Source organism: Syngnathus scovelli, chromosome 12, assembly GCF_024217435.2.
Source record: "Syngnathus scovelli strain Florida chromosome 12, RoL_Ssco_1.2, whole genome shotgun sequence".
NCBI lineage: Eukaryota > Metazoa > Chordata > Actinopteri > Syngnathiformes > Syngnathidae > Syngnathus > Syngnathus scovelli.
The window spans coordinates 8700115-8841484 of NC_090858.1; the positions used below are offsets into that span (position 1 = coordinate 8700115).

The 141370-nt window shown below is 40.2% G+C and overlaps 10 protein-coding genes and 1 long non-coding RNA gene across 20 annotated transcripts in view; 7 read left to right on the top strand and 4 right to left on the bottom strand.

Annotated features, from left to right (window-relative positions):
• The first annotated feature begins 15711 nt into the window (after window positions 1-15711).
• On the top strand, window positions 15712-19342 carry erlec1 (endoplasmic reticulum lectin 1). Its single transcript, XM_049735704.2, has 14 exons — window positions 15712-16073; window positions 16158-16262; window positions 16372-16452; window positions 16564-16641; window positions 16735-16798; window positions 17101-17147; window positions 17224-17447; window positions 17537-17678; window positions 17805-17924; window positions 17995-18054; window positions 18138-18262; window positions 18347-18424; window positions 18510-18585; window positions 18789-19342. The coding sequence occupies exons 1-14, from the start codon at window positions 15933-15935 to the stop codon at window positions 18858-18860; spliced, it is 1413 nt and encodes a 470-aa protein (XP_049591661.1). The 5' UTR covers window positions 15712-15932; the 3' UTR covers window positions 18861-19342.
• A 420-nt stretch (window positions 19343-19762) lies between these two features.
• Window positions 19763-22921, bottom strand: gpr75 (G protein-coupled receptor 75). Its single transcript, XM_049735703.1, has 2 exons — window positions 22390-22921; window positions 19763-22225 (listed from the first exon to the last, which is right to left on the bottom strand). The coding sequence occupies exon 2, from the start codon at window positions 22146-22148 to the stop codon at window positions 20511-20513; it is 1638 nt and encodes a 545-aa protein (XP_049591660.1). The 5' UTR covers window positions 22149-22225; window positions 22390-22921; the 3' UTR covers window positions 19763-20510.
• Window positions 22922-23058: 137 nt separating this feature from the next.
• Window positions 23059-41795, bottom strand: psme4a (proteasome activator subunit 4a). Of its 3 annotated transcripts, none has more exons than XM_049735701.2 (48): window positions 41203-41795; window positions 40180-40320; window positions 39991-40107; window positions 38287-38343; window positions 37181-37225; window positions 36020-36169; window positions 35594-35657; window positions 35432-35506; window positions 35032-35133; window positions 34833-34925; window positions 33875-34140; window positions 33556-33742; window positions 33342-33431; window positions 33190-33254; window positions 32698-32848; window positions 32522-32620; window positions 32277-32346; window positions 32125-32192; window positions 31827-32042; window positions 31138-31295; window positions 30953-31048; window positions 30710-30765; window positions 30548-30604; window positions 30407-30462; window positions 30068-30166; window positions 29904-29966; window positions 29741-29836; window positions 29499-29630; window positions 29187-29396; window positions 28935-29071; window positions 28791-28844; window positions 28591-28720; window positions 28424-28505; window positions 28164-28320; window positions 28002-28071; window positions 27779-27904; window positions 27552-27704; window positions 27350-27454; window positions 27165-27256; window positions 26957-27088; window positions 26482-26690; window positions 26324-26409; window positions 26115-26243; window positions 25401-25556; window positions 24607-24769; window positions 24369-24502; window positions 24162-24302; window positions 23059-23996 (listed from the first exon to the last, which is right to left on the bottom strand). In XM_049735701.2, the coding sequence occupies exons 1-47, from the start codon at window positions 41397-41399 to the stop codon at window positions 24168-24170; spliced, it is 5526 nt and encodes a 1841-aa protein (XP_049591658.1). In that variant the 5' UTR covers window positions 41400-41795; the 3' UTR covers window positions 23059-23996; window positions 24162-24167. The 3 variants fall into 3 exon arrangements, with proteins under 3 accessions (XP_049591658.1, XP_049591657.1, XP_049591659.1); XM_049735700.2 differs by having other exon boundaries at window positions 35011-35133; XM_049735702.2 differs by lacking the exon at window positions 38287-38343 and having other exon boundaries at window positions 35011-35133; window positions 41203-41794.
• Window positions 41796-42497: 702 nt separating this feature from the next.
• Window positions 42498-65404, top strand: wdr27 (WD repeat domain 27). The gene is made up of 24 exons (XM_049736235.1): window positions 42498-42860; window positions 43500-43641; window positions 43853-43977; window positions 44091-44204; window positions 44277-44328; window positions 44404-44474; window positions 44572-44659; window positions 44749-44845; window positions 44944-45035; window positions 45258-45322; window positions 45901-46013; window positions 46798-46871; window positions 49122-49191; window positions 49393-49461; window positions 49539-49642; window positions 49751-49840; window positions 50340-50461; window positions 50677-50810; window positions 50940-51037; window positions 51368-51489; window positions 53516-53613; window positions 57117-57219; window positions 59350-59448; window positions 64662-65404. Exons 1-24 carry the CDS (start codon window positions 42723-42725, stop codon window positions 64773-64775), a joined length of 2394 nt encoding a protein of 797 aa, XP_049592192.1. The 5' UTR covers window positions 42498-42722; the 3' UTR covers window positions 64776-65404.
• An 8960-nt stretch (window positions 65405-74364) lies between these two features.
• On the top strand, window positions 74365-89061 carry thbs2a (thrombospondin 2a). The gene is made up of 23 exons (XM_049735766.1): window positions 74365-74526; window positions 74671-74730; window positions 74811-75364; window positions 76317-76401; window positions 78488-78687; window positions 79587-79727; window positions 80051-80144; window positions 80910-81080; window positions 81616-81792; window positions 81999-82172; window positions 82292-82419; window positions 82494-82646; window positions 83280-83498; window positions 83590-83697; window positions 83774-83933; window positions 84015-84133; window positions 84197-84431; window positions 85586-85813; window positions 85892-86163; window positions 86249-86346; window positions 86498-86637; window positions 87607-87637; window positions 87995-89061. The coding sequence occupies exons 2-23, from the start codon at window positions 74676-74678 to the stop codon at window positions 87996-87998; spliced, it is 3546 nt and encodes a 1181-aa protein (XP_049591723.1). The 5' UTR covers window positions 74365-74526; window positions 74671-74675; the 3' UTR covers window positions 87999-89061.
• Window positions 89062-89974: 913 nt separating this feature from the next.
• LOC125978420 (uncharacterized) lies at window positions 89975-91351 on the bottom strand. The gene is made up of 2 exons (XR_007485004.2): window positions 91007-91351; window positions 89975-90610 (listed from the first exon to the last, which is right to left on the bottom strand). It is a non-coding gene; the product is annotated as an uncharacterized lncRNA (long non-coding RNA).
• Window positions 91352-96452: 5101 nt separating this feature from the next.
• agpat4 (1-acylglycerol-3-phosphate O-acyltransferase 4 (lysophosphatidic acid acyltransferase, delta)) lies at window positions 96453-101509 on the top strand. 3 transcript variants are annotated; one of them, XM_049736392.2, is made up of 9 exons: window positions 96453-96780; window positions 97129-97310; window positions 97386-97555; window positions 98401-98562; window positions 98645-98798; window positions 98886-98988; window positions 99057-99132; window positions 99303-99501; window positions 100513-101509. In XM_049736392.2, exons 2-9 carry the CDS (start codon window positions 97133-97135, stop codon window positions 100602-100604), a joined length of 1134 nt encoding a protein of 377 aa, XP_049592349.1. In that variant the 5' UTR covers window positions 96453-96780; window positions 97129-97132; the 3' UTR covers window positions 100605-101509. The 3 variants fall into 3 exon arrangements, with proteins under 3 accessions (XP_049592349.1, XP_049592348.1, XP_049592350.1); XM_049736391.2 differs by having other exon boundaries at window positions 96454-96801; XM_049736393.2 differs by having other exon boundaries at window positions 96454-96801; window positions 97204-97310.
• A 628-nt stretch (window positions 101510-102137) lies between these two features.
• Window positions 102138-106152, top strand: LOC125978761 (transcription factor 7-like 1-A). 3 transcript variants are annotated; one of them, XM_049736397.2, is made up of 8 exons: window positions 102138-102226; window positions 103362-103698; window positions 104012-104077; window positions 104638-104702; window positions 105130-105177; window positions 105302-105458; window positions 105574-105681; window positions 105750-106152. In XM_049736397.2, the coding sequence occupies exons 1-8, from the start codon at window positions 102216-102218 to the stop codon at window positions 105789-105791; spliced, it is 834 nt and encodes a 277-aa protein (XP_049592354.1). In that variant the 5' UTR covers window positions 102138-102215; the 3' UTR covers window positions 105792-106152. The 3 variants fall into 3 exon arrangements, with proteins under 3 accessions (XP_049592354.1, XP_049592356.1, XP_049592357.1); XM_049736399.2 differs by having other exon boundaries at window positions 104641-104702; XM_049736400.2 differs by having other exon boundaries at window positions 102149-102274.
• Window positions 106153-106481: 329 nt separating this feature from the next.
• map3k4 (mitogen-activated protein kinase kinase kinase 4) lies at window positions 106482-123660 on the bottom strand. Of its 2 annotated transcripts, XM_049736365.2 has the most exons (27): window positions 123392-123660; window positions 117939-118129; window positions 116421-117847; window positions 115350-115610; window positions 114899-115051; window positions 114657-114814; window positions 114462-114578; window positions 113887-113986; window positions 113691-113774; window positions 113354-113620; window positions 113129-113278; window positions 112641-112802; window positions 112375-112508; window positions 111605-111683; window positions 111444-111522; window positions 110857-110950; window positions 110487-110609; window positions 109621-109721; window positions 109462-109542; window positions 108972-109163; window positions 108652-108722; window positions 108424-108540; window positions 108182-108341; window positions 107988-108110; window positions 107561-107667; window positions 107242-107421; window positions 106482-107126 (listed from the first exon to the last, which is right to left on the bottom strand). In XM_049736365.2, the coding sequence occupies exons 1-27, from the start codon at window positions 123421-123423 to the stop codon at window positions 107106-107108; spliced, it is 4764 nt and encodes a 1587-aa protein (XP_049592322.1). In that variant the 5' UTR covers window positions 123424-123660; the 3' UTR covers window positions 106482-107105. The 2 variants fall into 2 exon arrangements, with proteins under 2 accessions (XP_049592322.1, XP_049592323.1); XM_049736366.2 differs by lacking the exon at window positions 110487-110609 and having other exon boundaries at window positions 123392-123659.
• Window positions 123661-126116: 2456 nt separating this feature from the next.
• Window positions 126117-131637, top strand: kcnk1b (potassium channel, subfamily K, member 1b). Its single transcript, XM_049736396.2, has 3 exons — window positions 126117-126613; window positions 128394-128789; window positions 130045-131637. Exons 1-3 carry the CDS (start codon window positions 126262-126264, stop codon window positions 130293-130295), a joined length of 999 nt encoding a protein of 332 aa, XP_049592353.1. The 5' UTR covers window positions 126117-126261; the 3' UTR covers window positions 130296-131637.
• A 4906-nt stretch (window positions 131638-136543) lies between these two features.
• Window positions 136544-141370, top strand: part of slc35f3b (solute carrier family 35 member F3b) — a 32838-nt gene continuing 28011 nt past the window's right edge. For all 3 annotated transcript variants that reach the window (XR_007485134.1, XM_049736383.1, XM_049736384.1), the window contains exons 1-2: window positions 136544-136779; window positions 137737-137951. Coding sequence is in view for 2 of the 3 variants with exons in the window: in XM_049736383.1 (XP_049592340.1) it covers window positions 136589-136779; window positions 137737-137951 (406 nt within the window). In the remaining variant the exon portion in view is untranslated. The remainder of the gene's footprint in view (window positions 136780-137736; window positions 137952-141370) is intronic.

The following is a 141370-nucleotide window of genomic DNA, read 5'->3' on the forward strand; positions in this document are numbered from 1 at the left end:
TCAAGGTGATAAGTAATAGTTCATGCCCCAATGGCCTCCACTATCCACTATAATCGTGAGCTCAGATGAGCTGGGCCTAATCCATTGGATTTTAGGGCTGCGATTGAGAAGATTAGTGGCAAAACTGGTTCTTAATTTTTTCTGTCTTCCCCATGATTAATATTCTTGACTCATAAACCACTGGGATGTCAGAATCATAATGCACGTAAAATGCTTTATTCGAGAGACATTTTAAATTCAAATGACTTTCAATATTTTTGAATCGGCTTAATTACCTTCTGGCTATGACACAGCAAAAGAGATGCAAGAGATGAAAAATAGTGATTCCAATAAATTTATTGGAGAATTTTTAGAAAAAAAGAAAAGCCTTGCAAAATCATCATAATTTTGCAAGCATTTTAATCAACTATACACTGGCTATGCCTGCAGTGAAAATGTGTAGAATTTTTGATAAATTATAAAAAGTACTATTCACAACACTTTTTGGGTTTTCTGCTGCTTGTGTTAAGATGAAATTCACCAAATAAAATTATTTGCCTAATATATGAATGAAATTTTTGTTAAATTTTATTTTTAAGAATAATAGTTATTACAGTCTGGATACAACTTTGACTGGAGTAGCATTGTCTCTCAGCAGGTCGGAAATTGGGCAAGGTTTCCAACTCTTGTCTGGCATTTTTATTACCAGGAGTTCATGATTTATTTAAGGTATATTTTCCGCAGACGGTCCTCATTCTCTTGAAGGACACATATCGGGAGAAATAAATGTCAAAGCTTGGAGGAGAAAGCAACAGGTGACAAAAAAAAATGGGAAGCAGTTGATTGACGTTAATTTAGTGCAGCAGAAATTGAATACTAGGAAGCTGACTTTGAGCACATTTGAGTGACATTTTAATACCATACACTCACAGCACACACATTATTTAGACATAATTCAGCATCACTGTATAAAGACATCCTCCTAAATCCTTTAGTATAGCCCGAAAGAAATTTCCTCAAAGATGGAGATAATTCTTTGACTCACTCATGCTTTTAATAAAATTCTATCACAGACAAGAAGGAAACAGAGTTTGTCTGATCCTCTTTTCAAGCTTCCTTCCACTCTACAAATATTGAAAAAATTTACATGTGTATTAAACAAAGACTCTAATGGTCCATAAGTATGACGGTGAGTGGAAATGCTTCTCGAGTACTATTAGGGTGATGCCTATTTTTATCTGCCTTTTCAGGCTATACTTTTTCACAACATGATAACATTTATGCCAGCAAGTATTCTTACTCCCAACTATTTCTTCTTGCTTTTCAGTCACTGTTTCTGTGATTATTTGACAGCCTCACTTATCAGTCATTGCACATTATAGGCACAACACATGACACTGATTGATCGTGATATCACTCAGTGTGGGTGCATGATGTCGTCAGAATTGTAAGCAGATATGCAGCTCTACTTAAAATGCTATACAGTTGGTTGTTTCTACTGGGTAAGATTTAAAAAAAAAAAATACTACACAGGTTTGGGTAATAGATATCCAACTCTGAATCTTCTGCTATACATTCCAGTCTCCACGTGACCTCATAGATTGTAGATACCAATTCTTCTCATTGTAGATTAACTCAGATATTATGTGTTGACATTTTGCTCTTTTTGCCTGCTGACTCTGACAACGCTGACGGCTACTATCACAAGTTGCCCCATTTTTGCCACCAAGATGAGAAGATGTAATAATTCTGTGGATGTCCCTACCATGAGCTATTTAAAATTGCTTCACCTCATTGCCAGCCCGTGCTGCAGCAGGCCAGTCTCTGTCACAATTGATTAGGGCCTTGAAGTCAAAGAGCAGAAACATAATAATCATATCAGTAACATTTGATTGAAGTCTTCAAAGGCTGTTCTGCCTTGGCGTCCGCTCATCCGACTTGCTGGGTATGCGGACTGATCAAAGATCCCTGGAACATGGCGGTTCGGCTGCCCGCATAAGACATCAGGTCTAGCATCGCTAGTGACAGGTGTCACATCTTCGTTTGCGAGATGGTACACTCTGACTACCGATCAGAAAAAGGCATGATTATTTCATCAGTGTTGGATTAACATGTTGGACTTTTATGATTTATCATTTTCCAAGATATCATCATACTGCAAGGGTCACATTCCAAGTGTAAAATGAATTGGACTGCCATCACAGTGTTGGACAAAGTATCAACGTTACAAAACATATTGCATCGTAATCTCTTGAAGTACAAAATCAGGACATTGGTATTAGAGATTCCTGTACAAATTGTGTATGCTATTTTATACTTTTATATATATATTTATATTTTGTACGGCGACCTTGAGTGCTTTGAAAGGCGCCTTATAAATAAAATGTATTATTAGTATTATTATTATAAAGGAATCCTGTATTTGAGTGGTTATTGATAATAGTTAGACCTGCTCTGAGTATGCTGCATTAATGTTGTGCACTGTTAATTATTACCTAAGCACAATTTTTTTTTTTTCATTTTTGCTTTACGTCTATTGACGTCTTACCATCTTATTTGTCTATTCACAAAATATACCTTGCTGGGTTTCACTTTGTAATTTTAATGCAAATTTTTTGGGCTTGGGACATTTCTACAGTACACAGCAATGTCCTTTTTTTTGTCCATGGTATTCTGCAATTGGTTAGATTTCTATCTTTTGGGTTTATTCTTAAAAATAAACTCAATGTCCTGATACATGACAAAGAAAATTTCCCTGCATGAATAAATGAATGAGTAATGAACTGAAATAGTCGAGTTGAGGTGATTCAAACTCCGGTTTGAAATACAATTGAAGAGTGTATGTTTGCAGGGCATAAATAAGGTGAGTGTATCTTGTAAGATATTCAAATCTTGATGTTTCTCTTGGTCAAATCAAAATGGGGTGCTGAGGTGATGGAATTTCACAATTGTCTTACTTGATGGCACATCTATATTGAATTTAAAATGAGAAAGCATGGTTAAAAAAAAAAAATACACCGCCGATCACTGCACTGAGGGCAGGTTTATGTAGTTCTGTTCTGGCACGGTGAGCACATTCTTTCAGTGTGGGTTTAAGCCCAGGGTATGAATATATAAATATCATATTGTATTCTATTTCTGCTCGCCTTTCTGTCATAGGGCAGTGATTTGATATCTTGGGTCCTGTAGTGTGGAGGCTCTAAGTTTGAACACAATCCATTCAAAGACACTGAGTTATGACTTTTCTCAAACACAGGCAATTTTAGATAACATACCTTTCACAAGGGTGTGTGTTCTGTCCTTTCAGTGTTTTGTGTACCCGAGATGACCAAGAGAGCACACCACACACATAATGACATTTCCACTGAGAAACATTAGTCTTCTTTCCTAAAGCAGATTTTTGCTAAGACCACCCTTTGAGAGGCAACATGGTGCCAAAGGGCATCATCCTACACTGCAGGAAAAAAACTGTGGTAGTAGTAACAGAAATAAAAAAAGGTTTAAACAAACAAAAACAAGTTTACGGTTATCTTACCTGGTAACATAATTGTAGTTGATTCACATCCTTGCAAATTGTGTTGAATGAATATGGAGACGCACGTGCGTACATTCAGGAAAGCTGGTTGAAAAAGCTCTTCCTGGTTCGTCCATATGATCACAGCTGATATCGATCATCCAAATGGATGCAAGATTCAAATGGCTGTCTGGTGTACCCTGCAAACCCTCCAACGTGCTGGAAAGGAAATCTGTAATTAGTAAAACAACATTAGTGTCAGAGGCCCATGATCAGATGCGACTTATAATTTATTCTGACACGTCTTTATTACGCACGAGCGCACATGTAGCCTTGGTGCTCCCTCGCTGCAGCTCACACTGCCGTAGCACTCCATCTGCACAGGCTGGTCTTTGCCACTGGCTCCATCTCTGTGTGTGCAACCACGCTTTCAAACACATAAAGGTTAGCACTTCATAAGTGTCCAACCAAATGTTCCTTTGCATACCTATTTGGTTAACTTTTATGAATGCCTAGGCATCTAAATTCATGGACAGCGCAAGTGTTTTTTTTTTTTTTTTTTTCCCACCATTAGAAACAAATGGTTTTCCCCATTGTGGGTTTGAGGTTATCAGAGCTTGTCAAAGAAAACGGTCTCCGTCTGCCACTTTTTATGCTAAACTGCAGCTGAGCTGCCTACAAAATGTTTGATGAATTGCATTTTTGCTTTCACAATAGTTCCAAGGTATCTTGTGTCTTTGACATTCTTTTGGAAGTCAAAATACTCCTAGGATCAAAACACATGCCAATTTTTTTGAGCCATTCGCCTCTCTACCTTTGGGAACGGCAGGGCAAGAATGGCTTTTGTTACCTAGCGTTTGGCTTCTCGTTGAGCATCTCATTTGAATTTGGCTTTTATCTCATTTGACTAAGATAAATTCAGCACTGAGGGTTAGGGACATTCTATTTGATCATGTGCCATCCTAATTGCTGTGTCATTTACTTACTGGTACAAGTTGGCAGACTGCAGGAAACTGCTTTGACGGGCACCACAAAGTCCTATTAGGTGGGTGTCTGCTGCCACTGCTGTCTGCTACTGATCTGAGCAAACATTCCACGTCATTGTGGATGCATTAGACATACTCAGAGTCAGTCTGGGGTCACTACATAGGTCACTTGCATCCGTGACATCTCCAAAAAAAGCCAAATCTCTATTTTTAATATTGCTGGGTGTAGTTGGATACTGAAATATTGTCGCAACAATATGTGACAGCTTGACCTTTACATAACAGCATCAGCGTAATTTTCTCAGTACACTGTGTGGTAACAATACTTCTGTACTTATGTGGTCATTTTTGTATGTATTATTCTGTCAGAACCTCAATTAAGGGTGCTGAGTAAAAAAAAAAAAAAAAAAAAAGTCATATGCAGTACCTTATGTCACAGATTCCTTTTGTTAGGGGCAATCTGTTTCTTGGGTTAACTAATATAATTTGACGAGTAAACAAAGGACATGTCTGATTGTTTTGCAAATATATTCAGAGATACAGCATATAATTTTTTTGTTGTTGTGCTGGTTGCATATTTTCACATGATATAAAGCTGGACAACTGGCCTTAGTGAAGAATGCACCTCTGTATTGCTTTGCTCAATCTACAAACATGTTGAAATCATCATGCAGACCTTCATCATCACGTAATCCGGTAAAAATTACCCCAAAAAAATCTGATCCATTTGTGTTGCGTGTTGCATAAGGTGCGTGATGCCGCACTGTTTCTCATTAGTCTCCTGCATGTTAAAATGCCAACTGACAGCACTCCTGGGGGATAGCTTTGTGCTGCTCCCTTATTTATGTGCTGTGTACAGCACAGGAACGTCTCATCCTACATGCTGTCCACATTTCCCATCTTTATACATTAAACTCAACCTGAGCAGCCCCTCTGGCAATCCAGAGGCTTGGTACTATATATTTGTTTACCCACTCGGGGGTCATGGAAGGTTTCAGACATTACAGGTTTATGGAAATGTGATTCAGATTGAAAAATGAGCAAATGAATGGAAATGAAGGAGATGGATCTGATTTCTTTTTTTATCAGCACGAGACATGGATAGGGTTATTTGGTTTGGTTTGGTTTGGTTTGGTTTGGTTTGGTTTGGTTTGGTTTGGTTTGAATGGTTGGTTGGTAAATTAATAGGTAGGTAACCATAAAGTCCAAACAATAATCCATTCGGTTGGTTTTCAGATCTGCCCTGCTCAAACACACTTTCTCATCATGGCAAAAACACAAAAGGGTAATTATTGTATTTATCAAGGAAGAATAACCTCACATTCACATATTTCTACACATTTTTCTGGCGTTTTCTTAATGCGGTAACAAATAAGCATTTTAGATGGTGTGTCTTGTAAGTTTATGTGGCGTGCTACCCGGGCAGACACACACCATTTCTTTGACATTCCACAGTCACGCATGAACATCACACGCAGACCTCGACCGCCTCCCCTGCTGATGGCCTGCTGCTTTGTAAAGAGAGGGGCTGCCCTGCTTTGCAAGCCTCATTGATTCTAGAGGGTCTCCATCAATTAAATCTGTTAGGCTTTCAACTCGGCTGGATCCAACCTGCCAACTCAAAAAGGCACCAGTGAGGAGGATGCTCTTTTCACTCCCGTCAAGTATATTAAACGGGCTTCACAGCTGCATTTTTGTGATGTTAACAGAAGACCAAGTGGTGTGCTGGCCCCTGCCACTGGTTCCAGAAGTTGGCCAATTGGAAGAGAAAGATAGGAAAAATAAAGAGGCCTGAAGAGCATTGGCTTATTCATGTGTAAAGAAGCGCTTTACTTCACTTTACTCATAAAGTCATAACAGGCCAAAAATAGGTGAGACCGAACCTTGTTAAAGCTGTTTGTGACCATGCTTTTTAAGCAGAACTGTAACTACATCAAATAAGATCACTCAATCTGCTTAAGGTGATGAAACTCCAGAAATGTAAATTGTCATTCAATATTCTCCACACAGCAACAGCCCTGCAGCAAGAACTAGTAAACATCTTTTTACAGATTCAAAGCATCTGCAGCTGTTTGCTGCTCCACTCAATGTAACGTTCTTCATTTCACATCACAAATTGTTACTTAGAATTTTACTATCCAACTCATGTTGTTGGTTGCATGCCCTGTGAAGGATAAATGAATCTCAAATTACAGAATGTTTTCACCAGATTATGTTCAAGTTATTAATCTTTGCCTAACAAACACATAATGTGATGTCTGTTTTGTTTGTAAACCAATAAAGTACTTTAAAGTCTTGGCCTATATTTCTAATTATGGCAACTTATTTAGAAGCCTGACATTCTGTCAAGACTGAATATATTAATAGGACTGCTAAAGTGTATTTATTTTTCTTCACCCTGGCTGTGTTGTTGGATTCAGGACTATTGGGAAATAAATGGACTTGGAGCCTATGAGGTCCAACCTCAAAGCATTTTTTTGTATAAACAAACAACAGGGGTGGCGAATTTAATTCAGTAGTATTTGTTTTTCCTTGTGAAGTGGCATTTTCACTCCCAACTGTCTTGTCATCAAAATGTTTTGTTCTTTTTTTGCCCTAAATTAATTTGGATAGAGTTCAAAGCACATTACTGTGAGATAGGCATCATGAATATTTGAGTGATGTGTCAGAGTCTGAAATTTTCGATTACCTAGGTATCCTAAGAAGGGTGCACATAAAGATTTTGAACATGTTAATATGTTTTTTTTTAAATCAGGAAACTCCACGAGGATGAAAAAAAATGGGCAGCTTGTATTGAGTGGTTAAGAAGCACACTTGACAAGCTTATATCCACAGACGATCGTGAGTTTCCTCACAAAATTATTTTTTTTTTGTACTGCCAAAGTGGAGAGCAACTGTCAACAGAGAGGGAGCATTGAGGGCAAATGCAGCCATGTTGCTAGAATTTACACAACCCCGCAAATATGATTTATTATTTATTCTTCCTTTAATGTCAGAAAGGAGCACCATGAGAAGATGTGCGTTTCTCAGCAGTGATTTTTCACTGGTATATCTCAATTATTTCCAAAGTTCCTTCTTTTTATAATTTCTTCCGACATTCAGCTTTTTTTCGTCCATCTGTTGTTTGTTTCTCAACTGATAGAATCGTGGTTTGGATTTGGTATACCATTGTTGGTATACTTATTGCGTCATTTGCATTGAAGGAATATGTGTTTATGCATATCACATTTGCTTGTATGTTTTTTGTATTTTTAAAGCCAATAATTCAATATGAACTTTATTATCTGATATTTGAGACGGGCTAAGTGTGAATGTTTTTTTTTAAATTTGCATTGAGCACATTGTCAAACCACTACGCCATAAAAGACAAGTGCCTCCACATGTAGTATATACACAGAGAAGTACGTCCACATTGATAAACTGTATGCCCAAGCCTTGGTGCGCTATCTTTCTTTTCCCCCTACAGTTGCTTTCATGTTGCTGACATTCACTTGGGTTCTGCACAACTGTGATCAAATTAGCACTTCAGAAATGTTCCTCAGGGTGTTGGCAAGCTCAAAGAACCATCCCTGACTGTGTTTAATAATTCTCTTATCCAGTCTTGGCTTCGGTTTTTCAAGGTAACCGTTTCCCATTTTTGCGCTTTTCAAAGTAGGTAACTTCTTTCTGTGTGTATTCCACAGAATAAAGTCAATCGGCTCTTGGAAGTCTTCGTGTTTCTTTGGTGGGGCCTTTAGATTAAATTCATTTTACAAAAAAAAAAATACATTTTTAAAGGTATTCTCACTCAACATTCGGAATACTCGCACGAGGCTTGTGCATCAGCCCCAGTCGACACCAAGGGCTTTTTTTACTAATGGGCAACTGTGTTAATCTACATGGAAGCGGGTTGGACTTGGTGTTTTTAAGCTCGTAGACACAGGCAAGTGAGCGCAACTAATTTGGGCTGGTAATAGGGTTGGGGGTGTAAACAGTCGCTGTCAATTTAATTAGAGCCCCAAAAGTCAAGTGTCTTTGGCATATGTGTGCCCTCAAATAATGTAGTTTCACAATATGTATTGAGGCAAGACATTAAGAATGTTTTACATTTAGAAACACAAAACAAAAATATTACAATAAATTAACTGCTCGATGACGTGCGTTTTGTTCCAGTTGTTTCATTTTTTTTTAGGTTTTTAAACACAGAGCTAACGTTTGCTAAAATCCTTCACTTTTGTTGCATCTGTCCAAAGGACATCCAATTTGATAAATTACAATCTTTTGAGTGCACTGCCTCAGACAGTCCACGTGCATTCATTGCTCTCATTTAACAGAGTATTCAGTTAGAGTGTTCACTGCCACAAATGCAATTTGGGTTTCTTTCATTTATAAAAATGTGTTCAATTGCTGAGAAGAACAGGGCTGGGTGCCACTTGGCTTAAAGCGGCTGAAGTTGAGAATACTGTTGGCAGCCTTGAAGGAAGCAGCTGTGATCCACTCACTCCTCCGTCCAGGTGTTTCCTGTTTAAGACTCAGTCTTAATGGAGGAAATCTGAATGTGAAATGAATAAAAATACACTTCTACATAAAAGTAACTCTATTTTTGTTCAGTTATTTTTGCCTCAGTTTTGTGAATGAAATGTATCTACTTGCTGTTAGCCAGATAAATTCCTATGTACATACAAAAAAAATAAACACTTCACATCCACAAGGCAAAATAATTAGTCATTTAACAAATATTCATTAAAATCAAGTCGGGCTTAGGTAGTTCACATTGATTAACCTGCAAGCTGTGTGTAGAACATTATTAAAAGAATTAACCAGTCTTAATTTGATGAGCAAATGTAGAGAATGTGACAAGAAAGCTGAGTTTCAATACATTACTGTATACGTATTTGTGCACGCCTCACGATAAGTGAATCACGAGCTAAAAGTATCTACGCAGCAGGTCATCTGTCAGAGCGGCTGACAGTACCAGCTGCTCCGTTTTGGTTGCCAGGGGTACGGGCAGGTTAGAGGGTGTGCCTCCCGCAGTCATGGTTCTCTTTTCTAGAACAGGGACTGGATATAGAGTCAAGCCTCTTGTGGTGTTGTGCTAGCCCTGCAGGACAACGTAGGAATCGTAGAATGCATCCAAGAATATGGAAAAAAAACAACAACAGAAGGAGGGGAGGAGCAGTTTGCCATTGCAGCTATTTACAAACATGACTGAGGTCACGGGTTCAAAATGGGTCAAGGAGGAAGTATCAGAAACGTCGTTTAAAGATGGTCAAGTACTATCATAGCACAATATGTTACAGCACGTAAAACAGAAGGAAGAGGATAATGATTCCTGTTTTCTGAAGACAATCGTTTGTTTGAGAAAATAAGCAATATAGTAACACTAAGATATTTTATTATCCCTGGTGAGAGCTGCTTTTAGCTTTTTGGAACTTCCAAATGCCAAGCTTGCTTGCTGAGTTGTGTACATGGGCTTCATCCAAGCTCCTCTAGCTCAATTATAAATGAAGTTGATGAGACTAGTGAACCAAAGCAGTAAACTGCAGGCTGTAAAATGAAAATATTGAGCCTAAAGACGAGGAACTCCACAGTCAGATGATAATTAGTCACTGCGTGCAGCGTACGGCCCTTTTCTTGTCACTGCGTGCGGCCCTTTTCTCGTCACGCCTCGGCGTTTGAGCCCTTCTTGGCATAACAATGAGAGATTTGTTTCGCCTCCTCACGCTAAATGATCATCCACCATATGTGCAAGTGCAACCAAGCCCAAAATTTGCAACATGAAAACTCAAGAAAAAAAAAAAAAAAATTTTCTTTGAAAATGCATATCATAAACTCAATGCCAAAACCAGAAATTACAAACAACAACAATCCCAATGGGCATCACATTTCAAGAGGTATTGTATGATTAATTGATGGCATTGTTGTGTAAAGCCAAAATTACTTTAATTTTGAGGCCATAATAATAGAACTATCAAATGAACCACCTAATATGGGGAATTTTGGGAAAAAAATGACAAAACCTCCACTCGGTGACAGTTCTGTTCCTACTTCACCCGAGTTTGTTCATGAATGGGAACACACAGTCTCAAAAAAGCAATTAATGTAATAATATGTATCGCAAACCTATGCTAGTCATCTTAATTACAGTAAATATTTCTGAAAAAATCATAAATCCAATAGATATGTAGATTTGAGCACAGCATGAATTCAACTTATGTTTCTTGGTTACCAGTAGCAAACTGATGTAAGGACTATTGGAAAGTAATTGTTGTCTTTGTTTAAGGACCAAATGCAGAACCTTGAAGAGCGACAATTGGGTGTTCTAACAGTGAGGCTAATCTCCAAGATAATTACCTGCCCTGAGACACGTTATAGAAGAATTGACAATTAACTTTGTGCTTCCCTTCAATAAGCTCTCTGAACTACTATTACTTTTTTTCCCCTCAAGATAAGAAGAAGTGGAAGAATAACGAGCACCCGTTTCCAAGTAAAAACACAGGCAACTAACTAAAGTGAGACACTGAGGGAGGATGAAGTGCCCGATGAAATTAGCACAGTAGTTTGGCAGCATACGTCAGCATCCCGGCAGCGCTGAGGGCAAGAGGCCAAACAGTCTGCTGTGAGCGAAGCTCGGGTCAAAACTGCAGATGCATCATTAATTTGGGCAAGTTTAAATAGTGGCAAAAAGGAAGGATTTTTTTTTTTTGCCTTGTGTCACCCTTTGGCTCTAAACAGCTGATAGTTTGAGAATAGAATAGCAAAAGTAATTCAAAAGACAAAACACAGTAATGAAGGCGTGCAATTCCTACAGAACCAAGTGGCATATGCGGGCCATTCTGTGATAATGTCCAGGTGGCAATAGGAATCACCTTGACTCAGCGGGAAAGCCACATGGTACCTCAGGTCATACCTTGAAACAAGTTTAACCATCCATCACTGATGATACAGAGTTCCAAACCGTAAATATGTGAAGACGTGCTGAAATACTTTTACATCTAGTGTAACCTGTGGTAGAACACAATATACTCCAGGACACCATTTTGTGTCAGACCTTGAAACGAATTTCTATGCTTTTGATATTCACTGAAATGAGCTCTCTGTCGTTCCTCTGATGAGTGATTTTATGAACCATAGCTGTTTTGCAGAACTTGAATTTTTAATTGGACATGCTCACTGGCATTCTGCTTTTGACGTCATTTAAGTTGGAGTGGGAATTGAAAAGAGCAATATGTGGTATGCATGATATGTTTTGTTTTACCACCCTGTTATTTATTGACCTGACATGATGTATTTTTTGCCAAGTTATCCCAGATCATTTTAGTTACTATTTTACTCACGATTTTCCAATTGACAAGTACATTGCCTTGCACCTTGTCTAAAGGTGCTAACTGTGAACGCACTGACCCGTGTACACAAAGGTCATCTGCTGACAGTGCCCAAATCACCAAAAGGTCAGACTCCTTGTGCCATTTGGAAAAGAGGCAACGTGATGCCAAGCTGCCAATACACTTCCTGCCTGTCTTTTACATCACTGTGTTAAAACCACACTTTGTTTGCCAAAAGGTTCACAGTGGCCATGTTATACAATGCCAGAAGATGGGCAGCATGGTAGACGTGTTGGTTAGCATGTTTGCTTGAGTTTCTGAGTTGTCGGATCCAATCTCATCTCTGGCATGCGAGATTTGATTGCATGGGTTTTCTTCAACTTCTTCCAACATTCCAAAAGTAGTAGGTCAAGACATTGTTTTGATGACCTTGGACAATAAGTTACATGCTGCTTCACCAAGTCTAAAGACATAAACATTATTAAAATAGTAAGTATATTGTCACATGTAACACAACTGTACAAATAGTCAGTGGAACTTAAATCTAGCATGAGACAGGCTTAATTTTAATACAAAAGTCATGTTTCCATAGCAATGTTACTCTGACATCATACCAACATTCCTACCAGAAACTAAAATGTAAAAAATGTGTTCAATTAATTCCAGTTTCTGTATTGATTTACCTTAATGGTAGTCCTTAGCGGACTGACTTAGTTCTCGTTTTTATTTTTTATTCATTTATTGCAATATCCTGTCTCTCAGGTAGCTGTGCAAATAAATATGTATGAGGAAATATCACTTGAAATTGTTTCCAATTTGGAAAATACCCCAAAGTATTCCCAAGTTGTTTTCTCTATCTCAAGATTCCTGCCAGTGCAAATCGCATTTCCTCACATGATAATACACCACGTGATTTATTTATTTATTTTCTTCCTGGAACTTAATATATGAGGAGCAAAATGCATCGGACCAGCATCAAGGCTGTGCTGTTAAAAGGACAGTGTGAAAATCCCAGCAAAGGTTTCATGTGTGTGTGTGTGTGTGTTGACTCGTATCTGAGGAACCAATCCTGTCAGCTGTTGTGGGGCTGCTTTGAGCCATCTCCATATCATTAGCACGCTGCAGCAGTGGTTTGAGACCAGACGCCAGGTGCTCTACTGCAGATTGGAGAGCTATGCTGATCAAATTAGTTCTTCCTAACAGCACATCTGGGTGTTTACCTTAGCAGATCTGTACTGTGGAAGATTTAAATTTAACATCATCAACACCACAAATTCCTGTCTTGTGCAAAAGTCCCCACTAACTCACAAAAATGTCTATGAGAGTCTTTCTGACATTATAAAGCAGCAAATAATAAGGCAGGTACACGAGTTCCACAAGGACAGCCCCACAGCATCCAGAGCCTTTCACTTCCAATCTCTTTGTTCACATTATTACAGCAAGTACGAGCTCCTAATATGTGGAGCCCATCCAGATTTGGGCACGCATCAATATTCTCTCATTATCTTCTCTGTGGGGACTTAGAAAACTACTGGCATGCTTAACATTCATCTTTCTTAAGATCCACAAGCCTGTTCTGTTTCTTTGATACAGACTTGTCTCTATAGTAGCATTCCGTTTTGATATCATTACAGCATTGACCCAGTCTTCATTGTACATGCAGTACACGCGTTTAATTGGTGAAGCCACGCTTACAAATAAAGCTTCTTCTCTTTGAATAAAATTAGCCAGTGTCAATAAAGTTGGACTTTAACTCAATATGAGCCACAATAGTGTATGACGTTTGTAGTTCACAAGGTAAAGCTGAAAATGTATTGTATTTTGCCCTGCAGAGAGCCATAGCACTTCTATGATGAAAATGATTGTCGACAAACTCAGTTATTTACTGCAAACTACAATGTTTTACCTTTTTACATTGTTGCCATAAAATGAGAAATAGCAGATAGGCTGTAGCTCTGCAATAAATCATAAATTCGCTTCTTTTATATGGAGCTTTTCTAGCTTCTGCATTCTACATCGACAGATCCATCAAGAATGATCAATATGACATTTAAACAGTGTCATATTTGCCAAGGGAAACATTAGAATACAAACCCCGGCATGTAGAGAAGCTGCACATGAGTCAATACCAAATGTCATTAAGAAAGCATACAAAAAGTGACAATATTGATCTGCCATCTGACACAGTTGGTATGTATTTTTAGGTGACGGGTCAAGATCTCTTAATCTTGTTGCAGAACATCAAGTGTTAAGATGCATTTCTCTCCTTTCCTCTCAGATTTATGTTACTGTAATACACTTGGCGGAATGACAGTTGTATCAATTATACATAGAGTGGGGTATGCATGAAGGGCGTCATTGAGAATATTTAGTTCAGGCTGTTGTATGGAATCACACAGGATGACACTGATGGCACGTTTCCAATCCGATATTGTAAAGGGATTTGTGTACGTTCATGGAGAAAAATATTTTATCCCAAATTTGTTGCATAGAGCAAAAACGAGCACAATGTGCGACTGTGACATCCTCGCTGGTTCTCCTAAAAAGAAATTGCTCAAATTATAAACTTGAGAAATTCGGGGCAAAACCTCAACAAAACATTCTGTGTGGGTAGAAAAACAACGAGCGTGGTGTGCGACCGTACAACGTCCTTACTGATTCTCTTGAAGGTAAAAAAAAATAAATAATAAGCGCAAAACACGCACTTAGCGGTTATGGCAATATCAGCTCGGCATGTTGATGTACCATGACGCCAGTGAGATGTTGTATTATATAGTTTGTGATGTTTAAATAATACACAAAAATTGTTTATTACATATTGTTTATTTCTTTAATTTTCGTGAACTCAACGTCAATAGTGAGAACGGCCGTAGCGCACGCACGTAGAATGACGTCGCCGCGCAATCGCCTTCCGCCAATTACGTCATAACTCATGTTATTATAACATGCTTGCGCCTTGGGGAACGAGGCCTTCATGTTTCAGTTCATAAGAAGCTTTCAAAATTCTGTAGTTTACGGAGTCTATTGGTGCATCAATACTTAATTGTCAGATGTGACCCTGATATATCTTATTTCAATAATATAATAGTTTCCATGGGAACGAGCTGAATTCATCTAGTATCTTGCCGTCGATTCATCCATGAAAGTTGCATGCAGACTTTAATCAATACGTAATATCGACACTGTCGACAGAGGTGAGTCAGAGGTATGAGGGAAACGTGGGTGAGGAAGAAAGATCTTATGGGACGTTTGTCTTGCTTGACTCCTCTCTTATAGTCCAAAATTCCCCCTCCCAGTCCTCTTTCTTTGTATCGCAGTCAGTGTTATCACGATCCATTCCCATATCAACAGCTCCACCACCAGGTGAAACCAAATTATATTGTGGAGACTTCCAACTCTTCAAAAAAAAAAAAAAAAACCTGTACGTGTGCGCCCTAAATGATGTTCAATTAAGACAATAATTACTACTACTTTGCACTTTGATATTCCCATGCAATGTAAAGTGCCTTATCGAGTATTATTATTGCTAGTGAGTAAGACAACTAAAGTACTATCAACTAAATACAACTAAATACATATGTCAAGGCAGATGAGGTCATGTATATTTATTTATTTATTTATTTATTTATTTATTTATTTATTTATTTATTTATTTATTTATTTATTTATTTATTTCATTCTACAAATCTCACGAACAATAACAACTATTGTTGAAATAACACCTTTATAACGCGTCAAACAAACATCAGCATTATATTTTTGAAGGGAGTATTGTTTTATCAACGCGTCAGTTTGGCTAATGTCATTGTCCATACTCCAATTTCAGATATGTATCTATATATTTTTGATAAAGTGATCAGGCGACACACTGGGTGAATGTCTTGGCCGAATACTACCAGCGCATGTCGCTGTTGTTATTTGATCACGAAATAAACACCCGGAAAAGGACGTGGCAAGTAAAGCGCTCACTTCCTGTGTTTTGCTGGCGTGTTGACATTACAAATGATCTAATTTATTACCAAACGGATTTCAACCCGGATATTTTGGGGCCAGTTCTGAATTCATCTCGCAGGTTGGAGTCTAAGTGAGGAACACGCGGAAGTTGTACATAAGGAGCGCCTGATTGGCGCTCAGTGGCCGGAGACGGAGATGATGGCCAGGCTTGTGTTGGTGATGATCGGTGGGCTTCTGGAGCTGTGCCTCAGCGTTTTAGCACACGGTGACGATCAGCCCTTCTTCACCGATGAAATTCCTTTTAAAATCACATGGCCCGGGGCTGAAATCACACCGGTATGCATCCTTTGCTTTCGCTTCTTAAAGCGTTGTTAACTTAAAAAATGTGCTCAACCAGAGATCAATGTCTGTGTACATCAGCCCACGTCGGGGGCACTTTACAAGGAAGACAACTTTGTCATCATGACCACGATAGAGAAGGAGAAGTACAAATGCCTCCTACCTTCGGTGACCTCTGGAGAAGAGGTAATGGCACAGCCTCAGCCCAGTTTAGGTTGCCTGTGTAGAGTGTTGCCCGGTTAGGATCATTAATATTCTTGTGACCTCATTTGTGTTTTTTGTTTTTAAATTTCAGGACGATGAGAAGGAATACAGCGGGCCAAGTCCATCTGAACTTTTGGAGCCTCTGTTCAAACGAAGCAGCTGCTCATACAGAGTAAGCTTGCTGATCGTCTCACTTTTGCTTGCATCTGATTACACACGCATAGTGTGTACTACTGCTGGTTGGTGGAGTACAACTAAAATACTTTTCTTTATTGGCTGGCAGATCGAATCCTACTGGACGTATGAAGTATGTCACGGAAAACATGCCAGGCAGTATCATGAAGAGAAGGAGATGGGACAGGTTGGTGTTCTGAGAAGAACCTCGATGAAATTAAAAGCTACCACTGTTTTGATAGTACACTGATAAAAATCGTGATAATGTGTGTATCCACAGAAAGTAAATGTTCAGGAGTATTTCTTGGGAAATTTATCAGGGAAGAGAAAAGGAAAAGAAATGGGTATGTTGTATTTTCATCTTCCAACAATTTTTGAAAATGTGTATCTTGAAAAAAAATAACCTGCATCATTGGGTTCTCATTCAGCATTTACTGCAATTTGAAAATACAACCAGACAAAATTCTGTATCTTAATCAAATTTCACTTGTGCTATTTTTACTTTTTTCTGAAGAGTAACTCTATGCTGTCTAGTTTCAAAATGTTTAAACCTTGGTAATAGTCTGAACTATCTGTGTATTCTTATTAATCAATGCATCTTTTTTTTTTTATCTGATAATATATTGCAATGCATTTCTTATGTCAGCCAAAGTAGAAGAGACAGACATGGCTCAGTCAGCACCCGAAACAGAAGTAAGCTTCACAAATTGAACAGTGCGCTATATTTGCCGCTATAAATGTGACATATATCGTACATGTTCTCATGAAGGTGCAGTCTAAGAACATCGAAGGTCAGCTGACTCCATATTACTCACTGGAAATGGGAAACGGGACACCCTGTGCGCTGAAAGAGAACAAGCCGCGCTCCACGTCCGTTCTGTATGTGTGTCACCCGGAGGCCAAACATGAGATTCTGTCCATCGCTGAGGTCACCTCATGCCAGTATGAGGTGGTGGTGCTGACCCCTTTGCTCTGTGCGCACCCTAAATACAGGTAGAAACTCTTAAAAATGCTTTTCATGATCTTACACCACAGGTAAAGCAGATTAAACATACCAACTCCTCCTTTTATGTGACGTGCAGGTTTAAGTCGTCTCCAGTTAACGCCATCTTGTGCCAGGCGCTGGCTGGCTCGCCGCTGCGGCCTCAGCGTCTTGCCCAGCTGAACAAGGAGCAGGAGGCGCAGCTTAAGCCTCCTTTCAGCACCACTGCAGAGCACAGAGAGGTCAGTGATCCAACAGTCTTGTATACAGTGCCTGAAAGGGCAAACGTATCTTAATAGGAAGAAACTCTGGTGGAAAAAAAAAAAAAGACAGTGTAAAAGTCTTATATTTGTTCTACTTAATAACAGGAGGCAGCGGCGCCACCAACAAGAGAGAAAGCCTTCACACACAAACCCACTCACATATCGCGCCTGACAGACGAGCAGCTGGTCAGGGAGTTCCTTAGCGGCTCCTACTGTTTACACGGGGTGAGGCATCGTCAGTTGAGCCGGAGGCCATTCAGTCACCACGCTGATGTCAGGGTGATGTGTTTTTCAGGGGGTTGGATGGTGGAAATATGAATTCTGTTATGGAAAACACGTTCATCAGTACCACGAGGTGAGAATGCTTTTACTTGTGTGTCTGTTGAGGAAGCATGTAAATCATTCATGCATTGAGTTCCTGTTGCTCTGGTGTTTCAGGACAAAGAGCAAGCCAAGAACATTGTGGTGGTTGGTAGCTGGAATGCCAAGGAACACATTGAATGGTCCAAGAAGAACGTGGCTCGATCTTACCAGCTAAAAGACAGTGGAATGCCGAAAGTCAAGTATGCAGTCGACACTGCTCCTCAATCAAAATCAAACCCTATTGTCCATGTTGACTTTTTTTTTTTTTAAATGCCTCTCTGCAGGCTGGTCTCCCATTTCTACGGCCATGGCGATGTGTGCGATCTAACAGGAAAGCCCCGTCAAGTTATTGTCAAATTAAAGTATGTGAAGAGTGTTAAGCGTTATCTGAGTTGACTTAGAACCAGGTTTTTCTTTACTGACTCCCTCTTCTGGTTCTTACATCAGATGCAAAGAGTCCGAGTCTCCCCATGCAGTCACCGTCTATATGCTGGAACCTCAGACTTGCCAATACGTCCTCGGGGTAATTGTGCTCGTCAAACAGTTAATTGCTTTTGTGCAGACAGTCGAGAGATTTTTTTTTTTATATATTCTATGAACTTTCACTTAACAAACATTACTTAGCATGCTTCCATTAAGCTAGTGGACATTTGTCAGACAAAATGATATGGTTTGAACAGTTTGATGGTTTGTCTTTGCCACATTGAATTCATTTTCTTGTCTCAGGTTGAATCTTCAGTCATATGCAGTATTCTTGACTCGGCAGATGAACACGGGCTTCTGTCCATTTACAGCTAAACGGTCCAAAGAGGAGGAGAAGGCCGAGTAGTGAAGAAGAGCCAAGCATACAAAATAATGCAACGCTTAAGACCAACAAAGGTTCAAACTGTGGTGATTTTGAAGCTGGACTTGAGGTTGCTGAGGAGCTCCAGAGACAATCCAGATGTCATGATCTGAGCGGTGGCTGAGCGGTGGAACAAACCACAGCACTGCCTCACCCAACTTGGTTGTAGCTTAAATAAATTGCTCAAGGATGATGCGGATTTACTGTCCATATTACATATTTCTACCAGAATGATTTTATAATGTACAAGATCATGATTCACTGTGTGGGAAGGATTGCAAATGGTTGCCGGCTACTTTGCACTTGTCGTCTTAAAAAAGTTTGCAATAGTGAGGAGGTGTGCTTTATAAATGTTACAAAGGGTGAGTGTAACTTATGCATTGGTGGGTGTTTTCAAGTCGCTAATACAATCGATTAAAACTTGTTTTTAACTTTATGAAGTATTCTGAATTTTGTTCAAGGAGTATTTTGTTAAGATGCACAACTCTAGGACTCTTGGATTGAACAAAGTAACAAAATATTAATTCGTCTTACTATATCTCTGCGGTGATCCAGTAACACTTGAACCACAAGGGGGTGCTGTTGTTGCAGCTTTAATACTGCGAATGGAAAAACTCTTTGAAATGGTTTGTAATGCAAATTTGAACCGTGACAGCACGTTGTAATTTATAAAAATACTAAACAATGCTCAATCTTCTTTAACTCCCCTATTTTTTTCTATTACAAATTAAACGGTCGTTATTCAACAAAAAGTGTAGTTAAACTAGTTTAACTAATGTAATTGAATTTTTGTAGATAAGTGCTTATCTACAAAATTTCAATTACATTGTTTTAAATCAAAGAGTAGAGATGCACAGCATTTGCCAAACATTTATTGGGTTAAAAAGTGTGCATGTGTTCACATATTAAACCTCGAAAACTAAGTGGGCCAGTCACCTGTCCCAGGTTGTAGCAGCACGTGCAACGCAGCAGGTAGATTTATAGAAACAGTACTAAGAAGTCAAAAAGTCATAATCGGTGGAAAAAACTTTCGATTATAAGTCTGTCTTTTAACATCCATTTTCTATGCCACTCATCAAATACGTTTGTGAGGAATCTGGACTGACCACCGGTCAATCACAGGGTTGACACACAGACCTATGGGGTTCATAACATTAATGAAAACAGTCAAATCAAATATGAATGTTTCTGTTAGATATACAATTTAAAAAATAAAGTATATAGTTGGTCGGAACAGATGTAGGAGTGATCACATTTGCAATTCTCAACAGTGGCTGCCTTATCTCCTCCACCCAATCAGCCCAGCGTATGAAGTAAAAAAAAAAAAAAGAGCCCTGATAATGAAAGTAAAAGCGTTGCATTTTACCTCAGAGATGGCACTTCCACACCAAGCTGTCCACTTAAGGTTGTCAATTACTGGTGCATGCAGTGGGCACATTGCCATAAGCAAAATTCAGACATATTTTGGGAAATAAGTAGCTCACAAATCGTCTCTGTAGATTTGGGAGTTTTGACAATTTGGGACAGTTTGACCTTTGACCCCGACCTGCAACTGTAGCCTTGAGTGCTCTGACTGCAGAACATAACACTGATCCGAGATGGGTTCAGACAGAAGGGACGGGAATCTGTTGCACAGAGGTACTCTCAAAGTCCTGCAGGGTGTCCTGGTGAGTGTGGTAGTGCATGGCTACGTATGACTTGGCGAAGGCGAACGTCTGCGACCCGGCAGGCTGGAGGCTGGTGGGCGAGCTAGGTCCGGCAGAGGGACTGCTGTTGTATATACTGTAGTAGGGCTCGATGCGCGTGTTGATGGGCGTGGAGGTGCTGGCGGGGCGAGGCCTCCGTGCACCCCTGGGACTAGCGGCGCACTCTCTGGACTGACTCGGCCCGCACGCCTGGTCCACCAGCCTCCTCTGTGCTTTGGGCGAGAGCACGTACGCCGAGTTGGTCTCATGGTGCGAAGATTTATTCCGGTTGACTTCAAGGCTGCCCTTTCCCATGGCGTGCAAGCGAGTTTTGTGTTTGCAGCACAGCAGTCCAAGGGCGGCCCAGTGCATGCAGCAGAGCACACGGCGCCGTAGACCGGCACTGTTACGCGAATACACGAAGGGATTGATGCCCGACTTGAGGAAGATGAGGACAAAGCCGCACAGTTCAAACTGGTAATGTGCGAAGCTGCTTTCTGGCGTGAGAACGTCCTGCGCTAAGGAGATCGCCATTGGCAGACAGCACAGTAGTACTGAGAACACGATAACGACACAGGTGACAACCGCTTTGGAGTCCTTGGCTGTGGCCAGGTTGACTGTGGAGACCAGCTGGCAACACGTGGCTCCTTGGGCCGCCCCTGGGACCACTGGTTGCTTGGTCCTGGTAGCGTAAGAGTGCGTCTGAACGTTTTGTAACTTGTTATACATCTGATCACGGTACAAGGGGCCTTGGGCACCACACTGCACGGCCTCAAAGCCTGTGGCTGGCAGAGGTGGCAGGGGTGGGGTGCATGTGGCCGCAACGGTGATAATAGGACACTTCCTCACTTGAGCGTTTTTCCTCAAGGTCTGGGCAATCATCAGATAAGACACAGACACAACAGCCACGCAAAAGGCAAAGTCAGCAAGGTACGCATACAGAACCAACCCGGCCTGACCCCCTCCTAGACCAAAGTGGGGCAAGCAGGGACCGTCCCTGCGTGGATACACCCGCATGGTGAGCAGGGCCGCCATGGTGAAGCTGGATGTCCACAACAGGGCTGTGAGAGCCAGGGTGCAGGGGAATGAGGCGGTACGGTTGGGCTGCTGGCCCAGGACCATGCGCAGCCGGTGCAGGGCGATGACCGCCACCGTCTCCAGTGACATGATGATAAAGCCCGAGCTGGTCAGGTGGAAGACAAAGCAGAAGCTCTTGGACACGCCATCCACGCCACCAGCATCCAGGTAAAGCACTAACGCGAACATGGGAGCCGTCACACAGCAAATAAACAAATCACAGAAGGACAAGTTGAGGATCATGAAATCGAAGTTGGTACGGAACTTGCGGAAGGCCGGGTCGAAGAAAGACAGGAACACCACAAGGTTTCCATAGGAGCCCAGGCAGAAGATGAAGATGAGGAGGAGGGAGGAAAAGGTCAAGGTGGCCGTGTGGACGACTGCCCAAATAGGGGGGCTGTGTGACGCCTGTGTGCCATTGAAGTTCACTTGCTTGTGCAAATCCGCCAGTTCTGATGGCGCCTCCGTGCTGTTCATCATATTATTAGCCACCCACCGATGAAAAAGCAAACATTATCCTCTGAAAAGGAGGACGCGCGTGTCACCATTGTTGCCACCTGAAATAAAAAAACAATTGTTTGCGCCATGAAAATCATATTTCATGCTGATTAGTAATACGTACACTAAAATGACGATGTGCATGCACACACAGCAGTCGTTCTTTTTCTGTGCACATAGCGTGTCACTTTATCCAGACAGCGAAAATATGTATAAATCTTACCGTTATTCGTCAACCCTTCGCAGACCATCATTATTTAACAAAGCCCATGTTCGTTTGTTTTCAAGCAGCTCTTTGGTACGTGAACGGACCGCAGCTTCGAAAAATAAATTTCCATTTAAACGCCTTTTAGAGATGCGGACAATAAACGCATCATTTTGTCTTCCTCGTTGCAATTTGAGGTGTGCAAGCACAGGCCTCTGTGTTTATTGTGCATTTGTCGCGGGTGGATTCCTCCTCTTGGCGATGTATCCGTTCTTTTTACCCAGGAACTACCGGACGTGAGCTGGTTAAAAAAAAAAAAAAAAAAAAAAACGAGCATGAAGTCACAGCGACGCATGCGAACAGAGCAATTGAGGCGCTGCATTTAACTAGTCACTATAATTTATTTTTCAATGCACTAGTTACTAGTGCATTGAAAAATAAATTCGTGCTGAATTTTATTTGTATTAATTTATATATTAACATATAATGATAGTATTTTAGTTGTCTTTGGAGCGTAGGAACCCACTACTTCTAGCATATCTTGGAATATTAGCGATACTAAATAGTTGACCTATTTATCACCTGCTCTAGAAAAGCTCATAATAGCTACGAGTATCAAAATAAACCTACTTAGATTCGCACCTCTGGACATTTCAAAGTCTGAAGCAAATTCTGCAGGGGACACAGTTGTGCTAACCCGTTTTATAAACAATTAATTCATACATAATATCATACAATAGGGTCATTGCAATTTTGGCACTACACTATACAAAGGTGAGGTACTAAATGCTTCAATGTTTGGACTCTTCAAGTCGTCAAATGAAACCATGATGACCAAAATATTTCTGCAAGTTCTAGAACAGGGGAAATGATTCATTGAAATTATGGATTGGTGTAGTGGATGGCGTGATGCACTGGAGAACCTGGAATCGCTCAAGTCTTCACAAAACAAAGCACCGGATTGGGGAGTGCACTCTCTCCCTTTTCTTTGCAAGAGTACCAGTAGATGAAAATAGGCTCTAGTGCTTGCCCCCCAAATTATATAAATAAAAAATAATAAAGCCCACCTACTTAATCTGCAGAAACACTTGCTAGGGAAAATAATAAATGCAGCACTTCAAGAACTTATAAATAAATAAATATGTCTGTGCATATTTGCTGAAGCATGATGTACACACAAACACACAATGCCTAACTTTCTTAACAAACTTGTGTGACAGCCTAATCCAAAGAGTTCCGTAGACAACTTTCTGCAGGTCACAACAAACACTTCCAAACACACGCTTCAATTGAGGAAAATGATAAAACATGTCCTACGCCCGGACATTGTGTTGGCTCAGAGTTGATTCTTGGGATGTAATCCTGAGAAATGTGTCCGACACTCCACACCTTTTTAAGCGTGCACAAACGCAATCAACCAACTAAAACAAAAAAAAAAAAACAAAAAAAAAAAACTGTACAGAAATGTTACACACTGCAGGTCATTCATCCCTGCCATGATTGATCCTTAAATATTAAGTATAGAAGAAATGTAAATGAGCTACATAGATATTACACAACATTGCAAATAGTTATGTGTGCCACTTCTGGATGTCTTAGGACTGCAGCCACCTCCTCCATGCAGGCTGGGGAATCCAAGCAAAAGAGAAAAAAAAAAACACAAATGTGAATTATACAAAAGAAGAAACGGGTGAAATTATTGTCACTCATCTCCCGAAAATCCCTGTACAAATATTAATCTAAGTGTACATAGAATTTTGCTTTGATTGGGCTTCCCAAAAATGCCTTACCAGCTTTTAGGCATAGTAGCAAGGGGACACCAGTAGGTCAGTAAGCACCAACAACTGGTCATCTGTGAATTGCTGCTTATGCTCCTGCCAGTTGTCGTGATGCGTCCTCCGAAAGTTGGACAGAGTTTTCTTCACAGTCATCTGGAGGCAAACACATCCAGGTTGCAACATTACAGTTCATTTAATAAATTGACATACAGGACATACTTCAATGGGTTGGGTATCATTGAGGTGGGCACTGAGGTCCATTAATAGCTGGGGCATCCAGGTGGGTACATCATAAGGGCTGGAGAGGATGCAAGCGCTGAGCCCAAGAACACCAGCATGGCGCCGCACCAGGTCTGCGAAAACAAGCTCGGAACTCAAATTTATTTGTATTTCAAATCGACATGGTTTACGTTTTGGGTGAGGAGAGGGGCACTCCCAAGAAACATTCATGACTCACCTCCAGAGGGTATAGTGTCCACTATTGATTCGACACCCCTCTTTCTCTTTTTAGGCAGGCAGGTTTTGCACAGGGCCTCAAAGTGAGCTTGCATGGAGGTATCCATGTGCAAGAAATTGCACTGGAGGAAGCCACTGAGTGTGGTGGCAGCCATTTCTCTCACCTGGAGAGGAAGTAGATATATTTTGGTACACTTACACCATGTAATTAAATATAAAACAAGATGGATGCTTACTTAGAAAAATACAATGAATAACAGTTAGTGGCCAAAGACACGCTCAACCTTTTTACTTTGCGCTTAAGTGTAAACATATAGGGCTCATGATATTTGTAAATCTTAAATCAGTGATGAAGATCAATTAAAAAAACATGCAATTACTATTGATCACCAATTTGGACAGGCTAATCTACAAATCTACAAAGCCATCATATCGTATAATGCAGGAGACTAACAAAAATGACTTCCAGCTACCCCCCACTCTTTGTCTCCATTCCTCTCTTCCTCTTTCAATCTGAAAGTTATCTCCATAGCAACAGATTACTGCAGCCTGTGGTTTCCATAGCAACAGTTAGAGGAACAGAGGGAGGGATTGTGGGGGGATGCGAGTGGAGAGATAGGAGGTGATTGCTGAATCACTACTGTGGAGCTAAAAGATGACAAGAGGCCACCAACACAAACAAGCGTGTATTTAATGTAATGTCCTGACTGACAGTCTTATGATGGCGGACTAGCATGAACCATTTTTTGTTTTACTTGAAGTAGTGTGAATGAGTGGTTGTTGTTTTTTTTTTACCTCCAGCTGCTCATCCTCCAGCAGTCTTATAACCAGTGCCCGTACGTCATTCACTGCTTTCTGGTCACTCATGAAGGTGAAGAGGTTGTAAAAGGCCATGATCTGGAGGTACGTCAGCACTGTGTAGCGTGCGTGCCAGGAGCTGCTGCCTGCAATCTGTGAACACATGACGGCGTCATCACGTCAATAATAGGCTGAGCTTTCGTCGCACTAGTGGAACAAAGTGCACGATTTAGCAGTTGTTATTATACACATACATAGATATATAATGACGACAGCTGCATTCATAGATGTTATCCAATACCATGCTTTTAGATATGGTACTGGCTGTTATTCCTCAGTTATAGCTATTGTTGCGTCAATTGTCTACTTTTCATTTCATTCACTATCCAGGTAGTTTTCTTTAGCCATGTTTCCACTCAGGCACAGCTTTGTACTGGTGGTGGGAAAAACGAATCAAATGAATTTCCAAAATACTACCAGCACTATAGCGTGAATCCCCAGGAAAATAAATCAAGAACGACAGGAAAATATGAAATGAGCACATTTGGACATATCATTTTCATCCAGACACTGACATTGTAATAATTTGAACAAATAAATGTGTCCTAAAAAACGAAAATCTCTATAGTACAATGAATATACCACTAGTATTCCTGAAACAAATTTTGCTTAGTAGGAAAATAAAATAATAAATTAGGAATATCTAGTTACTTCTTGGAGAGCACTGAGCACCATGGGGATCTGCTCTGTGTAGAGGAGCCCCTGGGACATGAGAGACAAGCAGGTCTTTGCATCCCTCTTCAGCTCATCATAACTGTCATCATTCTCAACTGGAGCAATCTGAAACCGCACACAGAAATGTCAGAATTGGTCAGTTGGAGCTCATTTAGGTGGATATAGCATATAAGTGAAGAAGCGACCTTAAAGAGTAGAGGCAACAAGCGCAGATGGTCCGGGACAGCAGTAGAGTATGAGCGGCCGGCACTTGCAATTAGCCACTTTAACACTACAAACAAGTGAATGGGGAGGAGGTTAGTGATGTAAATTGTTTTACATGGGTCACTAATCTTTCACACACCTGTTTTGAGGAGTTTGATCGCTTGTGTTCTCTCATCCTGCTCCCCCACTTCATTCTCCTCAACCACATGGTTCTGGATCTCCTCATCACCCTCGGTGAGTGGCTTTAACTGTAATAAAATTCTATCGGTGAAGTCCGAGATGCGAGGTGAGGTGGTTGGCTGAGTGTAAGGCAGGTTGACATCTATCATGAAGATGTAGGTCAGCACGCTGAAGGGACGTGAAGAGAAAATGTACGGTTAATGCACCATTTCAAAGGTCAGATCCAAGTTATTATTATTTTTTTTTTGATCTTTCAAGAAGATTATATTTATCCTTACTTTCAAAATAACTATTTCAGGTTAAAAAAAATGACATGAAATATATGTTAAAAAACAGAGAAGAAAAGATGACAGCCACTGGTTATGCCAATAATTTGATACGTTGATAAAGTGAAAAATGAAAATATAAAAATAAATAAAAATATCCATGCTCACCTTCCAATCCGCTCCCGTACATTCTTGTAAACCTGAGTCAGTTTGGGCTCCAGGTACTGCAACAATCTGTGGAGGAGCTCTGGCACACGCCACTCCTGCTGAGCGAGGCCTCCCTGCAGTACGTAGAGTCGACTGGAGTGGAGGTAAGATATATTACTACAAAAAAAAAATCTGTATTCTGTTTTGAGCAGGCAATCTTTTTACTGACCAAGCATCAACAAATGAGCCGCCCTCCCCATTGACTGGAGACTCCATGAGCATCTCAAACAGCCAGTGAAGTTTGCGAGGGTCTCTACTCTCCTGTCGATGGGAAAGAACAGACATTAATTACAGATTTAAAAAAAAAAAATAAAAAATAAAAAGTTGTAATAAACACAGAGTAGGAATTCTTACGCAGGCTGTTGCGATGCAGGTGCCCCAGTCTGCATATGTTTCGACAGTGATGTTGGACAAGGCTGTACGAATGAGTGGACACAACACTTCCCAAAGGCTTTCAACCTACAAATTTAGCATTTCAATTAAAGTTCAATCCAAACAATGTTGTGCAGCAGAAGTTCAAGAGACAGAAAAGTATGGATCCTGAGTGAAACTGCACCTTGTAGTAACTCCAGTGTTTGCATCCTCTGATTAGGCCAGATATGATCTCTGCAACACAACGCTGCTTACTCTCATGGGTGTCTGCTACCAAGCGCTCCATGTGAGGCTGCAGCAGAGGCAGGAAGGTGTCACCGAAATTGCGGAACAAACCCTGGAAACAAAAAGGACAAAGTGGATTTCATCATCTCTTTCTTAAAACTGAAAGCGCCAAAGAATTCAGCTGACCTTGAACAAACAGAATCTGCGCGTACTAAATTTGTCTTTGCCTTTTCGATCCTCGAGAGAGAGAAACTCAATGAACTGATTGATAAATACTGGGTCTGAGAAATGGTCGTAGATGATCTGTTCCGGCTGGAAAAAAAAAAAATAGAAAACATTTGATAAAGAGGAATAAAATAGGGTTAATAAAATAAATATATACTAATTATATTTATTGATCTACACAAACCTCTGTCATTTCTTCTCTTGTTCGGTTCTGTTTGGGCTGCTCTTTCTCAGGAGCATACATCATCAGTTTCCTAGAAAATAATGTGACCAAAAATAAAACTAAATACAACAAAACCAGCCCCCACGAAGAATACAAAATGAAGGAAAAGTTTTAAAAATGAACCTTGGCCAACTGTAGTAACCCCAATGAGTCTTTTCTACAAAGACACAGAGATCCCAGTCCTGCTGAGTCCTTGGCAGGCTCTTGCTATTATACTGCAGCCACTTGTTGTCTGGGCGGTCACCGGCCACTATACCACCACTCATCTCATCTAGTGTGCCTTTTACAAACACCAAAAAATATTTTCCAATGTGTTTGATTTAAAAACAAAAAAAGTTAGGAAAATCAAACAATATGAATGGGCAAAACTTAGTGCTGCTTACAAAGCTCAGATGGACTGACTGGGACTTTTTTATGAGGCCGTTTTATTTGTTTCATGATGCCTGCCACGGCTGATATCGCCACCTATTGGAGGAAATAAAAAGATGCATCCATTAATGTCTGGCCATAATTTGTGCACGGTCGTGAGACGTGAACAAGGCCCACTTACCTTGCGGACGTAGAGGGAGTCGTGGTTGAGGGTTTTGACGAAGAACAAAACAGCTGCTGGCGGGAGTTGGCGGTCATCTCTCAAGAGCAATGACAAGAAGCCAATAGCGATATGTTCAAATTTCCAAGGCCTGTAACGTTCAAAAATTAAATAAAGATTGAACACTGAACTGGAATGTGGGGAATATCAAAGTAACCTACAAGTTTCTGTTGTCAAGGCAACTCAATAAATCACCAATGAGTTGCTGGTACTTCCTAAAACAAGTAGAAATAGATCAAATTAATACTACCACCCAAAAATATAATACAAAAGGAATAGCAGATATATCATTAGAAGCAACTTACTCGCCAGACTCCAAATTCTTGTCTTCCTGTTTCCTAACACCTCTTAATGTTGCTTCTTCTGAAGGAACAGGCTCTTTAGGAAGGGGATTTCCAGTGACCATAAGTTGTTTAGCCACACCACAGATCTCTTCAGGAATCTGAACGATGAAAGGGAACAATAGTCAAAGTAAATATCTTCAATTTTATTTGCCGGGTTCTGTTCTGTACACCAAAATCAAACATATATTCAGATTTTTATTGAGTAACTCTTACAGAGAAGTCGATGCCGATGGTCTCATACTGTCTGTGGATTTTGTCCGCAAGGTCGTCAAAAAGCCGCACTATGGAGGGCTTCTCCAAAGACATGGCCGAACTGAGGCCAGATCGAACAATAGCAGGCCATGTCAGGGCAATGCACTCCCAGTCATGCAAATTGGCCAAGCACACGCCACTGTGATTTCCGAGGAGACAATACAAGGCACCCTGGAAAGGCAGTGGCAATTATGTGGCAGCATTTAACACCTACTCTGAAACAACTCAAAAATAGACATGATAGGGAAACATAATAGTTTAGAAATGTCATACTTTGAATTGCTGCTGTGTGACGCTACTGTTGTTGGGGTTGAGAAACTCAAGGACATGGGGGATCACATCTCTACAGCAGAAATTGTATGTGCCAAGTGCAGTGAACAATGCACTTTGGGCTTTACTACGTACCTGCAAAGGAAACAAAATATTTCAGATCTAAAGTCTAATATAAAACATTAGACAAGACTATGGTGAATCAGACAAATGAAAATAAAACAATGACTTTGCAGTGTGCTCACTTGGCTGTAGGTGCTTGTGGACAGCCGCAAGAGGTCCCTCATCAGCTCTTGGTGAATGCTCCTGTACTGGCACCCTTCAACTGTCAGCTTGCGCATCTGATAATCCACAAAGTTAAAAAATGCACCACCACGATGACATGACTTGCAAATGTGACCAAGTTACCTCATGCTGGAGCATGACTCTGTCTATGAGCAGAGCTCTAATGTGCTGTTTTCTGCCATTAAGCTGCAAAAAAATACAAAGTTTCAATTGTTTTACAGTGAGTTCCTTATTTTCATGGATTTAAACCGTACAAATCAGATGTCAGCACAATTTAAGAGTCTCACCCTGTTTTCCATTGATTTTTTCACAAGGTTGAAGCTCTTCCAGCGAGAGTCAAACTCATGCTTGTGGGAACCTTTAAAGTGCAGCAAATCACTGATAATCTGAAAGAATCGAGACAACAACCATCTTGTGTTGGATAAGATGTTACCTAAATGTGACAAATTCATTCAAAATGCTTGCATATGATTACTAATACTCTCCTTTTTATCTACAAATCACATTATTTACGCTTATTTGATTTGGAATCAGGTGATGTGCAACAAGTTGAGCCCAACTATGACACTCAAATATTTGTCAAAATGTTTGCAATGCTTAAACAACATGATTGCTGGTCTATGTACCTTTATGATGGAGAAGAGTGACTTTGTGTCATCCTCAGAGTGTTCCAGTATATAATCTGGGGGTGAAAAAAAAAAAAAAGTTAAAATAACATTAACAATTAAGACTAAGAAATAGTGACATGGTGTTGGTTTAATACTTACGAAGCAACTGTCTCATCACATCACAAATTGATACTCTGTAGTTCTCTTTGGACTCATCTGCAAAACAAAATCAAATGAAATTATATTGTAGGAGATACTGACTTTTATCTGAAACAATTTCTCATTTAAGAATACTATCTGAAATAAAAGTTTTGCACATACCGTACTTCGTTCCAGTATACAGAGTGGTTTCATCTAGATTCACCATACTATGGACCCTGTTTCAAAAAGCACAAAGTTATGAAGCATTTAAGTATCAAAATGAGCTGAAAGCAAAACAATGACAAAACTACAATTACAAGATGAAACCCCCAAAGAAAATATAATGCAATCATCAAGATCATGACTTCATAATAAACACCAATGTCAAATGTTTTCCAACAACAACAAAAAAAAACTTCTCACAATTCAGGTATAGGTTCTCCCTTCAAAGGAGGCATAAGACCACCAGCCCCCAAGAGGCAGTGCTGAAGAATAGTGAGACTCTGTAGGACATCATCCCTGTATAGAGAAGAGAACAAAAAGAAAGAAGCAAATCTTAACTTCACTGTTGCACTTCCAAAATTGTTCTACAGTATACCTGGCATTACCTGCTCATTTCTTGCTGTCCCTCTGCAAAACTTTGAAGCCTCTTCAGTTCTGGCTTAAGGATCAGGTCCAGTAAATAAAAGGTAAAGGTGGTCTCTTCAGCACTGGGCACATGCCACCGGATATTCAAGTTCCACAAGTCACCTGGACGACCCCAATCCTGCATGGGCCAATTTAAAACAACAGAAGTTTCCAAAAGGTTTTCAACAAAAGATACATTTTCATCACCTTTGATTACAGTTTATGTGTCATAGTGAACAACAAGATCAAATGAAATAAACTGGGAGGAAACAATGTGTCAACATAGTCAATGTTTCAGGTATACCCATATTTAGCATTTTATAAGGCTATCTTTCTTTACACAAGAGTGGGGCAGTGCATTTCAAAGAAACTGGATTTACTTGAGACTGACTCAGCCATAAAACACTCATTCAGAGTCAAAACCGCAAGAGACTTTCATCTTTCTACTGAAGACCCGTCCAACAAGAATCAAAGCAGAGCCTTTTACATGGTGAGGGGAATACAACAAATCCAATTGGGCTCAAACTGCAGAAAACCATTTTTGCTTCTCTATATATACATAAGTATGTATAGCTCTGTCTATTGCCTATCTCCACGCACGTGTCTGTGTGTGTGCGCGTGTACATAAATGTATATAAAACTTTAACTGCTTTAAGCAACGAGTCACCACCTTGATGGGTAGGTAGTCTTTGATTGGTTGGCAGAAGCCACTTGGCACACTGCAGTACTCCGTCGGATAGATGAGGGCCGTGGAGCGGAGGATGTGATGCAGCAAGTTGCACGCTAGGATGTATCCCTGCTTACACTTGAGGTGAAGTGTCAACTGCAAAATCTGGACCAAGTCAGAGGAATAGGCCAGGAGCTTCTGACCATCTACTCGAGTAACCTGTCGGGGGCACAAGGAGAGAAGAGCCAATGATGGCGAAGGGAGGAAAAAAAAAAGAAAAAAAAAAAGGAGCTTAGTTCACCTCAGACAGAAGCTGAAGATTCCATAAAAACTCCTTGTCAAGTTCCTCTTCATGTAACACTTCCTCATCTGTTTTAATGAAATCAAAGTGTACATCAGTCAAGTATAAAACCTTGCGAGGAACTCCTTCTTTTGGGCCAGCGGTGCACTTACTGGCAGCAATTTGTTGTATTTGACTGCAGCAGTGAGGCACAAACATTTTAAGAGATTCTGCAGGGTGACACTGAAAGAAAAAAAAAATGGTGTGGATTCAGCAGCAAGCTACAACATAACTACGTAACTCATGCATTGGGTGATCAATCAATTAAGGGTAACGGATTATTTGGGGGATATCAGTCATAATAAAGATAACAGGATTATGAAAACAATACTGTTATTGTTAATTATTTGTGCGTTACCTTGGCAGCAGCCCGGCACATGTCCGCCACCATCCTTCCAGCTACACGAGTCTCAAAAATGTTGGTAGTTGCAAAGTTGAAAACCTTTTCCAGAGCCACCTGTACAATAACAGACATGATCGTAATTGAGTGTGACAGCTTTGTTTCCAGACATCTAAATTTTCTCCTGTTTGTACCATGAAGATGTCCAAAGAGCACTGAGTGAGGATAGTGCTGAAAGTAGAAGACAAGCCCAGCTCTACCAAACTCTCCAAGTGGGTCATTTTCTCAGTTTCTGTTTCCTCACGTGTTTGTTCTAGTGTGCTGCTGTCGATCAAAGCAAAGCACCTGCAGATATGATCAAATATGCAAATACATTTTTAGAATGGTGGAACAAAGCAGCTTGCTCGGAGAAGCAAAATAGTGTACATGTAAATATTGCACTTTACTCCATTTGCAGTCATGTAACTTCAAACTAAAAAGCAACAAAGATCTTCCTTCAATCCACTTTCTCATTTTTAAAATTATTTACTTACACAATGAAAATGTAATCAGGCAAAATGCACATTGGTTTACAAATAGATGTTAGATTAATATTTATATTTTAACTGTAGCAAGATTATAGTCATCAAACATGATTAGCCAATATCACAATTCAAACATTCATTCAACATCATTCTTTAGCGTACCTGTCCATAAATTGAAGCACAAAGTCTTCAAATTCGGCAGAGGCTGAGCACATTTCCCTTTCCACCTTAGTTAGGCAAAGTTCAAAACAAATCAATACGAGTACTTATGCTGTATTAGTCAAACTGGCAAAACTGAATGAACAGCAATTCACCTCTGTCAGGTCTGTTCTTTCATGTAGAGCAGACGAACAGTCCACCAAAGGCACAAGAGTCACAAATGTTGCAATAAACTGGAAGGTGATCTGTATGAAGAAGCAATATATGAACATTTATAACAATATCATGCATGAAGGAACAATATGTCAACATTTATTCATTTATAACAATATCAGAAAGGTTTGAAAAATGTGAAGCAAAGAATCCCACCATGCACTTGCTGAAGTCATTTGGATCAACTCCAGGCAAGGACCTCATGAGTAGGGGCAACATGTGAGTAGGTCCCTCAGGAAGGTACTTCCCACCAGAAACTAAACTCCGTGCTACACCGATCATGCAACTTAGGGTGGCTGTCAGCTGGTGGGGCTCTGTTAGAGTTTCCAGTGCGGGGTATGTTCTACAGAAAAGACAACAATTAGCCTTTTATGTTAATTCCAAAGAGTGTGCCTGTTTCTCGATCAATGTGGAAAACTGGCAGCAATCTGACAGACGCTAGAAAATGCACCCATTTAGTTGGAAAAAAAGTCACCTCTCAAGAACGGGAGGAATGACCAACTCGGGCCTCATCAGAGCGAGGTTCTGCAGAGCCCGAGCAGCATCAAGACTGCCTGTTTTGCTGAACATGGCCAGCAGAACTGGCTGCATCATACTCTCCACAAACTGTGTGATATCGTCCTCAGTGAGCTTGTGCGTGTTGGGGACGGGTGTTAGCCACGACGGCTTTCTGTAGCGCTCTGCATGCAGCCGGCTAACAACAATGGCAGGAAGACGCTGCAGCAACTTCATGAGCTTCATCTGAGTACGACAGAACACAGACACATGGTACAGGTTATCTGTAGGTTGAACCTAATTGTAAATGTGAGGCCACTTTGATCACTTCTCATTCAGTACATAAATATGCACGACTACTGCATGAATGGGTGATAAAAGTTCATATCACAAGACATTCTGTGATATTTCTAATATCACATAAAATATTGTAGTGACGACAAAAGAAAAAATTGCTCAAATTACATAAAAACATTGAGATGGAAAAAACAATCGGTATAATTGTACATGTGAAAAGCAAGGGCCAAGTTTGAACCTAAGAACCTTATTGCGACATCCTTCCACACTGGCCCACTGTGCCACACAACTCACCCCTTCTCTAAAAATAAAAGTAGCACGTCGCCGCTTGTGTCGTGTCATGTCGGCAAGAGGGGCTTCCTCAAACAGAATGGCATGTGCGCCTGCTCATGCGGACATTTAATACTATTGCAGCAATCTCACTCACATGTTTTCTTCAGTCTGACGCAGTTCATATTGCTGACACAAGTTGGAAAGAATGATAGCCGAAAATATCAACATGATGATACACACCTCGAGTGCACAGTGTCTCTGAAACAAAACTATAATTGACTGACTTTCCAGATGATATGTAATAATAGCGCGCATATATTTTTGAAAAAGTCTTTAAGAAGAAGTAAAAATGAAAACAAGGCACTCACCAACCAGCGGCCATGATTTGATGGGTGAAAGAAAGATGTGATGCTGTTGAAAAGGCCAGTGAGTTGGGCTTGAGCTTGTTTACTTGGTCCACCCTGAAATTGACAGTAAGTGATGACACAGTCTTTTCTTCTGGATATTTTGATTGAGGTTACCACTATGTCTGGAGTAAGGACTAACCAGAAGACATGCTATCCATACCGCCACATGGCCGATATCGTAGGCATTGGTCAAGTATCGTGGGAACATCATCTGGCTGGTCCCCACGGGAAGATTGAAGCTCCTCAGGACTCTTGTGAATATCTAAAAAGTGGAAAGAGTAAAGCTGACTTATTAACAACTATATACATATAAAACAATTTGCTTGTGATTTAGTAAAAGTAAACTTTGCTTATTTTTTGTGTTTTTCAGAGAAGAGTCAAACACTTGGAACATAACTCGTTACTTGAAATCTATGACAAACTGGATCAACAAAGAAACTTGATAGTTTGTTTCCCACAAGCAGCGGTGGGTGTGAAACACACACCTTGAGTCACAAACACGCTCGTCGTGATGCACGAGAGAACACATTCATAAACCCCTAAACATGCAAAACACGTACCTTCGGAATATAAGGATCCCAGTCAATGTATCCGATGTTGTCTTTAGCCAAGCGAGCAAAGAGATTCACCAGATTCTACAAAAAGAGTGCATTTACACATAAGCAAGACAAGAACAGGCATTGTTGTTATGGGCCATGAAAACAAATATCTACAGTGCTCACCAATTCCCAACTTGGAAGGTTCTGAACGGATACCCACAAGTTGATCAACTCTTCAAACCACAACCTGAAAGAAAATCAATTTGGTACATACAGAAAATGAATGTGGTGCAAAACATTTGAATACTTGGCAATTATAGTATTGGGAAGGTAAGATTGATATTAGTGAACATTTGCAGTTTACAAAATATACAGTTAGTATGTCTGATTGCAGCAAGTTTGCTTTTTTTTTCCTCTCAAATAAACACTACTCTGCATATCAAATGTTCCCACATGAATAAAACTGGTCTGTTGTGACGCAAATTGTTTTTTATGTGCAAAAAAAAAACAAAAAACAAAAAAAAAAACACTGCGCCTGGTGGAAACTCACTGACCTTACAAACTCAATGGAGAAAGCAAGTTATGTGTGTCAATTTAAGGCACACTTACTTAAAACCCTTATGATGCAGCTCCGGTGGTAGAGTTGTGGGTAGAAAGAGTTCAAAGTAGCAGACTGCTCTCTGCATGGTGACATCAAACGGACAAAATAGCGGTCTCCACTCATCCAGCATCTCCTGGGTTGCTGACTCTGGGAAATAACTGTATAAAAGAACAGAGAGTCACATATAGATGTCATTTTGTATAATAAAAAAAAAAAAAAAAAAGCATTTTAGCCTCATCTGGAAAAAAAACAAACATTCTCTTACATACCACTGTATTAGAGAAACATAATTGGAGATTAAATATTTTTTTTTTTTACAAACCAGCATGTTTGGAACACGTACTGTATTGGCAAACGATTGCAATAACTGACCCCAGAACCTGCAGCACTAAAATCTACGAGTGAGGAGATGATAAATCACACACATGGCAGATTCTGGCTGTTAGCATCAATCCAGTGGTTCTAATGGACCCATAATCCCACCGGGGGTTTTGCTATGGTTCATTAAACGCGTGTAAACTCGGCAGGTTATGTCAGGCCACTAGCCTCCTTTGGGGAACGGCAAACACAGCTACGTGCCGCCAAAGGCCACTTGGCCCTGCCTCCTACTGCTGTACCATCTGACCACAAATTACACTCACGTCCCAGTGACAGGCAACTCTCACACAAGATGGAATTAGATGAGATAATAGGATTATCTGACTAAGTGCGAAGTGAGGGACATCCTACTGCTTGCCTAAGACGGGTGCACATATAACTGTGGTGCACAAAGTCAAGGAGCAACTTATTTATGGACACCGGGATCATACTGCTTGTCTTTTGCAATATGCCAGGGCATTAAGGAAGCCTTTTCACCACTGTTGATCCAGCTAGCACAATTGTTCTATCAGCTTCAAGACCCTTTCTAGCAGTTTCCATTTAATTAAAATCCCTAAAGTGATTTAAGGATTTATGTTCATTACCTTTCTTTCACATTTTGAAACTGTAGTAGTGTAAGCATATGACATCTGTAAATTACAAAAAGGCCTCCTATCAAGATACAAATGCCACATTCATAAAAACAGTTATCTAAAATTGTTTGGATTTAGAAACCTTTGGATTTTACCATTGCTGCATCGTCTTTTTTTTGTTTATATATTGACTGCATCAGGATATCAAGGTATACTTACGGCCTGCAGTTTCTCACAAGTGTCTTCAGCACACCTTCTACGGAGCTGTAACAAATACAAACACAAAAAATGGTATCATGGTTATGTCTAAATTGCAGAATCATATATGTAAAAAGAATTACTTCACAGCAATGCCGTTTGAATCGGACCCCATGCATACAGAAGCCTTGCATAGGTTTGAATATTTATTAACACTATGAGAATGCTATTGTGTCTGTAATCATCTAAAAAAAATAATAATAATAATAACCACACACACACAAATCATATCACTTGTTTATAAGATGTGGTACTGTATTTGCATTAGTATTTGTATTAATAACTTTACACATTCCTGGCATGATAACGTTGGCATTCAATCTAAAAACAAGAATACTGAGTCATACAAGAGTGTTGTAAGCTCTAGACCAATATAACCAGAGCTTTGGAGTGGCCTCGCCCACAATCCTACAACTGTGCTCACATGCACGCTGAAGCCATGCCTCTTTGGAAATGGCCTGCCAAACCCAATCACCAACTGCACAACACATCTCAATTTCGATCGCTCAATGATTTTTTAGAGCTTTCACACTTGTACGGTAGTAGTCTTCCCTAAATGTATAGCACTTTAAGCTAACAAAATAAATAGACATGTGTCTTAAATCAGCCAATCATGAGCCAGTAATAAGGGGAATATGTATTGGCCCTAGAGGAAGGAGAACCCGATTCCCTAATAGGTTAGGAATGAACCTTCACGTTTCCCCGGACGCATTCCAGGTCGGGAAGAAACGCAACAGGAGTTCAAGTTGCTCTAATTCCAGTTGAACTACTGAGCAGTGTTGCCTTTTACTAGTATGACAATGCTGTCCATATGCCAGTAGGATAAGCCGTCATTACAGGTTTTGGAAGGAAGAGGAATTTTAAGAATGATCTCAATGAGAATGGTGGAAGGGGAAACCATGTTAGCTGCGGTGTGACAGTATTCGAATGCGTATGATTGAAATGTTAACATTGATTTATCTTCTGATACCAAGTTACACATGGTCTCTCCAGTTGACACATGCAATGTGGGGGTGGGGGGTTGAATTCAAAAGTAAAACACAAAAGAGGAACGATGTTGTCCTTACCACCTCTGAATCAATTTTATCATAATGAGTTTAGCGGATGAACGGGGCCTTGGAGAACTGAATGTGAAAAGGGGACAAAGAACACACTCAGCACCAGGCAAAGAGTCAAATCACGCAGAATATGAATACTGTATATGACTCGTATATTCGTGCATTTGTGTCAGTTTGAAAAAGGTGAGCTGGCTTGTCAGCCAAAGCAGCTAGTTCACATCGGCGGTGATAACAGATATGCTTGCAAAGCGTCAGAAACACACAACGTTCCCTCAGCACTATACAAGAGCACCTTGCGTTAAGAACACAATGGATGAGAGACATTGTAACGCCTACCAAACGTTGCGTGAGATGTGCATGTCATTGTAAAAGCAATTCAAGTATAATGTGATGATTTAAACGTCTGGTTTGATTTCAACAGATTGCACATGCTGTTGGTCGAATTACTGTGCATGGCCTTGAACAATTGTGATCTTTTAAGAAGATTCCAAAAAGTGGGCACTGAGGTGTGGGCACTCACTCATGCATCTGGATTATTAAATATTTAAGAGGGTTTTGCACTTAGGCTAACTTTAATGGTTTTCATCGTGGAACTTTTGGAAGAGCTCTGTATGAGTGAAATAAGTTTGACAATCCATCCTTTGAGGGAAGCTAACTATCCCATAAAAGCCATGTTTTGTTTGTTTCACTTGCCCCAAATGCATGTGTACTGGACGTATCTGCACATCCTGCGTAACACTGCATTAAAAACTTGGGATAGGTCACAGCACAACAACACAAACTGCTCTGGAAGAGGGCAGCCCCAATTGAAACAGTATGGTGAAATGACATGACAGTAAAAATGTACAGTTTAAATTACTTCTTATCACTGGCAATATGGCATGATGACTACTTGTGATTGGCTCCAAGTCAGCCCTTAAATTTAGTCGAAAGCTTAGATCGATCAGAAGCTATAAAATTGCATCGCTCAGTAGATGATGTTGAAACATTGTTTGTTTCTGGCAATCCCAAAAAGTTTACAAATTCTCCCCAGTGGCCCCCTCTCAATTCACTTCATCTATTTGCACATAACTATCCTGAGCACGCAACAATACTGATAATTTTCCAGACCCAATCAAGTTTGTGCTCGTTTTTGCGCATGCCAACTTTTACAAATCAAGCTGGATCAGAACACAAGTGAGTTTAGAAATAAGAATTGTGCATAGCAGTATGGTGTGACTTGGAAAAGGCTACATAGCAAGACCGTTTTTGGGGAATGTAGGCAGACGTACAGAGAGAAAGCACATACAGTACAATGGCGTCACTACCTCCAAACATGAACACCCCAAACAAAGGTCATTCAATTTGGAAGCGCCCAAAATATTTGCTCAAACGAACCAGCCTAAATATGACAAAAACATGAGAGGTCAAACCGGCATCTGTGAATCTAGTGACACAGGCTTAGCGAGCGGTAGACAACCATGTTTACTGTTTTTTGCATATGCATTTCAGTCCAAGCTGCAGTGTTCAGTAGAAAATAGCTTAGTTAAAAAAAATTGAGTGTTCAAGTTTTGAGGTTATACTATCATTCAGGCAATAGTTGGCAGGTGAGCTATAGCCATATGTGATATCTGCAAAAGCAAATGGAGATCCTGAAATGTGTCAAATAAAGGTGAAGTCAGTTGGAAGTGTGTTTTAGTTCATGTCACAGCATAAGCAGTAACAAAAGCCTACTTGGGAAACCAATTGAGTCCCAGATGCTCCGTCTTGGAGAAAAGAATCCTGTAATGCAGTTCATACAGAGGTCTCCAAGGCAATTCCAGGTCCTCCCTTGAGAGAAGCTCCTTTTTCCTTAGAAGGACAAGACACAGAGTCAGGCTCATGTGTAAACAGGTTTGCTTCTTCAGACCATGTAACTCTTACTTGAGCAGGTTGATGAGGAGACGCGCCAGGCCTTGCATCATGCTGATCTCTAGGCGAGGGATGGTAACTAGCTCATAGAGCAATTTAATAAATAGCACGTGGTCTTCTTTGCTGAACTTCCGCCCATATAGTCGTAAATACCTACATTGGATAAAAAACATGATATTGTTATGATTTTCAGTGTAACAAAAACAAGTCATGACACATTGCACAGATAGCCCATTCATCTACATTTTTGAATCGCTTGTTTCATAAATGTGACTTTGAGTCCCATAAAATGCCTGCGGAGCTGTGAAATTGACTGTTTTGAAATGGTTGTGTCACCACTTGTATGCCTTAATAGCAGCGAGCAGAATCTGGGTCAAACCCCATTGTGAACTTTCCATCTCTCTGAGCCGGTAGTGCCTCACTCTGGGCTAGAGCAATGTGCCAACATGAGGACAGAAACGGATTAATCAGCCCAGCAACAAAGTACAAATTGAAACAGCACTCTAAATAATCCAATGTCATGTTGAAAGATGCCGGTATCATGTGATTCATTACTAAGTAAACAAATAACACATGTTGAAAAAGTGGAGACCTGACATCAAAATTAATATTAGTCTTGTGTTAATAAACAATAATATAATATTAAATTTCGATTTCTTGGGTTGTAGGTTCTGTAATTTTCAAACTTTTGGCACAAAAATTACAATCAATGAAATTCTTTAATGCTCCAATAAATAATTTCATATGAAATCGGATAAATTATGCAGATAGGGCAAGCACAAACCAAAACGATCATATTGACATAACTACGCATCCGCTCATTTAAAAACTGTTTTCTTTCCCAATACTTGTTACACAATATCAGGCGAATCTGTATTCTAAGAACCTCAAGGTATTAGCATAACTTTCGTAACTGTACTTGTTGACGTTTTAGGGGGGGGGGGGGGGGGGGGGGAAGGTTAGCAAATGTTTCTAGCTCACTTCTTGGTCTCACTATTGGGGATAATTAGAGAAGATTATTTTTTTAATACTCACGTGGAAAGTTTCCTCGTCCAAAAGAGCACACCGGGCCATATTTCTCTGAACTGAACAGCCCGGGCCAAGTTCCCCTTAATTTTACTCAAAATATCATTAGATTCTTCATCGAGCCTATCCGCATAAGGCAGAAGTTTGTTATATACGATGTCCTTTTGAGGATGAAATCCCAATCCATCCAGCTGTGCCTCGTTCATATTATCAAATACAAAACGACAAGTTTAAATGGATATTACTTAGTTGTTGTGATAGCTATATGACATCAATAAATAAAACGATTTCTGCGCTAGCTTGTCCAGTTGTTGGACCACGATGTGACTAAATAAGAGAGTCACAAGTTGATGACAGGCTCAGTAGCCATTTATCCCAAGTTAAGATCGCCTCTCTTAAAAGAAACGTTAGCATGAACCGATCTTAATATGTTAAGGCCGGGGAATAAAGCGTTGGCACTCGAATAATTCTCTTCGGCGAACGGAATCGTTAAATATGACAAGCAGCTAGCAGCCTAGCTAAAGTTAGCGTTCTATTACAAAGCCTCAGTTCTGTCCCAAAGACCGTTCAACGTCGACTGATTCATCCAACTACGGTGCAGCACAAGGGCAGACGACACCCAGCCGACCGACGCATTTCTGTCGTCATATCCGGTTAATATCATAAAGACTACATTTCCCAAGATTTCAATAGACAGAATTGTATTTTTAGGCGTTTATCCCTGAGCTGACGTAAAATATTTTTTGAAAAGCAACACGTGTTCGATTGCGCTTTGTGGGATTAAATGGGCTTTCTTTCTTTTCTCTTTCCATTTTAACTGTGTCAATTCAAATGTACTGTAAAGAAACGTTTGTCTGGTTTTGTAATTTCAACGTCACCTCTGTAAAATATATGGGCAATATGCGTCGTTTTGGGCAATTGAAATCAATATTTTTTTAAATTCCTTTTTTACTACAGCAATACACCACCTAAAAAGCTCTATCACCATAAGTATCATATTAAAGACCAACATAAGGGCTGCCGTTGTTTACTGTGGCTCTAGTTATTTACTGTAAATATCGTACAAATTATATGAGTATCATTACAACCTCATTCTTTGATTTGTAATTCTTTTATTTCGCAATTTGTATGTACCTTGATCACAATTGAGTGGTTTGCAATCACAAATTTGTAATTGCCTGCCATCTAGTGGCTATAGGTGGTAATACAAATACTCTTTCATCATTACAGACGTCCCACTCTGAAACGAGATTCAGCGCTGCCTACGTCATAATGAAGGATAAGAAAATCGTGTTCAATAGACAATCTTTTGCTAAGCGTACCCACAGGTCTCCTAGCAACCGCAAACGTTTGCCCACACTATCGCTTGTAATGTTTAAATTACTCATTAAGTTTAATCAAATATGTTCTTTTAAGAAAACGTGGAGTAACGAATGCTAGATACTTAGTGGCAATTGTTTGAATTGCTATCATGTTTTGCTAATAGGTTAAGGATCAGGTGGGTTTGTGGTTTTCCGTGGAGAAGGAAAATGATAGTTGAAAGGTTCAAATTGACTTGTGACAGACTTGTATCGTACCAGCGGCTGGCTTGTAGTTGCGATTACACTGGTATCCCTCTAAATAGCAAGGACATTCTCATTTACAGTAATGTAGACGTGGAGCAAAAGGTTAGTCATCCAATGTTTACTTTAGTAAGGTTCTATGTCCAGAATGGAATAATTCATATCTTTGGTATTTGTTCAATGGATAGCATCTTGACAAGTGTGCAAGGATTAAGTCATATTTTTATTAATGTGAGTTTATTTGTATGTTCTTGTTTTTTGTGAAACCTTGGAAACATGATGCTGAAAGCGATGTTTTTATTTACATTGCGAAAAGGGTTTGTAATTATTTGCTTGCTAGTTGTCACACTCTTGTTCATTACTGCCATAACACAAGTGGAATAGTGTGAGCAATCTGTCAGTTTTGCATGTCAGAAGTGATCGTCTGTATTTTTGCCCAAAATAAATTGAAACTTAACATGCACGTTTTTGGACATGTCACATACACATTTGGTTGGGAACCAAAACTGCAACGCAAAACCACACAACTGTGTGGCAGATCATTGAGCTGCCTTTATCACAACTTATTTTTAGCTTTCTATTTACTATTGCTCGGCCATGTTCTGCAGGCTGGTCCTTTCCATAAGGAGAGGGGGAGGAAATGGCATTTTGAAGACAGGATGTTGCACAAAGGGGAAAAAATGGAAGAATGGTACAGTAAAGACACTGGCATGAAGATTGCTAATGTTTATTGCATCTATACAGGCCTTGCTGCTCACTGGCCATCATGGTGAAATCACCTCTATGACTTTTGGGAAAAAGAACTCACCTGTCCTTTTCTGTTCTGCATCTGCTGATTATATAATCGTCTGGAATGTAGAGGTGTGCCAGAGAAGAGTGAGCCAAGGTACGGAAAGAGAAAGTTGCTTCGCGCAAATCTGCACAAACCAGGCATAAAGTGACCAGTGAAATGAATTAACGTGCTTATATAACAATAATAATCTTACTAAATTCTGAACAATACTTACAGAAAGGTATTTCATTTAACAGCTCACATATTGTTTTTGTCATTGAGTTTGCATAATGGTCTTATTTAATTCACTGAATTTTTACCAAAGGTCAAATTGCAGCCGGAACAATTATTGGAAGCCGACCAGGTGAAGTGGTCCATATTTCCTTCTGTTCGTCTGATGAAAGAGTGGCTGCATGCTCTGGAGCCACTGCATATGTTTTCAGCTCACAGGTATTCTGAAAACTTCAAATGCATTTTTAAGGTTTGAACTCTGATCTGGAGATGCAAATGCTAATACACTGTAGATACAGATGGAAAGCCATTATGATTGTTTTTCTCATCAGAAACAGGAAACAATCTCAACGTTAACTGGCCATTTGGGGCCTGTAACGTCAGCAGAGTTTTGCTCGTGGGATGAAAACATTCTTGTCACCACATCAGAGGACCGAACATTTAAGGTACTGAGTTAGCATTCTGATTGATGTATTATTAAACATATTGGACCAGAACTGTATATAACTATCTTGCAGGTATGGGATCTACAAACCGAATCAGTTTTCTACCAGTCTTTTGTACTGTCAGGTATGACATCTAAGAATAAAACAGATCTGATTATTTTTAATTGTTTAATACATTTACCAAAACTCTATTTTTAAGCTTCTCCTCTACTCAGTGTGTTCTTCATGAAGGAAAATGGACACATAATCACCGGCTCCACAAATGGACAGGTTGCTACATTCAGTCTTAGCAGCAAATTGACCTTTACTATAAAAAAAAAAAAAAATTCCTTGCTGTGGTCAAGCAATTATTTTCTGTTTGCTGTAGGTTTGGTGCTTTTCTCTCACGGCTGAATTTTCTTGTCAGCTCGTGACCAAAATAGACCTTCACAAAAATGACCAACGACATCAAGCAGGTGACAACCGAGACATGGAGTACGGGTTATTGCATTTGTACTTTGATGAGCTAATTTACTTTAATATTGCTTCTCATGACTTCTTTTAGGTGTTGGGGAAAAGTCATCAGAAGTAGAAATTTTAGTACCTGTCCTCAAAATAGTTTCTTTTGGCTCATGTAATGGCAACACAGATGCAGAGAAAAGGTAAGTGGAAAAATTATCGAACCAACTATGCTAAGTTGTTCTCTCAAATAACTAGATGCACTTTTGTAAATTGTGTTATAGTTTGCTTACCTTTCTAGGGACGGGAGCTGGTTATGTGTTGGAAGCACTGATGGTCTGTATGTAGTCAACCTGGCTACAGCAGAGCTCGTAACTGTTTTACATTTCAGAGGTATGGTACTCATGTTGCTCCTGTTGTGCTGCCTAAAAAGCCCAATCGGCAAAAAAAAAAAAACGATAACTCAGTATTTTGTAGAAAACATGGCGTTAAAAATATTGTTGCTTTTGATGCATTGTGGTAACCATCAACAATTTTACATCAAACAATTGCAAAAAATATCCCCTTTAGTATGACTGTGATGCTATTGGCCAATTGCATTTCATCTGATTCTAGATTACCCCAATTTGAGCATCTCGATGGCTGGGTCTTGGGTCTTCTCTGACAAACATAACAACTCTGTGAGTATACCTCAAAGAAACTAGACATTTTTCCTCATCTTGATTAATAACTTTGAACTTTGATTTCCTCGGTGACAGGACAAAGTCAAATTAGATTAGATGTGGAGTACTAGAGCTACAATTTAGGCTTTCCTGTGTGGCGTTTGCACGTAAAGCTTGTGTTGGATTTCTCTCTGTACTTCAGGTGGTTCATATTTGTTATATCCACACTGTGCTATTGTCAAAACCTTTCCTAGGTCATTATTAGGGTAATTGTGTTGACTACACGCTGCGCACATCTACTATAAACATTAAGTATGTGCTTTTTTGCTTTACTACTTAAAGTCTATCATTGGTAAATGGAATAAGGGATGTTTTCATCCATTTTTTCCGAAACATTTTAATGTGTTAATGGCCATTGCACTTAAAAATGGCATTTTGGCAACTTTGCAAGTAGAGCATAATGTTTACAACCCACTGTTGGACTCTTTGCCATATAGTATGTAATGATGTCTAAAGTCCTCAAACAAATTTCACATTCTACATATACAGCAGATGAAAATCATTACCTTGACAATTGTTGAATTCTCGCCACACAGATGCTGTTTTTAGTGAGCTCTTTGTTTACTCCATGTGTGGCCCTGTTGGAGTTCTGTTTGGGTGACGTAAAAAGAATCCAGGCGGGAAGTCAAGGCTTTTCAATATTTCCAAGGTAATCTTGAAATTTAACACGCAAGTCATTTTACATTTCATATAATATATACGTTTAAAATATATACAGAGGGAGAGTGAAGGAGAGTGAGACAAACAACTCTTCACACTCCATCCATCCATCCATTTTCTGAACCGCTTAGTCCCCACGGGGGTCGCGGGCGTGCTGGAGCCTATCCCAGCCGTCATCGGGCAGTAGGCGGGGGACACCCTGAACTGGTTGCCAGCCAATCGCAGGGCACACAGAGACAGACAACCAATCGCACTCACACTCACACCTAGGGACAATTTGGAGTCTTCAATCAGCCTACCAAGCATGTTTTTGGAATGTGGGAGGAAACCGGAGTGCCCGGAGAAAACCCACGCGGGCCCGGGGAGAACATGCAAACTCCACACAGGGAGGGCCGGAGGTGGAATCGAACCCGCACCCTCCTAACTGTGAGGCGGACGTGCTACCCAGTGCGCCACCGAGCCGCCCCTCTTCACACTCATTCAGTCCAATTTAAAATCTAAATGTAGGTTCTGAATGTGAGTGTTAATGGTTGTTTATTGAGGCAAAGTATAGTGTTAAAGAGTTGAAAATGGAATGATCTGTGTTTAACCCCTGAAATTTTGACGCAGTGGAAAATTATAATGGACAAGCTGCAGCCTTGATTGCGGCTGCGGGATTTGATTTTTGATGAGTCAACAACGTTAGAGCGACTAATAATCCAGCAATGGAAAAGTTTATGAGCATTCAATTCCACTTACTCTTTTTCTCCGACTCACCCCTCTCTTGTTTCCAGTTCCCCCCCACTGCTGGAGTCACCTCTCAATGCTGAGTTGAAGAAGAAGGAGCCCAGTCATTTGAAGAAAAAAGGTCAGGATGTGTTGCCATCTTGCGGTTACAAAATGATTGCATGTTGTTAAAGAAACAATTTATGACAATCTTGATGGTACACTGGCTAGTAATAAAAAATACCCACATTTCTGTCATAACCACAGCGACCCTAAAAAGGACTCCTCATGTTGTCCATTGTTACCCTCCCAATTGATTAGACCTGAACATGAATAGGAATGGCTAATTGATGCTATCCTGTCCATCCATCCATCCATTTTCTGAACCGCTTAGTCCCCACGGGGGTCGCGGGCGTGCTGGAGCCTATCCCAGCCGTCATCGGGCAGTAGGCGGGGGACACCCTGAACTGGTTGCCAGCCAATCGCAGGGCACACAGAGACAGACAACCAATCGCACTCACACTCACGGACAATTTGGAGTCTTCAATCGGCCTACCAAGCATGTTTTTGGAATGTGGGAGGAAACCGGAGTGCCGGGAGAAAACCCACGCGGGCCCGGGGAGAACATGCAAACTCCACACAGGGAGGGCCGGAGGTGGAATCGAACCCGCACCCTCCTAACTGTGAGGCGGACGTGCTACCCAGTGCGCCACCGAGCCGCCCCTGCTATCCTGTCCATGATGTTAAACTCATAAGCTTCTGACAAAATATTTTCCACTCTTAATATATACTTACACTAAAACTGAATTATATTTCACAAATCTATAGGAAAATCCCTGAGGAAAAACAAAACACAGAAGCATTGTTGGAAGTCTATTTGAGAAAACTTCCACATTATATGTGAGAGAATGGAAAACATTATTTCCTTCACACAGCCCGGGACTGGTAATTACTTATTTAACTCCCTTCAATTTGAGCACGTTCAGCATTTTAACAGGTACTAGAAATATAATCGCAGACACAAACACAAAGCAGGCAATATGTGGGTGTTAATTATCCAAACGGGGTTGCTTTGTGCAGTCATGGGTTCCGTGGTCAAACCAGCCTATTTGTGACCCGGGTGTATAATTAGGCTCTGGCAGCAGCTTACTTGTCTTCTCAAGGGAGGTCAGTGGTTTGCTGCGGTTTTCATGTTGCTCTCACGGGGAGGTAGCGGTGGAAAAGGGCAACATTATCCCGACTCCCCACAGTTGTATTGAGGAAAGCTGCTGAGCCACACAGTGGTGATGTCGTCGAGATGTACTGCACCACTGCTATGTCAGACCCAAAGCCACAAGCATTTACTGACTAATTCGGCCATAATCATGCTGCGTTATTAAGTGTACACTATGTGCAGAATTTAAACATGTTAAACCATAAACCTCTCAGACTCTTGGAAAAGAAAACATTATTCCATTGTAAGTCTGGAACATGTCTACAGGAGTTCTTTTTAAAGAGCTGAGTGAGAAAGGATGTGACAACTCATTTCACAGTTATGATGTTAACCTGATGAATGGGATGACTCAAAGTTTAGTCATTCATTTTGTTTCAAAAAGATGGTTTTCTGGAGGAACAGCTCAAATTCCATTTTATTCTTCCTACTGCTCGTCACAATGTCATTCTATATTCAACGTCATAATTGTATAATTAGTTTATGATGTCATTTCCTTTCCCTCATTGAAAAATGGGGACAGATGACTCTGTTGCTTCATACTGCAAAGAAAAAAGACAGAGAGATGTTATCATACATGCTAAGGAAATTGAATTTGTACTCTAATGTATATGCCATGATCCCCAACTTTCAGTCTCTGTTACACCCATTAATTTTGCTAAACATTGGACACTTAAGACATATAGATGTGGTATTTTCAAATTTTTTAGAAGCCTGAATTATTATCTATGTATTTTTGTTGGACTTCTTTTACCATGTAATTTTCCTCCTGGGCTTTGTCTAAGAAAATGTCTCCTGAGATAGACAGAGTCACTGTTAAATCAATCATTGTCACTTCTAAAAAAAAAATCCCACAATTTAATGTACTTATGTGGGTCCAAAGAGCTTAATGACTCGTGACTTTTAGTCCCACAGATGCAGTAGATTTTTGGGGCAACTGAGTGCGTTTTCCAGGAAAGAACTATCTTTGAAATAACACTGATGGATTTATTTCTTTTTGCTTCCAGTCCTCCATATAAGCCTTGTAAATTTAAAGACTGATGTTGTGGCTAATGGTGGCCATTTTGACTCTATAGAAACTCTATATAAATGTGCGTGTGTGTGTCTCATACACGACAAATGAACACAGACGCACTTGTCTAATATACTTCACAATGTTTGTTTGGGGTGTTTTTTCTCCAGGTGGTTTAAAGGAACAGCCGCTTGTCTTTCACTCAAAGGTGAAATCATCTGGATACACAAGCTCCCCAAGGTAGCATCATAGATACATATATAAGAAAAAATATATTCTTCTTAGTTTAAATTAAATTGCACCGCTTTGACTTAAAATTGTGGTGGTGGAAACATTTGTTAGTGGTTCACAACAGCAAATCTAAATCCCACCTCAAATTATGTGGCATGTCCTTCCACCACTACTACCATTAGAGCAACAACATTTCTGCTTCTGTTACAGAAAGCTTCTTTTTTCACCCAAAACAACTGCTCCGAAAAATAAGTCCTCAGTGACGACTAATAAGAAGAAGTAAGTGCGATTTATTGTCCTAATTGAAATTACAGTTCTTCTTGGATTTGTTTGAAATCATATTCATTTTCAATCAGAGGTTTATTCCTCAAAGATTACCCAGAAGACACTGCCGCACCTACAGTTCTTCGTGTCAATTTAAGTATTTCAAGCAAGCCAGTGTATTGCCTGCAGTACTCAGGTGAGTATCAAATTCTGTTGTCTAAAAATCTAATAATGTACACCGCTTTTATAACAATTGTTAAATGTAAAATATACATGTTGATAATGAGTATTTCTTTTCTCCAAGGCGATGGAAAGCAAATCCTGTGTGGCCTAGGTGACAACTCTGTGTTTATGTACAAGTCTTCCCTTACTGGCAATCCAGCTGTCTATACAGGTACATTGCAGGGTCCTTTTTTGTTTTTAGTATTTTGCTAACTTGATTTGAAAACAGTGCACACATTCCTTTGTAGTTCATTGTATCTCTCAGTTGCAATCATTTTATGAGAAAAAACAGACTGAAGAATTTGATTTGTTACGAAACGAATCAAGAGCCTTATTTGGGCTACTGTAAATAACTTTAAAATGGATCTTTGGCATGAGATGAAACACTGCACTGATATTTACTGCCTCAACTATAACTGTCAAACTTGTAGGTGAAGATTTTTTTTACTGCAGATGTTTAATGCTAAAGCTATTAAGTGGGATTTAGGCACAATCTGTTCTATATCAAACACACCAAAAGGGGGCAGCACAGATACAATGACCACTGTCAGGTGACAAAGGGATGCTGTAATTCTCACTCTGTCCACTTCTCAGAAGAGTTCCATAAAAGTAAATGTTGCAAATACACACTGTGTTCCCAGGCGATTATGAAAGGCTCTCTTTGTTTGCAGGGCACGACAAGCCAGTGAGCAGTGTGAGCTGGAGCCTCAACAGGCAGTACTGGTTAAGTGCATCACATGACCAGACTCTGCGACTTTGGACTCATGACATCCCGGAGCCCGCTGTTATCATGGTAAATGTTGCATTCCCATCCTACACTGATAGTTGTGGTCTTCTATGTCATTCCTCTCAAATGTCTCCTTTATTTAGACTTGACCAATCACTTTCTATTAAAATGTAATGCAAACAGAATGAATGGTCAAATGATGTAATTAAAACAACCCTTTTTTAGAACTCTGTGAATATTTTGAGATTGTGAATATCTCATGTATATTCTTTTTCTTTCAGAGGAAAAATATGTCCTCTAAACATATCAAAGCTGCCCAGTTTTATTACCTGGACAAGTTTTTGCTACTTGCATTGGGAGACTCACTACACCTGTATTTGTATCATGTGGATGTCACGCATGATGACATCAAAAGGTAATGTGGGTTTTGGTGGGCATCGATAATTTTCTCCCAATGTTGCACAAAAATGAACGATGCCGATCATGCTTTTTTTTTTTAGTTCTATTATATCAATATATGGATTGTTTTTGTTTTTAATTTCAGATATCAGCAGCGGAGTTTTGTCAAATTGTCAAGCTGCTTTTCAACATCTGCAGGTGCTGATATTACAGACTTGTCTGCTATCAATGATTTCTTCGCATGTATCCTTTCACTTCTCTTTTTTATTCTTATAACAGGAAGTGCAGACTATAACATGTTTTGATGGACAAATTGAATCAAGCCGCTCATCTTGTGAGCTGGCCCCTTGAATCTGAGCCATGTAAATAGTTGCCTCTGTAGCTACCACTGCTGGTTTTGATTGGGATTATTTCGTTTTTCATTTTTCAGGAATGTCTGTACAGGCAAAGTAAAATACAGATAACGCTTACTGTTTTTTTAAATCTTATAGACCTTTTCCCCTCAAATTCAACCTAATTCCATACTTGTTTTGACTCCACCATATAGTAGTTCCCATAACTTTCCTGGCTCAGACATTGTTCTGGCATGTACTTCCAATCGTTCCATTCAAGTGTTTGACATGAACAAAGGCATAGTCGCCGCAGAGGTGCCCGATGCTCACAGCAGAGCCGTCCACTGTATAACACAAAACAAGGTACTCATTTCAAAATGTTACAATTCCTATTTGAAAGTTATGGTTCCATCTAATCCCCCATATCTAATTTATATCCCACTGTTTCCACTGTTTACTATGTACCCCATTTAAATTCTCCAAAAGTCATCCAACTGTTAATACAGTGTTTAGCACGCAGTGTTCTCATCTGTATTTGAAAAAAAAAAAAAATGCATATAGCAATGTTGATAATTGGCTTCGTTATTGGAAAAAAAACAAAGCAAAGCCAGCGTGTGTAGCTCAGACCCCCACAAAGGAAAATTTATTTGATTTGGCATCAATGGGTAGAGCGAGTTCCATCTTCATCGAGAAGGATCGACTATTTGGCAGATGTTATGATGTTGCGTAAGACATCCATGAGCGTCAGGCTGGTTACATAAGGAGCACATTATCTGTGAAGCAGCAAACGTGTTAGCTTGTGGTGTGAATGAGGTAAGTCAGTGGCTAAAAGCTCATGGTCATTATCATCCATCTATCTGTGTTTGAATCCCTGGTTTATTGGGATTATAAGTGCCATATGAGAAGACAGGAGGAGATTCCACACAATGATAGCCTTGGAACGAAGCTGTTCCATGGTTCAATTTTTGGTTTCTGCATCCTTACTCCCACATCACTGTCTTGGACCAGCATGGGGCCAATTTGCTGTTGTCTAACAAGTAGACAGCTTGGGCCTGCATCCATAGCCATTTTTGTGCTCTGAAGAATACAATTGTGAATCACTCAGAATGAAAACTATAAATATCATTGATGGATTTCAACTGGCAATGTCTGATGAGGATTTACACTCATTGGAGCAAGCATCTTAAGCATAACAATGAGTCCTCTGCATTGTCAAGTGAAAATGTGACATTTAGTATACTGATCCTTCTCAAGATCTTGACCAAAACTTGTGAACTTGTGAGCCCGTGAACCTAGTGAGTCACTAGGTGAAAATGAAGCTTCACTCGGTGAAAATGAAGCTTCACACTCCATGAACTGATTATTGTATTTTTGGACTCCTCTCGAAGGCACTGTTAGGTCAAATGAAGAGGTTGGCGAGGCATTATACTTCTAGCCTAATGTTGCCCCATCATGAGGAGTTAATAAAAAAACAACTTGTTCATGAAACAAATTTGAATTTTCCCATAACTGGTGACCCATGCTTAACGTCCCCTCACTTGGGTATGTTGTTCTATGTGAGTTTGGTAGCCTGGATTAGGTGGATAAACAGCAGCTAGTGGCATGGATCACACTTGATTGCGTCAACTGACTTCATGGCCTGCCCTCACAGGTGCCTCTCTACTGTCACGCCAGCTATTGTGCGCCATCAATGTTGACTGTGTTGTTTCAGCTGAGATAGTGCGTCAATGGGTGCCCGAGGCAGAGCACAGGCGGGATAATACCAGGAAGGATCACAGGGATTATCTCAGCCTGGACACAAAGTGTCCCGGCTTTTACCTTGCTATCCCGTCTCAAATATGACAAATCTGGAGAACTGCAGCATGGGAAGCAACGTTTCCCAATTGAAGTTTCCATCGCCTCTTCAGTACAAACTCACCTGGAACTCATCACAGCGGAGGACTTCTCGGAAAACTGAACTGGAAATGCCCTCTCAGAATCCCATTCTCACACTCTTAATGGAAATCCAAACAAAAACTCCCTATTTCAGACATACTTTTATGCATCATCTGATATGTTGGTAGAGATGTCGTGTGGAATTGGCATATGTGTGCTGTGGAAACTGTATATATAACCGAGTGCTATCTCACTGTGGTGGATCAAGGATGGAAAACAAATTGTTGAAAAGAAAACATCTCACATTCCAGCTTCACTACCATTGGCTTTAACTCTACCTCACCGCACACTGTTGTGCGAGGTGGAATGAAATATTTGGAAGCCGTTTGCTTATATAGGCTATATTGCAAAAGTATTTTCCGTGCACTTGATTTTCTAAGAAGCTAAGTTGCAAACTATTTGAGTCATGCGTGTCCCGACGAAGCATTTTCGTCCATTTGTGTATATTTCACAGGGCTCAATGTTCAGCACACAGGCACCAGAATCGTATAACCTCTTCGTCACGAGTGCAATCACGGATGGCTTGAAGATGTGGGACCTTCGCACACTTAGGTTAGTGGACTATTTTTTAACTCAAAACTAATAAACCATAGAAAACTACAAAAATACTTTACCTCCAATTTCTTTATTCCAACTAAACATGCTTTCTCAAAGTTTCCCCAACTTATTATTTATCATGTCTAAACATATGAAGCCATAATAGTCGTCATCTTAGAGGATATATTGTTCATAGAAAGTGGATCATAAAAAATATTTGTTTTGGCCTTGCAAAAGGAATTCCTTTGTGTTCATTTTGTCCCAAACTGAGTTAAAATCATTTTGCTATCTGATGACCATGTGGGCCTGCCTCCCAACTTCTGTTTTTTTAATATCTGGCTGGCATAATTTACTCATAAAATAAAGTCCCATCAAGATTTAGCAAAAGTGGAGCCCTTTTTCTACTCGAGTTAATTTTATGTTCTATCTGATAAACTCACGTGGCTCGAGTTTAAAGAGCTGCAGTGACCCACATTTTTAGAAAATACTGTTTCTCTTGCAGCATAGTAAGGCACACCCAAGTTTTAGCTTTCATCTGAATGTTCAGCAGAATTTCCTAAAAAATAAAGACGTCACGCATTCAGATGATTTATTCCTAATGGAGCTATGCATTGTTTTATGTTTGCAACAGTATGCAGTTGCATTTATAGGTTGCACCCATCACTATGTAACAAGGTCAAAACTGCAACCATTAGACTATGAAGCAAAGTCCAATCTTTCTTCTTCCAATAGCATATTGAGCAATTTCCCCCATTTGCATCAATATCTTGTTTTCTTAAGATAACATAGCTGTTTAGCACAAAATCCCTTAAATTCTTATTGTGTTATGCGCTTCCTTTCTCTATTACGATAGATCTTGACTTTGTACCATCTGATCTCACTACACATCAAGATGATCTCTCAAGATTATTTTCCAACCACATGTTTTCTCAGAAAATTATGGTTCACCGCTACTGAATAATTCATTTAACGGGGGGAATAAAGAGCTATTCACAGGATCAGTTAGGAATAACATGTTATCAGTTATTAATCGCTATAATAATTATCTAATAGTTGTGCAGGCCAGGGTTTGTGTGAATGTTGTTAAAAGCCATCTTAAATCAAGTGTTCAGCACAGTCTGACAGTGAATACTCAGGTGCATGAAAGGACCCTCAGGGTCACTCTTCAAAAAGGATCAGACCTGCTAGTGCAGTCTTTTAGTCATCGTTCAAATACTGAACAGTTACTACACACACAAGGCTGAGTGTGTGCGTGCGTGTGTGTGGAGGGGGGATGCATCTTCTTCAGGCAAAATATTCAATCCACATTCTGACCAGGCACAGCTCCAGGAATTTTTTTGTCCAGGTTCTAAAAAGGGACTTGACTGATATGTAGAGGGGGGATGAGAAAAATAATAAATACATATACTTTACTGTAAGATATCGAATACAGTGCTGGAGGACCTTATCTGGTGCTACACAGATTTCTGATGGGGCTACAGCACTCCCTAGCCTCAGTGTAGCCTCGGTCGGTCTCTGATTCTGACCTAGAAAACCAAAGCAGTGTTTACACTTGAACTGGTTACACTGCTTATTGTCAGTGTTGTGTTGGCAGCTTGTGTTAGAACTTTCACCACATCTCCACGTGCTTTCCATTTAGTGGTCCAATATTACTTTGTAATAATATCATTAATATTGGACGATATTAAAAGAGCTGCGTCACATTTGACATTCGATATGTGAAGAATAAAGATTAGCAATGGTCTCTTACCAAATGGGAAAGCTATTCAATGAGGTCAAAGACGAGACTGATTCAGAATTTAGATTTTTTTTACTCCCAATAGTTCTGCTCTCCTCCTGTTTTTCCTATATCATCAGATTTTACTAGCTGCCAATTACGTGACATGTTGTCACCGCTATAATATGTCACTGTACTTCTCATTTTTATCTTTAAATGTCTGTTTTCCCTATTTACTGTTTTTAACTGGGTCGTAGTGCTGGGAAATACCTTTCTCTCAATGGGCTTGACCACATGCCAGCAGAGTTGACGGTGCTATTGATGTTCCTTGGGAGATCCCTGAAGTGATGTTTTTTCAGTTAACTTTTTTTTAGGCAGCCGTCAAATGGTTCCACATTATACGTTTATAAATGGGCTAATTTTTGATTTTTCAAAGTATTAAGCAAATACAATTATGTTGAACTGGCCGGTGAGCATCTGTGCATCCATCCAACCATCCATTCATCCTTGCATCTTTAGGTGAGGCTATTTTAATTGATATTTCAAATGATTAAAATGCAATGTTGACTTTTATATTGGTACTAATCTTCAGATTAATGCTTATTCTGAGTGTGTCATGGAGTTAGGGCTTCATTTTTAAAAGTAATTATTTGGTGGCAGTGAGCCAACGACTTCAAAGTCATTCCACGTTATTATTTTATTCATCATTTTGCTTTTCATTATCAGTTGATTGAAATGTAATCCTAGTCAATCAGCGGTAATAGTAATTATTTGGTGGCAGTGAGCCAACAACTTTGAAGTCATTCCACGTTATTATTTTATTTATTATTTTTGTTCCCATTATCTGTTGATTGAAATGTAATCCTAGTCAATCAATAGTAGTTAATTATCAAGGAGCAGCTCGATGCTGGTATCAATTGTATCAATTGAGTTCTTCATAAGTCGTTCCTGGCAAAGTGACATTGTAACCTATGACCTCCGAGATGCAAACATGACATATCTTTGAAACAACCACAAGGATAGGACAAAATCAGCACTATGATTCTGAGAGTATGCATTATTATTGTGTTGTTATTATTACTCAACCCCCCCCCCCCCCCCTCCACTTTCGAACTGGAAATACGGTAGCCTATGTCTTTGACCTACTTTCAACTAACTCAGTTCGATTACTACAACAGGAACGTGAAAGGCATGTTCTAGCCACATCAGGTTAAGGCTTGGATCTGCCAACATTTCAGCTCATATAGCGAGACCTTTGCTCAGCTAGGTGTCAGTGGCATTGTAAAGACATTTCATGCTGTTGCAAAGCAAACGGAGAGCCCAGCATGTGGCGAGAGGCAGCCATTTGTCATCTACTACCTCCTCTTTCCTGTGTTTTATGTTAGCCTTGGCCAAATTCTTCACCACAGATTCAGATTTTTGTAAAATGTAAAGAAAATATGGGCCAAGGGCAGATTTCTGTTGTGCACTGTCATGATCTGGGAATATCTCGTCATTCATTAGACTAGTGCACAAAGAACAGTGTACTGTAAATATCCTTTTTTAAATAACAGCCATGAAAAGCGTAAAAAGAATACATTACACTTTGTACAATATCTGTTTTGATATATTGGACAACTAATGTTGGATGTGAAATAAGTAGAAAATAAAAATTAGCAAAGCTCTATTTGTAAAATTTCACATTTTTTCACATTTTTGTTATTCGACTCTACAGGAAGCAAGAATAATATTCTCAGGCAAACATTTAATATATTTTGTATTTGATTCTGTATATTTCTAACCTTTGTCTGCATCTCTGCAGGTGTGTACGCCGTTACGACAATCATGTGAACCGCTGCCATTCCTGCTCTTCCGCCATTTCGCCGTGTGGTCGATTCATAGCGTGCGGCTCAGAGGACAAATGTGTAAGTTTGTTGGTACATGAAGTTTTCCGTGTGCCCTTCAAAGTGACAAATGAATTGTGCATGAAAATAAGCTAACAAAGTGAAAAAAAATCCAAAACCACAAGAGTTCCACTGAATGAAGTCACTGCAGCTTCTGCATCAACAAGTTGATTTACATCAGTGTGTGGTTATGAATTTGACAACATATAATTTAATGCATAATTAGATCTGAATCATGGCTAATGTACTGTATCAAGTCAAACGAAATTTGAGTTATATGGATGTATGTAGGACATTTGTATTATTTGCGATAGTTAATATGAATTCAGGATTTCATAGCGAAAAAAACATTCAAACTTTACATGTGTGATCATTAAAATACTTGGAGACTAAAAACCCGAATTACAAAATGTTATAAAAGTTGCTTTTGTTTTTTGTCCATTTTATTTGTATAGTTCCATTTCATTATAGTGATATATCATCACGATAGAGTTTTCCGTATTTTAATTTTTTACTGATTGCCTGAGAAAAATCACAAGATTGTACTGTTTCACGTGTTCAGGGGTCATTTTAACAGCAAGGATTCCTTTCTTTTTTTGCACTTTAACTCAGACACTTTTAATTCAACTCAGACCTTTTTCCAAAGTCCAACTCAACATCATTTTGAAATAGTGTTTTTAAATTGCTTTTCCAGACAGTGAATTTTATTTGCCATCAAAGTGACTTGGAAAATGTCCTGTTTCTTCTTTCCCTGTTTGTATGAGTAAAAAGCAGTGGAAGGAAATATGCACTTATTAACATTTATTTGGACAATACAAAGACGAGAATACTGTGGCCAAATGTGGAGTGCTGCTAGGAATATAAGATATAGAGCGTGAAATTAACCCCAAAAAAAATCTCAAATTGCATACTTATCCTTATACTAAAACAAAGCTAAGCAGAATTTATACATTTACATTTTTCCCAAACACCCACAGTCATAACAATTTGAAAGTCAGGCTGGTGACCAGTTCACAATGTACTCTGCCTCTCGTCCAAAGTCAGCAATCCTAGCGGCACAGGCAATGGGGAAAAAAAAATAGGAAACAAAAAAATCCAAATAATAATATAGTAAATAACAAAGCCGAATTGCTGCTTTACTATACGTCTTGTAAATGGAGACATCTGAGGTTTTATGTTACATGGAATTGACAAAATGTCCCCCTAGCCAAGTAATGCCCTGTTAGACACCACACACATCAAATGCCTTGGAGAGGAAACACTCTACCCATAGATAGTTTTCCTTGAGCCTTTTTCGGAGAATCCCAATATAAAACAGCTGCAGGAATCTGATGAGTCGTCGTCTGGTAACAAACATTTATCTCCACATCTGTTTTTATCTGCTTGTGGCACTGAAGCAAACAAATGCCTCTTGAAGCTTGATTGCAGCCAGAGGGGAAAAATTGTGTAACTGATAACGCACGTTGACATCTCTGAGAGTCATCATCACATTTTCAATATAAGAGTTCCGAACGAGCTGTCCTTAACCTTTGAGGCAATTTGTACTCTGATGTCACACCGCAACAATAAGGAAAGATTGTGGTATTGTCATCTCTTACCTAATACCAGGACTCTCAAATTAGAAATATAGTTCTTCCCCAAGGATGCAAACCCACTAAACCAGTGTCTGACCATAATATAGACATGAATTAATCAATATGCATTGAGCTGATTTGACTTTAAATATGAGTATTTCAATATCTTAATAACACAGGTAATATACTCCAATAGTTTGCTAAATTGGTTTGGTGGATTTTGTGCATTTTTTTATCATAACAGATTTGAGAACCAGTCTTTTATATTCTTTCACAGAAAAAACTATCACACATGAAATAATGACAGATAGAAAGTCACTTAGAAAATGAACCATATAACATCAGTGTCTAAATCAGCTTCACTGGTATTACCACACAATCTCAGCTACTGTTTAAAAATACTGAGTGATAATACAGTTTATGTTTTGATTCATAAGCAGTTGCTGGGCCAGCCAGGTTGGTAGCCGTCCAAGTTGTGATACAAATTCATATTCTCTTCCACATACTATCTATGATATTATTTTTATATTCAATAATAGTTCTTGTGTGTTCATTTAGTCCATCATCTTCATTTCAGGCTTATGTTTATGACATAAGAAGCAGCAGCTACCTTCACAAGCTTCAGAGACACTCTGAGACGGTGCTAAGTGTGACCTTTAACCCTGCTACTCCACAGGTAAAAGATAAGGTGATTTAGATTTAAATAACCCTGTGGCTCATGCAGCATCAAATATTTGAGGCCATCACTAGCACAATTGAATACACAGTCAGTTTTATTCTTCTAGTCACAACCATAGTGTCAAACTGCAAAGTAAGTAAAGATCACTACAGATTTATTGCAGAGGAACTTGCACAATATTTTACTATCAAGTCAAATTGTTTATATGCCCAACCTGTCCTTGCCATATCTCGAGGCCAGATGTTGTCTATATTTACTGCTATGAGAATTCTCTACCGCAAGGCCCAGACAGATAATGCAATGCGTATTTTCCACTCATTTACCACTCGTGTTTTCCACCCTAATACTCAAAAGACGATCAAAGTCTGTGTTTTTTTTGTTTGTTTTTTTGCATGAGTGCGGTTTACTATATAAGCAGTTATAATGCTGCGCCTGCACTCACTCCCTCGTATGGAATTTACCTGCTTCAGTATCATATAAAGCTAAGAAAAAATGTTCTAGCTAGCCCGAGGCAAATGAACAGCCAGCGCTGAGAAACAGGTTACTGGGTCAAAAGAGGGAAATAGGATCAGGGAGTCTGTGCTTAATTTAGGTTACTGTGATACGTAGCTGTGTTTTCTAATTTGAAGTGGAGCTGTTGATAGCTCCTCTCACAATGTTCCACACCAGAGATGGAAAACAAAATATTAGAAATCTATATCATAGGTTAGAAAAGTGTGCAAATCGTTGCCGTCTGGTTTTAGTCATCTTTGATGCAGTGTCCCATATTTCTTACTTAAAGACTTGGTTTAGATTGTGATTTCTTTTTTCCAATGGATTAGTGCTTTAGAATACACATTAAATGATTTGTCTTTTCCAGTGCATGATTAAATATGAATGCATTCATGAATAAAATTTAAAAAATGCATGCGTGAAAATCTGTGGCTATATGACTTAACTTGACTTCAAAATACCACTGTATGGAATAGATGAAGCAGAAAACTTCTTTTGTGGCAAGATGCTATGTTTGGACTGTCAAATAATAATGTGAACAGAGCAGTAGAGCTCAGAGCATTATAAAAAAATCGCAGACATTCTAGGCCTCCAGCGGCATTACTGAGGGATGATTCCGGACAAGCCCGAGCCAGTCCGAGCTCCAAGCTTTCAATCATGCTAACGCACTTGTCAAATGACACTTCATTTCATAATTTGCTGCCTCCTTATTGGAAGCAAAAGAGCTTTTTTCATCCATTCCCAGATACAAAGAAGGAAAAAAATTGGCTAGATAAAAAGGTTAACACATCAGAGTGTGAGATAAATGCACACAAAGAGCCAATGTGGTAATCTGTTTTTTATATCAGCTATATAATGTAAAAAATGAGGGCTACATAATGAAATGTGTTTTTTATGCACTGGCAGACTTCAGTAGACATGTCTCATACATGGATTGTAATATTCACCAAAGTTCCCAGAACTAGGCTAGATGATGCACTGGTTACATTTACACGTCAGATATTCGATGCAGCCAACAAATACTACAAGCCTGGACATATGTTGCTAAATTTTTCACACGCTGCAGCTTATAAACAAATGCGGACTATATACACAGTAAATATGCTTTTTTTCATTTGTTTTTAATTTAGTGAGTGAAGAGCGCTCAATAGTCCAGGAATGGTGATAGTTGTTCGATGCATCAACACAACAGCCATACTAAAAGTGTTAATTGAGTTTTTGATTAAGTGAGAATATTTTGGCTTATTCAGTTAACATTTGTACGTAGTTTTAGCTGCAAAACTGCAGAGCTGTGACCGCTTCCTGACACTCGCAGCTGTTCTGTCAGCCTCCCCCAACTTGGAAGACCAAGTGAATCATCCCATTGGCTCTTGTCTCCAAGGGTCCACATGTATCATCGTTGCTCTTTCCAGCTTGGAAAAAAAATGCAGCTGGCGTCCCAGTCAGCTTTTTTCATTGTATTTTTTTTCATTTGTGGTGAATTGGCATTTGGAACACTTCCTCTTTACTTTGCCCCTATTTTTTTTTATTATTTTCCTGCCCTTAAGAAGCACTCCATTGGATGGTCAGACAGCAAATACAAATGCCGCCTGCTCCAGAATGTCACATCCGAGTGAGACTCAGACGGAGCCGAGACAGAACTTCTCTGAGAGATGCAGGCATGTGTTCATAGAGATAGAACTGAATTAAACAGGAAGCCATGAATCTCTCTAAGTACATAAAATATGTGATTTAAGGTACTTATTAGTTGGATGAGGGCAACCTGAGTTTTAGTCACGTTGGATACATATCCGATTTATATCCACATACAAAAGAGGCTTGGGTTGTGCTTAAAAAAAAAAAAAAATTGTACTGTTGACATGAAAAAAAAATCAGATAAGGGCACTAAAATCTGATTTGACCTGCTTTATGAATATAGCCTAAAAGTACTCTTAGTAGTATGTGTTGATCAAATATAATCATTATACTTTGTTCTCCAATAATTTGCCATTAAAATACAGAAATTCAACTACTGGTTTTGCGTAACCTATGTAAGTATATGTGGTCTGATGTATAGTTGCTATAGTACTTCTTATGTCTTTCTGCCTTTCTAGTACATGTCTCATAGCTGACTTATGGCGCCGTCTTCCATCTCTCATGTGGATGTTGCTTTCCGTCTGTACAGAACATTCTGTTATTTTGGTCATAGTCTGTGGTCTCAATGTGAGCATTTAAATCATTTGCGAGGGTCAACATTGCATGCTGTTCATTCGAAGCCCCCCTTGATGGATATTTTGTTTGATTCACACTGACAGCATTTAACACTATTTGCTGACATGTTTGGCAATATTTGGACTCATCAGAAAATTAAACCCACATTTTATTTCCTACTTTGAACTATGCGCATGTAGTTTTTTTTTTGTGGTATCCAGGAAGCTTACCCAACAATAACTTCGATTGTGTAATATAGATGACACGTCATGCAACTTTTCACTTTGATTTATGACTTGGACGGAGACTTCAGCATAACTATTAAAAACGTTGCGACTTCCCAGATGCATGTATGTCTTGACAATATAAAAGACAGTGTCTTGTAAAACATTCATATGGGAAAAGCAAATTTCATAAGATTCCATCATTTTGAGAATTTATGAATCTGGCTTAACCTATTGCATAAGTATTTCTGACCTTGCTGGTTTTTTTTTTTCAAAATTCAAAATCCAGGGAAGTCCCGCAGCTGAGAGCATGATCCCTGCATTTACATTATACCAGTGCTAAAAAAAAAAATCTTTGTTCCGTGACCCTCCAAAGCCAGTCATCATCAGCTTCGCTTGAGTTATCCTCAGTGAACAAAGGTTAGAGGTCGCTTAGGTGGAATGCGTCGGATTACAGACTCTTGCTGAGAGTGTACAATAGAAAAATTATCTCAACACCGTAATGTGTGCTTCAATGCAATGAGTCGTATGTTAGGCCTATTGCTGTTCTCAGTAATATAGTTGCTCGTTGACCCTTTAAACTAGAAACCACAAGCCATAGAAGAGATTCTGGATTAAGGTCAATGAACTGGAGGTTCTTGTCAAAAGATGAGAAGTCTGAAAAATAAGTGTGCATAGGTCAGGATGAATGAAAGTGTTTTGCGCAATACAGTATAATTTGCTCATATTTAGCTAAATGCTTCAGAACTTATCAGATGATGCTTCACAGTGCTGTCGGACAATGACCTAAAGCATACAGAGAAAGCAACCAAAGACTTATTAAGACAAATAAGTGGTTTTTGTTTTTGTAATGGTCGAATTAATTGTTGAAGACAAAACTGAAAAGAAAATGACTCCAAAAGAAGTGGGGACTCAGTACAGTAGCAGTCAAGGCCTGACAGAGCACCACAGACTGTTATTAGAACGGAATAAAAAGTAAAATTTAGAATTGTTTAATAATCTCTTTACTTTCAATTCCTGAAAAAAAAATCACCTGATTTAAATGTAAATAGTCTTCAATTAAAACTGAACGGTGGCAGGTAAAGCACTATTGGTATTTTGTTTTATAAATCCAATGTGGTGGTGTTTAAAAAGATGAGAATAGTGTCCCAATACTTGTGGACATGACTGCATGTCCTTGCTGTTCAGAAACTGGACGACGACATGGTTGTGTGGTTAGCAGCGAATTACAGTAGGGTCAAATGTTTCGAATCCTCCTCAGACTGCTGCTGGCGAAAGCATCTGCTTTGCTCACTGAAGATTTGTGTGCATCAAAAAGTATTTGGCCGTGCATGAGAAATATGGTGGTCTGTTGTTGAGCTAAATGTGTTTCATATCACTAATTGGCAGATACTGTAGTTCCCCCCTCACACGCACATTCCTGCTGTTCGTATGTTTTAAAAAGATCCTCCACAGCAGATATTGATGTCTAGCTAACTGGAGACTTTAATCCTTAATTGGATGAATAATATTAGGCAGCAATATTGGTATTCATAATGGCCCCACAAATATCGCTATGCTGTATTATGATGAAATATTGTGGTGAGAATTAGAAAATAAATATCATGATTGTCTACAATGATTATTTTGTGAACGGCAAATTTCCAAGAATTTTAATCAGTGTGCTATAATAGTAATAAATACTCATATCAAGGTATTCCTTTTTGAAATATTACATAAGTACAGAACATTTGCTTTTATTCCCTACTGGCTTGTATAAGTAAATTCTATAGACTGTATGTATTATAACAGTAATGTCAAAGTGCTGCTTTCACTCAGTGCTGAGATGAGAGCTGACAGTTAGAAATGAGGTAATGCTTCCTATTACTAAGAAATATTGCAGTGATTGCATAAACATGTGCTTGTGTTTGCGCGCGTGCGTATGGTGTGCCTGTTTACACGTGTGCAAGCTTCTAGGAAAATGTCAAATTTTCAACTAATATCTTGTTCCAATGTACTCTAAATCTAGTCAATAAGCAAATGAAAAATGATACCCCGCCCAATTTTTTTCCCCATCTAAAGCGTTATAATTAATGGCCATTCATTTCCCAGCCATTTTCACTACTATTGTGAATACAAAATGGCTGTTTTACAGCGGTATGTTGCAGTAGTTTGTGCTTTAAGGGACTGAAAATTGTATGATTCAAATGGTCACAGTCAAAACTATCCAAGGGTGTGTAGTTGTCTCATAGGCCATATACTATGCAAACTGCTATTCTGCCTAGAAATCAATGGAATGATATATTCTGGTGTTTTGTTCTGTAGCTGCTGACCGGGACTCTGGATGGGAAGATAAGCCTGTTTGATCCCAGCGGCGGGCTCTGTCTGTCTCATGACACCAGCTCTGCTGCACATAACATCTCCAGAATGTCCTTGTAAACACAAGATGCTTCTGCAAAGGCCATTGAAGACCAACCTGTTTAATATTTATTTATTTCAAGGATTTTGACGTATTGTTACGGTCATTTTAATGTGGTCCCTTGTACAGTGCATAGCCTATAAAAAGATAGATCTTGTGGAGTGGTCAGGTTGATCAAAAATATCCACCAAAATTGCCCCAATTTGTATTTTTGTAAATCCTCAGTTTGACTGACGATTTGAGGTTCTCACCAGCCTTATTTAACTACAATGTCTTGCTATAATATTTCTCCAATTAGACATAATTATAGCTCTATTAGCCAAAGACAATCCCATCAAGTTGCTCTCATCCATTTACCCACAATGAGCATTGGGGCAGGTCAAGGATCAAAATGATGTAGAACAGATGTAGTAGTGCATGGCTGGCTGTGATCACCACTTAGCACACGAGGTCCATGATGTCAACTGGGTGCAACCTGTGAGGCTGCCAGGCCCACAGATGCTGCTACTACTGCTTGTCGCATTGGGCTCGAACTTTTTTTCTCTCAGGCCAAACCAAAATGTCACACCTGCCCGTAAGGGTTCACAATGTAAGTTAGCGTGTTGCCATGGTTTCTGATGGATATAAATAAAACATTGCCTGCCCATTATTACTTTTTTGCCTCAAACATTTTACAGTTCTTGCAATGACTTATAACATTTGTCATTCAAACTTTTTTTGTTTTAAATTTAGATTGATTATCGTTTTGTACCATGCAAACACATGAAATCTGTCAAGACATTTGTCAGACCTTAAACCAGTCACAATTTTATTGAACACAGAATGTAATCCTGAGAAGCAAACAAACAGACCCAACAGTGCCTTATTTCATCATGAACAGTACAAAGGCAAAAGCAACTGAATAGACCCACAGTGATAGGAAAACACCACTAAACAACAAATAAAATCTTAAATTGAGAAGATTAAAAACTAATACCTTGGGAAAAATGTTCTTAACTACAAAAGTTAAGACTGGGAAACGAGAACAAATAGTTCAACTAACGTCAATGGGGATAAACTATGAAAGGTTCCGAGAACAGGCGTTGGTAGCAAATAAACCATAGCCTGGTGTTTTCTGCATCTTCTGCGCCAAGAAGCTGACTATTATTAAATACAGGTGTACGCAGAAGACTCCTCCCACCCACATTCACCCAAGCAACTAGAAAAACAAAACACATTCTAGAAAGTAGACAGATAACTAGATTATGACATCGTCAATTGCATCAACGTCTATTCAGGGGTCTTATGAACCCAATTTCCCAAAACTTGGGTTATTGTTTTATTCCAAAGTAAGAGTAAAGTTGAATTTAAGAAACGTCCAACATGGAATAACAAATGCCACGTAATGTGTTGCTACTTCACTTTTGAATGCCAATCAATGAGCCCTTTCAAAAATGTCTGTGGCCATGCTCTACTTTTAACAACCACAAAAAGAAAGCCCAACATTCATAATTAATATTCATTTTAATGACAGTTTATTGATGATATAATTTTATTTCAAGTAAGATTAAGTGGTGTCTTACTACGCTAAACCCCAGTTATAAGCTATTTATAGTTACCAAAGAGACAATCAGGCTCACAACCAAAAATCATGCAACCCTCATCGACTGTCTATAAATTAGACATACTCTATTTTATTTGGCTCTTTATCTGATCTTGAGGCTAAACACAGTGATAAGTCATTCACTTGTCTCGCTTTGAGAAAAGTGCTCCCGTCGAGTAATATGTGCATAATTAATAGCAATGCATGCAGATGTTGTGCTATTTGAGTAAGTAACCAAAATAAGAGAGTAGATCTGAAGACACATAAGATTTATTGGGTGACTAGGTCGCTTGGTTTTGTCTAATACCGTGTGTGCGTGCGCGCGTGCGTATTCCGCGCGTGTGTGTATGCCACAAGATGAACTGGCAAAGTTGACTTTGCCCTGTCATAGTGAGCTTTACTGTTCCTGCATACAGCGGCAGCTTTCTGCTGGGACAAACACTCATAAATTGTCTCCATTTATGTGGCCAGGTCTTTTCTCCATTTCATTGTGTTGGAATGTGCGTCAGTATATGCGATTGTAGGCCTACTCTATTTTTACTGTATGAATTAAAGTTGTAGGATGGCGATTCAGTGAGCTTGTGCGGGATATTTACATTACAACGCACAAGAGAATTCTTTGTCCGTGTGATGTCATCATGGGTGCACTTTCGCCGTTGATGTCATCAAAAAAGCAGCATGTGTTTATCCTTCCGCCACACCCTAACATTCTAACATCTGGTCTAAAGTGTGATCTCCTGCAATGTTTTCAATGAAATGAGAAAAATTCTTGTTTGACTCCAGTTTTCCAAGTAATGGGACACAGATTTAATGTATGACAGATAAAGACAACAGGGCGGTCACATTTTGAGACGCAATAAATCCTGTGCGGTGATGCTTTTGGTTTGTTTGCTACCACTCTGGTTTAGGACCTTGCACCTCCAATGTTGAACTCTGAAATTCAAATTTGTGTTTTTCTTAGGAAACAATACAAATACGGTGTGTTAAATTGGTATCTTCATAAAAACTGAACATACAATGTTGAATATTTGAATCCTCTGCCAAGTCTAAAGATAAGTTCATCACATGTAATGATTTGTCAAATTATAAGTTTGTAAGACCATAGGAACAGTTACCGTATTTTCCACACTATAAGGTGCACCGGATTATAAGGCGCACCTTCAATGAATGGCCCATTTTAAAACTTTGTCCATATATAAGGCGCACCGGATTATAAAGGGCATAGAATAAATAACTCAACGTTGCTCAAACGTGAAAACAATAACAATATATCAATAACTCAACGTTGCTCAAACGTTAATATCGCACAACACACAAAATAAACACTTAAAGCTTACTTTAATAAATTTGTCCTCATCCACGAATCCATATTGGTCCATATATAAGGCACACCGGATTATAAAGCGCACTTGGGGGAAATTGGAGGTTTTTAGGTGCGCCTTATAGTGCGGAAAGTATGGTAATTTGACTTGAGAAGTTCTGCTGCCCTTCTATACCATGAATACAAAATGAGTGTAGCATTGTCCCCATTCAAACTCAGATTATTCTCTTTAAGTGTTTGAGTTGAAGTCAAAATGAAGGGTGGGGGAATATTTGCAGACAGTGTCATACAACTGTGACTCATTCTGTTCTCACACAAAGCTCTCCAATTGTCGTATAAATTCATGAACAAATTTAACAAGTATCAACTTTGATTACATGTTTATTCGCTTGGGATGTGTCACATTGTCCCACAACAAAGCTTGTCACGTTTCTTGGGAGTCACTTACTTGTTCAAAAGGTCCATTTTAAAATTGAGAGTGGGTCCATCCAAGCTATCTCATCTACTCTTGTGTTATTTTACGAGACTTTACTGGCTTGTGACTGCACCCACAATTTGTTTCTGATCACACTAACCGCTGTAAAATAGCATGATACTATCTTTCAGCAATTTGATATGACATAATAGTCCAAACCAGCAAAGGGAGATGTCTAATTGTCACCACTGTGTAAAAAGAAGAAGAAAAAAAAGATTCCAAATCCAATCCACCCAGTTAGTCACAATTTAGATTTGGTGTGCCACCCCGATGAATTTACGTGACCCCGGCCATCTTATTGTCACTAATGAATGAGAAGGTAAATTGTATTCTTAATTGTAAAAAGCAAGTTAACCCCTAAAACTAAAATAGTCTTTCCTAACTTTAATAGCATGTGATGAATGGAATGATGGTAGTGGATGTGAATCTTCTTGCTTTGTGTGACTTGTCTTCTCACATTCATCTCCTAACAGCCCTATTGAAGCCCAGGCCTTTTTTTTTTTTAAATGAGTCTTACAAAAAGCCAAAGAAAAAACCAAAACACTAAATTTATTGGTTGTTCAAAGCTTTACTGAATGAACTGAGGTCTCAAAAAATTGAGCCTTAAGATTAATTTTTTTTATAATTACTATCTTACTGGAATGTGTGTGAAAACCCACACAAACTCCAACTTGATTATTTTTTCCCCTTCAATCACGTTTGAATAATTAAATATTCAACACAGTCAATTTTAAAATTTCTCCTTTTCCAACTCTCACTCCAATCATGTGTTCCATGAACGTTTGCTCGTACGACTATTAGTTATTCCTTCCCGTTCTTGCCAAACGCTTCCTCAGCATGTATTTGGAAGGATTAATTGCATGTGTGTTTACAACTACTGTTACCGGGAAACCTTGACAGCCATAGTTGATGATGGTTAGCATCAGGCGGCGAAGCCTATTAATAAAAGGTTACGTTTTTGATTAGTGCTATCCTTTGGTATTTGATTGCGTCTTTAAAATACTGACATATTTACTTTTTGGGAAGGAAAAAAAAACGTGTTAAGATACTTTGGCTCGAGAAAGAAGAAGCTCTTCCATCAGTCTGCAAAATGGGACGACTTTTTAACAACTTGATGACGCACTTTGTCTGGATTCCAGGTTCCGACGGTCGCATCTCCAGAATTGGGACACAAAATCTCTTCTGATTTAATTGGCGGACCACCTCGAAGTGAAGGTGTAATTGAATCTTATTGAGTAGCATTTCTCAGTCTCATATTCTGTCCTTGAACTTCCCTTTTCCGGTCGCGTGGTTACTATCACCTGCTTGACAAGTTCAGCTTGATGCTCTATTTCTTTTTGGCGCCAGCTTTTAAATCCCCTCAAATTAGCTCCAAGCAAGGAAAATCTTCTTCAGCTCCCACTGTGCACATTTCTCCAAATGACAAATGTGACTCACACGCTCATTTACCTTGAATGTTTAAAAGGTTCAGTAAATCCACAGAAGCCAACTACAAAACCTGGAGTTAATAATAAGCAGGAAATTCTTCACTTAGAACATTCTGTATTCGATCTATGATTTGTCCTAAGTGAACTTAAATGAACCTTGGTGTAGGAGATGAGCGATTAAAACTGCAATGGAAAAAAAGTTAAATCTGTGGATAATGGATTAACTAATTTGACATCATTCTGTCAATATTGATTAATATTATCAACTCTTATGATTTTGGGGTTCTTTGGCTCGAATAGTGGGGTTAGGCTAGACTTTTTGTATTCCAAAAGATTACACAGGAACCTCCACACATTTGCGGTTGATGGAAAAACTATTTTGCAGCCATTCAATTATTCTTTGGACACCTTATCCTTTTTAGTGTCAGAGAGCTACAGCCTATTTCATCTACACCCTAGACTGGTCGCTAGTCAATCACAGGGTCCATAAAATTAAAAAAAAAAGAGTGGAAACTGAAGTCGAGCTACATATGTACACAAGTCAGAGTAAATCCCTACATTTGCAAAAAACACAATTTTCTCAATAATATAACAATGCATGTTCATTGTAAATATTAATCGAAGCTATTGTGTGAAATAATGTATTCATATTTCATTAAGTGTGACCATGTTTCATCCAAATGGTGATAGGTTGGATTTTTAAGGTCAATAAAGAAGACATTGTTGCTTTAAGTTGTAATGCGGTTGAATACAGTTGTAATGCTGTAACCAAGGTAGTCAGTTTAAGGATTGTAAGTGAACACACAGCTTTATTATTCACCTCCATGCACCGTGACCACATAGAGTATGACGATATTATGAAGGATCTGAGCGAGGCTGCAGCACCTCCTGTGCCCAGGGACCCAAGGCCAAAGCTCCTCCTCCTCTTCATCCACCTCCTCTGCCGCATAAGGAGATCACTCTTACTTTCTTCTCTCTCACATAATACACACATCAAGGTACAGCCTCGTCTTGTCCACACATAATCATAATTGTTGACGAAAGTTCTTTTCCAGATTTCACGTGTAGAATGACACCAAACTTCTCCAAGTTGGTAAGCTCTTATAAACTTTTATCTAACTGCTCTGCCTTACAGTAGGGAAGCAGGGAAATGTGAAGTCTGGAAGTCATTACGGGATGATTGCATCTCACAAATGAAAATGCAATTGGGGTGGGGGTAAGCAGAAGAAGTGAAATGGTGGTTGTTCTCCCACATATACTGTATGTAAACCTGAAGTTAGAAAATTATGCATTGACCCCCCCTCCCATTTTACATGTACCGTAACCGTATTGAGGACAGTGCTGCAAGGTTACTATGACAACAATATGCATCCTGCATTTGCAATATGGATTAGAGGGTGGGGAAGTCATTGCAGTATAGATTTCTCAATGAAGTTTCTCATTGAAGTGTATCATTGCCATGAGGTTCTGTGTTTGAATCCAAACACCAAATGGTACAGCAGCCTACTTTCCCGAAAAGTGCGTGTTTGGTTAAATGTGGACTCGTCGTTATACATTGGTATAAATGCGAATGTTGTAATGTTATAACAACTCTCTAAATTTGGTAAATTGAAGCTTATTTTGTCAGTCAGTTGTAGGATGAACATTCAAGTGTGTTTTTTTTCAGAGAGCCAAGATGTTTGGTCCATATGTAATTTGTTTTGAATCGAGCCAGAAGATAAACACATTCAGTGGCTTGTCTTGAAATCTGGAACAGTTTGCACTCAACGTCTTGTTACGATTTTGCTGATTGTGTACTTTCTCAGTCTCTGAGGCTTTGATTGGTTGTCAGGCTAGTGCGGTTCCCATGTCTGAACAATAAACTGTGTCATCAGGTCAAAGGCGGGGATCATGGGAGGAGAATAAATCCTGACCAGCGTTATCTGAAAAAAAAACAAGTGTTTAAAGTGAGGCAAGAGACAAAAAAGCATATTAGACAGTGAAATGAATCATCACTATTTGGACAGAAATGATCCAATATTTTGTCACTTTTAAAACAGTACAACCACACCCTCAACTGTGTTCTGGTCCACCCATGGTTTGCACATGCAAGAAAATGAAAAGATAAATAATAAAATAAACAAGACCCCTAAATGTTAAGAGTATGCCACTCATTACAGGCTAATTGTGAAAACGTTTTTTTGACACATGACCTCACGAGCAGTTACTCTGAGCTTCCGTGACTAAAGTCTTCACGTTGACGACTGCTTTTCCTCATGTTTACATATTTAACATTTGACTTCAAATGCACAAAGAACCGAAAATCCATTTGGGAGATTGTGCAAGAATATTTTATAATGCCAGCTCTTGAAGCCAAATGTGGTTCATTGGTATTGCTCACTTTTTTGGCAGGATCCTCGCCTAAAGTCTGTTTGAAGTAAATCCTCATAAAATAAATGATTCTCATCATTCCCCAAACGGTTATATTTTCGACTCTCACGTCACACGTGTGTGTGTCTCACCTGCTTGGAGTATTTCAAAGTTCTCAGAAGCCAGTCGTACCCGAATGTTCTGTGTTTGTGTTTTTTTAATGTTAAAAATACTTAAGAACCTCAACGGTGAGGTCACAGTTTGGAGAAGACAAATGGAATCTGCAGTTGTTTATCAGCCTTAAGTGACACCAGTTTGTATCTCTAGAGCGAGTGCCCGTTGATCTTGGTGATTCACAGTCAACATTTGCGAAATGAAATCATATGGAAACAGTTTAAAAGTGTTATATGAAGTATTGTTTTGTTTAAGATTAACTATCCATTTTTATGATCTTTTCAATGGAACTATAGTGCTAATGTTACCCTGGTTTTTCTTTGCAATTATTAAGATCTGTCTATGTGGCTTGGGATTGACTGATTAGCAATCCATCATGTACACGGAAAAAAAAAACCAAATTGTGTTTTTAGCGGTTAAAAAAGTCCTTTAAGTAAGGACAACTTTTAAATATAAATTTTTAACATTTATGGCCATAGTGTTTGTTAGCACACAACAAAAGAAGCAATTTATTTGCTCCAAAACGAGTTGTTTTTACTCATATCTTTAGGTTTGGCAAGGGACAATTATTTCTGTTGTAAAGCCTGGATTGAAATGGAAAATTTGGAACCTTCAATTAACCTACCATGTATGTATGTGTAAGAGGAAGCCCGGGTACATGAGAAAATCCACGAAAGCAAGATTCGAACTGACCTCAGAACTATGAGGCAGACGTGCCAACAACTAACCCGCCATTCCGCTTATGATGCATTTATACTTTACTGAAATGCTTCTAAGATTTCAGGCTTTAAGAGTATAATTGACAGTTGTGACGCCACTTTTCCTTCTTCCAATCCCTTTTTGAAGCTTTCCCACCCTTTGTTGTGGGATGTTTTTCATCATGCATACCCGTTCTACATCTAATTATTCACTATTGCTTTAAAGACAAATAAGAAACTGTCCGTACTTTCTTTTGTTCCTGAAATGGAATGTAAATTGGTAGTGGCGTTTGATGCTCTTGAGATGTAACCCATTGCGTAGATCCATGTCCATTCCTTGTAACCCCTCTGCAGGACTCCAAGAATGAGATGCAATATCAGCTTTTATTTCTCTGACACCACAGAGGGAAGCCTTGGCAAAACCCTGATGATCTCCAGACGCTACATGCTGCTTGCAAGCAAAGTGGAAACATCCAAAGTAGCTATTGTATTAGATTGTTTTCTTTTTCTTTTGTCAAGTCTCGCATTGCAGAAATAGCAAGAATTCTTTTGGGGAGGATTTATAGGCTTCCAATTGCTTTGGAATTGGAACATCTTCAAGTGCACTCTCATCAAAGACGCCATGTTCTTCTATTCTTCTCCAATATTCAATGTAAGCCTGGAGAATTTTCATATGCAGTGAAACAGCAAGTAGTTGACGACATCAAACTATAGTAATCCTTCGTTTATCCCGGATAATTGGTTCCAAAAACCACCCGTGATAAGTGAAATCCGAGAAGTACGGTCACCAACAAAAAGTACTGGGCAGGTTAACGAGTTAGCGGAAAGATACTAATTCGTGATCGTGCTAACACGCGAAAATTGACTTCTAAAGGAATGTAAACGAACATTTGGAGCAATACTACATTGTCCTAAAGGTTAGACACATGTTTCCTCAATTTAGAAGTTTTATTTTGACTTTTAAATGTTTTTTTTTAATTTGGAAAAACAAATCAGCGATGTAGTGAAGCCGCGATAAATGAAACGCGACGTAGCAAGGGATCACTGTGTTTGATTAAATAAGCCATGAATGGGGAATATGTCAATTTGATCAAATAAGCCATGAATGGGCAATATCTTGTTTCTCGGAATCTGTTCCGTCATCGTTGTTACTACTCGCTGGTTCAAGTACTTTGATATTACAGTACTGGTTGACGTCCCTGTTTTTTAATGCCTTAAATTCTTAAAATATCAATCACCCCACTTCTTGCCCCAAGTCAGCCCTATTAGACTCACATCACAATAAATAACTCTAGATTCTAATTAAACAGAGTCAGACACTGATCAGAAAGTGTAGCTAGACAAATAGTGAAACACTTTTTCCTCGTAAAAGTGAGTTCAAATAAATGGGGTAGTGGATGCCATTGGGCGGATGGGCATGGGGAAGGCATCACGTGCCGGCGTGCCCATTTCTGTGCGTGGGTAGCGCGCACGCGTGTGCGTAAAGCACATGATGCGATCGGAAGGTAATTATGTAACTTTGGCTCCTCGCAGCCCATCACAAGCGGGTCACAGTGGCTAGATTTGATTGACAGCCCTCCTTCCCCCGAGGGCCCACTATAAGAGGCGGGAGGAGTGGCTCTGTCCTCCAGTCTGTGGATGTAGTCACTAGGAGTGGGATCTCCTGCTCCGGTACTGGAGGTGCCGTTGTCATATCGCCTAATCTTTTGTTTTTCAACGTCATTGCTGGATTTACACATTTTTAGGTAAGTTTTTCTGCTTTTGCAAAGTCGCGTGCGGATACTAGATAATACATAAAAGCTTGTCAAAAGACAGTTTTATTGCATCGATTAAAAAATAATAATGTATTTTGATTAATAGTGTTTTTAATATTGCTGTTGTGTTCGAAGGCAATATGATACTCAGATTATTGCTCCCATCACTCCTCTTCCTCCACGCGCTCGCTCAAGGTAATTAAAATACTTTTAATGCAATTGAATGCGTTAATTGAGATATTTTAATTGTAAATGCATGTGCGTTAAATTCGTAGATGGCGAGCAGGAGGATGACACCTCCTTCGACTTGTTCGAAGTTAGTCACATCAGCCGCAGGACGCTGGGGGCTAAACAATTCCGTGGCCAGAATTCTGATGCCCCCGCATACCGCTTCATCCGTTTCGACCACCTGCCCCCAGTGAGCCCCGCCATCCTCGGGCAAATAATGCGACAGATCCAACACAACGAGGGCTTCGTGTTCGTGGCCAGCATCCGCCAGGATCGCAGCTCTCGGGGCACCCTGCTGGGCTTCGAGGATGCCGAGGGCCGGCGCCAGTTTGAGATCGTGTCCAATGGACGCGCAAACTCCCTGGACCTGGTCTACTGGCTGGAAGGGGCTCAAAACATCGTTTCGTTCGAGGACGTGGACCTGTCCGACTCCCAGTGGAAGAATCTGACCCTGCAGGTCCACGGAGAGAATGCCAACCTGTACGTGGGCTGCAGCCTGGTGGACAGCGTCATCCTGGACGAGCCTTTCTATGAGCACCTGCAGGCCGAGGGTAGCCGCATGTATGTTGCCAAGGGATCCATCCGGGAGAACCACTTCAGGGTGAGTCAGGCCTGCCATGCACTGGTGCTGCATGGGTAAGCTGTTTTGATTTTCAATTATGGGTTAAGTTCATTTTAACCAACAGTTTGTACATTCCACAGCAGCTCATTGTTCCACATTTAGACACTAAATTGCAACTTTCCAAGTACCAGTGAATGTGTATGTAGGGGGAGAGTGAAAGAATGAAGCCTTTATTTGTTTAATATATGCAAGCATGAATAGAAGCAGGGGGGGGGGGGGCTTCTAGAATTTAAACAATGCATGATCTACTCTTTGTGAACTTGATGGGTCAGTAGCTCAACCCAAGAGGACTTGGCTCTGAGGTCAAAGTTTTAGGTTGAAGTTTTAAATTGAGCTGTTCAAGTGCCCCTAAGCAAATTGCTGAAGCCACAAACATCTCACCTTTGAGGTTTCCCCCTCCCTTAATCTCACTTGCTTATCCGCATGCGCCCGTGTATCAAGTCATGCGCCTTGAATTGCATGCAATAAAAATATGTAGCTGCGTGAAAATAGCATGATGTAAATATTTCGATCCCTATTTTCACGGGAGGCTCTAAAAATTTGGAACTTGTAAATTTTTAGATTTAATCAAAAAATATTTCACTGATCACCGTACAAAAATAAACCGAGCATTAAAATGCATACAGAGCCAACTAACAAGGACAGTTTTTAAAAGAAGAACATGACAGATTAACTATATAGGAAAGTAGACACATAGGAAGTGTGTCCACTGATCCCTCCAACTTTATTTTCCAAAATTAAGAGCTTAATTATGCACACTAAATCTTGCTCACATCTTTTTTTATGTAAAGTTTTGAACTTTGGACAAAGTGGCCTTAAGAGTCACACGTTTCCTTTCGCCCTGAATGGATAGAAAAATGGATATGCTGCAAAACCACATGTAGATTTGATAGCATAATGATCATTTTATTATGTTTGTTTTACCAAACAGGGTCTCCTACAGAATGTGCGCTTCATCTTTGATACCACAATTGAGGACATCCTGCTGAGTCGAGGCTGTGACATCTCTAAGCAAGGTAAAGTCTCTTTTTCTTTTCTGTTTTTTTATCCCTCTGAAATGACTTTACATTCTGTCCTTTGGTACTTAAACAGCAGTCACCCACCAAAGAGTTCCCCAATGTGTTCAACCAGTGTGGTTTCTATTTGTGTGACCTTGGGAAGCCAAAGGTTATGTCAAACATAATTATATTTGCAGATGTGCGTGAGTGTGCAGTCAGATCAGAACCGCACTAAGTTCCCACACCAAAAGTTTCACTGCGTGCGCTCAGCTGACTCACAATTTGAACTTCGTTTTTAAAGTGGGTCAAAGGAATTGTAGATTAGATGTGTGGCAAGATTTCCCAGCATTACCATCAAGAAAAAAAACAGTTAGTGGCCTGAAGGTTGTGAGGTGGCGTGGACCACAAAAATACACGTACACACTATTATTTCCACTGCACAGCACCGCGAGTAAAGCCATGGGAAAGAAAATACGAAAGGGAAAGCGAATACCACACTGCGGAGTGAGCCTCGACATACAGCTGCACATACGCACGCACATTCAGTGAAGTCACTACATTGGCTGATTAGGTTGCTTTTCTCAACTCAATCAACGCTCTCATGAGAAATCGTAGCTGCTGATCCTCAGCGGTGCTCAAAATAAATAAATATGTATCTAATTGTGTTATTGGTTACTCGGTCTGAATACAAAGTGAATCCATATGAGATGTGCTTTGCGTGCCACAGGCAGGTTTAAAATTCCAGCATTTATCTTGAAAATGTCTCAAAAAGTGAAAAGTGAGGAGAAAAAGGGTGACAAGCTACCAGTAATCGTTTTTGGAATTTTGAGAGAAAAATGTAGTGTGTGTCTCAGGGAGTGAATGGTGTGTGAATCCTTTCATACTTGTCATGCACACGCAGCATGAAGCCCTCCAGAGATTTGAATGAATCCAGCAGACCAAGCTGGAAAGAAAACACAACTTTTTAACTCAAGCCGGTTTGTTGTCAGGCAATTTTGGGCGACTTGTTGATTTAAAGTGCCCTGTTCTGCCATCGATCTTTGTCTATTTATAAAGCCTGATCCAAATTTTTACTTTCTCTGTCACGCATTCACTTAATTCATCATGTCATAACTCCCATTTTGTGGTTTCAGGAAGAAAAGCAATCTTAAACTGGGTGGAAGCAAACGCTTAAAATGTCATGTGGCTTATTGGGCTGTAAAGATGTCATACTGTATGCATGAGTGGCATCTGTGGACTTTCCACTTTGTGCTATTGGGATCACAGCTAGCTACTAGCAACAGTTGCTCATTTCTTTGGATGAATCCATGAATTACATATTTGTTGGCAGTATGCAATATTTTTACAATTTTCTTCGGTCACAAGTTGTAAAGGCTTCTGAAATTTAAAATACACAATCATGGTATATATATCCCACCATGTGTTCCTGCACTTTCGATACCATACCGCTATCGCAGCCAATATCCGATCTTGACACCCTGAACTCTGTATAACTGATTGATTATACTGTGTTAAACTAATATACTCTATTTTTCGGACAATAAACCGCACTTAAAATCCATGAATTTACTCAAAAATCGACAGTGCGTCTTATAATCATAAAATACGGTAATGTCGCTATTTACTTGGCTGACACTATAGATATCGCCATCTCAATGCAATGTCAAGTCAGGTCAGGGAGAGAAGAGATACGAAAGTTAATCTATTGGTTGTATTGTTTTTGCTTTGTGATCATATTGAACATTAAAATAGCCAGCCTCGAAATAAGTTCATCCATGTGGTCAGTTCATATTGTGTATGTCCACTTATCCGAAGGATCGTGAAGATTTATGACATAGACGGTTTTCTCATCTCAGAGGAGAACACCCACATTTGCAAGTTCTCAACTGCCGCCCACTCCCTTCACCCCCACCCAGTCTCCCACTCTCCCTCAGCTAACCGTGGAAAGATTAACCGTCTCCTTGACTGCTGACGGAGCATCTGTTTTTGGGAACACAATAAACACTCTAATCCTCACATTGTCGTGCTTGGCCTAGAAGAACTGGGAAATCCCTACTTTGCCTGACTTCTGTTTTCCATCCCTCTGATGTCTCCTGCCTTCCAGATGATGCCAACATTGTGAGCGAGAGCTCAGAGATTGTGGATGTGAGTCCTTCCATCACCACCAACATCATTGGGCAGAAAAGAGATGACGTGGGCTCTGAGATGTGCGACCGTTCCTGCGAGGAGCTGAGCACTATGTTTCAGGAGCTCAATGGTCTCAGAGTGGTTGTCAGTAATCTTATTGACGGCCTGCAAAAAGTGGTAAGTAGCAAATGATGGGATGATGTAACCAGATTCTGTTCTTGGCGATATATTGATTAATTTTCAGCAAGACGCCTTGGAGGAAATGTCATTGTCATTTGTCGTGTCATTTTAGAAGGTGAGAGGTTACGAGATAACCCAGATTTATTGAAAAGCAGCAAGTGACCGCAGGGTTGTACCTGAGGTGGTGCTACGCATTTGACTCCTGTGATATGTGGCATTGTGTGTCAGACAGATTTTATGACATGCAACATGTGGATATAGGAAGTGTTCCCGTGACAGTGTCGGGGTCCAGCCGAATGTCTGGCTGTGTTTAAACAGCCCATGTGTTTCCTCAGGGAACCTCCCAGCAATAAGAGAGTCTGGGCACGGAGCTTGGAAAAAAAATGGTCGAGATGAGAAGGGTCCCTGAGGCTCTTCCAGACCGAGTGGTGTCTTAGAATCTAACGCCGCAACACTGCTGCCTTCCTTCTTCAGCACACAAAATCTTGGCAGTAGTTTATCCACGGACACTTGCCAAGTGTGCAGGAGTCCAGCCACAGACTTTACTGCTCTCCAATTGGGTTGGAAGTTACAATGAAATTTTCGGAACTGTTTCACTGTTTGTTATTTATAGTAATTCGAACCACATTTACAAGTATTTACATTTTCTCATCAATCATTCCTCCTTGTGGTCTATTTACATTTACTCTGAGCCTATTGTGCCTCAAAGCAAGCACTGATTGATAGGTGGATGTTTTCATTTGGACTGTATTTTGGTGCAATAATAGTTTTCTTACTCATTCTTGATTGTTATCTACACCTACCGGTTCCTACCTTAATGAAACACGGCAAACTATTGCATTAGAACGATTGTGACACCTCTAAATGCAAACATATCTGTGCTTTTTGTATGTCAGACGGAGGAGAACACCGTCATGAAGGAGGCCCTCGGAAAGATGAAAAACACCAAGGAGAAGAACATGTGCTGGCAGGATGGCCGACTCTTCGACGACAAGGAAGACTGGGTTGTCGACAGCTGCACCAAATGTACCTGCCAGGTAGAGCTGACTCAAATGGAACAACTTCATTTCTTCAGGATGTGGTACAAAACCATTTGATAAATTAAGCGCTGAAGTGCTGAAGCGTGATTATTTTTCTGGAAATATGAGAATGACTGCCTCTGTGAGGTCCAAGTACATACACAACCCCCACATGGATATCCAGATTATATTGAATCCACACTCCACTACCAAAATAAATTGCCGTAATATTGAGAGATTTGTACGGAGATTGGGTTATTTTATCCATCAACAATAGAAACAATATATTTTTGTTACATGACGAATTATACAAAATTGAACTTAATTGTTGTTGATGACAGGAGTCCAAGGTAGTGTGTCACCAAATTACCTGCCCCGCAGTGGCCTGTGCCAGCCCTACATTCGTCGATGGCGAGTGTTGTCCTGTGTGTCTGCGTAAGTATTTAGTGGCAGCAACTATTGCTCCGAATCCTCCTCCTGCTTACCAGCACTGTAGTATGCATTCAACTCCACTTGATTTGCAGGGTTTATCATTCATTTAAGAAATGTTTCTAAAAAATGTTAGCACACTTTGATCGTGTTCCTCGAGGACCAGTTTCCTAGATGTTGTATAATTCTCCTGGCTGCAAGGTCTGGATTATCCCGATCATGTGTATCAGGTCTGTTGCAGCAGGGAAACATTTAAAACATCTAGTAAATCGGCCCTCAAGAAACGGGACCAAGATTGAATGTTACATAGTATAACCAGACGTTATGATTAATGTTTTCCGTTTATTAGTTTGGTTTGATAAATATAGTATGACATTAGGCATGATTTTAAAAAAAAAAACTAAAGAAATTCAATAAAAATAACAAAATAAAAGGAAACATCATACTTGTATGTATGAGTGCTAACGGACGGAACGTGTTAGCAATTATGTGTACAAGTATGATGTTTCCATTTATTTATCTATTCATTTTTTAACAAGTGTGGGTTATAGTTTTTTTTTTTTATAGTCTTATGTCATATTATGTTGTGCCTTGCCCTTTATGTGTTCTTGCTTCAATTTTAATGTCCCTTCAAGGGACAATAAAACGTTTCTGATTCTAAACTTTTACCACATATTCAATCGATGCATTTGTAACGAGTAAAAGTTTATAAATGCGCGTAGGTCAATTAAAACTACTGTTTATTATATTTGTGGTTTTAATTTTGTCTAGCAAAAGGCAGCGACCATGGCTGGTCCCCGTGGTCTGAGTGGACAGAGTGCACAGTCACCTGCGGGACTGGAACTCAACAGAGGGGACGGTCATGTGACGCAACCAGTAACCCCTGCACAGGACCTTCGATACAAACTCGCAAGTGCAGCCCAGGAAGATGTGACAGTCGCGGTAAGAATACGACTCATAAATATGATCTTTTGTTATTTTGATAATGTCCTCAAAATGTGAAGGGAGCTGGTCAGCTTGCAGGGTGTGCCCAGTAGAAGTCATTTCCAAATAAACCCTTAACTCATGTCCCAAAGCCCAGTGACTCACTTTTGGCTGTTCACTCTAGTCATTTTATATAAAATATCAAAGTTTGGGGATTTTTGCCACATATTGTTGGATGAAATGAATTTATTGGCTTCTTGAGGGATTGTCCTGTTATTGCTAGAGGTTAACATTACACCATCTATGTGAGTGGCTGAATGAAGTCTAACCGCTGGATGATAGCTTACACAGTGTGATGTAAACACTGCCGCTAGAATCTTGGGGCATCTTTGAAAGTGAGCCATGGCCTCCAACATCACATAATATTTTCTTGTAGAAACCATGGCTGACATTTTTTTTTATATCTTGGCAGATTAGACTGCTTTTTTGTGTGTTTTACTCTTAGAGGATAATTTCCATCTGTGCCGCTTGCTTTGTATACCTGATGTTTCAGTTCGCCAGGATGGTGGATGGAGCTTGTGGTCACCTTGGTCATCCTGCTCGGTGACATGTGGAGAGGGCCAGATCACCAGGATACGCCACTGTAATGCCCCCATGCCTCAGCTGGGGGGCAAAGACTGCGAAGGGAACGGCAGAGAAACTCAGCGCTGTACTGCAGAGCCGTGTCCGAGTGAGTATCACAGCAGCGCTATGATTCACGAGGTGTTTTGGACTAGCCTTGACCTAAATCTCATTAAGTTTCTTCTAGTGTTAAGTGAATATACCCCCCTGTAATCTTGAAATGAACTGTTTTCATGAGCTGTTTTTTGTCATGTGGGAGAATGTGCAAACACGGCTTACTATTGTGCTGCTGACACAAAATCTCTGTTTTATCAGTCGATGGAGGTTGGGGGCCTTGGTCTCCATGGGCAACCTGCTCAGCATCATGCGGTGGTGGGATCAAAAGTCGCAAACGTGAATGCAACAGCCCTCATCCTCAGTATGGTGGCAGGAAGTGTATCGGAGAGGTCAATGACAGGGACAGCTGCAATAAAAAAGACTGTCCCGTTGGTAAGACAGACTTAGATTGGGATTCTGTTGAAATGTCTGGATCCATTTTCAGACTTTAAAAATCTCTCTCTCTCTTTTAATGACTGCACGACATTTGTTTACTTTATTTTCATTTGCAGATGGCTGCTTATCTAACCCCTGCTTTGGGGGTGTGGACTGCACCAGTTCTCCAGATGGCTCCTGGGAGTGTGGGCCATGCCCAGATGGTTACCGTGGCAATGGGACCAACTGTGAAGATATCAATGAGGTAAATGTTTGTTTGTCTGATGACATGCAATCAAGAGGGATATTTAAGACTGATTTCTTTCCCGCCTCCTCCAGTGTGACATGGTGTCTGACATCTGCTTCAACGCGGGTGGATCGCAGCGATGCGTCAACACCGATCCAGGTTTCCACTGCTTGCCCTGTCCTAAACGCTACAAGGGCACACAACCTTTCGGGATGGGCGTGGAGAAGGCTAAGAAGAACAAGCAGGTGAGGCATAGGTCTTGCCTGAAGTTGATATACAATGGTCATGTGCGTATTTTTTGTCATAAAAGTGGCAGCATTAAATCTACTAAAATCAAATTACAAAAGTATCCACAACAAATCGAGTGAGTGAGAATATACATATATATTTGGATAACAACATCTTTTGAAGCTCACTATTTCCACAACTAAAGATACATACTGGATCTTTGACTAAACTACTCCTTCCCCTTTTATTGGCTTTCGCAGATGCTCGCCTATGATGCCATGCCCCAGTTACTCAGTTATTTGATTTGGGTATACTGAAATTGTCTCACCGCTTGGCAGTAAATGATTCCATTTCAGAGTTTTTGATCAAAGGCCCACTTTCACTGCCACTCTCTACTCTTTACCCTCATGGAGTGAGTAGCTTTCAAAGCAGAGTCATATTTTCGTCCGCCCTAATGAGTGGCAGCCTTATGTGGTGAGCCACAGTGGGATGTTTGATGCATTAAGTGAGATTTGATCAAATCAGTAATGCTCTGAAGTACTTTGTCTAAAATGTATTGCTTAACCATCTAACTTTGGAGCTGATGTTCTCTTGACGGATGACAATCTGACACCACTCTAACCTTAATCCTTTTTTTTTGGGTCACCCAGGTGTGCGAGCCAGAGAATCCCTGCAAGGACAAGACACACAACTGTCATAGATCTGCTGAATGTATTTACCTCAGCCATTTCAGTGAGCCAATGTTCAAGTGTGAGTGTCGTACCGGTTATGCTGGTGATGGCTATATCTGCGGGGAGGACTCTGACCTCGATGGCTGGCCTAATCAGAACCTTGTTTGTGGAGCCAATGCCACCTACCATTGCAAGAAGGTAGGTGTTATTCAATTACCTCTTGTTATATACCCCCCCCCACCCCCTTGCAAAGCAGTAATTAATTAGAAGCCCTGTTCTGCTTTTTCAGGACAACTGCCCCAGCCTACCCAACTCTGGACAAGAAGACTTTGACAAAGATGGCCAAGGAGACGCTTGTGATAAAGATGATGACAATGACGGAATCTTGGATGAAAGGGTGTGAGATGTTTGTTTCACATATTTGCATAGCTGACTTGCAGATTCCTCTAACAAGTGTATTTTTTCCACCTCAGGACAACTGCGCCCTCCTTTACAACCCTCGGCAGTTTGACTTTGACAAGGATGAAGTAGGTGACCGTTGTGATAACTGCCCTTATGAGCACAATCCTAACCAGATTGACACGGACCACAACGGGGAAGGAGATGCCTGTGCTATAGACATTGATGGAGATGGTAAAAGAATTCCCAAACTGGGATAATTATTGACAAGCCACTGTTGTCTTCTTAACCCAGAATCCAACTTTGTTTCCGTAGAAATCCTCAATGAGAATGACAACTGCCCTCTCGTTTACAATACGGACCAGAAGGACACAGACATGGATGGAGTTGGTGACCAGTGTGATAATTGTCCCCTACTGCACAATCCTCTGCAGGTACTGTAAAACACACTTCACATCACGTCTCCATACTCCTAATCTTTTGTATTGTCCCAATAGATGGACATAGACAACGACTTGGTTGGAGATCAGTGTGACAACAATCAGGATATTGACGAAGACGGCCATCAGAATAACCAGGACAACTGTCCGTACGTGGCCAACGCCAACCAGGCTGACCACGACAAGGACGGCAAAGGAGATGCATGTGACTTTGATGATGATGATGACGGAGTGCCCGATGACAAGGACAACTGCAGACTGACCCCCAACGCAGACCAACTGGACTCTGACGGTGAGAATCACAAGTTGTTTGGCATTTATAATCATTTTCATTCCACATAAAGTACGTAAATGTATCAACGTCATTACTATATAGTCGATGATATACAATTTACCATGACTAACTTTGAACTCTACGGAGGGGAATAAATCAAATTCATTGACCACCTCTAACCAAAAAGCCAAATGGTCAGATGATGGCTCAAGCGTAGGTGCGAGAAATTGCTTTACAAGATGGTTGCTATCAACCTCAAAAAAATTATATAATAATATTATGTAATAACGAAGGCCACGGAAATAATCTTGTCATACAAAGAAACAGTAATTAACAGATTGGCAGCAAAATTTGATAGATGGAATAAATTATGGTTGTCCGTGATCATGTAGTTCCTGTTCAGTATCTGCGGAGTATGTGGCGTTCAATGACAGTGACACACGTGAGGTTTGTCGAAGCGATGCAAAATTTTCATAGTTGAGTGTACCTGTACGCAAAAAAACACCTGTGATGACGCCACTCTCCCTCATCTGGTATTCAAGTTTGCTCTGTTGAGTTTTTCTAATGTCGTGCATGAAATGCGCCAGCGGAAAGATTGGAGTGTTGGCATCGGTGGTGTCATTCCACATGACTTCAGCGAGCAGCCCAAAGAGGGCACATGCCAGCTTGTTAAGTTTTTATTTGTTTTAGCTTTGCTCTTGATTAGTTTGCTGTGCCCAAATTGTGCAGGGTTACCTGGAGTTTATACAGCTGTGTGTAACTGGAAAAACAGACTGCTGCGAAGGAAAGCCCTGGTCACCGATGCGTTCACTCTCTTCACAGCTTGTCAGATAGTGTTTATTTGACAGGAGTGTAGTCTCGTGTGCCATAACAAACATGATGACAGAAAGCAGCCAGCTACTTCCATGCAGCGGCCTTCATGAGTCACGGTAACCTTTCCGCTGGGAGCTCCAAGCCTGCTGTCTGGCTCGAGTGGACCTCGGATATCATCAGTGATAGTTATCACGCCATGACAAAAGATGGCTGCTTCATCTTTAGTGATGTGGAAAATGTGCCTAACTACGCTCACTGGTCACTTCATTAGGAATCAAATGTATCCATTTGTGATATACCGACTTTCCAGTATGAATAAGTTCAAGCCTGTCCTCTTGTGTCTTTTTTTTCTTTACCAGGTGATGGAAGAGGTGATGCTTGCAAAGATGACTTTGACAATGACAATATCCCAGATATCCTCGACGTGTGTCCGGAGAACAGCGCCATCAGCAGCACAGACTTCAGGAAGTTCCAGATGGTCCACTTGGACCCGAAGGGAACCACTCAAATCGATCCCAACTGGGTGGTGAGGCACCAGGGCAAAGAGTTAGTGCAGACTGCCAACTCTGACCCAGGCATTGCCGTAGGTGAGCATGGCTTGTAAAATTACAATCGGCAAAGAAGAATTAGGTTTGAATGATCATGCGTTTGTCTCGCACCGCCAGGCTTCGATGAGTTCAGTGCTGTGGATTTCAGTGGCACAATGTACGTCAACACAGACAGGGACGATGACTATGCAGGCTTCGTTTTTGGCTACCAGTCGAGCGGGCGCTTTTATGTGGTAATGTGGAAGCAGATCACACAAACTTACTGGGAGGACAAGCCCTCCAAGGCCTTCGGCATTTCTGGCGTGTCACTCAAAGTGGTCAACTCCACCACCGGCACTGGAGAACACCTCAGGAATGCTTTGTGGCACACGGGCAACACTCCTGGAGAGGTAGGCTACAATTTTAAATGGGGTTTTTTTGTTTTTTGTTTTGCTTGCTTGTTTTAAACGCCCTGCTGTGATTAATTTAATATAGGTACGCACTCTGTGGCATGACCCCAAAAATATTGGATGGAAAGATTACACAGCTTACAGGTGGCACCTCATCCATAGACCGAAGACTGGTTTCATCAGGTAACATATTCACTTTGTTATTCTGTTTATAAAATCATACAAGAAAAGGTTTGGTTAAATTAACACTTCTTTTGATACAGCTTATTGTGTGTGTGACTAGATTGTGAATATACCTAGTGAAGAATTATAATGAGGTTTGTCACATTTGCAGAGTTGTTGTATATGAGGGTAAGCAAATCATGGCTGACTCGGGACCAGTTTATGACAAGACGTTTGCTGGCGGAAGGTTAGGATTGTTCGTCTTCTCCCAAGAACTGGTCTTCTTCTCGGACCTCAAATATGAGTGCAGAGGTTAGTAGAAAACATTTGAAATATCTTGAATGACTTCGTGATTTTCATGACCTTGTAGGCGTTCATATCCTGAGTGTCATGAGCCCATCTTGGCTTCATGACAACGTGCTCTTTTGTGTTACATTGTGTTTATTGCAAGGGAGCGTGTGAACAATGCAGCCTGTGTGTCTTTTTTTATATCAGCTATAGAAACTCCAGGGAAAGTGTGGAATTGAAAAAAGCCTAATAGTTGATCGTTAGCACTTACACTGTAGTTGTCATATATTGAATGAGTTGGACCAGAGCTGTGCAACTTCTAAAAGGAAAGTAAAGCACAAGCTCGGGATTTTCCAAATTTATCATGTCAAGACCCAAAAGTAAAAAATTGGTTCATGTACAGTAATATCTAACTCTATTCATCATGTGCAGCGTTCAACATAAACAGCTAGCAGATGTTAATAAAAGGCCTAGCCTTGAGTTTCTTTTCAAGAATTAATGTTTTCAAAACACAATACACAAAATACTCCCACATGTGAACAAATTGTTGCAAATAAGATTTGTCAACGGGAACACACAAATACTCACGATAAAGATCATAAGTTTATTCAAGACCATGTTGCAAAAATTAATCCATGCCAATGAATGTCTCAGCAGCAAAACTATATTCTAAACTACAAAGATTAATATCATTCACTCGAAGGTGAACCTAATCATCATCAGAATTCTGGAACTTGGTCTTGTGTTGACTAAGAATTCAGCAAATGTTGAGGATCCAGATAACAGAGTGAAAACAAAATTTGCTCTCCCCTTGTTAACACTGCATGACTCTTTGATCTTTGCCCAATACCGCAGTGAGTTGAATGTTTGTTTAAAATCAGGCATATCCCAAAAAAAAAACACTCTATCGCACAAGAAGCCTTCAATTGTTTCACCGGCTCTTGAATTATATTTAAAGTTGTAAAACCCTTCAACGTGTCTTTTGATATTCAGATGAGCTGGACTTGCCGACAAGGTTGACAAGGTAACATCGTGTGTGTTACGTGTTGTTTTGTTGCCCCGGGCAAAATATTCCAAAGATAATGTCATGCTCTATTTTGTGCTTGTCAGCTTTTTTTGTGTACAATGCACCAGATGCATTGTGGAAGACCTTGAGTATGCGTGCGCGCCTGTGTTTGCACAATATGTGTGTTTCAAGGACTTCCAACTTTCTGTCCAGCATTGAAATGTGGAAAAGCCTGCAGCCCTCTTGCAATCATTCATGATGCCCATGCGCCACGTGCACACTTTTGTTGCAGCGCTTTTGAATGTGATGCTCTCACCACGGTAATGTTGTTGTCTTGATTACAGACAAGCCACTATTTCCTCCATGTTTCCACAGATAACTGAATCAAGTTGGCGAACGGGGGGGGGATCTCAAAGTAAGCATCGCATCGTCACTGAACACATTTCAATGTAAAGGAGACTTTCCGTGCTCTTCCATGTCTCCACGCTGGAGAGGAGACCATGACTCTGATTTCCCTGTTTTGTGGCTGACTTGTTTGTATACGTTCCCCTCACTTGAGGGTGCGCTGGAGAACGAACATGAGCGAACGGGTGGCAGAATCTATGCAGAATATTTCATTATAACTCATGTACTTGTGACTACATTTTTAAAGGATTCATTGTACAACCACTTTGATTCTGTGTGTGCTTTCCAATGTGACCAAAACTGTGGTCTGTTTGAGGCTCTTTTTCTTGGCCCCTGTACAGTATGTCACAATAACAGTATCAGTAACCAAAACATCTTTTTACTGTGGCGAGTCATTTCTTTTAATCCTGAATGTGGATATGAGTGACTTGAGTTTTGAGAAGCCATTTCAGCAAATGCCAAAGATGTTTATACTCAGTCTGTATTATAATTCCTTTTGTAAATTATTTATGCTTGTTTTAGGTATTTTTGCTTTTTTTTTTCCTAGGGTTTGTACATATTATTTATTTGTTCACACTGACAAAGCGCATAATTGGGAATCATAAATGTCCAGAGGAAATAATCACATGTTTACATCTGCTCTCATTATTGTCAAAGTTCATGCCACTTAAACAATTTTATAGCAGTTGACTTTGGCAGTAACATTAACAGTGAAATAATGTAAATGTGTCTTTTTGGAGGCTTATTTTCACCTTAATTCTTTGGATCCTAATTATGGTATGTGCTACACAGTGAGACATTATCACATTTATGGCCAAGAGCTTTAACATGATGCCAACATGTGCAATGGCTTCATTAACAGAGTGAATATTCATGTATGGTAACCAATTCCTTAAAATGTTTGTCTATGTTGGCAGAAATTCTGTTCTTCCAGGATACATTTGCGACCTGGTCATTCCCTTGCACAAGATGTTAACGTCAAATTTTTGTTGTTGTGTAAGATTGTTCTTTTTCATAAATAAATCATTTGTACACCACTTTGTTTGGACTTTTTATAGTATAAATAGGATCCTTTTAATTGATGTGCAAAACATCAATTAAAATGCATTTTAAATAATAATAATTTTAAAAGAGTCAAAGTCAGGCTCCAAGGACAAATGGTACAGAAAACAGATGGAGAGCTATACTGACAAAAACAAACATTCATAGTGAACAAATAAACTACACACACAGGCTTCTGTTTGGTACAAAATCTGGAGAATCCAAAAGTGCAAAATAAAAGTCACAACTCCCTGAGTTTTAGACTTTGTTCAACATAAATTGAAGTGCATGTCCTTGAGGACCTAAGATGACTGAGATAGAGCAAAATGAGGAGTTTCAGGAAATGGAGGGATGGATCCAGTCAGGGGCAGAAAAGCCTTCTCTACTGGCCCAGAAGCACTGACTTTCATTTACAAATCCTAATGTTGTACGAAATTGTATTCATTCATTCCCAGCAGTCTGTTTGCTTCACTTGGTAGTGTTTCTCTTGGCTGCACTCTTTCGAGAACAAATGGATGTAAGAAGATTTTCAATTATTTTTTTTTGTCCAATCAGATGTTAGCCTCTTTGTGTTTGCCTTGTCTGTGCGGAGCCTTCAGAATCAGAATTGCAAGCCAAAGTAACTTAAACAATATTTGCACTGGGATTTTTTTTTTTTTTTTAAACCAATCTGATTTCAAATTCATTCTCACAGGTGGCCCTCATCAAAGTTGTTGGCATTTTTCCATGCTGTCATTGGCTGGCAGAGCAAAACATATTGCAGCCAATCTTACCTCCATCAGCAAAAGACATCTGTAGCCATCTGCACACATAAATACATTTAAAAATCAGCATCTCTGGCAAGCATTTTCTTCAAATATTTGATATTTTGTCATGTAGATAAATATTGATCCTGAACTGCTCCAGATGTAGATGGCACAGATTCGTGCTTTATTGCATTTTTGTGTAGGATTGATGGTTTCTACAATTGTGATGCGACTGCGGTGGTATTAAGGGGTGGATTAAAGTAGTCTCTACTAAAGCCCCAGGTACCTCACAGACTTCTACTTCTTTTGATGCGTCACAGCCTACAATCATTTTGAAAACATTTAAAAAAATATTTACTTTGAATTCACAGAAAAATCTTTTGTCGCTATAAATGCATTGATTGATTTATTTCATGCAGCTTTGTGCAATTCCATCAGTCTCCTTGCACAAGTAGAGGGGATGAGTAGTAGAGATCAAGCCAGGAAAATAGCGTGTGTCTGGGGAAAATGGGGAAGTCAACACTCAAATCAGTGTGGCATGCAGAGAATATTTGGATTGAGGCTTTTGGAAAAGTCCACGTGGCCCATGCGCACCAAGCACTGGCTTCTAGGGCTTCTGGCACTGCACTGCTCCTGTACCGCGTTGAGTGAGTTCCAGACATATTGGGTTAGTGAGCTCTGCCAGAGGATGTCAATGTGTGACCCAGTAAACTGACAGTTTTTGCTGAGACACCAACCACTACCTCAAAAAGATGAACATCCGAGAGAAACACGTCTTCGCTGTCATCCGATCCATGACCTGAACACAAGATAGACAGATGATAGATAGTCTTAGCTATTTTAGAGGACATGGCGCTCGGCACCATCTTGCCACTTCTAACAGCAGCAAGACAAAATCATAAAAGTGAAGGTGACTATGCAACACTCTCATTTAAACACAAGTTTGATGTTCCCTTCCACTGAGAGAGGTGAGAAATACCAACCGGCTATTCAAGTAGCTTCAAATAATATTCCACTGACATTTTCTCAGCTAAATGTCAATTTTCCATTTTCTTTTCACCATTTAAGTGTCCGCTGAGGAACCGTCCCAAGCCAAAAATCCTTTTCAGGCAAAAATGTAACACAAACCTCTTTTGTTTTACTTCATTTACGATAGACGTCAAAGTAAGCCAAGCTAAATTTCCCCCTCACTCACTGTGTCAGGGATCGGATGGAGCAGGGCGACCAAATGCAGCTTGGACCAGGGTTTATTGGAGGAACTCAAAAGACAGACTCGGCAAACTGACATGACTTAACAAAACGATAACATGACTGACTGACTGACAAAACGAAACAGACATGAAAACGACAGGAACCAAAATGACATGAAGACAACAATGATCCTACAGGGCGTGAGGGGCAGACAGGACTTATATACACGACAGGTAACAAGAGGCAGGTGAGAATAAGCAAACTAATCATGGGCACACAGGAGGGGAGGGGCGAGCACACAGACAGAAACCATGACAACAGACACATAGTGGAACGGCTAGGGATGAGACGTGACGCATTGTATTTTGCTTATGGCTGGAAATGCACAAAGTATATCTTGTGTAATACTGTTAACTGACACAGTTGCCAGAAAAAAAGGGATGAAAGTGTTTTGGCAAAAATAAATATTGCTTGGTAAATCAATGACTGGCTTTCCATAACTGCCATCCATCTTGCCCTGTGCAGGACAATTCTTTGAATGAAAGAGACGCAGCTTTCACTCACATGAAAAGCCACGTTTTTCTGTTTCACAGAATCCGAGTGAAATCAGAATTTACTGTTCCCACTGGCTGCTTTAACGAGTCAACCATTGCCGCCTCCAAACAAAGTCACTCCTGCGCCTGCCAAAGTAAAGAAGTGGATCTGTCACTTGGAATCAAGAAAGTCATTTATTTCAGGGCATGAGTCCCTGTAGTCACTGGGAAAATATCCACTCCTTATGCCAGTCTCCGGGCGCCCGACAAACCAGAGTTGTCAAAGTGTTGAGACTGCGAGCTGAGCTCCCGCAAGGCCAATGAATAGAAAGTGAACTTTTAAGACATGACAAATAATGTAAAGTGGTTGGGTGTTCAGTTGGACTAGAAGCAAATGAAGGATGAGTTTCCCAACTTGTAGCAGTAATCACATTTTTTTAACCCTTGCTCATGTTCACAGTGTGAAAAAGACCCAATGTGCTGTGCTCTGCAAAATTCTTGGGCAACTATTCGATTTGTTGTTTTGGCAGGATGAGATTAGCCACAGTGTTGGCCTTCTGAGGTTAAAACCTCCAATTCATCTTTTTTTTTTTTTTTTTAGCTTTAGTAGTCTGATTATTCTAGGAGTGGAGTTGTTTATTAATATGAAGTAAATATGTACAAGGATTGAAATATTAATATCAGCAATTAGAAAGATTAGGGGGGGGGGAATATATTATAGATTTTTGCTAGTCTTTGCTGATTGAGTCATAACCCATGCAAAAGCAAACAAAAGTGGTTACTAATGCACTGTACTGCTTATTAAAACCACAAATGGTAATACTAATTAAATAATATGCATGAGACGTTGTCAAGGTGATGTCAAAAGTAGGCTTGTTTCCACTTGGGTTTATGTGAAATTGAGACCAGACATATTTGGTCTCATTAAATCAAGTTGTGAAGTCTTGGCCTCTCAATAACCTTGCACAAAACAAAGCCACTGGCGGTGAAGGCCTCTTAACAACAGCTTGATCTGATCGGCAAGGCTCGATTCGAAATAAATTTGATTTTTTTCTTAACGATGAGAGCTCCACTGTTTAAATCAACTGTCTACACTCAAAGTCCAAATGGACTTTTAGAAATGGCTGACATTTATATTTACATGCACGTTCTGCACTGCACCGTCTACAAAAACAATATGAATGTGCTGACCAAACCATTGGCTCTTGCAAACACTTTAACACACTCCACGTGTACACAATACACACTTGCACCTGAATTAGCCCTTGAGCAAATGCTAATTCTGACATGTGCCAAAGGAAAGGGAACACTATGGCATAAACAGGCTGTATTTTCATTTTTGGCACCTAGGTGATGGTGTTAGCTTAAATATGTTGCTCAGTCTAGTGAATGTCCAAAAGCATGCACGTGAACGTCCGGCTCCAGTGAGCCTACAGTGGAGACCACATTCGTTTTCCTGATGGACGGGGCTATCTGTGCCAAGTCCCCTGCAGGAGACACTGCATACATCAGGATCTCATTATGGCCTTACTGAACATATACATGATGTCCAGTTTAGGCCCCAAGCTGTGTTGTCATTATTTTAGCCTGGGACATATTTTTCCCCCAATATGTCTTAACGTGCATTCACAAAATGTGATTACATCCTTTGATGACGTTCAAATTAGTGACCATCCAGTATGATTTAGCGGCTAATTTACTGACGCTCGTTTATATGAATACATAATTTCCATGTTCGGAATCCATCTGGTTGATGCAGGTCACTTTCACTAATTTTAAATGTGCTACAAATAATTTGCATCAAATGTCCAGTTGGGTTTTTCCTTCCAGGACCCAAGAACACACCAACCATCTGCTCACAAAATGTTCTTGTATAATATTCAGCGTATGGAGGGAAAATTTAGGATGTACCTTCAATGCACTATAAATTTTACAGGTGATCTTTATTTCCCTTTCTCGGAACCTTTGAATGCACGTGTCAGTGCTCAATGTTACGGCACCATAACTTGCTGTTGCTGTGAGTTGTCGTCTTGGTTTGCGATGTTAAAAGGTTAGCAGCAAGATGAAGAGGTGTGTTCAAATACCAATCCCAAAGAAACAAACCAAGATATCTATTGGTCGTTTCATGGATCAAACACCTGAAGTGAATTTTGCCATTCAGCTCTTTGTTAGGAGAACATCAAGTTATGCATTAAGTAGTGAAACCGTGAACAGTTGGGAATGTGAATTCAAACGTTTATAGAAGGTCAAATGAAGTTCCGTTGTAAACATTATAGTGCGTTTTAGGTATATCCTGAAATGTCACCAGAAAGACAAATAGCTTCACTTTTTGTGAGTCGTTCATCAATCAATCTGCCTCACATCGTTTCTTCCGAAACTGGTTGAGGCTTAATCATCAGTGCCTCAGCTGGAGCTGCGCGCGATCTTTCTTCAGTTGCTTCACAACAGTAAATTAACAATCAATTACACACAGTCGATCAGTTAATTAATCGATTACTATCCTCCTTCACCCTAATTTAAGTGACCCTTTGTAAGGATAAAGTGTTGGTTGGATGAACGGATGGGTGGATGAATGGGACAGATTGACATGGAACTGTGAATTAACACCATCATTTTGGAATGAATTTTTATTTTCATGGTAATCTAGAGGGGTTAGACTAGTATTGGATAAAAGTAGATAAAGACTATTAACGCATACTTGTGCAGTGATGTCGCTTCGTTTCAACCCTCGCAGGGTTCTTTCTGCATCAGGCTGATCCAACTCCTTCCTGTGATGTCAAGCCAAAATGATACATCTTCCTGGCTCTAAGATGTTGGCTGAGGGCAATTGCATCAGGATTATGGTGAGAAACGTCTGCCGCAGGCATTTTTACAAGGGTTATACATTCCTTTCAGCGAATGAATAAAAGAGGTCTTGATGTCTAAGTAGAAACGTTTTTCTCTGAAAAGGGTGACAAACCAGAGGCTTAATAATACCTCAGTCATGCATTTCTCCATCTTCTCACCAGATGTTTCACGAGACCTGAAGACCTAAGACCTTAAGTGACTTCAAGACATAAAATGAAGATTTCAGCACATGGTACGGTCACTTAAATAGAGAACAGGGCTAAAGACTGTGTCTCCATTTGGCTAATAATGTAATGACTCCATTAGAGGACATGGACTCTTGAGTGTGTGTGCATTTACTATACTGTCTCCCATGAAAAACGATAAAGATTTACCTTGACTGTGATGCACGGAACATAAAAGTATGCTTCTTGCCCACACGTCAAAGAAGTACAGTACGTATGTACTCGTAGTCTGAACATGTGCTCTTTGGTAAGGAAGCTTTTGCACATCACTTTTTATAGCCCTTCTACTTTAACTGATAACAGCGTCGGGAACAAAAATCAAGCACGGCACTTAAACTTGTAACATTTCTCTCAATGTGCTGCAACATCACAGAAGGGTAAGTGAATGTTTTATCATAAGATATAACACTTATAAACTGACTTCATTAAAGTAGTGACTACTTGAATCAATGTGCCCCATTACACATCTTAAAACATTACTAGGAATCATTCATTTTCTGCCATATATCCTGTTCAGGGCACAAAGAAAACTATTTTTTGCTCACATTTGCACTGATATTCAGGAATCACTTGTGCTGACTGGATTTTTAAAAAAATTACTGTGTGTAAAATTGTAACTGGTAATGACATTGCACCAGCTTTCATGAATGAGATGCATTGTTTTCCATATAAAATGATCCAAAATCATTATAATGTATTATAAAATGCTTCATTAAAGACATTTTTAAAATGGAAGCATGGAACTGGCTAGTTTTAATTTTGATGGGCAACTATATTCCAACGTATTTGCAAGTACGTTTCAACATACTTGTAAATGTAAGTAAAAATATATATCTCTAAAAATATATACCTTTTTTAGCCATGTACATATCCTGTTTAATAATATTGCTACAATGGCTTGTAATGTTTACCTTTTATGTAGGAATAAATCATTTGCCTCGTTTTTGATCAACACTTGGTCCTGCTACGTTATTGTATTTTATTGTTGGTCATGATATTTGGAGAGCAGTATTTTTTAGGTATTTTTGAGGTAACATGGGACCAACTTGACAGACTAGTGTGTGAATTTTATTTTGCTTTAGATTTACAAAGTACCACTAGAGGTCGTTGTCCGCCAACAAATTCATAGTTTGTAATGCAGTGCAGCACGTTTAACAATTTGATATGCAGCACGGTAAGCCACACCTACTAAGAAATACTTAAATAAATTCTTAAAACCCAATTATTTTTGTGTGTGTTGCAAACCACAGTAATTTCAGGTATTGCATCAGAGACCTGCGGTGCGTACTGTTAGTTTTATGTTTAGTTTCTTCCGTGTTAGAAGCAATGAGGAAAAGTAATGAATATAATCTAATTTTATATTTCTTTCATAACTAGATTTCTTAACATAAAATTTGCTCTAATGATTTTACGGAGCCCCTAACATTTACATAAGATTTGTTCTAATGTTTTTACGGAGCCTCTAACATGACGTAGACATGATGAAAACTTTGCTTTCCCATAACATTATTGCGTTGTATAAGTTTCGTAAAATTCTACCAGTTTTTTTGAGAAACAATAAACAGTACGTTAACAGTATACGTATTTAGTTTAATTTTTTTCAAATCAAGTTCGAATGGGGAAATCAGAATACTCTCCAATTCTGTTTTTCTTTACGCGGAAGTACACAAACGCGCATTTGAAAACAAATTGCGTCGCCTCGACCACCCCCCAAAATATTGCAACCTTTGTGAGCAAAAGCACAGTTTATTTGATTTTATTTATTTTGCTTGTTTTTCCTCTCTCTTGTAAGTCACCTTAGGGGCTCCGTTTGTTTTTGATAGAAAACGTAACTTTGCTCTATCAAAGTGTTCTGCCTGCGCTTGTGACCATGGCCATGGTCGTGAACCTTCGGCTGTGCGGACGATCCTTGGAGGCGGTCGCTGCTTGTACGATCAAGAAGACACGCCACCCACCCAGTGGTTTCTATGCAAAGAGATGGGTGTGGTGGGAAGAGCAACTGTGCGCTGTCACCGACGAACAATTGTGTCGCCCACGTCAAACGGACCTGAAACAAGAGCAGGCAGAACAAGATCGTCAAGTGCAATATAAATATAATACACAACGTTGTTGTTGTTCCCGCCCTTGCCTTAGCTTGGAGAAATTAGGAGCAGTCTTCTGGTGCACGGTGCAAGGTACAGTTTACTTGGTTGTGGGTGAGTAAGAACTTTTTATTTGTAGTACAAATACTACTGCGTGTTTTTCTCTGCTCGAATGCGTGGCTGTGTGTTGCTACTCTTGTATTAGAGTGTAGGGTCTACCTTTTATGCAATCCAACATGAGGGTCTTGCTTACTTTCAGAAATAAACTCAATAGCTTCTTTATTCTGCCTTCAAATAAAATAATCCATTGAGCAAATGAACTGACATGTTGCAATAAATGCATTATGGTGGTTCTGGTTGGGCAATGCATGGAGTCACACCCAAGAGCCATACAAACTGTTAGTTTTACTTGCCACAACAATTGTTGTTGAAATATTTCAGAGCAATGAGCCTAATCCAGCTGCTGAAAAGCCACTTCTTGAGCAGTCTGATCATCTGCTATGTGTTCCTGGTCAGCGGCCTCATCATCAACCTGCTTCAGCTATGCACTCTTCCTCTGTGGCTGTTCAACAAGCAGCTGGCACGGAAGGTCAACTGCAGGTTCGCCTACTCCATCTACAGCCGTAAGTGTAAAAACTGAAAAGCATCTTGGACTCATCATGCAGTCTCTCAAGTATACTGTCAATATCCTCTTCTAGAGATGGTCGCCACATTAGAGTGGTGGTCTGGAACGGAATGCAGCCTCTATACAGATCCAAAATCTTACCCATTGTATGGAAAGGAAAATGCAATTGTGGTTCTCAACCACAGTTTTGAGATAGACTTCCTTTGTGGTTGGACCTTCTGTGAGCGATTCGGAGTCCTCGGGGTAAGAAAGTACAATATCTTTACAATCATCAGTTGAAAAATAAATGTTTAAACACTGTATTTTGTTCAACAAAACTGTACGCAGGATTTTGCCCCAAAATATTTGGACAATATCCTTTGACCATATATAGCACTGTTCACAATGCAAGCATGTGCAAAAAAAAATCATGCTGGATTCAAGCTCAATTTTTCCGCATTCTCCCTGCAAATGTGACGTCATGATCGTTCTTGTGCTAGCTTGTTGTTGTCTCACAGTAACGACCAAACGCTATTATTTCGGCATAATGGATTCTACACCTCCTCAGAAGAGACCGACCTCTAGTACGCCTCAGACACCCTCATTGTCTCCGAGAAAGGCTTAAAAAATGAGAAACATGCATACGAAGAAAGGAGCATGCAATTTTATTTTTTGGGCCACAGGTGGCAGTAGCGATTCGAAACTCAGATTCAGAACTTGGATTGCTGTTTTAATTTCAGGCTAATTTATTATCTGATATTGAAGTCAAGCATAGAGTGTTGCTTTTCATGTTACAATGTCAACATCATATTTACATAGTGTTGCTTTTCATGTTACTAGTTAGACATCATATTTAAATAACTCAAATTTACATCCTCCTTTCTGGATCCTGTAAAGGTTTGCGCCCCATCCAAAATCTAGCTGAGGTGAGACTATCACATTTCAATATACAAATTATGTTAACAATGTTTGAATACGTTTATCTTATTGATAATTATTTGCCTTTATTATTCTCAAGCTGACATACTTTCCGTTCAAGTCTTTCGGCGCCTCTGATGGGAGACGCACTTCACAAAGTGCTTATTAAAAGTGATCTGAATATTTTTCAGAGTTCCAAAGTTCTTGCCAAAAAGGAGTTGGCCTACGTCCCGGTCATCGGTTGGATGTGGTACTTCCTGGAGATCGTTTTCTGCAAGAGGAAGTGGGAAGAGGACAGAAAGACGGTGACTCAAAGTCTTCAGAACCTTAGGGACTATCCTGAAAACTATTGGGTAGGTATAAAGTTATACTTTAGGTTTATCAGTGATTAACGCTGTGGAATAAAACCATTGATAAATCATTTTCCGCTGCTAGTTTTTGCTTTACTGTGAAGGAACTCGCTTCACAGCAAAGAAGCACCAGATCAGCATGCAGGTGGCCGAGACTAAAGGTCTGCCCAAACTGAAGTATCATCTTCTACCAAGAACCAAAGGCTTCTGGGTCACTGTTCAAAACCTCAGAGGAACTGGTGGGTATCCGCCACCGTCATGTCAAGTTCCAGTCATTTTCAAATCAAGTGCACACTTCAAACCCTCGTGTACCTTTTAATACTCAGTCGCAGCAGTCTACGACTCCACGCTCAACTTCAGAAATAATGAAATGCCAACCCTGCTGGGAATCCTTAACGGAAAGAAATACCACGCAGATTTATATGTGAGGTATTGACTACATAAAGATGAGCAACCTGTCTGCATCTGAGAACTTGCTTTGCCTTGATAACTTGCAGGAGAATTCCGCTGGACCAAATCCCAGAAGATGAATCTGAGTGCGCTAATTGGCTTCACAAACTCTACCAGGAGAAGGTAATAACTCCCCTATTTTGATATTAATCAGAATCCCGTGTTTAGACTAGTAGGGCCTCCTAGAACCTATTATTGTGGAGAAAAAAAAATCCGAAGGCATCTTGTTTGAGTTGAATATGTCATCAATTGAAACAATTCTGTTTTTTTTCTTTATATGTATGAATATAAAGGACGGATTTCAAGAGGGCTACGAGCGGACGGGGCGGTACCCCGGCCCCATGGTGAACCCACCGCGGCGGCCCTGGTCACTGATCAACTGGTTGTTCTGGTCCTGCCTGCTCCTGTACCCACTGGGCCTACTCCTCGCACAGCTCATCCTTTCAAGATCAGTGGTGACCATTTTGTCTGCGGTGGTCCTCTGCACTGCAGGTGGGTTTCACTCAAAACTAGGTGCCTGTTTTGAGGGTTTAACTCACCCCTCCCTGCTTTTAACCTGCTCCTGTTCATTTCACAAAGCAGTAATTTCACACCTTGTAATGTAAGTTGCGTTTCTTCTTATAGTCAGGTTTTATGTGCTTAGAGATTATTTTATTGTTTTCATGTCGTATAGTTAACAGTGTTTTATTTTTACCCTTGCACAACTACAGTGGCAGTTCTGGGCCTTCAGCGGGGACTGAAAGTGACCTAAGCCACTTCTTAATACCATGACTATCGTGTCACAACTTTACACACACATACACACGCACAGACACAAAAACGGTCTCAATTTTACAAAATAATACACAAAACCACGACGCCAATATGCGACATTACAGAGAGGGAGGGTCCATCTCGAAAATGAATCATGTTTGACACCAAGATTTCATAACTCATATTCACTTTTATCTGTGATCAACAAATCAAAGCACGGGAAAAATGCCTATGTCATAAGCCTGATAACTGGCCTTGTTTAGTAATTCTTAAATCTGATTGGTTAAAGAAAAATATCCTGCCTTTGCCAAAAGGGTGTATGTGACATGTGGCTTCATACTGTCAATTACATTACATTTCATTGCATTACATAACAGCACATAGAAGTTAAAATCTAGTACGACCAAGAAAATAAATAAAACATGCATAAATGACATAACAGTACTGGAGTTGGCCAAACAGGAGTAACAAAATGGTATTAAATAAAATTAGACAATTTCATTTCAATTCATTTTCAACTCTGACACAACAAAAAATTGCTCTTATCTATTAAACTCAGACTTCAAGTATGATAATATTTGTACTTGGTAGATAATCTCTTCAGTAAATATACTGTAGATTATCAAATCTTTGTCATGGAGAATGATCATGAAAATCAAACTTTTTTTCTCTGGCAGTACTCTCAAGTATGTCTTTGGTTTTTACTCCCGTCGTAAAACACTCAATCTAAAATGAACATTTATTTTACAGCTTCAGTGGCTGTTCGTTGGATGATTGGCCAGACTGAGATTAACAGAGCTTCAAACTATGGGAGCAAGACGACTCATCAAAACAACAACTGAGGAAGCCAGAAAGCGCTTGGAGATGTGTCATAGCACGGCTACTGCAAAATGAACATTAATGTTCCTAGCTTTGACTGCACTGCCGATTTCTGCCGCAACAAGTGGCCCTGAACCACAATGCAGCCAGTGTACTACCGACAATGAACAGTGACTGGAGGCATGGCATTCAACCCGCTTAGAAAACTATAGTCATTTTCGGGCAGACATACATTGAAACATTAAATCAGGATGAAACTATATTTCCGTTTGAATGGTCACGTAAAAGAATTTCCAAAATCATATATACTGCTATTGTGGATTCTTACGACAAATTATATTGTCAAAATTTGTTATTTGTGACAATCATCCAGGAACAAGCGCACTTCCTCTATGAAACTTAATTTAAAATACATTTGTATTTAATGACTGCCCGGTACATTTCCTGTGTTGTAGCCAGTGAGCTCCTCTTGGTTTTCAGCAAAATTAATGTACCATTCATATGAGCAAAGGTTAATGGAATTGGGATGGTCACAAAATTGCTGCAGTCTGTATTATTTTTATTTTGCTCTTATTTCAGCTTTTATCATCAACATGTATTTTGAACTGTGTGAGGAGGTGCTCTGAGTGAACCCAATGACTTATTTGGTCAATTTCAGTTCATTTATTTCACACTAAATACAAATGTACAGTTCCCTGGGACTCCTGAATTGTTACTTATTGCTAAATTGATGTCTCTGGCAGTATTTGATGGAATATTGTGAAAACAGGACAAAATATATCTGCGAAGCAGCTGGTTCTTTATTCTTTATATGTATATTGATCGAGGTTGAAATGGCTTTACTGTGACGGGTTGCCCTGTTATTACTGAGAAAATGCTCATGCTGCTCTATGTGTGGTCTTACAATAAAACTACCTAACCTTGTAAATGTGTCGTATCTGTAGTTTTTAAAGACTGCTATTTCTCATATATAAAAATAATATAGGATATCAACATAACAGTTGTGTACAGAACATCTATTCTGGTTTAGTATAAATGTTTGTGGGTCAGGGTCAGTTTTATCTGTTTGGTTTTAACCAGTAAACTTCACAATTGTGTGAATGGCAATATTGCACCGATGTTATTAGTATGCCTTGAATTTGGTGTCTGCTTTTGCAAAGTATTCATTATCATACACTTAGGATATAGGATATTTTGTTTTTTTCTCTCTAGTTGCCCAAATTCATGGATGAACATCAAATATGCACCGGTAAGTGAATTTAAACTAAAATGTAACTTTATTTTGTGTATTTAATACGTATCCGGATTCGCTACTTTTAGCATGTTAGCGCAATTGCTAGCCGGTTTAAGACGGCGCTTTAACGTGAGCACGCTTTCTATACTGTTTTATCTTTTTTATTAATATTTACTATGGAAGTTGGCTTTATTGCTTTGGAACGGTGGCCTACTTTTAACTCAAAAGAAGTGATCAAAGAAAGTGCGGACGTGATTGACGCAGAGTCGCTGGAAAATGGCATCAACGTAACCATGGCAACCTGACACGTTACAAAGACGTCTTTGACAACACGTGACATAAACAGCGTTCACTATTAAGTTGGTTCTTTGCCGTTACTGCTGTTGTATTAGTCATCTGCATGTGCATGAGGTGCGTTCAGCTGCTAGCCAAACACTTTATTTCTTATTGTCACTTTTGGTGAGTATGTACGTGATTTTGGTGATTTAAATAATGATTAGTTAAGTCAAATAATTAATGGACGCTTTATCTAAATTTGCTAAATCAAAATACATTATAAAGCAATACATTTTGCCATAATGTATATATTTTGGAATAAAGTATACATCTCCAGCACTATTTGAATGTTGCAGCAAATACCAGAAGGTTTATGAAACAATATAACACATTTGAAATTATGAATTGTATTCATATATATTTTTTTAAATAAATGGTCGTCACTACGAAGCAGTGCTTCTTGGAAATGTTAGTTGAATGAATGATATATGGAATATCTTATTAATACACAAAGAAGCTAATTGTATTTTCCATTTGCGTTGCAGTGTTAAATTTACTGGATTCTCAAACCAAGCTATGCTTATGGGAGATGTAAATTGAATGAATGAAATACAGAATAACTGAGCAATAAACAGAAACCAAATGAATTTTCCATCTGCGTTGCAATGTTAAACTTCCTGGGTTCTCAAACTTGTTTTTTTAACAAAACACTGTCTTTTTAGGATAACACAACAAATAATTTTGACTGTGTAGAATTAATTCCGGAAGTGGGTGGAATTTGACATTGAAGAAAATCAGCAGTATTAGAAAAGCTGTTTTCCCAAAATGATTTTGTGGATGCGCGCGTGCGTACGTGCGTACGTGCGTGCGTACGTACGTACGTGCGTACGTACTACGTAGTCGTGTGCGTGTGTGCGTGTGTGAGGTATTGATGAGGTATTCATGCGTTGCTGTAATGTTAGTATATGCCAGAATAAAATAGTTTTTACACAGTTGAATTGCTTAACCCAGTTCTTTCAGTGACACTGATCATAATTTAAAATGATATATTTTATTATATTAATTATATATTGTATTATAAATATTTCTTTCACTGCCATTGAGTTTTGTTAAATACATTAAAACATTCATTAATCAATTTTCCAGATTAAACTATGTAATATATAAAACATTAATTGTACTAGTACAAGTATTGCAGCTTTGCATTTGTTTGTATAATTTTCTAAATGTCAATTGCTAAAAACCTGAAAATGAAATGTGTGCATTTCAGAAATCTCTTTTTTTGCACTAAAATGGAACCGGTGCCAAAAGGGTCTTGTGTGGACGAGATGAAATGGTACGAGCTCCTCACTCCACTCTACGAGCCCCTGGAGGAGCTCGGCTACCTATGCAACGCTCGCCCCCCACCTCCTCCCACTCCCTGCGACCCCGCAGACATGGCACTCGACAACCTCCCCATGTTTACAGGAAGTCACTATGTAGGGTCTGGTGACTGCTACATCCGGGGAGACAATCTGATGAACATGAACTACCGAGCTCCACTCCATACGGAGTACATGCAACCAGCTCACCTGAACATTGGGCCAGCTGGTGACGTCACCAAACAGGTGAGCATTGGCAATGAAATCACCTTTTGTGGAGCAAATAATTATTTGATTCTCTACTTAAATTATAATCCCCAAATAGCAGCCATCAACTACTTCCACGCACAAGAGTTAAGAGCTGTTGAAAGATAACAGACGAAATTGTAGACCTGCATATAACTGAGTCGGTTACAAAATAGCAAAATACAACACCTGACCCAAGTACAACCCAGTCAAGCATGGAGGTGGAAATCTTTCTTTTGGGAGGGGGCTTTTTTTTCCCAGCATAATATACTGTACATGTTTTAAATGTGAGGCTTATCTCTCCACTCTATAGTATATGAACTATCAGCACCAACCCTACGAGTGGCCTGTCAATCATCCACATGCTCCTACTCCTCCGGTAAGAACCCTGCCACACACATGCACCCCAAATCTATGGTCGCAAATAGCACTGGGGAGGGGGGCAGGGTCTGGGAAAAGCAGAGAACTAATGTTCCTCTTCCATTGGTACAGACATGGAGTCTGCATAGCGTATGCTGTGCTGCAACTACTGATGCGTTTAAGTCCCACCAAAACCCTAACACTCTTTTTGTTATCTTAAATGCGAATTTCAAGCAGTCGCTAAATTGAGGATATTTCAATTAAAATACATTTGTTTTTCTTTGAACTTGATTTCATACACCAACATTAGGGTATTGCAGACAAGTTTCATCATATATCAGTTCCAAAATTTCATCTGCGTCCCTGAACCGTGGTAAAAGTCAGCACGACAGACAGATTTATAATTTAATTCACAAATTAGACAATTATTTTAGTTTTTTAAGCGTCAATGACTTGACTTAAGCGGAAATGTTCCAGATGTGTCACAGTGCTGAAGTTGTATAATTTGTATACTGCTACCCAGTGGATAAGTGGCATCATTGTAGCTTATCTGTGTCATGGGGTGTTCTGTGTCTTAAGCAGTTCCTTGAAGAAACCATGATGATACTACCGGAATGTGCAAAGTTGCCTCCTGCTGAAATGCCGTAAGTGACACCATTCACATACATGCACAACTCAATAATACTGTGTGAAAAATGCAATTTAATGTAATTAATCTGCGATTGGTTTCGGACCAGTTCACTCAGTTAGATGGGACAAGCCTCAGCCAATCCATAAAATCAAAGTTGCCGAGCACTATAAAACTGGATAGGTAAACTTAATTTATTTCAATAGTTTGATGCACAAAAAATGTAGCACCTCCATCATTTAGGTTGTCCATCTGTCATATAGATTGACTATGCAAAGTGAAGAAATCCTTCATGATTTTTTATTATACCTTAACAGTTTAGCAGCTATCGATTTGACTTTTTGAATTATATAAATATTCAAATCTATTGAACAAGCATGTATACAGTAATACACAAACACATCTTCATCAACACACTCTTTGCTTTCTGTTTTTTTATAAAGGAGCCTTACGGATCCGAGTTCCCCCTCAAGAAAGGTCCCAACAACCAAGTATGTTTAAAAAAAAAAAATCCAATTAAAAAATTGACAAATCCCTAATCAATATTAATTTCATGTTCTGTTTCTCTAGATTCAAACTAAATCTGTGAATGTGATTTATTTTTTTTGTTTATAGAAAAAGGAAACGTGAATGCCAAGAGGAGGAAGATAAGGTGTACATTAAAAAGCCACCTAATGCATTTATGATATTCCGAAAAGAGCAAAGGGAGAATGTCATGGCGCAGTGGAACATTCGTGACAGTGCCGTGGCCAATAAAGTTCTGGGTCACATGGTAAGTGTGTCACTCTTGCTAAAAAACGTAAAACTCTTCATGTCTACTTGTCTGGTGTCCCTTTGGGAAAGTGAGAGTGTCATTGGGTGACAAGTATGTATTGACATGTCTACAGTGGAAATCGCTGTCGGAGAAGGAGCAGGAGAAGTATTATCAGCTTGCCGATGCCGAAAAACGCCTCCATACCCAGCTGCACCCCAATTGGTCCTGCACAGACAATTATGTAAGTCCAGCCACTATTGATATGCCCAACACCTGGCACAAAGTGGACCACGTGTTTTGTGTTTTCAGGGTCGAAAGAGGAGGAAGCAGAGGAGCAGAGTGGCTCCCTAAGAAACTCGTACAAACTGCAGAGTTTCCTCCTGTAACTTGACATACCATTCTAGTGTTTGACTTAATCACAAGTCACTTGAAGTTCTACTAACAAGATATCGCCTGAGCTGGAAAATGCTCAGCAAGTTCATTAATTTAAAACAGGGACATATTTAACCTCATTGTTATGAGAGGGGGGGGGAGGGCACTTTTAGCCATGTTTTGTGCAATGATAGCTTTTACACAATGCTTCATTATTGGTTGCTTGTATTGTCACCACTATTGTTGCGTGAGCCAATGATTTCCAAAGAAGGTGAACAAGCTTTTAACTAAGCTTAATGTCCACATTTCCATGAATAAATTTATACATTTATGAAAATTATTCTGATTGCGTTTCACAGCATCTTACTGATTTTTGGTTATCTAGAGAGATTTTAGCCTCTCACTAGCATATTCATTTCTAATGGCGCCCCCTCTCGGCATTATTTGACAATACAAGGATGCATTTGAGGTGAAATATTTTAAACTACCCAACTGGCAAACATTTAATTACATTGGTTATCATGCATGCATATACATATTTTTTAGGAGAAACAATGCACACTGAAAAACTTACTGAATTAGGGTGTGCAATACTTCATTTTGGTATCCCTAAACTAGTGGACAAATGGCCACAGTAGATACTTTTTGTATTGAAAACGATACACAAGCTTCTTAAAAAAATGATTAGTTTATTAATATTGTTTGTACATAGCAAACACTAAGAGCAGCTAAGGACTGACTGTGTATGCAGCAGCAGCGAGCGGGGGCAGGCCATGTGTCTCCTCTTCAGCTAGGCTGCTCCCTGTCATATGACCAGCTTTTTGCCAATGACTTGACCTTTACTTCTCAGCAAAATCAAAGAAATAATAATCCTTCCCGTTGCTCACACTTAGCAAATGATAAATAATAATTGGATGGTGTTCATGTCATAAAAGCTGTATAGTTCCTTTCATTCAGCGAAACATTTTCCCCTGCCTCTTAAAGTTGAACTAAAATGAGATTCTTCCCTCCTCTACTCGACTAACTGCCCCTTTGGGTAAACAGTTTAAAAGTGCCATAAGATTCTTCTACCCCCATTTGCTTTCAAAAAAAAAATACAGCTCTCAATACCTTTTCAGCAGTCGCTTTGCCAGTGAGAACAATTATTTTAACCTTTACAATATTGTTTATACAAGAATGAATGTGGATGCCATATATCTCTCTCTCAAAGATTTACGTTCCTCATTTTAACTGCATGTGCCTTGAGCCAAAATATCACCTCGTCCACTGTTGTGTGGAAAGTCATTCTTGTGTTCACTCTTCATCCGTACACACCTGAAGGCAGAAAATCAGGAGATCTTTTTTTGATATTTTATGTTACTGTTAAAACACTGCACATAAGTCTGATGATTTCTTTATCATGATGTTCTTAAATCCCAGACCCACTGACCTTGACAAAGGGGTGGTCCAGCAGCATGCTCGCCGTCCAACGTCGTTTGGGTTCGCTCTCCAGACAGTGTCCCAGGAAATCCTTGCCCTCTGTGCTCAGTTTCTCGGGGATGGGGGGCTTGTGACCCATGCCCACTTTGTACATGATTTGAAAGTTGTGTTCATACTCATGCCACGGTCTCTGCACATGAGAGAAAAAATAGACATTGCAATTCTTGAATCATGCCTTAATGCCAAGATGAAAACAACGCCCTCTAGTGGCTCTGAGTGCATTAACTACATTAAGCCATGATAACATAAAAGTGATTGGTTCTTCTCACCTTTCCCGTGACCATCTCAATGAGGACACAGCCTAAACTCCAGATGTCTGCCGCTCTCCCATGACCTTCCCCTTTTGCTCTGGTGATGACCTCGGGTGCCATGTATGCTGATTGAGGTGAGGAAGAGAAAGACAAAAAAAACGTTTGGCATTTAGCAGAAATAGAATCACTGACCACAGGATTGGGAAAACCAAATCGAAAACAAAAAACACATGAAGATAATGGTCAGTTTTGATTGACATTCAAGGAGGTAATTTAAAAATACAAAGTACAGTACTAATACCAAGTTTGATTTGTTCAGACCTACGCTGTATCACACATGCTTATAGTTCTTTATAAGTAATATTTTAATCATGTGGTGACATGAGGCACTTATAATAAAATGTTTTAATACTATTAGTAGTATTTACTAAAGACAAGGTCTTACCGGCTGTCCCAAGGGTGCTGTTGACTTCGCCTGGCATGGTATGAGTGTTATTTCTCAACTTGACAGAACAGCCAAAGTCCCCCAGTTTGATGAGGCCAGAAGATGTCAGAAAGATGTTGGCTCCTGATGAAAGTGCCGTTGTTAGGGCAAGAATAAGACAAATATAGTGCACTAACGAGTTTTTGGACACTGACCCTTGATGTCTCTGTGGACAATGCCATGTTCATGGAGAACATTGATGGCGGTAGTGATTTGTTTACTGTAGAGCCTGATGACGTGCTCCTGCAGACCAAGCCTGGACACCTCCTCCAGCGTGCCTTCGTCACAGTACTCCATGAAGATGTACATCTCCTCCTGAAGGGCGACACCAAAGTCAACTTTAGCAAACACTGACTAACAGAGGGATAGTGAGAAAGAACCAAAGCCAAAGCCTTACCCTGTGGAGCTCCACTCCAAAGTATCGCACCAGGTTTGGGTGCTTGATGCCTTCAAAGATTTTCAACTCATCTGCGGTCTCCTTGATCGTTTTGTGATCGTTTGGCTGGAATCTGATCTAAAAACAAAAACAAAGCATAATACATCCATTTACAATGACGACAACGTTTCCGTTGATTTACATTTTGCATTTTTTTGTGTTGCGTGTCAGTGGAGCTAAGCTACAAACCTCTTTCATGGCCATGAGTTCTCCAGTGTCCACGTTGATGCAGGTGTAAACTTTTCCATACTGGCCTTCACCTGTTGACATCAACATATCAGACATCCATCGTGATGACAATTTATTTTCCCATCACTATTCAACATAGTTACGATTGAGCAAAACCTGTGGAACAAGTATGAGTTTGTTCATTTTTTTGAGAAGAAAAAAAAAGTATTTCATGTTTTGGGTGTAGACCATATCGGGTAAAAAATATATTCCATTCTGGAATGCAATGTACACCACATTCTTGTTCTTCAACACAGTAGCAAAAGGAGAACCGCCCTTACCGATTTTGTTTCCCCTCTGCCACTTGAAGGTGACCTTCCTAAGGCCAACGTGCATCACGTTGTCATAGGACTTGGGCGTGTGACACACATGGCCGATGATGTTGCGCTGCTTCATAACGGCATAGCGCTTCTCCTCAAACTTGCGGATGGAGCGCCGGACAGCCTCCAACGGACTCTGCCGGGCTGCTGAGTCTGACGTAGAGGGGGGGAATAATTTAAAAAGATGCAATGTGTACTATGTTGGTAGATTACTGCATTATTTATCAAGTGCTTATCACAGCGGCTTACAATACATTAATATGAATTAACTTTTTAGGAAATAAAACTTCTGTCTTGTTTATGATGAACACATAGACCTACTACACTACACTGATTTATTACTGGTATTGATGGTGTTGCTTGAAGGACTAAGTATTTCTTTAGGTGATACTTGGTGTAAAGATTTTGAGAAACACTGGTCTAGAAAACCACATCTTATGACTCAATTCACCTTTGGACTGGCTGATGAAGGTGCGGAGCTCCCAGCTCCGACGGGTGCTGCTATTGGAATCTCCCTTTGGATAAGCGGGTTCTGTTGAACAAAAGCGTTTCATTATTTCATGAATAAAGCAGTATGATGTTGACATTGTCAACCAATGAGCACGCTCACCTTCTCTGTCCTCTGTGGGGCTTGAGTGGCGGCTCAGAGACTTGAAATTCAAATCTGCTGCCACTGATGACAGCCGGTCGTTCTCGTGGAAACTGGACCCCCTGCAAGGACACAGTACATATTATTTAACAACAATGTATAGGCGACAACGACTCAACTAGTAACAGTCATTCACAGAGAGAGCAGGAATACGATGCTGTGGGATCTATGGCTGAGAGGATTGTCGTGTACTTTGATTGGATGTGTTGCTGCAGTGTGTTAAAAGTAGTGCCGTTCTTTTAAGGTTTAAAATTCTGTAAGAGCAAAACTAAGTTCATTTACCCTGTCATCAGTATTTTGCATTCTGTCATCATTAAAATAGCTTACTTTCATTCGATAAAAAAACACGAACATTTTGGTGTTTAAATACACAATGTATAATTCTCTTGATTTGTTCGTTTGTTTTCCAGAAATCTTCAAATGAGTGTGACAATGCAGTAAATAAATACTGATTCAAGCATGCAAGCTACAACCATGTGACGCATGAAAGCAGCCGCGTCCATGTTGCCCAGCGGAGGAGTCTACTAAGCATTCAGCGTAAAATTAGAAGATTAACAGCAGAGGCAAAGGTTTGATGGAGGCACATCAACAGCGTCAAAAGCAAGGGATCCGCATTATGGCACTAAAGAGCAGAATCTCAGAGCCCATTCTTTCCATTCCCACACAAAATTTGACGGTTGCTTCCACTGAAACAGTTTTGTGTGAACGTTTGCTTACATAATACAATGCGTCTTATTTTCATGTATGGAAACACAAAGTGCATTTTGGTTGAGGATTTCAAGGCCTTTTGTTTTCTTTCTCGCAGGTGACCAGGGGCGAGGGGCTACCTGACATCATTAGGCGTGTTGCCGGGCGCTTTGGCGTGTCCGTGTTCCCCCGGGCCCTGCGGGATGGGCCGAGGGCCGTTGGGGAAAAGCTGATTCCGGAGGTCACAGGGGAGGCTTCGAGAGCTGCGTGGTAAAAGCAGAGACACTGAAGAGCTCCGCCTCGGCGGTGCCGCTTGTCTTGGGTTGGATGTGCACGAACGTGAACGAGGATATGTGGCTGGGTGGTTCAACTCAAACACACTCTCGCACGCTTACATGAGCACACACACTTCCGCCATTAGTAGTCATTAGAAGCAAAGGGAGCCAGAAGCAGCAAAGCAATGAAGGAAAGTCTAGAGCAGTTTTCTTCCGTAACTGGCTAATCACCAACCTGAACCCTTCAGCATTGGGGATGAAAGGATTTGGGTTTGGTGGGTCACTGTGACAGCGAGGAACTTTAACAGGTCGAGGGCTATTTCTGGGAGCTGGAAATACAAACAAATGCAGCGTTTCACTGGGAGCTCATGTGTGAAAGGACTCAGCATTCGGAGAATTTCACTGAAAAGAAAGTTTTATTCATGATCAACTGCAGCTTCCAAAACCAAGTTAACCACAAAAGCTGCAATTACATTACGCAAAAACATTTTAAGAAAAGAAAAAAAATATCAGAGTGCAACTTTAATTTCCCTAATGAGAAGGACATTTTGTATGATTGATTTTATTTTAATGTATTGATTATATTTATAAAATAATACATATTTAGGAATAATCTTGCTTAACCTATAATATTACTATAATTATGAACTAAATGACAATTGTATGCATTTGTGTTGTGTGCGTGGAACCTGTTTATGTTTTCTGGCAAAGCTTTGTTATTTAATGACCATGGCAGTCTGCTTTATGTCACATCACATTACGGAACATAAAAACGCATCCACAAATAGAAGTAGCGGCAATGGATTATTTAAATAATCTCACCGATGTATAGGCCAGTGACTGGGCTATGAGGTTTGCCAATCACATGTCCGATGCATTCGTTCATCAGCGTTTGTAAACTCTGCAGGGAAAAAAAACCCCCACACAAATTCAATCCAGCAACTTCATTTTATGTGGGCTGAGATTTTTTTTTTTTTTTTTACCAGGAAGTCATCCTCTGGTAATGCTGATATGAAGCCAGGTTCAATAGCTTGAAGAAAGTCAAAGCCTTGAGTGGCCCACCTGTGGAACAAAGTAGCACTATTTAAATATGCAAATAGACACGAAATCAGGAATTGCTTTGTGTGGAGAAATGTCCTCAGATGCTGGAATGATCATCTCAGTCTTTCAAGGCAGTTCTAACTAGCTGCACCGTTATTGTATATCAAGCATAGCCGTGGAAACGTGTTAAAAACAAAAGCTCATAACTAAGGGATCGTCTTTTTACGGAATAAAAATAACGTGTAGAATACTACTTTCCTCAACTTGTCAAAATTCCGTGTGATATTTTGGATAGAATTTTCAAAATGTAATTCCAAGTTAGAAAGTGTCAAAGGAATCTGAGCATTTGTGTACAATATTTGAAAAAGCCCATTTTTATTTTGGATCTGCTATTGTATTTTTCGTTAGATTTGTAGTCTAAAATTCCAAACATACCACACAACAGGACAAGGAATGGGTTTATGAGGGTCGATGGTGAGTTGGAAGTGTTTAAAGTTCAAGGGAGATAGTGACACTTGATAGTCCAGGGTGGCTTATTCAAACGTGGATTGGACTGGGTGTGTTGTGAGCACCCAAAGACCTCAAGCGAAACATTGATACCCGTTAATGGTTTCTGAGAGCTACACAAAGGTAGGCTGACCTCTGTCCCCATGCGATAAAGCCAGAAAGGGCAGTGTGAGGAAATTATGTTGCACTAGTCGAGGAGCCTTACCTGGGCTTGGTGCCCCGGCCGCTCTCGCACTTGGTCAGGACGTACGTCATCCACTTGCGAGCAAAAGCTATGTAGCGCTCGCCAATCCTCTGCCTGTACTCCCCTGACATGAGACGCACCACTTCCTTGTGGTACTGTGGACACAACATTTATTATAGTCACCGTAAAATGATATCCAAATTCATGAGTTGATACAATAACATGCATCAGTGGTTTTTAAAAAAAAAAAAAAAAAAAAAATTGTTCAACCCGATTTTACTTTTTACCTCAAAGGCAAAGTTGTAGCCTTGGATCATGGCCTCTCTGTAGTATTGCTGCAAAGTGGACGACTCGGACTCGTCCACCTCGGCCTCAAACTCTGACGTGAACATGTACTCCACCCGGTCGATGGCTGAGCTGATCTTAATGCAGAGTTGCAGCGCTTCATCCTGAGTGAACGTGTGCAAAAATCAGACAAAGGGGAGCAATATTTACTTTTTTAAATAAAATAGTTACTAATTGTTTTATAATATTGAGTATATGCAGTAAGTACTGTAAGTATAATTATATCATGTATTCTATGAGACGTTTACATGTGGGGTTTTGATTTTAGCCAAGTTATTTGATCTATGACATAGTCAAATATTTTTGCAGTAGTACAATTCAGACTCCCCCAAAAAATTCTCATTTAAAAATCCCATATCGCCCACTCTGAACAAGTGTGTGTGTGTGTGTGTGCGTGCGCGCATGCCAAAGGTTGTAGTTACGTAAGCACCTTGAGCTCCTGCAGAGCGCTGGCGATAAGAGGCTGACTGGACGTTTGCTCACGGCTGAGAGTGAGCACATCCTCCATGGACTGCTGGACCGCCTTCCGCTGAGCCACCAGGTGAGCCGACTGCATCACGATCATGAGCATGTTCTCCACCTGAGGGTGCGGTCGGGGATGGTGAGGTTATACTTAGTCACGTTGGCAGGAGGAGTTTAATAATGAATCATATACCTTCATGGCCCGCAGCGTGTCGACAATTTCCATTGTGGGAACTACTTTGAGCAGCTCTCCGTCCCACTGGTCCCATTCCGAATCGGTCAAGTCCCCTGTGCGGTGTTTGCTCATGAGCAAGAAGGCCTCATCCTCCGCCATTTCATCGGGCTCTTTGGAGCAGTCTTTTCCTGCAGCGGCATTGAGTAACTGCAGGATGAGCGGCCGCTGAGCCAGCAAGCTAAACGGAACGAAAACCTGCAGCTCCTCCAGTCCAGGAATTTGGACCTGAGAAAGAAATGTGCTTGGTCTTTTACGACAGACCGATGAAAAGTATCTTAAGTGAACAAAAACACACCTTCACAAAATTTCTCTTCTTCAGGGCTTCAAGGAGAGACGCTACCCCATTAATAATGTTGAAATCTGCGGCAACCTCCAAGTCCTGTGGCAAAAATGGAGTCAGAACACACACACTCATATTTTGAGTGAGTAAATCATACGCTCACAAATTCCGCACAGTCACTGCTATGATTTAAGGCGACATCACAGCTTACCTTGCGCAGCATTTTGGCAAAGCCCAGAGCCTTGGATGCCCGTTCTCTGGCCTCATGAAACAGCTCTTTAAGTGACCGACTGGTCTCAATCACCGATCGCCTTGGAGGATTTAAAAGAGCAAAACATGAATAGTAATAATTGCCTGATGAAAAATACCAGCTGGCAACATTATGGCAGCCACTTTTGCAATGGTAACAGCGCTCATTTTTTTTAAAATGACCCTATCACAACTTGTGCAAAAAAAAAAAAAAAAAAAGTAAAACGGGATAGAAGAATTGAAACATATTCCTCTTTTTGTCATTATGGGCATGAACGTGATGACCATGGGGAATTTTGGGAGTTTCCTCAAACGGCCGCTCTATTTCCGGTCTGGATGCACCACGGCCAACATCAGTCCTTTAGTCTCAGTTTATTAAAGTGCTCTAAAAATAAAATGAGTTAAGTTGAGCTGAAAGGCAATAAATCTCTTGACCTCCTGTGTGTCAATGTTACGAAGGCTCATATTCATCTCTTATCTTAGATCTGATTTTGATTGTGCTAATGTACCCGACGGTGTGGCCAGTGACTTCCTTACCTAATCTCATCTGAGGCGGTGCTATCGTCAGCACTTTCCCAGAACTCATTGCCGCTCTTTTGCAGGCCGGCGTCAAGGAACTCTCCAGTGGATTTGAGCAGCATCCCAGCAATGTCACTTTAAAGAAAAGAAAAGTAACTTGTCAATCCCATGTAGATGAATGAGTCTGTGGAAGAGCAACGCAAGGACGCTAACCAAAAAAGCTTCCCGGATTGGGCCTCCCCACCACGGATGTAGGGGGTGATATCTTTGGTGAAGTGCCACTCCTTCTCCAGAAGGTTCTTTAAGCTGTGAGATGCTTGAGGCAGCTGCTGCAACATTTGGATCCAACTGTGCATGTACTCAAAGTAAACCTGAAATACATTTGCTAGTGGTCACAATAATGACAATCACACATATCTGCTCAATCACGACGGGAAGGAAGCAACGCTGCGTACCACAAGCATCTTGTGCAGTTCCTCCTCAAACTCATCAATGTTGGTGTCTGTCTGCAAGCCCTGAGCATCAGTAACCACGCCGCGGAGCATGAACTGATAATACTGCTTCATGAGGAGACCCCCTTTCAGAACCTCCTTACACTCACGCACCAACTGCAAAGTGTAAACACAGACGTTTTGATATTTGTTATCTATAGTGGCCAGGAATTACTTTATACTAGGCTTTATCGTATTGGTTTGTTTGTGATCAGGATGACCTATAACCTACATGTTTATAACATATTAGAACAGCTGACCCTCAAAAGTAAATAAACTAATAATGCCTTCTTGTTTTTAAGCATGATGCCGGTCCCCTCGACACTGAGCAAAAAGGCCCTCTTATTGACTGGTGATTAAAAAAGAAGAACAGTGATGGACAGACGGACAGACATGGTAGTTAGTATCTTCTTGCCTGGTTGATACTGAGTAGAGAAGGTTCTCCAGCAGGTCTTTGCTCCAGTCGCAACTTTAGGCACTCGTGGATGACATTGAGAAGCACTCTGCAGAGCACAAGGAAGGCAGGTCGGAAGGATGGGAGGTCCATGTCCAGCAGATCCTCCCAGGACACTTGGTCCGCTCCGAGTTCTGGCTCAGCCAAACTACTACAGGAGCCGTGACGGGACAGCTCCGGTAGGTAGTCGTTGTATAGAATGGGGTCCGGGAAGTCTGAAAACTGCAAAAGGGCAAGACATGTTAATACTTCAACCTACCAAACAAAGGATGATGGGGAGAGATTATTATTTCTGCCTTTTTTTTTTTTACTTCCGATCTTGAAAATTCAATTGAATTGTACAGGCTATATATAGGTCACAAGGGTGGAAATGTTTTTTGATGTTTCCATCTATTTATTGTACCTTCAGAAACCCTGAGGGTAAAATCCAAACATGAAAGTGGTGGCCATGTAGGAAGGGGTACATTTTGGTTAAGATTGTAACTTCTTGGCCATTTCCTACACCCCACAGCCTTATAGTTCAAGCTGAGTTCAAAAATCCATTGTGTGCAGCAAACAAAAATTGCTCCCAAAAGAGAAATCAAAAGGTTTGCCTGTTTTGTGTTGCACAACACGGAAAATTAAATTTTGACCAAAACTGGTTGCTGATGCCATCTAATCTTCCCAAGAGTCACAGAGGTAAAAGGCCAACCCTCACTGCGGCATCTAAAATAACAGCCAACGTCATCAGAACGAAGAGAAATTTTTTTTTGTGGAATGCTAAAATGCTTAGAATAATCTCAGTGTTTTCAATTGATCCACAAAGTTATGGTTAGGCAGTTTGATATCATCTGTGAGAAAGACATACCAACAGTAGCATTCATTATGTTGCTATCAATCAATGATGTGCACAATACAAATATGCATGTTAGGGTCAGTCTGGGGCCTGGGCTCATCTCATTTCTTTAATTGCACCTTCTCGGGCTCATTCCTAATCGATCAATCCGTCTGTGTACCATATTTGTCTCTAAAATGAGAAGATGAGCGTCTCACCTCCAGTGCAGGTGTGTGGCGCAGCAAGGCCGCCCGAGACCTTTGGAGGGAGCGGTCCATCAGTTTGTGCAGTCTGAGAATGAGTTTGCGCAGTCCCATCTGCTTCAGTGCTTTATCCACAAAGGGCCTATAAATGGCGGTGGGGCAGAATACGCCCTCTGCTCCTGCTGCCTCTGGACTTCCCGATGCTGTCGTAGGAAGAAACTCTTCCTCCGACAACAGTTGGGAAAATTTAGAAGTCAAGGTGGGGGAAAGTTCTCCATCAGCTGGGATACCTCCCGCCGTCTCCTCCTCCACCTCCCTGTCCTCCCCGTCGCTTTCTGCTGTGAACGTGGCGGTGGAATCATTCTCATCCTCATCTTTGTCGTCATCTTCGTTGCCGCGAGAGCAGCGAGGGGACGGGATCTCAAAGACGGGCCAGCCGATGCGAGACAGGTCCCGGAGGCCCAGGACGGTGGCCATGACACGCAGCTTCTGGTTGAGGTCCTGAGTGATGTTGAGCCACAAACAGAGCGCCTGCACTCTGCCTTGGAAGTCTCGCGCCGCGTATTTCTCATAGTCCCTTTGCAGGGCCTGCAGAGAGGGGTACAGCGCTTCCACGTACTCCAGCAGCTCCATAACGCGCTTGACCTGCTCAAAGGCCAACCGCTGCCTCTGAAGGTGATCCCTGCAGTTGGCACCTGAGCCCAGAGGCTCTGCTGCATTCATGGCAGCGGAGGAGCAAGCGCTAAAGCCCCAAGGGTCCACTCCACAGTGGTTGCTCTCCACAGGCTTGCATTTATCTCTACAGTCCAGATTGGTATCAGTCCTAATAGTCCGGCAGTCCGCGTGAATTGTTGGGGACCCTGAACAGTGAGCCTGACTCAGGCTGTCGTAGTTCACCTTGAAATGTAGCACTTCGTTGATCAGGTCGGGGATGGCCTGGCGCGCTGTGAAAAGGAAGAAATCCTGGTCTCTGATGGAGCGGCGGGCGTGCCACGCCTGCAGCTCCAGCCATATGACTTCGTTGTTGTGGCCCATGAAGGCCATGTTCTCCTGGCCTCGCTGCTCTTTCTCCTTCCGCTTCGACGACATGGAGGTGAGCTTGAGCAGCAGCCGCAGCGTTTCAAAGAACTTGAGGCGGTCCGCGGGACAGTCCGACCGAGAGGTCTGGCGGTGGGTGCGGGACATGTGGGGCATGGACACGGGGAGTTTGCAGCTGCTGCAGCCCAAGCTCAGATAGTGCTTCCTCGGGTCCATGCTGAGGGCGCCAAAAGGCCCTGATTTAGACAGCGGATCTAGCATGAAGGCGCCCTCAAAGGTCTTCTTGTGGTCTCTCTCAGTGGAGCGCAGGGTGGCCCTCTGCTTCTTTCCCTGCTTGTAGCTGTGCTCCTCAGGCGTCTCTGGTGTTCGGGGATTTTCTTTTGGGACAAACGGGCTGAGGTCCGCTGAAACACATACAGAACTGCTTAATCGGCAATACGCAGACAGAGACACCAAAACAAATATTGCAAATGAGGAAAAGCTCGTTTCTCTCACGTTTGCTGGGAGAACGTCCACCACTCCTGGACTGGCTGCTTTTCTGATGTTTACCAGACATTCGTTTCATCTGACGGGATGTGTAAGGGGGTGATGTTGCGTACAGAAGTTCCTCTTCCTCACTGGGTGAATCCCAGGATTCCTCCGTCTGAGAGTTCTGCCGGGATTCATCTCCCACTGGGTTGCCCTGTCTGTGAACATTTACGATTCAAGGTGAAAAATAATCAAACTATTCACAACGAGTTATTCATACTGGCAGCTTTATAATAAGCAGAGCCGCCCGAAGGCTGGCGTGAACAACAAAGAAGCTCTTTGGCCTTTTTTTTTTTTTTTTTTTTTTGAAAGCAACTTCCACCATGTCCAACCGCAGAAACGTCTCAAGGCCGGATAGGGCTGGAATGTTTGCAGTCAGTAAAGAGTGTGCAGCAAATCACTTGCAATGCTAGAGTTGCAAAAAGTGAAAGTACACGTAATGTGCACCATCTCTCTGCCTGCATAGCAGACATGTGTGTGTAGTACACTTGTTCTCAGTTCTCTCTCAGGGCTACAAAGACAACAGAGACGTGTAGTAGAACCTCTGAAGTTAAATGACCATGACGCTGTACAATTTGGAATTCAATCAAATTACCGGGAAGAAATACAACTCCACAGCATGCACAACTTCACGTCTGAAACCGCCACCATACATCTGAGTTGTTGTTTTTTTTTTTGCATGTTTCCAGTGGCGGCAAAGAAGAAAAATTGAATGATATTATTTAGTCAAGTGTGTGTGTGTATTTCTCATCCAAGAGACCCAATACTGCTGTCTGCAGGCCATTATTGTTGTTGTTGTTTTTTAAACATAAAAAAGATGCCTGTTTTCATGTAATGAGCGTATCAATTATCTGTTGTCAAACATTTGGACATGGATCTTGCTTGACAACATACTTGTGGTGATTTTCTGCACTAGCAGAAAGCACTGACCTGAAACCCTTGTATTTTGGGCTGGGGGGGCAAAGCAAGAAAGAGAGCGTGTGAGTGGGCGACACGATATGAGACAGAGTCCAACCTTTGTCACCTGATCATTTCTGAAGTTTTTTTTTCCCTCAATAGGATTAAGGGGGACGGTTGGATTGTGTGACCCTGCCAGCAAAGACAAAAGGATAAAGAAGGGGAGGTGGTGGAGCGGAGGGGGTGCATGAAACCTGGCTATCCTGCATGCTCCTCACCATGTGTGCCTTCATCCATCATCGGATTGAATGCTATTCACCCAACGCGTGCCTGTTTGTGTGGACACAGTGGAAAGGGGCGGTGCTGTATCACTTTCGCTGAGTGAGTGTTTAAGAGGAACCGGGTGGGGGGTGCGGGGGGTTATCTGGAAATCACTTGCCTGTGAGAGTGCAGACTTCTACAGCCCATCTGCCCTACATCACAATTCCGTTCCCCCGGGAGTTGCTATGGAACTACAATATGGCCGACAGACACCTGCTGCAAACCCTGCAGCCTTGCATGAAATAATGCAATGCAACTGAAAGCACAGCACCGAACACTGCAGCCAGTTCTCAAATGACATAAGGAGTCTTGCACGCGTGCATCCAAGAAGAACAGTGGCGCCTTTATGAGTGCATTGTACGACAGTCAAACTGTGGAGGGGCTTGTTCTGCAGGAGCAGGAAATGACAGCAATCTTTTCTGTAGTCATGCACAAGAAGACACAGTGAGCAACGTCGAGAGTAAAAATGAAAGTGTTTATTGGAATTCATGAGGGGAATGTCCGTAAAAAAAGAAGGTGCATGAGAGAAATGTAAGCAACTCAGAAGACTTTGCAGTGTGCAAAGCAGCGTGGAGCACAGCGAAGACAGAAATACTCCAAGCATGCGACTAGATCACTTTTTTTAAAAGACACAGCAGCATGACCGAATAGCTCAGGAATGACAGCAGCCCCAATGACGCCGCGACTGCCTTCTTGTTTGCTAGCTTGCCTCCTCGTGCTGAAATTTGTCTTTGGGATACTTTTTGCATAGGGGAGGTCACAGGGAAGGTTACGGCCCCGTGTGGCCTACTGTGTGCAATCTGTGCCCGACCGGCTCCCGGGAGTAAATGATGACTGCAGATGGTGTCTGGCTGCCTCTCAATGGCTCATCTGATGGTGCACTGAGCCACCCGCCCGCCCCCCCCCATATAGGCCGGTGGAATGCTGCAGCCCCTGGGCAGGAACACTGCGTGCATAATAACACAAAACCCAGCCTTTTTCTGCAGAGCGACTGAAGCACAGATACCAAGGCCTGCCGCATTCAGCTGAAGGGAGGGGGGCAGGGGTTGACCTTTGACACCAAACCTTCCATACTATTGTACCAGGAAGGGGCACTCTATTGTATAGTACTGACACGTGGCCCGTGAGGCCCACCACTGAATAGCACACAGCTGTTTAGTGAGCACGCTTGCTCACAAAGCCCAAACTAAAGGGGTCTTTTTTTTTTTAGAAAGCGAGACAGTGCAAATGAGGGGAGGAAAGGAGAAGTTGCCCTGTTTGGAGAGAGCACACTTTCTCCTAATTAGGACTGGTATAAGTGACCCTCTGCAAGCAACGCACAGGTGCCTTCTCTTAGCTTCCCATTTAAGCTCACAAGCAATCGAAACAGACGGAAAGAAAATGAAACCAATTGTATTTAGTTCTGTTTCCACTGATGCACAGGTGTCAAACTTGATAGGGGAAATCAAGTCAAAAATAACGTGTTCTATGCACCCCCACTAGTAATTTACACAATCATACATTTAATAGGGTTCACAGTCATAACAGCCCTTCAGGGAAACCATAACTGCAGTGTAGCTTGCAACAAAAATGAGTTTGACCCCATTGCTTCATCGTGCGATTTTGTACAATGTACCTGTAAACAAATCACGAGGAAATTGCAATGTGTACATACTGCTGCAGGAATCTTGGATTTTTTGCCGTCCCTTGTCGAAACTCGCTGCACAGACTGAGCCATCTGACTTAGGTACTGTAAGCTAACAGAGTTGGGGGAAAAAAACAACAAACACAAAGAACTTGACCCCACCCTTTTCTTCTATGTCGCACACAGTCAGGAGTGGACCTCCCAGACTCTCCTGTATGCAAATGCACAAAGCACACATGACTCAATGAAAGAGCCCTTACTGTAGCCAAAGGGTCACATGATGAAATGTATCTAAATGTAGCCTGCATTTACACACGGTACCGCAGATGTTATAGCTTCTTCGTCTTGCACCATGAATGCAAAGTGAGCAATTCTCTGTTCCAACTTGAAAGAATATCTGTGAGTCAAGAGAGAAATCTTCAGCAGGCCAATGCATGCATGTGCTGGTCAGTTAAAATAGACTGATGCAGCACTTGTGCCAAATAGGGCCTTGCAAGTGAACTGGCCTGCCATGCAATTTTAAAAGCACATGATATTTCTATAAAAAGTCCTAAATAAGAATACATTTATTTTCATGGCCCCACAAAGGCAATGAAACAATGCCAATGAGGAAAAAGGTTCCCCACCTTTTTTCTACTCCATGCAAAGATCAATTGTTCAAAGGAAGTGGCAGATGACAGAGAGCATTTCTCCAGAACAGGTGTAGGCAGAGAGCGGATGCAGTTAGGAAAAAGACATGGAGGCTCCATCTGCGCTCCTCACACCGCCTGTGCTCCCGGCAGACGCAGCCTTTTAATGAGCTGCAGCCACGAGCGTCTGCAGCGCCATACCCGTGTGCGCAGCTAAACCACATCCTGAAATCTCAGGAATGCTCACTAGCGACCATGTCTTCTCGGGGAACAAGGCAGTTTGCACAAAAGGACCTCTGTTGGCGCAATGATAGCGTTCATTTTGGCCAACAATATTAAGTGCAAACATGAGCAACATACACAGCTTTCTCTGTTATAAAGATTAAGGTCTGTAATGTCTGCCTACATTTCCATTTAATTGCACAGCAATGCAGGCACAACACAACTACACACAGGCACACGCGCACACAATGTTGCGTTCAAGGAAACGGCAACTTTAGGCCGCTTAAATGCAAATACAATGGAACACATTCTAGAACAAAGTGCCTCAAAATCCAAACAGTTTCTGTTCAGTTCAGAAGTGTTGCAGCAGAAATTACCCGCAATACAAAATTTAATGCAACTAGGTGACAGCATCACGCTGCCTTCCTGTTTCCTCATTGCAAGTCTGTCAAAGAGCGTGTAGTTTTATTTTAGTTGAACTTTACAAAATAAGAATACCAAATTTAAAATGTTAATTTAAACATTATCTTACAAAGTGTAGGGAATGCATGCACCTTATTTCAAATCAAAGCCTCCCAAAACATATTGCGAGGTTGGACAGAACATTGCAAGATTTCAAAGAAGCAGTTGTGAGACTTCATCAAAGACGTGGAAGTACTGTGAAGTGTGTGTGGGCATAGTGTAGATTTGTGCTCATTATAGCATGTGTTACCCTCCACCCACGCACTAAACAAACATGGGATGGTGGGGTGGGGGAATGTCTTGTCAACTTCCAGTAAGGACATGCAACATAGTCACATCAAGTTGTGCATTGTACTTATGCAACGTTAATAAAGCTAGTATTGCACAATCATCGACTTCACATCGGACTGGCTGCAAGATAATACGCATTAAAGACAAAAGCTGTACATAAAGCATTACTTTTTTTTTCCTTTTGGTGAAGTGAGAAACAATCGAGGAGACATAACAGCAGATTCCTGACGCCCTGTCCGCCTGCAGTCAGGGGCAAACTACGCTATGTCGATTACTTATAACAATAACATTTTATAATCTGCTGATGTGCGTTCTCGCGCATGAAATAAGGCGCTCGGTAACCTTCACGATCGCTGGGACATTTGTTGCTGCACGTTTTCGAGGGTCAGCCTGAGTTAGACACGCGGCAAAAATAGAAAAGATCATGCATGTCCTGTTAAACTACCAAGTAAACATGCACACTTTGCAATAATGCAAGAAAGGACAACAGCACAAATCCAACTGAAGGATTAACAACAGAAAACTGGCGCAAATGCTAGCTAAAGGCAGGGAAGTTTCTGCCTTATTTTCAATGATCGCGCGTGAGTAACAACTCTTTCATGTTAAAAAAAAATAGAACGACTTTGTCTGAGGCTGTAGGTAAACTTATGAACAAGAAAATAACAACGCTAACAGTGGTGGTGGGCTAGCCTACTCCCCAACATGCTGCAGCCGATCGTACAATTACGATCTCAGTCTGCATGCATTGTCGTTTCTTTTAAGAGCATAAGCGTGCTAACATCTTTCGGCGATTGAATATTGCACAAAAAAGTTTGCAACTCTGCAGTTGCAAAAGCAGAAAGTGAACTGCACGCGTCTCATAATTTGACAGGAAGCGAGTTTGTGCGCAATGCGAGTGCAGCGTCACGATCGGCTCTCTATTTGGCAAACGCTGGTAGTGGTGTGGTGGTGGTCTGTGGGCAGATCTCGCATACCTGCTCGGCTTGGAGCGATCCGGGGGCTCCATGGTGAGAAATCGGCGTTCTATTATTCGCCGTGCATGGACTAAAGCATGTCCAGGCAACCGCGGACGGACTTTGCACCGGTTGCTTTTTGCACAAAAGACGATTAAGAGTCTCTTTGAAGCACTTTCGATCCGCCGGCAAGGTGGACTTTCGCTTGTGCATATGCAGCCGCCATCTTTCCAATGTTCATTGACGAGAGGAGTGCCTCACAGCTCACAAGGCTACTGCGCTCCTACGGAAGCCCGGATAGCTCAGCTGCAGTCGCTCCCCCCACTTTTGCACGTTCTTCTCGTTGTTTACCCCGCTCACTTTTGTTCTCATTTGCTCTCTAAAACCCATCAAAGTGTTCCAGTATTAATAACAATAAAATTTGTGCTCCTTCCTGCTTGGAATGCATGGTCAACGTGTTGTTCATTTGTAGCGCTTTTCTATTTTGGTACTCAAAGCGCTTCTCGCTGCTTCCTCATGCACTTATTGATGAATCGATGAGGAGCAACTGTGGGTCGGTATCTTGCACATCGACATGGTCACAATGGCTGGGGTTCGAACCATGAATTTCTGGGTTAGAAGACAGCAACTCAACCCCTGATCCACACCGCCCACAAAATAATTGATGGTTTTCTAGTTTTTCTCCCAATATTTCTGTTAAATTCATGCCATAGTGCCTCAGATCTGATACATGGGATTTCAAACTGGGTTCTCTTCCCACATTCCACCAAATGGCATGATGAAGTCTGCCCATAGCTGTTTTTCTTTTGTCTTAGGTGGCCTACAATTGTTGGAATTAAAAAAATGAATCAAATATCTTAAAGCCCATATAAAACTGCATGCATTTAATTGAATGCACTTGAATGCACCGAATGGTTGTGTCCAGTCCTTTAATTCAAAGAGGCTTTTGTGTATGCTGTAATGAGTAGCCTGCAAAGCTTGCAAAAAAAAGTTATGTATGATTTTCATGTTGTCAAACATTTAGGATGTGCTAAGAAGTGATCACTGTAAGTTTATTCATCCATCCATCAATCAGCTGTTGGTAAATTGTTGGATTATAAACCTTTTGAAGGATTGTACATTTAATTATACAAAGCATTTTAATCTACTTTATGTATGAAATTCACTAGATAAATAAAGCAGCCTTGCTTGCCATACAAATTTTAATATCTAATTTGTTCATGTTTGATGAGCGAATGTGTTTGGACATTTTATTGCAGTTCAGCTCATGTTATATTCTAGAACAAATGCTATTTCGAGTCCAATAAGGCTCATGCCCCACAGAGTTTCCCAACATCAATGTTGGCTTCTTTTATTTGCAATGACACATCCATTATTTGATGAAACCCACAAATGATTTGTGTTGTCAATTCTAATTGAGAAACAAAGGCTATGTACAGAATAGCGGTGTTTCACTTGCTCACGTTGCCTACACCCACATCTCATTCATTCTGAACACGACACTTGGTATACTGGCTGCTGCTCAAGCAACTTCCGCTGTTCAGTATTCCCACACTGGGCAGATGGACAAGCCTACTCACATGCTGAAAAAAAGTGGATCAAAAAAGGCCTTACATCCTCTACCATGTTGTTACATTTCCGTAGTAGAAAGAAAACACTTGAGGGTGGATGATGCCAACTAACCCAATTTACCACCAAACAAGTACTTCTAATTCCTGATTAAAGTGGTAGCTGAGTATGTCACATATTAATTATGTGATGGACTAATGATTCATATTTTTTGACAGTGTGATTTTCTGTACTGGTGGAAAGACAGCACACAAACTATCACCAAGAAGCAAGAGGAAATGTTTGGCTATAGTTAAGTGCACTGTGTTGGAATATACTGTACTAATATGTAAAGTTAACATGCAAACCCAAACAGATTACTGTTTATCTACATGAATCTCCCATTGCTTTGTGTGAGAAAAATCCTCACCCTGCCACCTACACAGTTGTGAAATAACGAAATGGGCAGGGCAGGCCAGGGCAGGGCAGGGCAGGGCAGGGCAGGGCAGGGCAGGGCAGGGCAGGAGGTGAGCAAAATCTTCTAGTAAATGGCAAGCCTTTTTAACATTGAGAATTTGTGTTGCAGGTGGGTGGTATAGGCAAAATTAAATTAGAGATATCTGTAACTATTAATATGACAAGTCAAAGGTATCTTAAACTCTAGATTGTCGTGGGGAGAAATTATGTTTTTAATTTATTCTAACTGGGCACAACTACATAAAGAGCTAATATGTTATTTTGACAGATAATGTATTTTGAATTAAAATTCCAACTGTTCAAAAATGGAATTACAAGTAATCTATAGATTTTTTGATATCTTCAATGTTAAATTGGGAAATTCGACTTAGCTTTACTTCTTCGATTTATTTATTTATTTATTCACTTATTTATGTGTATTTATTTCGAAAGTATAATTAACTTCACTTGACCGGAGGGAGCTTGCCCTACCTGGGGGAGAAACGGAACTTGTGACGTCACACGGACATTGTCTCCTACAGTCACTTGCTGTCTTCAAGTACAGTTGGAAACACAGTAATTCTTAAACTTACATCCATTCCTTTTTCAATTCAACTTAAAGATTCTGTTTGCATGTAGCATTCATAAATACTACAAAGGATGATATGTTATATACATTTTGTAAAGTGATGAGCATGCTCAATTTCAGTTTTCTTCCGCCCACCCGCAGTGAGTAGCGTTAACACCGCGATGTCTTTGAACGTCACTGAAACGGCAGCAGGTTTCACAGAAAGGGAAGAGAATAAACATTGCAGCCTTGCCCGGATACAAACCCCTTTCTTTAGTTTACAGGAGCTGCGTTTGTGGTAGCATCCCACAATTTGAAGATGCTCCAGTCCGTTGCTAGTAGTTCGTGCATGCAGATCATCCAGACCAACAAATCGACGTGGTATTTTGTGTTTCTGGTGCTGGGCTACATCCTTTATCTGATCTTCGGGGCCATCGTCTTTTCGTCCGTCGAGCTGCCATACGAAGCCGCCCTGCGGAAGGACCTGATGGAAACGAAAGCGAATTTCCTCCGGGACCACGAGTGCATCACGGAGGAGAGCCTGGAGCGCTTTGTCAAGGAAGCGCTCGACGCGAGCAATTACGGCGTGTCCATCCTCAACAACACCACTAACTGGAACTGGGACTTCACCTCTGCGCTCTTTTTTGCCAGCACCGTGCTCTCCACCACAGGTGAGCTGGCTCTCACAAAGAACATTAGACTACTTCATGCAATTATTATTATTATTATTATTATTATTATTATTATTATTATTATTATTTATTATTATTATTATATGCTGTTTATTTGTAACTTTGCCCAACTGCTACATGGGATATAGAAAATTACCCTACTTTTAAAAAACAAATCTTGATAATAATTGTGGTAAATCAAACACACAATACACTCCTCAGTTTAATTCATTCGTGCATGGCACTAGTTATTAGGCCTTCGGTGCCTGGAGGCCTCATTAGCCTCACTAAAAACTGGCACTGGCATATTTCACAGTTCCACAGGTCACTGACTGGTGTGAAAACACACATTGGCTTATCAACCAGTGCTTATATAATTATCTTTTTATTATACCAGCACACGATATTACATACTACATCAGGTCATCTGGATGATCTATTGCCATCAGCATAGCTGAGATGTGCCACAGGCACATGAGAATTGGTGTGCAATTATTGTTTTTTGTATGTTTAAAGTATTTATTTACATATGTTACTCATACTAACACCTAGTATGTCAGCACCTAAAGTGTCACCCCTCAGTGTGTATGTCATAATTTCCCTTTCCCGACACCCCACATCTTTCCAACATGTGCAAAAGTACAAGATCTGTTGTTTTATTTTATATTTTGCGATATTTCCGGTTGTGTTTTTGTCCTTGAAACCCTAAAATCTTAAAATATATAGTCAAGTTTGTTATCAGCTGTCAAGTTGGTGGGTATCAACTGTCAAGTTGTTTCTCAACTGTCAAATTGGTGGTTATCAACCGTCAAGTTGTCTCTCAACTGTCAATTTATATATAAGTATGAATAAAAACATAAAAATATGCATATATCCATACAGTCTTTGCACAATAACAAAACATACAAATGCAATGAGAAGAAAAAGTGTAGCAATAAGAACAAGTGTAACTTAATAATTAACCATGAATAGTTTGCTCCAGTGCAACTTCTTTTCTTATGAAACAAAACATCTCTCTTTATTCAGTCAAACGATAACATTTGTTAAAGTAAACCCTTTATACAAACAGTGATGTTGTTTGTCTTGAGGCAATAAGACAGTTTTGCTGTCACCCAGTGACTAAAAAAAAAAAAAATGCATACATATGCATTGAGACTACCTGAGGGAACTTTAGTCCGACAACATGGCAGCAGCAGTTATCTAGAAGGTTTCAACATACAAATTGTACGCAGCTTGTGTTTAAGTCCTTGACCGTACTGTGTGCTTGCTGGTAAAACACACCCATTTAGCAGAGTCTATCCATCAAATATAGCTGACATTACATAACAGGGAAGGTTTAAACTATTAAACATGAAGAAGACTCAAAAGTGTGGTGTAAAAGATGTGAAAAAACAAAAGAGTGGGGCATGGTAACACACACGAGATTATATATTATATTATAATATGCAAAATTGTAATATTCATACTTTAATCATGGTACACCGCAGTTTATTTCATTTTGTGTGTTTCCTTCAAGTCTTCTTTAGTTTATGATGAAACTATCTTTTAAAGGGTCAAAGGACTTTTCATTCACCTGCGTGTAACACGTAGGCTCTTTGTTTACACAATTACAGTCATTTTGGTCGCAAAACAGGTGTTAAAAAATGATGGGGATTGTATCTTTGTGTTAGTGTTGAAAATGGAAGTCTTCTATGTTTAGTCAGGCAAATATTGTGTAGAATTTGTCTGAATATTGTGACAAATCTAATTTTCATAAGCATTGTCTTGCTTTTGCCCTTAGGTTATGGTCACACAGCCCCACTGTCAGAGGGTGGCAAGACTTTCTGCATTATCTACTCTGCGTTCGGCATACCGTTCACCCTCCTCTTCCTCACCGCCGTGGTGCAAAGGATCATGGTTTACAGCACAAGGAAACCTATTTCGTACATCCACATACGCTGGGGCGTGTCCAAACCTCTGGTGGCCATCATCCACTCTTGTCTTCTGGCTTTTTTGGCCATCACTTGCATCTTCCTCATCCCCGCGGCCATCTTCTCGGCACTGGAGGAAAACTGGAACTTCTTGGAGTCGTTCTACTTCTGCTTTATCTCGCTCAGCACCATCGGATTGGGCGATTATGTGCCAGGAGAGGCGGCTAACCAGAAGTTCAGGGAGCTCTACAAACTTGGAATCACTTGTAAGTAGTAGGCCAACTATATAAAATATCAATGTCCATTTTATGTTTATCTACTTGCATTGCAAATATCGTGAGCACGGTACCTGTGGTTTGCAGTGGTATACAACCAATCATATTGACATAGTCCATTTAACGTAATGCCTCTGTCAGTTAAAACTCAACATTACCATCTCCGTGTGCAAATGTTTGATACAACTCTTGTATTCGATTAGTGTATCTTGTAAGTCTTTGCAAGCACCAAAATGAGGTCAACACATACGTATCTCATAGTAATATCACACACCTCCCATGACAAGAAAAGGATGTTACTTTTGGTTCTGGAACAGTTCTCACTTCCTTTAAGCTGTTTCATTAGTCTATGGCTTAAGAAATATTTTCTTTACTTCTTTTAAATATCTCATTAGATTACAAATGGAGGAATGGAAAGGATCTCTGATTAAAAGGATTCAATGTGTTGCTTTTCAACCACAGAACTGAACCCACAAAGTTATTGTAGCATGGTATATTTAATAAATTTCTACCCTGAAATTCGTTATAGTATGTATGTTACGATACCTGTTTACAAGAGTCATTAGTTTCAAGATAGGAATTCTGAATTTTTTATGTAGTAAATAATCAACTTGAATGTGTTCAATGATCATTTTTCATTATAACCTTGGAGCATCCATTTCCACCCACATTACAAATACGGTTAAGTGCTGTATAAAGGGCTATTTTTCTACAAAAGATAAGTTTCACCGTATATTGATCACCCTTATATGTTACATGCATCCTTTTGAAATAATCCTCTATGAAAGGAAAGAAAAGAAAGCATCGAGAATTCGCCAGTGTGGGTGACATTTGTGTGCGTCATTCGGTCATTCAGCTTGAAGGATGCACAGTAAATTTATGTATGTTGTGACATCAGCGCCATGTACAAAACGTCCAGTGTATTTTTAGAGCTGACTTCACAAATAGGCTGAAAGCTAGCAGATGATTTGGATTTACAGGGTTGTGCAAAGATATCAGGCTCCAGTTATTCGAATAGTTAATCTTATTTTCACTTGTAATTTGATAACCATAGTTTTTCTTGTACTCATCACAAATTAATAATAAAAAAAAGAGAGAATTGTGGAGGAACATCACCCCCTTGTGTCAAAATCTATAAACAACAAGGTTTGTGATCATTGTTTTGTTCATTGATCATTGTTCAAATTCACACAAATGATGAATTTTATGTGGTTTGAAAACTTACCTTTTCTCGCCTCTGTTTTAGTCTACTTGATCATGGGCCTGATCATCATGCTTGTGGTCCTGGAGACTTTCTGCGAGCTGCAGCAGCTGAAGCAACTGAGGAAGATGTTTTACCTGAAAAAGGAAAAGACGCGAGACCGCCTGGCCATCCTGGAGCACGACCACCTTTCCTTCAACTCTGTGGAGGACAGTGCACAAAGCGACGACAAGGCCCGCATGTTCGTTAGTGTCTCAAGTCTGTCCTCTCATAGCGGCGACTTCATGATCCAGTAGTGGTATGGTGATAGACTAAGACAATTTCAATTCATAATACAACTTTGCTGTAGTTCTTGCTCATGGGAGCAAAGCTTCATTATGAGCCGCCCGTTCGTTAAATTATTTGTTGAAATGTCTTAGGAAGACTTGTTTTTCAATTAACATAACATTCAGGAGAATTTATCAGTTGCTTCTAGGCTTTTGAGAATTAAGATGCACATGGCTAATTTCAGAAAAAAATATGGTGAACATGTTGTTCATTGACAGTTGCTCTATAAGACTTGTATTGACTTCCACTGCCTCTAATGGGAAGAGAGCAATGTGTCAAGATGGTTAATGTCCCAATAGTTTAAGTGGCCTCATTTTAGTTTGCAAATCCGTACTAAGAAATTGACAGACACCTTTAAAATTTTTATTTAAGAATAGTGGTTCTATATGTGAGTGCTGCTTCAATCTTTAATGAAGGTGTAAAGTTTCCCTGCTTGCCCTCCATGTCATTCATGGATGTATGAGTTACAATCATGTTCTTGCGATTATTTACGTTGACCCTGTGTGTTTGTACACACTTTAATTTATTGCCTCGTCTCATATCATATCATGTGCGCACAATTTAGAGGAAAAGGATGTGAGATTCACCTCTAAGTGTACTTTTGCACATGTACCGTACACGAACCAGCCAAAATGGCAGATGTGGTTCTAAATATCGCAGCTGTATTGTGAAAGAAGTTAAACAGGCAGCAGCCGTAAAGTTAGTCAAGTTATACTCGACAAAAACAACCGAGTGTATTTTTAAAGGGATGACTAGCCAGAAGTAAAATGCTTTGGCAAACATATTGATATTTTAATCAATGTGTTATGACTACCTTTTGCAAAGCTATACATGCTATCAGATATACTGTACATGATGTTGTTTACAACTCAGCTATCGTAGCTCAGCTGACTAAGCGCAGTAGGGTCACGCTGACAGTCAAGCGTATGTGATAACGACAGTTTTCCCATCTTGAAGTTACAAATGTAATTGATACATTGCAGGAAATTTCATTTATTTGTGAACTGTTTTTATATGTCAGCGGGGGAGGGGGAAAGTCCTCAGATGTTGTTGTCATTATTGCTGTAAGATATTTCACTGGTCAGTTAAGTATATACATGGATGGATTCAATTTACTGATGCTGATGGCACAAGTCATCAGCAAATGTGATATTGAGTCCATAATGTGAATTGAAAACATTTCATTTTAAGGGAAAATTACTTGATTGATGTTTCAAATAAAGTGCTGTTTTGTAACTGTATGTTTTTTATTTTATTTTTTTATGTGTTTCATAACTTGCTTAAGATGCAATTAAACTTTTCAAGCTGTAACAGATGTACTGTTTGTAGCACAAAGCCAATGGTTAAAATGGTGCAAGGTTGAAACTGAAATAAGGTCAATCGAAAAGCAAAGACGTGCAGGCTTTTAGGTCACTTTTCAAAATGATGGTGTTACTTTAATACATTCTTTTTATGAGTTGTCTCATGAAAACACATTTTCTCATTGTTAGCAGCCGCTTTACTTTTAAGTATTGCAAAAGGGAATTACATTTAGAGCTGAGCAAGAGGCTAACATTTTTAACAAAGTGAGTGTAAAATAAATTTTCCCTGCAGACTAATTAAATGAGTCATTTTTTGCAAAGCAAGCAAACAAATTAGGTGCTGAAAGACAGGTTTGATATTTGTACTTTAACGAGCTATGAAAAATCAGCTCTACTTTTGGTTTTTAATATTCTAATCTGTCTTTTTATTTTATGTTTATGGCCCCAGGTGACAGGACTCACATCATCCAAAAAGAGATGGCAATGTTTTGGCATAATGTTTAAAGGTTAGTGTATTATTTGCGATATCAATGGTGCAATTCCAGGCCTCGCTCGCTGTACAGCAACTGACGTCAAATGACTAATGATGAGCCTCTGGCAAAGTATTTATTGCACATCATGAGAACACAATTGCCCGAGGATGTGCACTAATTGGAAATAACTGTGTGCAACATTCAGACGCAGCAGTATAAATAAAAAATGCGTCTGTTCATTTGCATAATGCTGTCATGAGAAATGATAAATAATCTCATTAGAAGATTTCTATGGTAGATCACACAATATGCCACAATTATTTATTAATTGCTTTTGCAAAGCTTGTAATGAATTGACGGGACTGTATTATTAAGTACGGAGCAGAAACACCTTATGGTTGTGCCTCTAGGAGGCGACATTCTCTCCTGCATGTTAAAAGTGCTTGTTTATCTCTCATGGGTTGACACGTTATCCCTTTAAAAATCATTTTAATCAATTAAAACACTCCCTTCTGTTTTGGAATTTGTGAGAGTATCCAACACCCTTTCTATGTTATTGTTAGGTCATTTAGAATGATAGATATCTGACGCATACATTAAAGTTCTTAACCACTTTAAATTGTTTATGGGATTATTTGTTTCAGGAAAACACTCACTCTAAGACTGAGTATTGCCATTTTTCTTAAGGTAGTTTTTTTGTGATGCAGCATGACGAATTCTTGTTGGCAGCCATGATGTGTGCAGTTGTAGTAATTCCCTCTTTTAATCATATATAATTTAAAATGCCCAAAAGACTTGTAAATAAACAGTCACTCTCACTATATGCTACGTAGAGCAGAACTCAAACTAGCCCCTGAAGGCTTGGCTGTACTGTACGTGCTGGGTTGAACCGAACCCTCTGCTGCTTTTTGTCATGAATATTGCTGTTTGATCTTCGTGCCTCTTTTATATGCACTCAGAGAACCAACCACCTGAGTGAGCACTGGCTGTGAACATTAAAAGAATTCAGCTCATAGATCTTCCATAAAGTTTCATCTATGAAAGCCTGAACCTAAAATTAGTGATGATTTAATTGCACTTTTCCATAACGGTTGAAACTATGTTTCTCCAGAGTGTTGCTTGTATCGCACAACCAGGTGGTTACACGATTGCCACACACACAGCTGTAACTCCTCGAATGCCCACGACCCCCTTAGGCGTGAGAGGTCACCGCGGACATGGCACGTATCCTATATAGGCTGTTAGAATGCTTTCTGATGCTTAAGCAACTCTATTTATATTCAGTCACACATTCTGGGATGATGGAAATACAAAAGAAGCCTCAAGCAGAAAGGTTTGCATCGCCAACGCTCTCATTTCTCAGCTTTTGCCACCGCTGCAAAAAAAAAAAAAAGATGTAATATGCTAAGGTTAAGAGAGTCTCGATGTACGTGGGTTTATGTAAATGTGTAATGAATTTATGAATTCATCTACGGATCAGTTATGCGTTGTTGGTCTTGGAAGCTGTCCCAGACAAAAAAAGAGACACAGTAGCTCTTTCAAATAAAATCCTGATAGTCTCTGCCATTCCTGGCCACTAGTTGAGGAAATAAAGTAGGCAACATTGATTTGCAATCAATGGCCTTTTACACAAACTGTAAAAGTTATTTCTACAAACATGGAATAATGTGCACAATATGCAGTATGGGGGGAAAAAAAATCAGTTGTCCACACAAAATGCATCATATATGCAAAGACAATCACTCACACGAAGACAGTGGCCCAGTTAAACCTCAGTTGAATGTGTTAGACAAACTGACAGGACTGGAGGGAAGGAGGAAAAAATGGAAAGAGGAGGGTGGATGGTGATTGGCTGCCGCAGACATACTGTAGGCGGTTGTCTCTCTACAATGTCGATGCAGTGAGAACATCATAATGGCTCGTCGCCAGTCACATTCGATTGTCAAGAGCAGATCCAGGATTGTCCGTCAAGCTGGAACTGATGGATAAAGTCCAGAACAACAAATGATTTTCATCTTGCTTCTGTCCTGAAAGCAATAATGTGTAAAATATTGATGACATTAAAATAAAGTGGCCTTGTGCTGTATATTTGACACGAAATCTTTTTTCTCCTCCTTACCAAGTGTTTACACCCTACAAGCAAAGGTATTTGCCCATGCATATTCAAAAGAAAGCAAGAGCTTAATTGTCTCAAGAGGTGAACGTCAGACAACCTTAAGGGCACCGAAGCTGAGCCTCACATCACCACCGAGCCAATTAAAGATTTTGAGGAAAACGGGGAAATAAATTACACAGCGTACTTTTTAACAAGAACAGAGCACTTTGTCTCGGGGACAAACAGAACAATGTTGAGAGGTGGTTTCTACTTTTCCATGAATCTAAATGGAGGAGCTTGATTATTAAACAGTGTGACAAAGAAAGCGCTGAAGACATTTGCAAGCTTTTAATCGTATATTTGGACCTGTCAGCAAAACTAAAATGGGAATGTCTAATATTGGAAACGAGGCCAGTAAAGAAGATAAGACGCTAGTCCACAGGTGTCAAACTCAAGGCCCAGGGGCCAGATACGGCCCGCCACATCATTTTATTTTACTAGAATTGCAAATTGTCTTCACTTTTAATAATGTCTTTTTTTTTTTAATATTTGATCAGTTTTTACTCGTCTGATGTGAAAACGAGCTATTTGTCAGTTTGTTTTGTTGCTTTTACTGTACATAATATGAGGTGCTAATACATTTATTTGGATTGACAGTCATAATGACCCTCCGAAAGAAGCTATGAGTACAATGCGGCCCGCGAAAAAAAATGAGTTTGACACCCCTGCGCCAGTCGATGTGCCCCAGCAAGGCTTCTTGCTAAGTCCACCATGAACCAGCATCAGCAGGCCTCCTCATCCATGGAGATTGTGCTTGTTTCTCCCCAGCTGTGTGTCAACCTTACCAATAATGGCAGATGAATAACAAACACAGCCTCTAGAAATCTCACAGCCTCTTGGGACCCCACCCCCCAAAAGACTTTGTGACAAACACAAGAAAACCTAATAGGGATGCTCCTATTGGTTTATGCAAATGTCAAGAGTCAAACACTATTAGAAATCTAATGTGCACAATGCGTGAGCCCTTAGGCGCACGGCGTACTGTAGGCAATGGGGGTATTTTTAGTGGCTCCCAGTACCACTACTCCTCCTCTATGCACCAATCAGAAGCTGCTTGTCACTGTTTCCATGCTGAGACATGTTTAAATATTGATAGGGAGAAATGCGAGACCCTAGTTTAAGTTGTAGCAAACTGGATGCCAGGGGATTAAAGAAATACTGAGAATGCCTATTGGTGATCATGCGGCTTTTGTTGTAGTTCTCTGACGAACATGTGTTTGTGAGTTTTTGAGGGCACGGAGGAAATCATTTTTGTCTTGAAAATGACACAGTTTAGCACCATGAATATTACATATCACTATGTTAACAAAACAATTGGTGAACTTGAAGAAAAAAGCAACAAGTGGATTTCCAAATGTGCAACATGACCAAGAAAGAAAGTCTGTCTGTTTATCTGTAGCTGTAATTTTACTTATGAAGGTTGATAGTCAATCAATAATTATTTGTTTGTTGCTGATGCGGATTTACAGTTGACCAGGCAGTAAAACAGAGAACAGCATTTTTCCCGGTCTGGTGTTTTATGTACTGAATATGTCTGTCATATAAAACTGCCACTGGACTGCAGTAAAAAAACAGTGATTGATGGGCCCGTCTAAATTTTTTTAAATTTTTAATGTTTTCTACGATGAAATGTGAAAAAATAAATCATATCCTCAGAGCACCTTAAAGTAAAAGTTAACAGCTACAAAGAGTTTTCCCTCTGTCACTATTAAAACAGAATTGGGCAATAAAATTAATAGGAGTGACTCTGACTCGTTTCACAATCAAAGGTAGAAGTCTGAAATTTAATTATACTTTAGAGATTCATTTGGAGATATTTGCCAGTCATCATTATTTATTTTGGTTTGGTAATGAAAAATGAATCAGAATATACAACCGTTTACATCGGCAACTCAATATAGTGTGGGGACAGTTTCAAGACCCCAGGTTTAACACTTTCTGGGTGAAAAAAAACCCATAAAAATCTTTATTACTCTTGTATATCATCAAATGCCTTTATAGAGGTTTTCAATAACATATCCTAAATGTTCCTTAGATCAGCAAACAATTATTGCTGTTATTTTTGACTGTAGATAAAATAAATAAATATTAAGAGAATGCATGGATAGTTGTGGGTACACAAGCATAATACAATTAGATCAATAAAAATAGCTGTATCAGGAAAAGCTGGAATGGAAAAGAAGGATCGTAAATGTTCCATCACTTATCCGAGGGAGGACTCCACATATCCCAAAATTTAATTGTGCCCATGACGTCTATAGATGGCGCTGTTGCAGTGCTCACGTCGCTTGACAGCGAGCATGTTCGAAAAGTAAAAGTGATCAGGGAGGCATATGTTTGCGGGTACCAAGCGGCGGCTGCAGCATGTTACTTCTCTTAATCCCTCTCCGCTGTTGACCGTGACAGCCCCGTGCAGTGGCCCCAAAATGTACGGGGATGGGGAGGGCACCGTGTGGGACCGGGTCGGGCGGCCCCATCGGGACTGTATGTGCTATCTTGGACCTCCGACAAACTTGATGCCGCTGTAAGCATATTTGTTTACCTTCTTTCTCGTGCATGACGCTCGATTGATTGGCTGTGATTGAATGGACCTGTTGCACGAGAGATGTACATTCTAGATTATTTTCAATACAGCTGTTAAAAATAGCAAATGATGAAATAACAGAATATTCAACTCCATCTGCTTTGTCATTTCATTTTTTTAAATCAAGAGTATATGTGACTATTTTTTATCAGTATGTGCCATCATATAAAAAATTAACTCATTTTACATTAAATGGGGCTTATTTACAATTTTTATATCAATGAGACTTTAGCATGTGTTTATATAGTTGAATGGATTAGTGCGTCTGTCCTATAAAAGCAAAACAACTCCAGTGGTGTTTTTCTATACTGTAATGTTGCATAACAGCAAGGGATTCACTCTTTTATGAAACATAGGATGCTTTTCAGTTTAATTGGTGCAATATCTTGACCATTTTAGAGTATTATTGCGTTGGTGTTATGCTGCCTACTGGAAATAAAACCAATGTCACTTCTTCTTAAAAGCCAATTACATACATAAGCTACTGTGTGCAGTCTCAAATGACTGACCTCCATTATGTATGCTCGTATAGCCAGGAGCCGTCACAAATATTTTATCTGCCTCTTTGCAAATCACTTGTGATTTTCTATAAGCCTCGAAAGCCATAGTAGGTCGATTGTAATGCTTGCAAGTTGCAACACCCGTCACTAGCACTTAATGTCTTTCACACAATGGCTGAGCTGAGGCAGGACTAGTGAAGGATGATGATTTCTGTACTGTACATGAGAGGAGATGCGGGGGCCTTTTTTTGGTGCACCATACTAAGCTCCACTTACCAGAGACAGATCTGATCTCATCAAGAACTAGCCCAAATATACAGGATCCCTTTCTCTTTTTCTCTTTGTCTCGCACTGTCAACGTTACTACCTCCAACCTTTTGCTTCCTTCTCTTGCCAGCGGGATGCGCAAGTCGCCCGAAGTGAGCCCCAGAAGGCTTTCGGACATCAGCCCTCAGCTAAGACAGCTCAAGTACCTTGTGGTGGACGAGGCCATCAAAGAAGACCTCAAGTCTTCCCGCTCAGTGGAGGACATCAACAGTGCATCCATAGAAGAGCGAATACTGCGTATCACTGGATATTATGGCTACCAGCCTTGGAATGCCAGCTACAAAAGTGAGTTCAATAGTGTTGGAACATTGCATGTGCACCAAGTGGTTGCAAACAAGAACTATAAAGTAGTTTGGGAGGGAATGCAGTTTAAGTTTACATAATGTGATTAAACGCATTTCACTATGTATATTGTATATTAGAAAGTACATTTATTAAAATTAAATGTGTTTAAGGACAGAAAAAGGCATTGCCCTGACCAATTTGTTTAGATATGCTTCATATAAAATGACTGTATTCGTGAATAATTAAGTAGCACATTAATGTTTTTATTCAGATAATGTATGTTGACTGACTCGCAGTGGTTGTTGCAAGAACAATTAGACTAATGAAGTCAAATCCTTCCGTTCAACTCATCCTTTAAAAGTTGTTTTTAAAGCATCATTATCGCTAAAGTTGGGGCAGCTAGCAGAGCGAGCTTCACTGAAGCTTGAGGCATCAGACAATCGAAACCTTGCTTTGAGCAGTAAATTCTTTGAAGAGTTGTTTTTTAACATAGCTTTTATCCTCTCTCTCGCTTTTAATCTCTGCATCACTTCAGGAGATTTGCATCATTTTGGGGGGCTTAGCACTTAACCCTTTAGGTCTGGCTGGATGTTCCATCATTAAAACACTCCCCATGGAACTGCTATTAAAGCTGAGCCATTTAAAAGAGAACATCTCTATAGGCTGTTTTATGTCATTTATCACAGTTAATTAGAACAATTGTGTGGAAAAGACGCTCACTGTTTAAAGTTTACATTTTTGTCCAACGACAAAAACATCTTAAGATCCACATCCTACAAAACACACAAAATTGTTAATGTATTGAGAGACAGTTTGGAAGGTAATTTGGCCAATGTGGGTGGTACTTGTATTTTATTCCATTAACCGCCAACCCACTGGCGCTAACTGGCAAAGCAAAACGAAATGACTTATGTGACACTGCACAATCAAGCAAACTCTCTCTCACTGGCATGCAGGTTTAAACCACCAAAGTACATTGCTGCCTCCACAAAAGCACCAAATGTCACCTAAACCTGCTGCTCATTTTTTAAAATGCCACTTTGCCTAAAGTAGAAACTCTCCAACTAATTTTACTCTCGTGGACCAGTATAAGAGGTTGATTTAAACAGAAATGCAGCCAGTGGATCAACAAGTTCTTATTCCATCAACAACTTGCATTGATGCACCGGGCAGCAAAACACCTCCGCTCTGTTTGTTGTGTCTGTTGGGTTTGATGTCAAAGAAAAGGTCATAGACAAAATGTTATTCTAGTTTTTTTTTGTCCCCCCCCCAAAAATAGTTTTTGTTAACTCAAACAAGGGGGAAAGGTGACGTAAACATACCAAAATGGCATCAAAATGGCTTCAATTACAGAAGCTCCACTTGGCACATCATTGCTCATTTGATGTAGAGAAAACATTGCTGTAAATCATCAAGTGACAAATAAATATAATTATGCAATTTCAGCTTCAGGTAATTTTGTTAGTAAAACTAATGTTTATCCCCCAACTCGTGGAGCTGTCTGATACGAGGCAGGCACTTTAAATTTCACATGATTTATGCCCCGTTGTCGTCTCTAGCTGATCATGGCTCGGAGACCTCTGGACCAGCAGTTCCCAACCTTTTTGCGCCACGGACCGGTTACATGTCAGACAATATTTTCACGGACCGACCTTTAGATAAATATATAAATAATAAATTTATAATAAACACATAAAAATAAAACTCATCATTAAGTATCTGCTCCGTAGCTTTGTGGGCTCGACTGGGGAAACATGTTACGTGAGCGGGACGAGCGTCTTGACCTGCAAAAAAAAAAATATTGTTATGGCTACTCTTGTATTCCAAAAATTGTCTCCTCAAAAATAAAAGAGTAGCTTGTAAGGAGGAGGTCTTAAACCCACTAAACCAACTCACGGAGATAGTTTACATTAAACATAAATCTCCGGGTTGACTTTCATACAAGAAAAATAAAACAATAAAACATAATCTAGTAATGATTTTAGTGGTTGAAAAAACTGCATCACTACTCCTTCTTCAAAACCAAGAAACACCCAAAAAAAAAACCCCACTCCTGTCCTAACTCCCTCATTATAGGCAGGAGGTGGCTGCAAAGGAGGAGGAGACCTGACTGGCACTGGAACTATCTGGCTTCACGTATAGAACAGAAATAATTCATAGGCCAGACCACAAAAAATATTGATATTAATACAATCAATATAAGAAATTAAATAGGCTCCAACAATTATTGTTTTTTTTCTGTGCGGCTTGGTACTAAATGTCCCGCGAACCGGTACCGGTCCGCGGCTCGGTGGTTGGGGACCTCTGCTCTAGACCATTGAAACTAAAATTGCTTTCTGCAGCGACCAAACTTTGTGTGTGCCAAAATTGTCGGTATGCTAATGCTTGGGGACATTTACATTAGAAATACGAAGCAGGGGACTATAAACTAGACTTGTATGAAAATCAACTTGGTGGAATAGGCTGTACTTGTTGCTATGGTAACCAGATTACGCACACGACTGAAAAAAACGATGCCATTGTTTTCCCCTAACCTGCAGATTGAGGCTCATTTTCAATGGACATGGAGTATGCATTTTTGAAACGTCATGCTCCAGCTTCCCTATGCCTGAAAAAGATATGCAGTGTAGAAAATGGATAGTTTCTCCCTTATTGCGTCAAGGCGTCTCTCCAGGTGTGCACACTGAGAAATGAAACTTATTTTTTCCCAATATAATTTACTTTAACAAAGATAGCATCTCCCTTGGGTACAAAAGTTGAGGTTTGTGAGGCATGAAATGAAATGAAATGAAATGAAATGTTGCCTTATATTTTCAGCTGTGCTTTTGGTGGCGATGAGACCCAAGGTGCAGGAACAGGTTGGAGAGTTTGGATAGTCATTTACACCTGTCATGACAGTCTCACAAGGTGGGACTGGTGATTTGAACATGTTCTAATAATTCGTATAATATGTTAGCATTCAGGAAGCGGAGACTATGCTTGCTTTAAATACACCAGGTTTTATTTTTTTTAAGGTTTAGGTTGACAATAACCTTCAGTTGAGTGTGGCAATAAAGAGTTTGAAGCCTCTTTTTGGAAGACGGTTTACTAAGTATGCCAATATGCTGCTTGTTGTGATGTGAGTCACCTGCTACCATACAGTGATTTTATTTCAACTTAGTGCAGTTTATGTCTCAAAAAGTTGAGTTACTTGTATCTTAAGGCATCACTATAGTAGTTTATTTACACATCACATATTGCTGCAAACCAGATAAGAAAAAAAGAGAACTGTTTTGTGGCACCTATGATACTCCATATACTAACAGCACTGTAAATGACACAAAGAATTACATCATCTTAACTTTTCATAAAAAATTCTATTAACTTGTGTAAGCCGATTCTATGCGCTTGTTGAATGAGAAATAATCATCAATTTGGTA

Coding starts and splice junctions, on each gene's coding strand:
- erlec1 (XM_049735704.2), top strand. CDS start 15,933: ATGATGGCCAGGCTTGTGTTGGTGATGATCGGTGGGCTTCTGGAGCTG. Junction 17,148..17,223: donor AGTCAGCACCCGAAACAGAA/GTAAGCTTCACA, acceptor GTTCTCATGAAG/GTGCAGTCTAAGAACATCGA. Junction 17,679..17,804: donor CCACTGCAGAGCACAGAGAG/GTCAGTGATCCA, acceptor ACTTAATAACAG/GAGGCAGCGGCGCCACCAAC.
- gpr75 (XM_049735703.1), bottom strand. CDS start 22,148: ATGATGAACAGCACGGAGGCGCCATCAGAACTGGCGGATTTGCACAAG.
- psme4a (XM_049735700.2), bottom strand. CDS start 41,399: ATGAACGAGGCACAGCTGGATGGATTGGGATTTCATCCTCAAAAGGAC. Junction 32,347..32,521: donor TGTGCCGGGCTGCTGCCAAG/GTAACGCACAAA, acceptor TTTTTCTTTCAG/TGTCACCCTGCAGAATCTCT. Junction 31,296..31,826: donor AAGACTACCTACCCATCAAG/GTGGTGACTCGT, acceptor TGGCCCATGCAG/GATTGGGGTCGTCCAGGTGA.
- wdr27 (XM_049736235.1), top strand. CDS start 42,723: ATGATAGTTGAAAGGTTCAAATTGACTTGTGACAGACTTGTATCGTAC. Junction 43,642..43,852: donor CCAGAGAAGAGTGAGCCAAG/GTACGGAAAGAG, acceptor TTTTTACCAAAG/GTCAAATTGCAGCCGGAACA. Junction 44,205..44,276: donor CAGAGGACCGAACATTTAAG/GTACTGAGTTAG, acceptor ACTATCTTGCAG/GTATGGGATCTACAAACCGA.
- thbs2a (XM_049735766.1), top strand. CDS start 74,676: ATGATACTCAGATTATTGCTCCCATCACTCCTCTTCCTCCACGCGCTC. Junction 82,420..82,493: donor ACTGTGAAGATATCAATGAG/GTAAATGTTTGT, acceptor CGCCTCCTCCAG/TGTGACATGGTGTCTGACAT. Junction 84,134..84,196: donor TACTGCACAATCCTCTGCAG/GTACTGTAAAAC, acceptor TTGTCCCAATAG/ATGGACATAGACAACGACTT.
- agpat4 (XM_049736392.2), top strand. CDS start 97,133: ATGAGCCTAATCCAGCTGCTGAAAAGCCACTTCTTGAGCAGTCTGATC. Junction 97,311..97,385: donor CGCCTACTCCATCTACAGCC/GTAAGTGTAAAA, acceptor ATCCTCTTCTAG/AGATGGTCGCCACATTAGAG. Junction 97,556..98,400: donor AGCGATTCGGAGTCCTCGGG/GTAAGAAAGTAC, acceptor AATATTTTTCAG/AGTTCCAAAGTTCTTGCCAA.
- LOC125978761 (XM_049736397.2), top strand. Junction 103,699..104,011: donor CTGGTGACGTCACCAAACAG/GTGAGCATTGGC, acceptor TCCACTCTATAG/TATATGAACTATCAGCACCA. Junction 105,178..105,301: donor AGAAAGGTCCCAACAACCAA/GTATGTTTAAAA, acceptor TTTTGTTTATAG/AAAAAGGAAACGTGAATGCC.
- map3k4 (XM_049736365.2), bottom strand. CDS start 123,423: ATGGAGCCCCCGGATCGCTCCAAGCCGAGCAG. Junction 114,815..114,898: donor AACTGCACAAGATGCTTGTG/GTACGCAGCGTT, acceptor AATGTATTTCAG/GTTTACTTTGAGTACATGCA. Junction 113,279..113,353: donor ACACGCTGCGGGCCATGAAG/GTATATGATTCA, acceptor CCGCACCCTCAG/GTGGAGAACATGCTCATGAT.
- kcnk1b (XM_049736396.2), top strand. CDS start 126,262: ATGCTCCAGTCCGTTGCTAGTAGTTCGTGCATGCAGATCATCCAGACC. Junction 126,614..128,393: donor CACCGTGCTCTCCACCACAG/GTGAGCTGGCTC, acceptor TTTTGCCCTTAG/GTTATGGTCACACAGCCCCA. Junction 128,790..130,044: donor CTACAAACTTGGAATCACTT/GTAAGTAGTAGG, acceptor CCTCTGTTTTAG/TCTACTTGATCATGGGCCTG.